The sequence below is a fragment of the Argopecten irradians genome, chromosome 2, assembly GCF_041381155.1.
Source record: "Argopecten irradians isolate NY chromosome 2, Ai_NY, whole genome shotgun sequence".
In the NCBI taxonomy this organism is placed as follows: Eukaryota; Metazoa; Mollusca; class Bivalvia; order Pectinida; family Pectinidae; genus Argopecten; species Argopecten irradians.
The window spans coordinates 54081566-54190322 of NC_091135.1; the positions used below are offsets into that span (position 1 = coordinate 54081566).

General features: G+C 35.7%; 4 protein-coding genes across 6 annotated transcripts; 2 read left to right on the forward strand and 2 right to left on the reverse strand.

Annotated features, from left to right (window-relative positions):
• Positions 1–1491: 1491 nt before the first annotated feature.
• On the reverse strand, positions 1492–15548 carry LOC138315960 (uncharacterized). The gene is made up of 9 exons (XM_069257384.1): positions 15419–15548; positions 10948–11155; positions 9860–9909; positions 8748–8824; positions 8310–8537; positions 8011–8175; positions 7575–7664; positions 5989–6124; positions 1492–5598 (listed from the first exon to the last, which is right to left on the reverse strand). The coding sequence occupies exons 2-9, from the start codon at positions 11118–11120 to the stop codon at positions 5051–5053; spliced, it is 1467 nt and encodes a 488-aa protein (XP_069113485.1). The 5' UTR covers positions 11121–11155; positions 15419–15548; the 3' UTR covers positions 1492–5050.
• A 45-nt stretch (positions 15549–15593) lies between these two features.
• LOC138315961 (programmed cell death protein 6-like) lies at positions 15594–29519 on the forward strand. 2 transcript variants are annotated; one of them, XM_069257385.1, is made up of 6 exons: positions 15594–15752; positions 18266–18327; positions 22820–22864; positions 26020–26178; positions 27148–27257; positions 27684–29519. In XM_069257385.1, exons 1-6 carry the CDS (start codon positions 15676–15678, stop codon positions 27783–27785), a joined length of 555 nt encoding a protein of 184 aa, XP_069113486.1. In that variant the 5' UTR covers positions 15594–15675; the 3' UTR covers positions 27786–29519. The 2 variants fall into 2 exon arrangements, with proteins under 2 accessions (XP_069113486.1, XP_069113487.1); XM_069257386.1 differs by lacking the exon at positions 18266–18327 and adding an exon at positions 20982–21043 and having other exon boundaries at positions 15595–15752.
• An 11525-nt stretch (positions 29520–41044) lies between these two features.
• Positions 41045–84999, reverse strand: LOC138316724 (uncharacterized). The gene is made up of 24 exons (XM_069258382.1): positions 84748–84999; positions 82885–83125; positions 82344–82496; positions 81845–82050; positions 81026–81119; positions 76238–76445; positions 73565–73581; positions 69091–69163; positions 66430–66886; positions 65788–65842; positions 53888–55420; positions 52872–53330; positions 52331–52600; positions 51663–51941; positions 50742–50960; positions 50254–50427; positions 47835–47933; positions 47625–47717; positions 44487–44601; positions 44066–44184; positions 43208–43321; positions 42604–42755; positions 41858–42026; positions 41045–41591 (listed from the first exon to the last, which is right to left on the reverse strand). The coding sequence occupies exons 2-24, from the start codon at positions 83086–83088 to the stop codon at positions 41553–41555; spliced, it is 5301 nt and encodes a 1766-aa protein (XP_069114483.1). The 5' UTR covers positions 83089–83125; positions 84748–84999; the 3' UTR covers positions 41045–41552.
• Positions 85000–87066: 2067 nt separating this feature from the next.
• LOC138315962 (aurora kinase C-like) lies at positions 87067–107630 on the forward strand. Of its 2 annotated transcripts, none has more exons than XM_069257387.1 (9): positions 87067–87188; positions 87461–87495; positions 89141–89459; positions 90966–91077; positions 91627–91706; positions 92423–92561; positions 93557–93705; positions 96916–97147; positions 105914–107630. In XM_069257387.1, the coding sequence occupies exons 3-9, from the start codon at positions 89209–89211 to the stop codon at positions 106004–106006; spliced, it is 1056 nt and encodes a 351-aa protein (XP_069113488.1). In that variant the 5' UTR covers positions 87067–87188; positions 87461–87495; positions 89141–89208; the 3' UTR covers positions 106007–107630. The 2 variants fall into 2 exon arrangements, with proteins under 2 accessions (XP_069113488.1, XP_069113489.1); XM_069257388.1 differs by having other exon boundaries at positions 87104–87200.
• The last annotated feature ends 1127 nt before the right edge of the window (positions 107631–108757 follow it).

Genomic DNA, 108757 nt, shown 5'->3' on the forward strand with positions numbered 1-108757 from the left:
GAAACAGCTGTTTGGTGTCCTAACATCACTGCCGAATCCTAGATCGATGAAACACATGTTTGGTGTCCTAACATCACTGACGAATCCTAGATCGATGAAACACATGTTTGGTGCCCTAACATCACTGACGAATCCTAGATTGGTGAAACACATGTTTGGTGTCCTAACATCAATGACGAATCCTAGATAGGTGAAACAGCTGTTTGGTGTCCTAACATCACTGACGAATCCTAGATCGATGAAACACATGTTTGGTGTCCTAACATAACTGACGAATTTTATATTGGTGAAACAGATATTTGGTGTCCTAACATCACTGCCGAATCCTAGATTGGTGAAACAGCTGTTTGGTGCCCTAACATCACTGACGAATCCTAGATTGGTGAAACAGCTGTTTGGTGCCCTAACATCACTGACGAATCCTAGATTGGTGAAACAGTTGTTTGGTGTCCTAACATCACTGACGAATCCTAGATCGATGAAACACATGTTTGGTGCCCTAACATCACTGACGAATTCTATATTGGTGAAACAGATATTTGGTGTCCTAACATCACTGACGAATTCTATATTGGTGAAACACATGTTTGGTGTCCTAACATCACTGAAGAATCCTAGATTGGTGAAACACATGTTTGGTGTCCTAACATCACTGACGAATTCTATATTGGTGAAACAGATATTTGGTGTCCTAACATCACTGCCGAATCCTAGATTGGTGAAACAGCTGTTTGGTGCCCTAACATCACTGACGAATCCTAGATTGGTGAAACAGCTGTTTGGTGCCCTAACATCACTGACGAATCCTAGATTGGTGAAACAGTTGTTTGGTGTCCTAACATCACTGACGAATCCTAGATCGATGAAACACATGTTTGGTGCCCTAACATCACTGACGAATCCTAGATCATTGAAACACATGTTTGGTGCCCTAACATCCTAGATCAGTGAAACACATGTTTGGTGCCCTAACATCTTAGAACGGTGAAACACATGTTTGGTGCCCTAACATCCTAGATCGGTGAAACACATGTTTGGTGCCCTAACATCCTAGATCAGTGAAACACATGTTTGGTGCCCTAACATCTTAGAACGGTGAAACACATGTTTGGTGCCCTAACATCCTAGATCGGTGAAACACATGTTTGGTGCCCTAACATCCTAGATCGATGAAACACATGTTTGGTGCCCTAACATCCTAGATCGTTGAAACACATGTTTGGTGCCCTAACATCCTAGAACGGTGAAACACATGTTTGGTACCCTAACATCCTAGAACGGTGAAACACATGTTTGGTGCCCTACCATTATTGACCTTACTGGTGATAACTACACAGTAAAATCTTAAACACCTTTATGGTATTATTTCACACCACTAATGTGTTCTGCAGTAGCTACGAGACATAGTTATACACAATAAACTCCGCCAGATCTGGTCAATAAACAAATATACAAATAGCTACATGTATAAAGAAAATGCACAAAAGGGAGTCATAATTATTAAACTTCAGTTTATTATATGCCTTCAATGCATTTTTACAAGCAGTAGTACAATATAAAATGTCCTTTTTAAAACTGTAATCTTCCACAAAAGTTTTTGACAATAAATTCCTACCCACATATCTTTACACGTATTATGTTCCAGTTAATAATCACATTATAATATCAGAGTTAAAACGTTTTATACGTAGATGTACAATTATTTTGGCCGAGATCTAAGCACTTTGATTACACCAATACCAAGGAATAGCCACAGATAAAATGGTAATAAGTTAATTGGCAACGAAGAACCTCAAACGAATAAATGATTTAAAAAAAATAAAATCTTGAATAAATATTTTATATGAACACAAGTTGCTTTTTACACTCAATCGAACCCATCCTTCATAAAACACATTGACTATCTAAGTTATCTAAACAATATGGACATCAAGGTTAATTGTTGTCACTCATATAACAACTAACTTCTTGAAAATATTCTGTCTATATGCACATATCATACATTTATTAAACTATGCTGATTTCGAATTTTGTTAAAATATTCAATCACTTTATTGACATAAACCTTCCTCCTAACGATTGTATACAAGAGTTGCTAGACAGTTAGACTGGTGTTGAGCTAGGGGGTTACCTGTCTAACCAGTACCCAGGTATGCTGATTTCCTCCTTTATTAAGTCCCAGGTTTATGCTAGGATCAATAAGATCACTACTCTTCAATAATATATAAAGTTAAACGTGAATCCCTAGTTCATTGAATAATGAAACCAGAAACACAAAATATTATTACCATTTCTTCACATTTTTTTTACATGTATAGATGTAGTTGTGAAGGACTTAGCATTATGGAACAGTCTCCATCTTCTATGACCCAATGTCTAGTTTGTCGTGTACAAGTCTTAGATCCATTTTTATTTACTGATCGATAGACAAAGGAGGCTATGTATTAGTACAGCCATGAGATGGCACAACAGGCTACACCAACAAAAATTATCCTTAATAGTTATTAGTTTTCTTAATCTCACCTTTTGCTCGAATAGGCTGCCATCTTGTTTACCGCTGTGCCCGTCTTTCCAAACTGGCGGGAATTTATGCCGTTTTGCATGTGCCGGAATTGCGCACGCATATTCGGCACATAATCAAGAGACTTTGCCGGTTTGCTGATCGGCAACAGGCTAACTGGCAAGCCAGAATCAAGTTCATCCATATTATTGTAGATACAATATTGGAAAAGTAAGGAAATTTATTTTGATGACAGAACGTTTTGGCAAATAATATCACTTTTACTTTTAGGAAAGTCCCAAAAATATGATGAAATTTTAACAGTGTGTTTTGCAAATATAACAAGTGATAGTTTAAAATCTACAAAACATTGATATAAAGAAAACCTTCACCACTATATTAAATAAAAATAAAGTTAGTCCACATACATAAAATGCTTAAAAGGTAAGAAGCTTCATAATTAAAAACTTATTATAAAAAATGCTTAATGCTGGGTATCTAGATATCAGTTCACTCATGTTTATAGTAACATATGATCAACCAATTTTGTTGCTTCTGAAAACAGTTTCAGTTTGATTTCACTTCTGTGTGGAGATATTTCATTAGCTGATGTACTATTACAAACATCACTTACAATGTGATCAATTACAGGATATTATGTATGGGGTTAACATCAGAGTTAGTTCCTTTCTTACTTCCACTTTTACATGTTCATTGTCTATGGTTTCTGAAGTCACAAGACAACACTTGTAAGAGGCAACACTTATAACATATAGGGCATATAAATCATGGGGTATGTACAGGTACTTATTACATGTTTTTGGATCTATTTACTATAAATCTACCAAGTTTCATGAACATTACTGAACTTAAAAGAGCTAACAATTCTTATTAGAAAGGCATTACAGAAAAGGGGGAAATCTTAATTAAGGGAACTTTCTTCAACTTCTATAATAATATCCTTTGGGTAATTTTAAGGAATTTCCTGAGTTAAAATGTTCTTGAAACTGGGCTCTGATATATATATAAAACATAGGCAGTATCTGCACTAAATTAGCATTATGTACTGTACCCAATTCTAAGCAGTACGTTGTTACTCAAAATACTTTACCCACCCTTAGTGTAACAATCTGTATATGTACCACAACAGTCAATAAAACCATCACATGACAAAATGATATAACATAGTTTATACCCTGTAAAGTTTAACCCCATAGACATTCCATTACATGAGGATGATGGCCAGTGTATTGGATGTCAACTTATAACTGATCAAAGCAAAACAATCAACAATGAAATGAAATATCTGAATTCAGCTACCATTAGCTAAATGCTTGAGAGATAAAACCTAATCATGAAATACCTATATACTAATACAACAGAATTACAATAACAGAAAATGAGGATCTAAATAACACACTTAGAGGCTAGTGATAAAAAATTGCACTATTCCTACGTATCACATAAAAAATAATCAAATTGTGTTATAAATCTGTGCACAATTATTGAAGTTTTAATGGTCTTTCTGTTTATTGAGAAGTTTTAATGGTCCTTCTGTTCATTGAAAAGTTTTAATGGTCCTTCTGTTTATTGAGAAGTTTTAATGGTCCTTCTGTTCATTGAGAAGTTTTAATGGTCCTTCTGTTTATTGAGAAGTTTTAATGGTCCTTCTGTTTATTGAGAAGTTTTAAGGGTCATCCTGTTTATTGAGAAGTTTTAATGGTCCTTCTGTTCATTAAGAAGTTTTAATGGTCCTTCTGTTTATTGAGAAGTTTTAAGGGTCATCCTGTTTATTAAGAAGTTTTAATGGTCCTTCTGTTTATTGAGAAGTTTTAAGGGTCATCCTGTTTATTAAGAAGTTTTAATGGTCCTTCTGTTTATTGAGAAGTTTTAATGGTCCTCTAGTTATTTAAAAAGTTTTAATGGTCCTTCTGTTCATTGAGAAGTTTTAATGGTCCTCCTGTTTTTTGAAAAGTTTTAATGGTTCTTTTGTTTATTGAGAAGTTTTAATGGTCCTCTAGTTTTTACATAAGAAAAATACTGAATTAATGATGATTTGGTTGGGAAATATTTCTGTGTCATTGTGTTAATTGCAGTTACTATATGGCACCATGTATCACATACCACCACATTCCCACCTGTGTCATTGTCCAAAGCAAATTATTTCTACCGATAATTACAGGTTATCATTCTGTAGTTTGAAAATTAACTCCTAAATAGTATGCTGATAACCTATTCGCCTTTTATGAAGCCTTATAGAATATCAATATTAGCATAAAAGGTGGTACAATGTATTAACAAAACAAAAACAAAAAGACACTCACAAAACATGAGAAATGAAGTTCTAATTTGGACATCTGAAAAAAAGTAAAATATTAGGCTATAATTTAAGGAAAATTTTTCCTCTGAGATTGTATCTAGGCCAGCATCATCAAGTTAATGGAAAGAGTAGCTTTGAGTTAATAACAGAGAGAAAAGTAGCTCTTTCCTGAACTATAAAAGCCATGGTAGTTTTATGACCTGACATGGTCTCATAAACATACCACTATTCTATTTTATCATGCCCATATCGGCAATCCCAAGTCGTTTTTGCAACTGTGTCGCTGTTTTCTTAAAGTCTTTTTCCATATCTGCCATTATTTTCATGTCTGTGACAAACTTGGCGACACTTTTTGGTTTGTTGGTTGCTGAGTTGACGCGTACGCGGAGATTTTGTCCTATGTGATCCTCTGGCGGTTCCTCGTCTGATGAACTGTAATATTCCTCGCGACCAGCTACCTCGTCCTCAGCGCAAACCTCATCTTCACCTTGATTAAAGTCTGATTCTGAATTTATATCCAAAGTGGGAATATCTGGAGCAGGTGATGCTGCTGGAGCACTCGGTGGTGATTCCTGTCCGTAGTTGGATTGTAATTCTGTTTCCTTTTCCTGAGAAGGAGGTTCCTCCCCCTGGTGCTCCTGGATGCTATTCATCGAAGGAACACTAGCTGACTTTAGTCGTGGCTTTTGAGCTGGTTTCTTTTTGGCATTTGGTTTATTGCTAACAGGATGAGTGACTTCGTACTTGAGTGGTCTATCATGTAACTGGGTGACGAACACTATCAATGAAAAAGACGTTCTAATAAATTTATTTATTCTTTTAAGTGGTCAAATATTCAAACCATTGTAAAAGAAGAGATATTGAATTTAGACTTGCAAAATGATATAACTTTTCATTTCATAACTTTGCTATTTATATATTATCTCATATGTTTTAGTCTTTCAATATCTTTATCCTTTTCCTTTTTCATACCTTCTGAAATTATTGATATCATGTCTTAAACAATGATTGAAACGAGCAAAATATAGAACTATTTGAATAAAAATTCTCAGTGATAATTTAAAGGGTGTCATCATCTGTTATATATACGACCCTAAGATACAATGAAGTGTAGCTCAACTGTCTAGGCAGTCAGATTGTAATCCAAATCTCCGAGACAACAACATACCACTGGCACTCTTTGGTCTTGGTTTCTGATTGGCTTTATCCTTGTTTGTAGTTGTAGCTGTGAATGCACTAGTTGGGCGAGGCTTTTTAACCCCATTATCTGGACCAAACACAGCATCCAGGTCAAACAGATTCGTCTGTATGGGATATACAAAAACATTTATTAAATTGTAGAGTTGGAAACAATAACGTTAAAAAAACAAGAGGCCCAGAGGGCCTGTATCGCTCACCTGGTTTGTAATGCCAAGTAATGTTCTGAATACAGGTTCATTGTTTCTTTTCTTAAGGAATTTTAATATTAACCTCTAAATCCCCTATTGGGCCCCACCCCTCCTGCGCCCAGGGGGTCAGAGCCAAAATTTATACAAGTTCTGTTCCCCTTCTCCCAAGGGTGTTTATGGCCAAATTTGGTCACAATCCCAGCAAAACTCCAGGACAAGTAGCGATTTATAGGATTTACCTCTATTTCCCCTATTGGGCCCCACCCGTCCTGCCCCCGGGGGGCCAGAGCCAAAATTTATACAAGATCTGTTCCCCTTCCAAAAAGGATGTTTGTGGCCAAATTTGGTTACATTCCATAAAGAACTCTATGACTAGTAGCGATTTAAAGGATTTACCTCAATTTCACCTATTGGGCCCCGCCCCCTCCTGCCCCCGGGGGATCAGAGCCAAAATTTATACAAGTTCTGTTCCCCTTCCCCTACGGATGTTTGTGGCCAAATTTGGTTACATTCCATTCAGAACTCTATGACTAGTAGCGATTTAATGGATTTACCTCTATTTCCCCTATTGGGCCCCGCCCCTCCTGCCCCCAGGGGATCAGAGCCAAAATTTATACAAGTTCTGTTCCCCTTCCCCCAAGGATGTTTGTGGCCAAATTTGGTTACATACCATTCAGAACTCTATGACTAGTAGCGATTTAATGGATTTACCTCTATTTCCCCTATTGGGCCCCGCCCCTCCTGCCCCCAGGGGATCAGAGCCAAAATTTATACAAGTTCTGTTCCCCTTCCCCCAAGGATGTTTGTGGCCAAATTTGGTTACATACCATTCAGAACTCTATGACTAGTAGCGATTTAAAGGATTTACCTCTATTTCCCCTATTGGGCCCCACCCCTCCTGCCCCCGGGGGGTCAGAGTCAAAATTTATACAAGTTCTGTTCCCCCTCCCCCAAGGATGTTTGTGGCCAAATTTGGTTACAATCCATGCAGAACTCTATGACTAGTAGCGATTTAAAGGAAATGTTGACGGACAGACGGACGCCGACGGACGCCGACGGACGACGGACGACGGACGCCGCGCCATGACATAAGCTTACCGGCCCTGCGGGCCAGGTGAGCTAAAAACACAGAAAAGCCCACAAATGAACAAATTCTCCCTCCACTATTTCATGCCATAATTTATGCTAGAATTATCTGTGCATGTACTTGAACTTCCTACAATAACGGCAAATATGGTTTAAATTGATGACCATCAGCTTCCATTTTTAAGCCTCTCTACGCCAATTAACACCACATTATTCGCGACTGATTCTATTATACTTATAATAGATATACACTTTTAACAACTATTGACCGACAGGTTACCTGTTTATATCTCTGTGGATCATCGTATGTTGTTCTGTACTTCTGTCTGTTGTCACGGCCATTTTCTAAATGGTACAATCCCGTAAATGCCTGTAAAATGTAATAAAATGATTGTTTAGTTACCATCTTCTGACATACCTTTGATGTATGAAGAGGTATTTAAAGTGAAACTAATAAGACATTATTTGATTTTACCTAATAATTATCAAAACTTTGTGGATAAAGCTAAATAAAACTGTCTCAACCCCCTATCTACCCATGTATAATTATAAGCAATTTAAAAGAAATTTATTACAGCTAAAAATCTGCATGCACCAAGAATGTATCATGTATTACATTCCAATTCCTTTTATTTCATATGCATAAATTAATTTGTATGTTATGCGCTTTGCTTTTTTTTCTCTCCGATTTTTTGTAATTCAAACAAATAACCTACAGAATTGGTTTTGTTTCCACTCGCTGTTGGTTGTACAAATAGGTCATTAAAGGTCACGTCAGGATTATTTTCTTTCATGTTTGTCCTGTGTTGTTTTTGGGCAGATCGTATTCGTCCTCTTGTACTACTACTACCACTTGAAGGCCGCGTTTGAACACTATTTGTCTGAAACAAGAAATTTGTGACTACAAAATGTATATATAATGCATGGTCTTTGTAATTTTTTCCCTGACCTTGATTTATATTTTTACAATCTTACACAAAAAAAGGTTCCATTTACCCCAAAAACATTCATTTACCCCTACACTCCTAAGGAACTGCTTGTCAACTTCCTCATAAGTTTTCTGTTTGTTTCGAAGTGGTGTTTTGGCCATATCTTGTTGATGGTTTTGTAGGACCTCTTCCATATAAAGTTGTCGGTTTCTCATGTGGATCTGCTGCCGCGCATGGATTTCCTCCTGAATCTGGGCGTATTCTCTGTCTAGGAGTTTAATAGCAAGTCTCTCCCATGTCCTCACTACCCTCTCCTAGCAATGGAATAGAAACACTTTACACAAACTAATCTCAAAAACACTTAGCTGTACATTCAATCCAATAAAAAAACAGGTCGCTATTTAGCCATATTTTAGTCAAAACTTAAAAATCTAACTTTTCAGTAGTTATATTGTGGCTATAATAGTGAAACACTATCCTGAAAACATAATCAAGTCTCTGTATCAAAAGTGTTTGCATCATACCTTAATTTCTGGGATAGGCGTGTTGGTTGTACGCTTCCCATCCTGATATGGCTGCATGAACTCTGGTGGCTGGAGACCTGCAAATCATTTCAATTACAATACTGTGAAATTAATGTACATTTGTAATTATCATAGACATTGTATGGGGGTGTAAAATATGAACATGGCTGCTTAAAAAAGATGTTACTATGCTACCAGTGTGGCATTTGAACATCAAAACATGGCATAAGGGTCAAAGAAGTGATATCAACAGGATTTTCCAGATGACACAGTATCCCATCAAACCTAAGTCTGTAGGATACGAATTACTTCAAATGGTAAATATGTGACAAAGAAGTAATTCCAACCGTGTGGACAAAAAAAATTGTCAAATTTTTTAGGCAATCTGCCTCTTTATCAAGACACACAAAACGAACACTGTACATGATTACATAATATGATGCAAACAGTAATACGGGACAATGACATTTGGATACCCATTCCAACTTTAGTGTACTTAAGATTTAAAGTGTAAATCCAAATTTAAAGAGATACCAGTTAAGAGATACATTGTGCAAGCACAATTCTGTCTTTGCACATTACAAAGTTACCTCCCTTCCAAGTAGGTATCAACTGTTAATGTCATTATTTTGTGAGTGATATTCACATTGTTTGCTCACAAATACATGATTTCACAATCAATACCTACCTGTAGGTCAGATAACTCTGTAATATGCAACTACAGAATACCCAATACTGCCATAAACTGTAGGATAAGCACTAGCATTTGCTATTATAAGAAAATATGAAAAGGTCAATGTGAACTTAAGTAATATGTATGGAAAATATGTATTATATGAATGGCTAAGAAAATTTGTGTAAATTTTATTTCATAAAAAAATATGAAAAGGGATCAAACAACAGGCTTAAGCCCATACAAGTTCTCTTCCAGAAATTCATCACTCTAGATATTATATCAGGGACCAAATACCACACATCCACCTATTTTGTCACAATAGAAAAAGATATCAATACAGAGAATTCTATGGTATTAATATTTATTTAGTAATTAAGCAGTTTCATCAAAGCAGCAAAATCACCTTAAAACAAAAGAGAATCATATAGGTACATACCAATTATATTTCCCAGGTGTAAAGAAGCATTAAAATCACCACTCCATGATCTAAAATAAAAAACATTGTTTTAAGTTAAAATACTGTCATAGAAATATTGGTTTTGAAAGTACTGTACTGCACAGCTGATTGTTTACACGGTCAAAATTTTCATGATTTTAATTAAAAAATAATAATATTAAATAATAATATTTTGTGTTGCAATTTTTCAATATTTTTGTGATCTGGTATGATTAAAACATTTCTCAATAATTCACAATTCAAATGTACGTGATCAAAGCCATGTCTTGCGAAATCGCAAAATGTCATCCCCACAAAAACACCTGGCTATTTTGTTTATTTCAGTAATTGGACAGAATGGGTTTTTTTTACATCTATATTTGCAGTCTAAAGTTAATGAACCAACAGGAATGTAGTTTCATATTAATCAGTACTATTCACTATACAGTTCATAACCAAATGATCACCATATCTGACATACTACCAGGGAATAGATTTCAAGTAAACAAAAATACAATTGTATATAACTAATAAGTAAAAAGTCACACATGTATACATGTAACTTTGACCTATACTCAAAATTGCTTTAATTAGAGCAAAATATAAAACAAAGTATACTCCGAGGTGTATGAAGAACAAGCGACCATGGGAGTTAATGGTTATCTGACTATTGGCACAATATAACACCTGAAAGAATATAGTAGTGGCAAACTAAGATGATGTTCAAAGATTTTAGCCTATTTGATCCCTTTGACCTTAAATGAAGGTCAAGGTCATTCATTTCAACAAACTTGGTAGTCATTCATCCCAACATGTCACAGGCACAATATCATGTCTCTAGGCCTCTTATTTATTCACAAGAAGTTGTTTAAAGATTTTAGCCTATTTGACCCTGGTGACCTTAAATGAATGTCAAAGTCATGTATTTGAACGAAGTTGGTAGCCCTTCTCCCCAGCATGTCACAGGCCAAATATCAGGTCTCTCCGCCTCTTAGTTATTCACAAGAAGTGTCAGATGACCTAAAAATAAAACAAGAACCAAGTGAGTATAAGCATTCTCTGTTTCAGCACCAGAAAATTTGTATTACCTCTTAATAAGAGTGATAAGGACATTCATCTGTTCAGCTAAATTCTGTTTCTCTATGTGGCTTTGGGCTATGTCTTGCTTCAATTTTGTGATGGTGTCGAGAAGTGCTGTCATATTCTGAGGATGGCCTACATGGCCATAAAGAGCCCGGTCTCCTTGTCCCCCTACAGGCATTCTGATGATTCTCAAATGTCAAGGCATTAAATGACCTGAAGATAAAAGAAGGAGAGACAATTAACAGTTATAATGCTATCAAAAAGTCGAGATATCAAGCTACATGCAGTTACATAGAGATGTCAAATCAATTGAATACCATTATTGATTAACAGAAATCTATTGTTCCAATTAATGCTGAACCAATGAATCAATTGTGAAATTTTGTACCTAATTATCTAAAATCAAAAAGGTTCAATCAATCATCATAACATATCACTATTTATAGTTATTTAAACTTCAACTGATTGATGATACCTCTCAAATGTTTTTGTCAGATTCCATGCATTTTGCTACTATTTTTATAGTGGAATATTATTACAACTGTACAGTGGAATCAAATTGAATTAATCAAACAAACAAAGGGAAGTAAAGCTAATTGATTTAAATGGCCATTAGCATTTTTCGGCCGCTGGTCAAAATAGGAATATAATGGTGTGTAAAACTGGTTGAAGTGGCCCTGACTTAACTGGCACAGGAGAACAAGTTATTGTGACCTTCAGATGAAACAGATAAATAAGCAAATGAAGACAGGATCAATTTCAATTTCCTGTCAGGAAAACAAAAGTTTTTTATAGATGCCCCATCGCTTACAAATGGTATGTTATCTCTTTCAAAAACAGGAGTATACAGATTAGTATTTTTCTTCAGTTACTTACTTTACATAATTACCACCATTGAAGAAGTTTGAATTTCTAATTTTATTTCAAAATAAAGATATTAAAATAATTAATTGCTTCCCGAAAAAATTCTGTGGCACTATGCCCTTTGTGGAATGAAGTACTGATTGTGCATGCATCAAAAGCAAAACAAATGGTTTAATATTATTTTTTGTGTTAATTACACATATAAATACACAATTAAATACCAATCATTGTTCAAATGATAATTATCATTCATGCTCTGTCGGCAGTGGAGCATCTTTAATATTTACATGTACATCATCATTGTGGCAATAAAGGACAAGGATCCTGTACATTGTATCTCATATATATATATATATAAATATTGAATAACATTAAATTCTCAGTGTCATCTGAAGAACATGATGAAAGCGATAATGCTAAACTAACAACGTGTTTCTGCTTTTTTATTTCTATATATAAATATATATACTTTTTGTAACGTTAAAGATGCTCCACCGCTGACAAATAGTATTTTTTCATTATAAAAAATAGCAGCAAACGATTTAGTTGTTTTTTTCCGTTACAAAAGTTACTTACTTTACATCATTACCACCATTGAAAAGAAAAATTTCATGGCATTATATCCTATATGGAATGAAGTACTGATTGAGCATGCACCAAAGGCGAAATAAATTATTTTATATTATTTTTGTGTTAATTAGGCATATATATACACAATTAAACACCAATTATTGTTCAAATGATGAATATCATTTATGCTCTGTCGGTGGTGGAGCATCTTTAACCTCTTCTGATGGAATTTATGTGATCTGAACAGACATTGGGTAAACATCAACATAAAGTTCAGCCCAAACTGCTATGCCACCAATTCAACGGGATAAACAATCAAACAATCATCAATTTCCATGCCCTATCTGCATTAATAAGTATATATATATATAAGGCACTATGGGTGCAATGTCTTCATATAAGTAGAATTAATTTTCCAAAACTATATACCAACGTAAGATAAAAAAAATCCATGAATATGAATAAACTTTAAGGATGCCAAAAAGCGAAAGCTTATGTAAGACAGATACTGATCTAACTGTAGTGGAATTAGACTGGGTCGGTCATTGGTGACTGACCAGGTACATGTAGCTCAGTTGGTAGTGCGATTGGCTAGTGTTTGAAGTCTCAGATTTGAATACAGTCTGGCTGCTGCATGAACGTAATCTTTATCCGGCAGAAGTTCAATAATATCACTCTAATTTGCAAATGTTCAGGTGATTTTGAAGAGACACAGTAATTTTGAGTTAACTCTTACTTGACTTGCATATTTATCTTGCTGAACCCTTTAGGCCTTGCCTTCAGTCATATTACAATATACACTCTTGATTTCCGATGATGCTTGTTACCATATATTCACTAAACGTTTTTGTATCATGCGTCTTTAATGACAAAGTTGCCAGCAGAACCCTTCAACCATGTACCTTGTATAAAGGGGCTTGACATTCTGTCAATAATAAATATATAAAAATACCCCTATCTGTATCTGTATGTGTTTCGTCGTAGATCCCGTTGACCGTTTTTTTCACGACGGTGAGAGAGTGCCTGGATGTTATTAGCCTTGTTCTCTTAGTGCGGTCTTGAAGGCACTAAGGGACTCTGCGCATGCCACTTTCTCTGGGAGGTGGTTCCACTGTATAATCGTCTTCACAAAGAAGGAGTGTCTGTATTGATTTGTTGTGCTGACTGGTATTTGGAGGCCTCTGCTGTTGTTACACACTTGGTTCTCGATGATGTTGCTTGTGACACAGTCGCTGAATGTTTTTGTTTTTATTTGTTGTTTTGGTCTTCTTTTTGTTACAAAGTCTTGTGGCGGTAGTGCTGGCACCAACCCCTCAACTACTTTAAAGTATTTGACGGAGGCTGTCTTGACGTTCTTCTAAAGACTCCATCTGAAGTTCTTCTCTCATTTTTGTGATGGTACCTGGCTCTCTGTTCTTGTAATTTTTCTTTATGAATCGTATACCTCTGTTTTGTATATGTTCCAGTCTGTCTATGTCACCTTGTTGATATGGATGCCAGATTGTTGCTCCATATTCTAGGATGGATCTAACCAAGGTGATATAGGCTGTTTTTCTGCAAAGTTCTGGAACATTTCTTAGATTTCTTCTCAGAAAGCCGAGTGTTGTGTTGGCTTTCCTGCAGACTCCTTTGATGTGTAGGCTCCATTTCATGTCGTTAGATATCTGGAGTCCTAAGTATGGATTATCCTTTACCTCCTGTAGTATGTGGTTGTTTAGCTCATAAAATCTTTGGGAGCGCTTGTTTATGCTCAGGATGTAACATTTTTTGGCGTTGAATCTCATGCCCCAGTTATTTGCCTATTTTTCGAGGTTGTTGAGGTCTGCTTGAAGTTTTAGGTGGTCGCTCTCCGTTTTGATGGTTCTATATAGTAGGCAGTCATCGGCAAATAAACGTACAGATGATTTTACGCTGTCTGGCAGATCGTTAATATGGCATAAGAACATAATCGGGCCTAGAACAGTACCTTGAGGAACTCCTGAGTCAACTGGTGTTTCCTCTGAGCATACTCCTTCTACGATGGTTTTTCTGGTGGTTAGGAAGTTTTTTAGCCATAGATGGATGTTACCCTGGATGCCATACTGGTGTAGTTTGTATAATAGTTTGTCGTGGGGCACAGTGTTGAATGCTTTCGAGAAGTCTAGTATTGCCACATCTACTTGATTTCCTTTGTCGAAGTCTTTCAGAAAGTCATTTAGTGTGGTAATTAGTTGGGTCTCACAAGAATATCCTGTTCTGAAGCCATGGTTTAAGTTTGTTAAAATTTTGTTGTGTTCCAGATGGTTTAATATATGTCTGCAGATGATATGTTCAAGGATTTTGCATGTAACTGATGTAAGTGACACTGGTCTATAGTTTTCCGGCAGGTGTTTGTCTCCTTTTTTGAAGATGCTAGAGATGTTGGCGTTTCTCCAGTCTTCGGGTAGTTCTCCTGTGTCTAATGATGTCTGCAGTATAATTTTCAGTATGGGTGCTAATTTTCCCGCACATTCCTTTAGCATTCGGTTTGGTATATCATCTGGACCAGAGGCTTTAGATGGATTCACTATATTACTATATTAAAATACTGTTTTTATATACTATATAAAGGTATTTTTTATGTATATATGCTATGTATTATTAGCAGAACGCTCCTGTGCTTATACTCAGGAGACTGTTAACTCAGAAGACTTTTTGTCCAAATAAATTCATATTACAGTAATTCAAAACTACCAAATGTACACATTATGAACCAGGTCGAACAAATTAATAAGATAGTCAATTGGTGCATATTGATCATGACTAGCTGGTACAGCAGTCTTATAGATCTACATTACATGTAACCCTGTACTGTAGTGTTAACGTTAGGTATTCGCTTAACGTTACTGTACTTAACGTTACGGCTAAAGTTTCTGCTTGAAAGGTACGTACGCGTGATCTCCATTAAACTAAAGTAATTCAAGTATCTAACGTAGAAGTTTGTGTTGCTTTATGTCCTTTTACAGACATAAGAAAATAAACTATGTTAAATTAGCAAAATAATAGATCGTATTGTAATTTTACCTCGAAAGCTGAATGGAATTTTATCTGAACGCCATGTTGTTTACACAAATAACCATGCATTCGGATTTCTCTAGGTTTATCTTCAGAGTTAATCAACATTTCAGAGAATAACCGAACGTAACTAATCTCATCTGCGTCATCTGATTGCTTTGGAATAAGCATTCCTAACACAGGTAATAAAAGCTTTGTAAGGAGCTGATCCAGGAAGAACAAGACAAAATCGTTCCGGCATAACGAGAAAACCCGATTGAGAAATAATGGCGTACTATCAGGGACAGCCACAAGGGCCTCCTCCCGGAGGTGATCAACAATTCCTTTGGAACGTATTTCAAAGGTAAATACAATGCGACAGCTTGTTTGATATTCCAGTCGTTTAATGTAACCGCAGTACATTTGACACAGTAACAGAACGTCATGTGCTTGTTGTTACAAGCAAACAAATTTTAAAATAAGTTAAACATTTTAAAATAAGTCATAATAATAAGAAAATAAAAAGTGTTTTCCATTTACTTCTTGGCCTACATAGTTCATGTTTGACACAAGCCTTCATATATGTAACAGTTCTAGTCCTGTATTAGCTACTGTTGTACAGGTTGGCACAACACTTTTGGTAACAGTTACCCATTTGATTAGCCTAACAGTTACCTGTTTGTAGTAACCAATAAGTTACCAAATAAGGAATTCTGTAAAAGACAAATGCATGAAGTTGTTTTAAACTTTTTTATCAAAAAGGGCGTAATACTTTTTACAAGGCACCATTTACCGTGGGCAGAGATTTAAATATAATTAGTAATCTTTTACTATTTAAATCTCTGCCATGGGGATATGATTGAAATGTACAAAATACTTTCTGAAAAATACGACAAGGAATACACAGATTTGTTTCCAATCAACCAATGATCAAGTACCCGTGGACATGATTTGAAAGTGTACAAAGAACATTCAAGGCTGTGCGTGAGAAAACACTCGTTCACCCAGAGATTAGTGAATACTTGGAACAGTCTTCCATCAAATTTTGTTCAGAGGACAATTAAACAATTTGAATATGAACTCGATTCACATTGGAAAAATTAGCCACAAAAGTATTTATACACTGAAAAAATAAATCCGTAAATTTCTAAGAGCTGACTATATAAATCTATGTATTTACTAACATAACTTAGTACAGCATTAATCAAAATTTTGGTAAAAGTCCCAAACTAAATCAGAATCTATTTATGATCCGTTGTAGACCCCGTTTCCGGTTTCACCTCCATTGCTTATATATATGTATTTAATAACTGTGGTGCTAAGATAGAAGACATGTAAAACTCATTCAACCAAGACATTTGCACTGAATTTCCCTGATGACTAGTCAATAGAAAACACCTACATTGTCATCTTAAATAACAACAAAGTGAGACAACAGAATTTGATATTTCATGCACAGAAACATAGAGTCTTAGATCAGTTGTAAGACATTCTAAAAATTATGATGCCCTTTTTTTATTATAATTTTTAAAAAGTTTTCTTTTCACATTATTTCTCATTTGTGTAACGTATTGATTACTCAAACAGGTAACTGTTACTCAAATGGGTAAAAAGATACCACCTTCTTACTGTCTGTCAGAAGGTGAAATCTTTTCTGCTACAACAGTAGCTAGTCCTGTATTGAGTAACAGTAATGAGTCATTCATAAGTTAACCAAATGCAGGATATTTGAACATGGGTTAAATGCTCTTACCATTACATTTGCACTAAAAGTACCTGATATGGCTTGTATCTACACAGGAAAGCACAGCCAATAAGCAGTCATTCTAGGTCAAAGTGTTAGCAAATCAATACTTCATGCGCAGAGATATAGTGTTATGATAGTTTTTGTCTAAAAACAATAGAGTGTAATCTTGAACAAACTTAATGTTTCTACTGAAAAGGGGCACAAATCATACTTTGGCCTTTATGTATAGAGTCAGTCATAATAATGAAAAAGCAAAGAAGAATTATATGTATTTGACTAATAAGGATCTATCAGTGGTGGACTGGACATTAATTATGTATATAAGATCCCTTGAGCACTTGGATCTCTTGCTAATTGTCTCAAACCATGTCAACTTCATCAAACTAAGGTATGATATAGTACAGAAAAATATTAGGTCTTGACTTCAGAAGACACTTGCATATAACTTTGTACATTTGCTGTTTTAATTATATGTATTTGTCTGATGTATACATAGACAACAGCTGTACATGCACAGTACTAGTTTACGTCTGAAACCCCCTGTTTAAACTTTTATTGGTTGGTCACAAGAACCATTGCATATTATCGGTATATAATTATATGGTAGTATACATTTACATGTATTTTCTTTACTGATCAAGTGTTCATTTCATATGAAACAAGTCTTAGAAGTTAACTTTTGATTTTGCAAGCCTTCGCGAGCGAGTATTAAACTTTCAAGATGAGTTTCATATGATATGAACTCAAATTTAAGATACTTTTTATCACATTACTTCAATATCCTACATTTCAAAGAACTTGAGCTCCAAAATGTGCTGCAAATATCCAGTGGAGGCAGGCATTTAGTCCTACTGTCCTCAAAATCCTAATGTTGCATCACTTTTATGAAATTAGGAATTGTTTAATTAATTTGTGCTTTGGTCTGAAATTCAAACATTTGAAGCAAGAAATGGTGATGACATAATAAAACAGAATATGAAAATAGCCGTATATACAGAGAATGAGTGGTAGGCAATGAACAATGTACAAGATATGGGAATAGTACCTATATTATGTTAATTGCTTAATGTGGTGTCTGAGCAAACAGAAAGTTGGCAGACTCAATTTTCAAAGAAATTGTACCTTTATAGAGTTGATAAAGACAGAAGTGGTCAGATTTCTACCAAAGAGCTTGGGGAAGCTTTGTCCAATGGTAAGTTGGGTCAAATACCTCCTGGCACATGACCCTATCACAAGAGTTCCCAGTCTGCTTGTAGATAGGCGTTTCCATTATATATTGCATGCTTTATTGTCATTTTAGTTTGCATTAAATAGAACTTGAAAGGAAATGTTTCTACTTTTTATTAATGTATATATCTGAACAATTTGTTTAGGTTTTTACTGAAGAATAAAAAAATGTATGTTGAGAGATTTTAAAAATCTAACCCATGCCTAGGCCACTCTAGTGCTGGTATGGTGAGATAGTTCTTGTTCCCTGGTGTCAGATCAACTAATATAATAAGTCATGGATAGGCTTGGAACACTAGAAGACCCAGAAAACCTAGTTTTGATAGTCTACAATGTGTAATTATCTAACATTATTTAAATTTTGTTTTTTAGCCCACCATCATCAGATGGTGAGCTATTCAAATCGCTTTTCATCCGTGGTCCGTCCTTCCGTCTGTTAACATTTCTTGTTACTGCTATTTCTCCGAAAGGGCTAAAGGGATCTTTCTCAATCTTGGATTTTGACAATTGAAGTTAATGTTACCGCTATTTCTCAGAAAGTAATGAAGTGATCTGTTTCAAATTTGATGTGCAGGTTCCCTTAGGTCCCTAATTATGCATATACCATTTTGGGGCTGATCGGTCAACAAGATGGCCGACAGGCCACCATCTTGGATTTTGACATTTGAGGTTTGTTACCACTATTTCTCAAAAAGTACTGAAGCGATCTGTCTCAAATTTTACATGTAGGTTCCTTTAGGACCTTAGTTGCCCATATTGCATTTTTGGACCGATTGGTCAACAAGATGGCCAACAGGTAGCCATCTTGGATTTTGATAATTGAAGTTTGTTGGTGTTATATATATCTCAGAAAGTACTGAAATGATCTTTCTCAAAGGAGTAGATCTGTATGATAGGACCAGTATTTGGCCTTAATTTTTCAGGCCGAAAAAAATTAACTCTAATCCCCATCAATTTCATATCAATAAATAACCTCATACTTGCCATTCATCAAAACATAATTTTTTATAACCATGTACATGATGTGTCCCACCTATGACGTCTTAAAATTGATGATTTTCCTCTTTTCGCCAAATTTTGCTAGAAATTCGTCATCTTTAGGTTAGAAAAGGCTTGAAATGGATTTGGCCGTCACCTTGGAGCAACTTTACATTTTGCATGGATATGCGTAAATACACGATACACAACGTGTGAAAATCTCTTTCTGCTCCACGAAGGCGGCCACATTCATTTTTAGAGAAAACCACTCAAAAAGTATGATTTTTCAAGGATTTTTGTGAAAAATGGCGGGAAACTGTATGTTGATGACGTCATAGTGAACATAATTGGCACATGCGGGATATTTTCGAGATGTAATGTGTTAGCAAATGTATTCAGCTGTTATATGGCAAAATATGTTGTTCTTTACTGGAGAATTAATTTTGAGGCCATATTCGAGTCTTGACGTACCTTCTCATTTCATATGTAGTAAAAGTTTGAAAAGCAGAGAAAAGATCCCTCTTTCCATTGTCAGATGTAGATCATTCTATGGTGGGCTCCAAGATCCTTCTATGATCTCTTGTTTATTTATTATAGGATAACACTTATTGTAACTGGCCTCAAACCAATAATGCATGTTTATACTGATGTTTTTACTGGTGGTCAGCATGAACACATTGTAACTGTGGTAATTGTAGATTGTTGGTATGAAAAAGTGAAAAATAGTATTCAAAATCAAGAGATACCTTTTTATATGCCACAGCCCTTGTCTAATTTAGAACTGTGGTTGTAATAATATTCTGGAGGAATATTAGAAAATATTTTGTTGTAAGAAGAAAGCAGCTAACTATAAGAGAGTTTTTTTTCAGTATTAAACCAGAGTAGTTCACATCTGTAAAGTCTCATTTTGATTGTCAAATTATAATAAACAGTGGAGTGCCAATACTGTAGGAAATATAAAATAATGAACCCTGATGATAAACTATCAGAATTTGGGTTTGGTACACTTTGCATTTGACTGCAGGATATAAATTGTTGATTCTTTTGCATATGACAGAGACTTTGAGGGATATATTGGTGGTTTCTTTACATTTAAGACACTTCCGATGACCAGTGACCATGTGGTGTGACCTTTAAGCCACTTCCGATGACCAATGACTGTGTGTTGTGAACTTGTGACCTTTATGCCACTTCCGATGACCAATGACCAATGACCATGTGTTGTGAACTTTCAGCCACATCCGATGACCGATGGCTGTGTGCTATGACCTTTGAGATAGTTTCTATGACCATGTGCTGTGACTCCTAAGTGACTTTTGATGACTTTTGTTGTTATCCACAAGTACAGTTTAGTACTATTGCAAACGAAACCTAAAAAACCAATTTTACATGAACAGTCACCAAAAGTAGTCTTAGTATTATAACCTTCTACATCTTATATAAATTGGATCAAAATATTATCCACTGCATTGGATGTATCATAGACATTTGATTTTAATCAACACTGATAGATTAGCTTTATTTTGAAGTGTTAACTTACAGCTGTACAAACATTATGTAAATTCTTTAACTGGGAGTTTGATATTCTGTTTCTCACGACTGTAAATTCTTTAATCGAGAGTTTAATATTCTGTTTCTCAGGATTGATACTGACAGGAGTGGTGCTATCTCCGCCAATGAGCTTGGACAAGCCCTGTCCAATGGTAAGACAGTCTGGCAGTCTAGAGTCTGTAGTCTTATGATTTATATTGCCTTTTTGTAAAGTTCCAATAAATATGAAGGAGGTGATAGCCAAAGCAAAAAAACATGTCAGGTTAATTTCAAGCACACCACCAAATTATTTTTTTTATATTATTGAGATAGAGTATATGACTTGTCAGAGGTTTCGTTGCTGTATTACTTGAAGGATTTGATGCATTAGTAGAACTAGCAAACCATTGCAGTCGTCCTACTCCATTTATGCTGGTTAAATGCTAAGCAGGAGCAGAAAGCTTAAGCACCATTTTTATAGAGCATTGTGCATTTTAGCCAGGGATATGAACCCACAGCTTTCCTCGCTGATATATAAATGCTGAATTTAAAGCCAAAAAGAAGGCAATGGGGAGGGAGATTAAGAAAGAAGAAGCTCATTTAGGGAGAAGGGAAAAAATAGATCTGTATAATTAGTCACATTTACTACAATGTGTTTTTGTGATACAATTTACTAAACAAAATAAAATAGTTTTTGAATTGTGCTGATTATTTGATATAAGAAAATACTTAAATGTAGTTAAAATTACCGGTAATTACAAAATAAGTCATTCATTGTCTCAAAAATAAAACCTTCATCATATAACCACAATGAGCTTGATGATAACCCTTTAAATAATATTCACCATACACACACAGCATATTGCCTGCATTAAAATGGTGATTCCCAAACACTCAAATCAAAACTAATCACAATATGTTTTATGATTTTTACCCCAAACTAATGCCGTAATTATTCAAACTCTTGATTTGTCAAAAGGGAACAAGAACAATTATCAAAAGTGATTAAACAAATTAACTCTTCTGTACTGAAAAAATAAAGCATTTCGAATGTGGAAACATTTGGTCACAGATTTCTGATAACATCTTTATTTATATACATGCTTGTGGTGATGGTTTTATATGTCTGTATTCTCTGCATGTTGCTTCGTCAATCTTCACTCCTTATGTATTGAATCTTTGGAGATTACTTGTGTATTTTCCCCACATATAGTATAACATCGTCAAAGAACCAGGATTGATTGCTCTAAGCTATGCTTCACTTCTCCATATGCCGATGCCACTTTTGAAAAATTGTATTGCCTTGGGAACGAAATTTAGGCCTTTCAGTGGTCGAAATTTAGATATTGTCTGATTGCAGTAGTGTAGTGCAATCAACCATGAGTCTCTGACGATGATAATGTAATGGAGACATTTTGTGTCACCGGAACAGAACCAGCTAACATTATATGTTGGGCAGGCTAACCTCTTTTGTAAGATTATTTGTAATATGATTAGTAAGTTAGTTGCATTACGAATGTTTGTAGCATAGCAATATAGCCATTTCCTATAAATGTATTTCTCTCAGAGTTTCTGATTCAATCACTGATTTTACATGTTCAAAATATATTAATTATATCAGTTATGCCATCAACTTACAGTCAGGAATGATATATTTCAACATAATTAGCCTACTCAACTTTAAGTCCAAGATATAACTGTCAAAGTCAACCAAATAAAAATCTATATAGTGATTTAATTTATTCAGATTGCTCTTTGGTCATAAGTAAAGTTGTTAAATTCAACAAAATGAAAACTTCAATATACTTTACACATATCTGAACATAAAACAGATTAGTTACACCACAAAAATATGTAAGAACAATTTATTACAATTTCAAAAATTAATTTGGTTTTATTAGAGTTTACATAGCCTACCGTCTGTGTATAAATATTTGTTGCTTTTTAAGGAACATGGACACCATTTAATCCTGAGACTGTCCGCTTGATGATTGGTAAGTTTTTATCAATAAATCAATTGATTTTGAATCAAAGTGTCATTGTTAAGTCTATTAGTGTATAACTATGTCTGTCATTTTGTCATTTAATTGTTAAATCACATATGTATACATGTACATATGTTTGTTACAAGAATAGCACTACAGTGCTAAATGTTGTATTTTGTTCTGATATGCTATGTAAAATAAAATTTCTTGAATCTTGATTTATAGCTACATGTATGTGTTTTCTATATACAATGTGTTCTGGAAGAGTTCAGTGTCAGGTTTAGACAGTCTTGACATGTTGTTGACTGAATACCTTCAAAACTTGAATGTATATATTCTAGATGTATTCTAGAAAAGTTCTGGATGTGTTTCAAAAATTCAGGAGTTCTAAAAATGTTCACATATAATTGTGTGGAACACTTCTTTAGCAGTTGAAGAATTAATCATCGGATCTATAATAAATACTTAAATATTATAATTGAATTATGAATCATAAATGAAAGAATTACAAGGGAAAAAATGTCTAAAATCACCCATAAGTCTATCTGGCCTCCATAAATGGAAGGAAATTAAAGTTTAATGAAAAAATATTCAACCCCTATTATATAAAACTATTTTGGACTTTGTTTTAGATTAGTAGAATTTGCTTTTGCAATTTAATATCACAATTGGATTTCCAAGGGATCCATAAATGATTCTTGCTTTGTTCTGGAATTATTTTGACTACATGAAGGTGGAGAGAACTTTAGTTGGTCTTTGTTAATTGCACTTTAGAGCTAGACAGTTGGTAAAAGGATTATATTATTCCTGAATTTTTTTAAAGTATACACTGTACTAATTTTTTATCCCCCGCTTTCAACGAAAGGGGGGATATTAATTTGGGTCAGTCCGCCTATCCGTCCGTCCGTCTGTCCATCTGTAACACTTGGTTTCCATGCAATACCGGTAATTGCCACAAATCTTAAGCGATTTTTTTTTTAACTTGGTCACGTGGTTAAATGTGCCAAGGGCACAGATGAGTTTGCTTGGCACTTTCATCGGGCCTTGTTTGGCTGAGTTATGACCCTTTGATTAACGAAAACTGCCATTTTCGTCCATTTCCATTTAAAAACTCTCGCAAATGTTACAGGATTTTCTCGAAATTTGGTACCATGGTTAAATGCCTCAGGGCCTTGGCCAAATTTGATTGGGCCTTTGATTGAACCCTATTTTGCTGAGTTATGGTCCTTTGATTAAAGAAAAACGCTATTGTTTTCGTTCAATAACTTTCGCAAATATTACTGGATTTTCTTCAAACTTAGGAATATGGTTAAATGTCTCTGGGTCTTGGCCAATTTTGTTTGGCACTTTCATTGGACCTTATTTGGCAGACTTAAGGGACCTTTGATTAAAGAAAACGGGTGATATTAATTCCTCAAATTTGCTTGTTTATCTACATTTTTAGCCCACCATCATCAGATGGTGGGCTATTCAAATCGCCCTGCGTCCGTGGTCCGTGGTCCGTCGTCTGCCGTCCGTCGTCCGTCGTCGATATTTTTTGAGCACTACTGAAGGGATTTTGTTAAAACTTCACATGGAGATTACCCTTGGTCCCATTGTTGTGCCATACAGATTTTGAGGCTGATCGGAAAAACAAGACATTTTGAGGCTGATCGGAAAAACAAGATGGCCGCCAGGCAGCCATCTTTGATTTTGGCAGTTGAAGTTTGTTATCGATATTTCTTTAGAACTACTGCAGGGATTTTGTTCAAACTTCACATTGAGGGTACCCTTGGTCCCTATTTGTGCCATACAGATTTTGAGGCTGATCGGAAAAACAAGATGGCCGCCAGGCAGCCATCTTTGATTTTGGCAATTGAAGTTTGTTATCGATATTTCTTGAGAACTACTAAAGGGATTTTGTTAAAACTTCACATGGAGGTTACCCTTGGTCCCTAGTTGTGCCATACAGATTTTGAGGCTGATCGGAAAAATAAGATGGCTGCCAGGCAGCCATCTTTGATTTTGGCAGTTGAAGTTTGTTATCAATATTTCTTGAGAACTACTGAAGGGATTTTGTTCAAACTTCACATGGAGGTTACCCTTGGTCCGTATTTGTGCCATATAGATTTTGAGGCTGATAGGAAAAACAAGATGGCCGCCAGGCGGCCATCTTGGATTTTGATAGTTAAGGTTTGATATCCCCATTTCTCAAAAAGTGCTGAAGGGATCTTTCTCAAATTTAATATGTAGGTTCCCCTAGGGCCCTTGTTGTGCATATTGCATTTTTGGACCAATCGGTGAACAAGATGGCCGCCAGGCCGCCATCTTGGATTTTGATAGTTAAAGTTTGTTATCGCTATTTCTCAGAAAGTACTGAAGGGATCTGTCAGAAAATTAATATGTATGTTCCCCTAGGGCCCTAGTTGTGTATATTGTGATTTGGGACCAATCGGTCAACAAAAATTTTTACCAGGCAGCCATCTTGGATTTTTATATTCAAAGTTTGTTATCGCTATTTCTCAGAAAGTATTGAATGGATCTTTCTCAAATTTCACATGTAGGTTCCCCTAGGGCCCTAGTTGTGCATATTGTGATTTGGGACTGATTGATCAACAAGATGGCCGCCAAGGAGTTATCTTGGATTTTGATAGTTGAAGTTTGTTACCGCTATTTCTCAAAAGGTACTGAAGCGATCTGTTTCAAATTTTATATGTAGTATGATTGAAAAAGTTTAAAAAGTAGAGAAAAGATCCCTCTTTCCTTTGTCAGATATAGATCATTCTTTGGTGGGCGCCAAGATCCCTCTGGGATCTCTTGTTAGCTATTTAGATATTCTTTAGGAAAAAAATACATGCATGTATTTATAATACTTGCTGCACAACATTGTAAGAAAGTGACTTTCAAGATTTATGTTTAAACTAAATTAAATTTTAGTGTTTGCCAAAGTTATGTTTATGGATATGTTTGATTAGGTGAATAAATGATCTATTTTTAGGTATGTTTGATTAGGTGAATATTAATGATCTATTTTTAGGTATGTTTGATAAGGTGAATATATGATCTATTTTTAGGTATGTTTGATTGGGTGAATATATGATCTATTTTTAGGTATGTTTGATTGGGTGAATATATGATCTATTTTTAGGTATGTTTGATTGGGTGAATATATGATCTATTTTTAGGTATGTTTGATCGGGACAATTCTGGAACAATCAACTTCCAAGAGTTTGCTCAACTGTGGAAATATGTAACAGATTGGCAGAACTGTTTTCGTTCTTTTGATCGTGATGGCTCAGGATCCATTGATAAAAATGAGCTTAAAAACGCTTTAACAACATTTGGTAAGTTATGTTATGTCCCACCAACAAAACATCCACTATCAATATGTATGTGGTTTTTGTTTTTGTTTTGTAGAATTAACAACTCTGTAGAAAATGATAAAATTTGTTTTAAAGAGAAAATGCTAGATTTCAGATATAGCTGTATTGTGTTACCTATACTATTACTTACATTTCCTTGTTAGTAGTAATACGAAATTACATATTTGTCCTATAATATACAGTTACCTTTTCAGTCAACAGTCAAAACTCTTTTCTTGAGGTGTTGGGACAATCCTGATGAAATGTTTCCCGAGGCCGGAGGCTGAGAGAAACAGTTGATAGGGTTGGTCCCAACACTGAGGGGAAAGAGTTTTGATTGTTGACTGAAAAGGCAACTGTATATTATAGGATAAATAAACCAGAATGCTGGTATTTGGGTCCGGCACGCCGGTGTTTATGAGGTCAACAATTAATTTGCATCAACCCATGCAAACGTTCCCCGCCGGTAAATGGTCAAACTATCGAACGGTTGATAGTTGAAATTACTATATTTACATTTATGTAGACAGTCAAGTAACAGCTACGCCTGTTTCACAATGGAAAAATCATCTGATAAACTCCATAGCACGTTGTTATCTTTCATGTTTACACACTTCAGCTTGTAAAAACTAAAAGCAGCTCTCATTGGTCAATATCAATCTCTCTTGACTGTGATTGGCTCTCAACTTTCGAATACTTCTTAAAGTGTGTGTTCTTTTTAAAACAGGAAGTTGCTCGATCATTTGAAGTATAAACAATGGTATTATGTTTATTTAAACTCTGGTTAGTTAATTTTCAAATTTTGAAATGACACACGATAAAGCTGGTGTGTTTTCAAAATTTGAATAGAACCTAAATGGAGTTTGATAATCATGATAAACAATAGTCACTTCTTGGGGAACCTCTATTTATGTTTCAAAATATCATGTGAAAATCCTTTGATATTTTCAGGATATCGCCTTTCTGATCGTTTTTATGAGATCTTAGTGCGGAAATTTGATAGACAAGGCAGAGGGACAGTGGCTTTCGATGACTTCATACAGTGTTGTGTCGTCATGCAGGTAAGCCAACATCGTCTGTTATTAGATTTGGTATATTACATATTTTCTGGAATATTTTTCATTGGTTGAGGAAAATTTCTAATTATGGATCATTTGTTAAATGTTGTAATTTTAACAGAAAAACTCACTTTATGAAGAAATACTCTCTTTTTGTTTTGATACAACTATATTTTTTTCTTCAGTCTTTAGAAATATGTATTTTGTTTTATTTCTCATTTGTTTACTTTTCCTTTTCTGTTTAATTTGTGACAAACTTTTAAGCCATCAATGAAATGTAGGAAAAGAAAAGATGGAGATGATTTTATTTGGGGATTCACTCAAACAGCTATGATTTATCACAGTATTTACACATTTGTTATTGTGAATTTAAAACTACTGGTAAGCTATGAACCAATCAATACATCATCTTTTTTGTTTTTCATCCAGACTTTGACATCAGCGTTCCGACAGCACGACACAGACCAGGATGGATGGATTCAAATAGGTTACGAACAATTCTTAACGCTCGTATTCAATCTCAAATCATAGTTAAATTAACATCCTTGTATTAATTCAGAGTTATTTACCTCAGAGAGTAGAGATGGTAACATGTTTTTTTTTGCAACAAGAAAGGAGAAACCAGCAAGAGGAGATAACTATGTTTGGTAAAAGACTGTAAAGAATCATGACTTTCATCATATATATAGTGCTAACTGAATGTAGTGTGTTTTTGATACATCTACATATAGATATATATTAGAGTCTGTAGCATATATTTGTTTATCTTATTGTATACACTTAATTTAGATTTCAAAAATGAAAAACACTAAAACCATGATTTGAATTTGTTATTTTCTTTGCAAAGAATTTTCAACAAATTTTGTTAAAGGTTTATGTGCCGTATTTTTCATACTCACGAATCAAGATGAGCTTTTAATATGTTATTCAGCACCAAAAATTACCAATTTTTTGAAAATTACAGTGCTTTCAATGCATAGGTTTTAATTTTACATGTACAAATAAGAACTGAAAATGATTTTTGGCAGTATTGCCAAAAATCATTTATTTACATCAATAGTGAAGTGAAATGAGTACATACGGTCAGACCATGAAGCCAAATTGTGGTCTACAATTTCATTACACATTTTTACAATGTTTTTAGTAATAATAAAGTGACTTCTGCAGGTATGTTTTCATTTAAACATATTTAAGGAATAAAACAACAATTTTTCAGTACAAAATTACTAACGTTTATAAGTCATCTGAAGCCATTTGAATGGTTTTTACAGCTTTATTCATCAAACCTTATGGTTTTTAATAAAATAATGATGAAAAAATAGCATGTCAAAATTTTCGCTCAGTTACGGCACATATAACTTTAAAAGAACTAGGAGGTGTTTGTAGAAATTTAAAAACTTCATTAATTTGTTCTTGAAAGCGCTTTTGTGTCAATTCATTTTACAATGTACTTGTGATGCTTTGTTGCTTTGTAAGGTGGTTTTTTTCAATTTGGTTATTAGATCAGTACACTGTGTATTAAGTTAGTGAATTTAGTATTCCTGTTTAACCATGATATTCAAGATACTAACAGTGTATATATTTATAATGTTTTCTTACCCTGATGTTGTTGATTAGCTGATTAGATAATAAACAATACGAGTGGCAAGAATGTGTAAACATCAAACACAGAGATGACCTATTACAGATAGTGTTACTCCACTTTCTCTGAACTTAACAGGTATTACTGGAATAATAAAAAAAAATGAAAGAAAAAAATTATATTCTCATTTTTTGTGGTTGTATATATTTTATCTGATCTGTATTAAATTCTTTTCCTTTTGTAAATTGAGTTGAAATTTGTAAAGAAGCATTTCACACAGATTAGAGATTATTAATTTGAATTTGCAAAATTTTAAAATCATAATATGCATGGGCATAGTTAGTAGAGATTTCCTACGGCCAAGTAGTCTCCAATACCATATAAATTTTGTCGTAATCTTCTAAGTATTGTTGTTTTTGTGCATCTTCATTACAACATTATAAATACCTGGTATTATATACATTAAAAATTTGAGTTTAGAAATATGATATTTTTCAACCACAAAATAAATTTTGCAATTTTAATGTTTAGTTAATCAGTTACAGTAAGTTAAGAACAAAGTAAAATGTTATCTTAATGAGCGCAGGGCCTCTTGTTGTCTCTTTGTGTAGCCATGTTATTGTGTATTACCGGTATAATGAACATGCTTAGAAAACCAAATAAAGCCTGTTGATCTGATAAAATTGTCCTATTTTCACTGGGTAGCACACTGCATATAGATTATAATAAGCTAATTTTTCAGGCATTTGTGAATGCATAATTTCATTACTGGATAACGCCTTTTCCATGTCAGGTTAGTATAATAAAAAAAAAAGGAGTTCAAACAAAATTTTCTCTCGGAAAAAGATATTACAACAAACTAAAGTTATGCATGGGACTAATACAATGTATGTCTAAGATCCAATGTAGGTCACAGTGACCTTAGAGTACAACTTCACTACACATTGTCTCAGTATGACATTTTGGTCGCATGGTTAGAGAGAGTGACAAGACAAATGATTTGAAAGGATACTAGACACAATTATATCCCCCATTCATACATTTGTTGTGTAACTAAAGAAAATCAAATTTCCATCATTCAATCTCATTGTCCTTTTTCTGTACAAGATTGTACATGTTTAGTATCTAACCTCTTTAGCCAACTGGTATATTGACATATCCTTTAAAGTTAATCATCATCTTAGGTTGATCGTAGTGATAAGAAAACACTTTGTATATTTAGCAATAGAAGTTTATTTTACTGGAGTACTGAAGAGGTCTCCATGTTAATGTCAGACAAACTGTCAATATTGAATACTGGATGTGTAGATAACATCACTGACTGAGGCCTTATCAAGCCTCATCTGATGAGGAGTAACAGATACTAATTATTTCATAAACAAACAAACACTAAACCAACTCTATTTCTCATGAAATTTACTTTTTCAAATCATTCTTTTGATCAAAGCAAATTAACAAAAGGTAATCTCTGCTAATATACAGTGTACGTCTAGCTCAGTTACATTGAAATGTGTTCTAGGAAAGACGGTTGGTATACAATACACCGGTCTAGTTAAACAAGAGATCCCAGAGGGATCTTGGCGCCCACCAAAGTATTATCTACATCTGACAATGGAAAGAACGTACAACATATATAAAATATGAGACAGATCACTTCAGTACTTTTTAAGAAATAGCAGTAACAAACTTCAACTATCAGAATCCAAGATGGCTACCTGTCGGCCATCTTGTTGACCGATCTGTCCGAAAATGCAATATGCACAACAAAGGTCTTAGGGGAACATACATATAAAATTTGAAATAGATCCCTTAAGTACTTCCTGAGAAATAGCGGCAACAAACTTTAACTATCAAGATCCAAGATGGAGGCCTAGCGGCCATTTTGTTCACCGACAGGTCCCAAAATGCAATATGCACAACTAGGGCCCTAGGGGAACCTGCTTATGAAATTTGAGAGAGACCCCTTAAGTACTTTTTATGGAGGTGTGTATACACCTTCCATTATAAAATCACTCAGGTTCTCATGAGAACAGGAACACTATACCTTGGTAATCCTATCGTCAGTCTCTGTAACTACGGGAGATAACTTTTACGTTGTGTATTGCACAGAGGTCAAGAACTGTCAGTGATTGCCGGTTCACACATGCTTCACATTTTCTACACATACATCACAGCTGTGCTACCCCAACTGAGAACGACGCATGTATATAAACCCCTTCCGCTCTACCGCTGACTTGTATCGATGTATTGAATGAGTGAAGCTAGTTATTTATAGACTGGAGTACTGTTGCCAATCCACATGTAAATCGCGGGCACTCTGGCTGTATAAGCTGTACCAAACACAATCATTATTGTTACAAATACCGTAAAAATTAACTTGTGTAACTTACACACCAATGTACTTTGCACATGTATTTTTTCTTAGGGCTGAAACATTTAAAAATTGGGGGGGGGGGGGGGGTTCCGGGGAAACACAAATTCAATGTTTAAAAGGATGGAAATTTCATTGCAAAAACATTCACAATAAATGCTTGACAACTTGCACAAAGAAGTGTTGTATTTAGAAGAAATAACATTATATAATTGCATTGTGGTTGTTTTCTTTATTGGCCACCGTAAAGTTCTGAAACAGTGAAATATCTTGCAGAACATGTCAAAAAACATTAGCAGTCCGCCGTACTCTGCGACACATGTCAATGTCTGGAGATATTACACATGAATAGTTATCAGAACTATTTGAAAATATTATAATCTAGTTACTTAAAACTGCCACAATATTAAGTTATTAGTGTGTTTGAGATCATTAACAAACTTTAAAGAGCAATCGGATAGCAGATACGTTGGCTTGCAATAATTACATTGTGAGTGAACTCACTACATTTTGTTGGTAATCAGATCCAAGCTGATGGCTAATTATAAATAACAGTACGGTTAAAAATTCCACTAACCTTGTAGCTTGTTAGTTTTGCTGTAATAATATTACAAACCACTTACTGAATATTCTAAATATAGGACATTTTAGAACCCATCTTATAAATCCCACGTGTGTTTTGACTTTTTGCACACGGCCTGCAGCCGGGACACATGGCAGTTCCCTACGTAATGAGCATTATTAGATCTATAAGGAGTTTCATATGCAATTTTACTAGAAATATGAAGATTTGTTAAAATATCTAATGTAAAGACATACTAGTCAAGTGAATGTTGATGCAATTTGAAGAATATTTGTTTTGTTTTTAAGTAGATACAGACGCATTGTTGATGATATATAGATCGGTTTAGCTAACTAGCCATTTAGTTTCATTAAGCTGGATGAGGGAGGCCGGAGCATAGCATCCAGTACCAATTTACCTGTGGATTTGGTGACAGTACTCGAGTCTATAAATAACACGGCTACAGTACACTCATTCAATACATCGATATACACGCGTCATTCTCAGTTGGGTTAGCACGGCTGTAATTGATTTGGTTAATTTAGTTTTGCGTCCTATCAACAGCAAGGGTCATCATGTTATATTATCCCCCAATGTTATATGTTATTATATTAATTATTTGACTACATTTTAGATCTAATGACTTTTAACAGTGAGCCGGCCAGTGTCTAGTACAAGCGTTATACGTAGTGCTAGATCTAGTATTGTATTTGCTTATAAACTTCGAATCCGATTGTAAATAATAAACTTGATTGTTAGCAAAGTCAATCAGATCATCTTCATCAGTACCCTAAATGTTTTTATATCGCAAGTATTCGTTCTACTTGCGCGACGGCAGTTTTTCAGTTTTACAAAAAGCTAGCGGCTATGCTAGGCCTAGTGAAAGATTAAGTTTTGCGACCATAACAGTAAATACTGCAATATTTTTCCATAATTAAGTATCTACAGTAATTTTGTAACCTTTATAGTCAATGTTTACATTACGGTAGCATACATTACGGTAGCTGTTCAATCAGATCGTTTATATTAACAGAAGCATATATACATATTTATATATGTTTCTGATATTAAATTTCTTCAGCTGAAGTACGAGATGAAGTAAACAAAGGGACAGAAAATCGAGTGCTCTGTCTCCAACGCATGCAGTATTGTAAGGGAGATACCTCTAAGTACAGATGGTCAATACAAAAAAGTTAAATACAGTATTATTAATCAATGTAAAACAGAAAAGATATATGTATTAATATTTTGGGCATTAAAAATAAAATATGGAATAAAATGAAATATAAAATACAATGTAGGCTTATATGAAATAATATTATTTTTCCATCAATTATTTTTAAAGTTAATGACATTGCTTTTATTAGATTAAAGATATCTATGATTTGTATTTTAATGAGAGTCAGTAAAAGGTAAATAATAGTTTCTTGAAATGAAATGAAACAAGTAGTTTATCTTGTTACATGTAATTTATTCTATTTACATCTTAGGAATCATGATTCAATATTAAAATTGATATTTCATGTCATTGTTTGATTAAAGTGAATAGTCGGGCAAAGAAAACCAGTCTAAATGCGTTCATTGGCCTTCCAAAAGTTCTCACATATTAATACGACGGTCAAGTTCTGCTTAGTTTCCCAGTTCTGACCATTAAAGTAAAGAAAAGTTGAAAGCATTGAAAGCGAGGCTGCGTGAAATGTAACCACGGACATAGTGAGCCGGGAGGACGTTTTAGAATTTCCATACTTTAAATTAATTTCTTCGTACGCAGACAGATTTTGACGAGAGATTTTATTTTTCCATTTCATAACAAATTATACTGGATACATTCACACCATTTTTACCCTCTTTAGCCATCCTTGCCCGACTGTTCACTTTAATATTTTTTTTCAAATATTACTTGAGAAGTGCATTTAAAAAAATAGATATTTTTCATAAGAGAAAGATACACTTTCATATGGATAACTAATACAGTGATTATTATTTTTATTATTGCAAATATATTTTTTACCAATTATATCTTTGTGTTGATTTTAATATTTAACAATTTATATTGGCCTATAATCTCCAGTTTGGAAAAAAATAAGCCAATGGTTCAATTTCTAATTTACTAGCATTCAGCCCTTGATAAGTATGGTTATACATGACTGTAAAGTATAATCAATGTACTGTATACATAACAATTAACATTATCAATAGAAACTAAAAGGTATTAAGCGAATGCAAGTAAATAATATACATGTAGTACAAATTAAATAATGAGAATACAACAAATATCTGACATAACATAGTTGCCCAGTAATTAATAGCTACAACTAAAACAATCAATTTATATCCATTCTGTTAAAAAAAATTAAGCTCTTTTGTGCAAAATGTACTTACGTGTTTGATTTTAATTAATAACAGTCAAGTAAATTAGTTTATTCTATCAATATATTGACAGCATATAAACTCGGATGCCTCTTGACGTTTCTTTTAAATTTTAGGAAGTACATTTTTGAATACATTTATTCAGGAAATACAGTATATTGTACAAACTTTAAGAAAAATGTGGACATTGATATTTTGGGTTTTTTGTGGTATGGTATGTATATTTCATAAATCAATGAAATGTTATATATATCTTCATACCTGGTACTATTTGTCTATCAATTGTCTAAATCTATCTATATATCTGTTCATCCATTAACTTTGATTATTTTGATTTCATCATTTCATAGTATAAGATTATTCTATTGCAGCTCACATGGATGTTCTCTGAACAAAATATGTACATGTATGTAAACAGATCAGATTTAGATAGTCATTTATTTCCTTTTTCTTTTTTGCACTCAAAATTGAGATGCCAGTCCTGTCAAAATCTGTGATGTAAGTGAGTTTGATTTTATGGTCAACTGTTATGGTCATTTAGTTGAAGTGTCTATATAAATTTAGAATATTTTTTAGATGAATAGCTTGTGAGGATATATTGAAGTCATAAGTCAAGGCCATTTGAATTACATTTTCCTTTAAACAAAATTTCCTCAAAACCATATAACTATGAGGTCTAAACAGATATACACATATCTCTATATGATCAATAAATAAGAGGCTTACAGCCCTGTCTGCCAGCTTATAACATGCTGGGATGAATGACTGCAAAACAGGTTCAAATGAATAAACTTTACCTTAACTAAAGGTCACATGAATTACTTTTAATTGACTTCTTGTCATTAGTTCAGATGACTTTATACATTATTAGAACTGTAGTATTAAATATAATACAAAGTATAGGGCTTCAAAGTATGTCCAAATAATTTAATCAGTTGCATTGACCTCTATTCAAAGTCATAGGGTTCAAATAAGCTATTTGTAAAAACTTCTTGTTAATATTACAGCTAAGAGTACTGGTATTTAACCAGTGTTATGCTTATATTTTAAGTGAATCCAAATTTGTCCTGGTAGCAAGTGACCAATGCATTCTGTTGGACCCTTGTTTTTTTCTTTCAATCACAATGAATCTTTGTAATGTATATATAAAAATAACAAAAGTATAAAATATCCAAGGAGTTTAACAAAGGACTTAAAAGGGCGTGGTTATGAGGTAATTTCGAGGAGTACAGATGGCAGAAAAGGTCAGTCTATATGTCTGGTGACAGTTAACTTAAGAAACCTGATGTGCTGTTTGCCATAATTAGAATGCGTTAACACTTCCTTTTGGGTAAGATCATTGGAGAATATCGGTATGTGAATGAACTTTGAGGAAGCTGTTCTATGCTTTATCTTAATTAACAAAATACCATATAGGTTTGAAATTGGGACCATTACATGTCTTTTTCATGAAATTTGAGAGAGACCCCTTAAGTACTTTTTGAGAAATAGTGGTAACAAACTTTAACTATCAAAATCCAAGATGGCGGCCATCTTGTTGACCAATCTGTCCCAAAATGCATTATGCAAAACGAGAGCCCTAGGGGAACCTAAATATGAAATTTGAAAGAGATCCCTTCAGCACTTTGAGAAATAGCAGTAACAAATTAACCATCAAAATCCAAAATGGCCATCTTGTCGACTGATCGGTCCCAAAATGCAATATGCACAACTTGGGAGCTAGGGGAACCTACATATGAAATTTGAGCGAGATCACTTCAGTACTTTCTGAGAAAAAGTGGTAACAAACTTTAACTGTCATAATCCAAGATGGCTGCCTGGCGGCCATCTTGTTGACCGATCGGTCCCAAAATGCAATATGCACAACTAAGGCCTTAGAGGAACCTACAGATAAAATTTGAATAAGATCCCTTCAACCCTTTCTGAGAAATAGCGGTAACAAGAAATGTTACGGAAGGAAGGACAGACGGACGGAAGAATGGACGACAGACCACGGACGAAAAGCGATTTGAATAGCCCACCATCTGATGATGGTTGGCTAAAAAAAACCCACTTAAATGACTCTATCAAGTAACCTAAATCTGGGGATGGTGTATAGTAATTACAATATAAGCATAGATATTTGAGAGATATAAACCAGTTAAAGTTCAGGCTGTATCTCCAACAGCTTCAACTATAACTGATCAGTTAATGGGCCACGGACGGCATGTTTGATGAAATATTTACAAGATGGCACATTGAATAAACTATCATTTTTTTCAAAGATGATACATCACAATTTATTCGTATCAGACAAAATGAGCAAAGAAATCCTTGCCAGCTCTGTGTTTAAATATTAGGCACTTTTAAAACAAAAAATGGTTGTCTACATACAGGTAAGATGACTGTTTATAACTAGTATGTTATTACCACAAATAATTTTAAAAAACCTGACATGAAATATTTACACACACAAAAAAAACCAACAACAAAAACAAAACAACAGTATATCTTTGCAACTAAATATGTATTAAGAACAGAAAATCACATGAAAGTTAATAGCCTTTGTCATAAAGTTAAAAAAGCAAAGAAAAGTACTTCTCGTTTCAGCAATTCAAGATTTTCCCATCAAATATTTTCATAAAGATGCATTTAATGTTTGAATTACCTGACATTTTACTTATAAACGGTGCATATGGTCATCAAAGTATAAAACAATTGATTTGAAAATAAATTTTTATGTCTAAAATGTTTCCAAATTTTCTGTGCGTGATTAGATATTGGTCTAACGATTATATACAATGTGAACATTACAGTTATATACAATGTAAACAAGACGATTATATACAATGTTAACTTTACAGTTATATACAATGTGAACATGACAGTTATATACAATGTAAACAAGACGATTATATACAATGTAAATTTTACAGTTATATACAATGTAAACTTTACAGTTATATACAATGTAAACAAGACAGTTATATACAATGTAAACTTTGCAGTTATACATAATGTAAACGTAACAGTTATATACAATGTGAACATGACAGTTATATACAAAGTAAACATAACAGTTACGTATATACAATGTGAACATGACAGTTTATATATATATACAATGTAAACTTTACAGTTATATACAATGTAAACTTTACAGTTCTATACAATGTAAACTTTACAGTTACCGTATACAATGTAAACTTTACAGTTATACACAATGTAAACTTTACAGTTCTATACAATGTAAACTTTACAGTTATATACAATGTAAACTTTACAGTTATACACAATGTAAACTTTACAGTTATATACCATGTAAACATTACAGTTTTATACAATGTGAACATAACAGTTATATACAATGTGAACATGACAGTTTATATACCATGTAAACATTACAGTTATATACAATGTGAACATGACAGTTTATATACCATGTAAACATAACAGTTATATACAATGTGAACATGACAGTTTATATACCATGTAAACATTACAGTTATATACAATGTGAACATGACAGTTTATATACCATGTAAACATTACAGTTATATACATGTGAACATGACAGTTTATATACCATGTAAACATACAGTTATATACAATGTGAAACATGACAGTTTATATACCATGTAAACATTAACAGTTATATACAATGTGAACATGACAGTTTATATACCATGTAAACATTACAGTTATATACAATGTGAACATGACAGTTTATATACCATGTACTACATGTGACATACAGTTTATATACAATGTGAACAGTTATATACAATGTGACATACAGTTTATATACCATGTAAACATTACAGTTATATACAATGTGAACATGACAGTTTATATACCATGTAAACATACAGTTATATACAATGTGAACATGACTCAGTTTATATACCATGTAAACATTACAGTTATATACAATGTGAACATGACAGTTTATATACCATGTAAACATTACAGTTATATACAATGTGAACATGACAGTTTATATACCATGTATACATTACAGTTATATACAATGTGAACATGACAGTTTATATACCATGTAAACATTACAGTTATTATGTAAACATGACAGTTATAATGTGAACATGACAGTTTATATACCATGTAAACATAACAGTTATATACAATGTGTGAACATGACAGTTTATATATTACCTTGTAAACATAAACAGTTATATACAATGTGAACATGACAGTTTATATACATGTAAACATACAGTTATATACATGAACATGACAGTTATATACAATGTGAACATGACAGTTTATATACCATGTAAAACATTACAGTTATATACAATGTGAACATGACAGTTTATATACCATGTAAACATTACAGTTATATACAATGTGAACATGACAGTTTATATACCATGTAAACAATTACAGTTATATACAATGTGAACATGACAGTTTATATACCATGTAAACATTACAGTTATATACAATGTGAACATGACAGTTTATATACCATGTAAACATTACAGTTATATACATGTGAACATGACAGTTTATATACCATGTAAACATTACAGTTATATACAATGTGAACATGACAGTTTATATACCATGTAAACATTACAGTTATATACAATGTGAACATGACAGTTTATATACCATGTAAAACATTACAGTTATATACAATGTGAACATGACAGTTTATATACCATGTAAACATTACAGTTATATACAATGTGAACATGACAGTTTATATACCATGTAAACATTACAGTTATATACAATGTGAACATGACAGTTTATATACCATGTAAACATTACAGTTATATACAATGTGAACATGACAGTTTATATACCATGTAAACATTACAGTTATATACAATGTGAACATGACAGTTTATATACCATGTAAACATTACAGTTATATACAATGTGAACATGACAGTTTATATACCATGTAAACATAACAGTTATATACAATGTGAACATGACAGTTTATATACCATGTAAACATTACAGTTATATACAATGTGAACATGACAGTTTATATACCATGTAAACATTACAGTTATATACAATGTGAACATGACAGTTTATATACCATGTAAACATTACAGTTATATACATGTAAACATACAGTTATATACCATGTAACATACAGTTATATACAATGTGAAATGACAGTTTATATACATGTAAACATTACAGTTATTATACAATGTGAACATGACAGTTTATATACCATGTAAACATTACAGTTATATACAATGTGAACATGACAGTTTATATACCATGTAAACATTACAGTTATATACAATGTGAACATGACAGTTTATATACCATGTAAACATTACAGTTATATACAATGTGAACATGACAGTTTATATACCATGTAAACATTACAGTTATATACAATGTGAACATGACAGTTTATATACCATGTAAACATTACAGTTATATACAATGTGAACATGACAGTTTATATACCATGTAAACATTACAGTTATATACAATGTGAACATGACAGTTTATATACCATGTAAACATTACAGTTATATACAATGTGAACATGACAGTTTATATACCATGTAAACATGTACAGTTTATATACAATGTAAAACAGTATATACATGACAGTTATATACAATGTGAACATGACATGTTACGTTATATACCATGTGAACAACAGTTTATATTACATTATACAGTTATATACAATGTGAAACATGACAGTTTATATACCATGTAAACATTACAGTTATATACAATGTGAACATGACAGTTTATATACCATGTAAACATTACAGTTATATACAATGTGAACATGACAGTTTATAGTATCCATGTAAACATTACAGTTATATACAATGTGAACATGACAGTTTTATACCATGTAAACATTACAGTTATATACAATGTGAACATGACAGTTTATATACCATGTAAACATTACAGTTATATACAATGTGAACATGACAGTTTATATACCATGTAAACATTACAGTTATATACAATGTGACATGACATATTATATACCATGTAAACATTACAGTTATATACAATGTGAACATGACAGTTTATATACCATGTAAACATTACAGTTATATACAATGTGAACATGACAGTTTATATACCATGTAAACATTACAGTTATATACAATGTGAACATGACAGTTTATATACCATGTAAACATTACAGTTATATACAATGTGAACATGACAGTTTATATACCATGTAAACATTACAGTTATATACAATGTGAACATGACAGTTTATATACCATGTAAACATTACAGTTATATACAATGTGAACATGACAGTTTATATACCATGTAAACATTACAGTTATATACAATGTGAACATGACAGTTTATATACCATGTAAACATTACAGTTATATACAATGTGAACATGACAGTTTATATACCATGTAAACATTACAGTTTTATACCATGTAAACATTACAGTTATATACAATGTGAACATGACAGTTTATATACCATGTAAACATTACAGTTATATACAATGTGAACATGACAGTTTATATACCATGTAAACATTACAGTTATATACAATGTGAACATGACAGTTTATATACCATGTTTACAGTTTATACAATGTGAACATGACAGTTTATATACCATGTAAACATTACAGTTATATACAATGTGAACATGACAGTTTATATACCATGTAAACATAACAGTTATATACAATGTGAACATGACAGTTTATATACCATGTAAACATTACAGTTATATACAATGTGAACATGACAGTTTATATACCATGTAAAACATACAGTTATATACAATGTGAACATGACAGTTTATATACCATGTAAACATTACAGTTATATACAATGTGAACATGACAGTTTATATACCATGTAAACATTACAGTTATATACAATGTGAACATGACAGTTTATTACCATGTAAACTTACAGTTATATACAATGTAAAAACCATGATTAAAATGTTTTAAATGAATGACCAGATACAAATGCTGCGTAGTAGAATGGATATGTAACATCTATAATTGTCCATCAAGTTTTATGGAATGTAAAATGTTTTTAGGCGCCCTTTGTGAATATGTTAACCACTATTTCCTATATGTAGTAATTGACTTTCCTTTGTTTAAGGGTTCCTGCCTTTAATCTCAATGAGCTTATTCAGAATTAAGGGGTGTCAAGTGTCAAAAGTACCAGTCAACTCGCGAAGGCTTCCAAAGATTTTGCTGCTCTTTATGGATCCAAAATTATTTAAATACAAAATCACATGGTTGTCTTTACAACTGTGGTTCAGATGTTGATAAGTCACCTGGAGCTTCTAGTTCACCCTCGTGTTCTGTTGCCTCAGAAATCCTGTATACTAATCAGGAAGGAGACCTGGATTATCTGTGCTTTGACAAATAGGGTTGGTTGTTGGTGAGATTCTCGACAAAGTCTACACAGCTCATCTGTTTTGTTTAATAGGTAACTTCTCTTTGATGTACTGGAAATAGATTTAAACTAATTAAATAGCTAGAAAAACACATCAAAACACTGCACATTTTGCAATAATGTGAAAGTGAATTTTTTTTAAAAATGTTTAATTTTTTGATCAGTGAAAAGAATCAGTTTGCACCAAACACTGGCTTATCTGTATTTCTACAGGTATATGATTGTTATTCTACTTTTTTATTCAATTTATTTTTCATTTCTGCCTGGCAGAGTAGACATTTTCTGTACAGACCTAGAAAAGGCATTTTCTGTACTAACCGAGGCAAGACGTTTCCTATAGTGTCCATCTCGCTCCCCTTCCTTCTGTGATGGTACATTCTTCTCCTCCCTTTCCAGGAGATTCTTCATCTCGTCCACCATCAGTATATTGATGGGATCAGCCCTGTTCTTGTTTAAGATGCCTACTAGATATTCCTTATAGTGGTTTCTGTAACATACATAATATTGTAAGTCTTAAAAATAGATCTACACTGTATGTATAACATATGTTTTACTCCATAGCAAGGAATATTGGTTAATGTATAGATATCATTTAGAGAAAGCCTGTCCAAATTGATGGTACATGTACATCGCTAAGTCATTCATTTCAACAGATTTAATTGACTGTTATGATATAGCAAATGTCAATTGGATCTCTATCTGAAATATGTGTGTATAGCAAGCCCTACCAATTCTAATTGTTTTAAGTAGCTAGTTATTTTCATTACCTACTAGTCATCATTTCAGTCATACCAACACTGACATTTTGAAATTCAATGTTTTTTTGAGATATTAAATCAAAAACATGTAATTCAAAATTCTTCAATCATAAATTAATACACAGCATCCTTTTATCTGTACTTTAGGTATTATTGCTTTCTGATATTTTGGAGGGTTTTAGCTATCTGCCATCAATAATAATTTCAGCTGGTAGTTTTGTTGATGAATACTAGGAAGACAAAACAACCTTTTGGTGCATTATATTATTTGGACAACCCTTTAGTAGGACTATCTGGTGTACTTACACACATAGCCCGGCATGCCCCTTCAGGACTTCTCGACCGCACGCCTCATCCTTCTTGCTACTGTCAATTTCCTTCTGTTCCATCACTGGACATGTAGGGGTGGCCATATCCCCAGCATCTGGAGCCTCATGGTTAAAGTGTAATTTCTTGTCCTGTGCAAGATATAAAGGTCATGCTTTCAAGGTCACAGGGCCTCAGATCACCATATTTAAGTCACAGAGCTCAATATCGGTATAAAAATAATACAAAGTTAATGCGTTGTTTGAAGCATAAATTACTATAAAAGTAAAGGACAATACCTATAAATGAAACCTGAATGGCACAGAACTCAATGATAATGGTGATGTGAAAATGCTTCTAAACAAAGAGAATTTTACCCTTTTCTTTAACTAATGGGAGAAAAATAATCATATATAAACATGGGTCTGACCAGTAGATACAGATGTATCTTGACTCAGTAAAAGATTCTGGCTGGTAAGCATTCAGGAAGCCTTATACTGATTACCCAAAATATTTAACTTTAAATTTAAGATTCTATCAATCTATATCAGTCTACTGGTGGTTAACCTGAATTTCTGTAAAATTACATGTATGTTGTTCTCACCCTGAGGATTCTCTGTAAATCTTCGACAGCGTTGTCCCGGAGATAGTAGAAACAGTCACGAGGATGATGACTATGGATTCCTTTACCCTTACATTTCTGGTATCCAATACAGGGCTACAACACACAACATCAACACATAATTCGGGCAAAATCTTAATTTAATGAAATTTGCTTTTCTGGTAGAGGTAAACAAAAATGAAATAAGAGACCCAGAGGGCCTGTATCACTCACCTGGTTCGTAATGCCAATAGTGTTCTGAATACAGAATCATTGTTTCTTTTCCGAAGGAATTTAAATATTTACCTCCAGAGGGCCAGAGCCAAAATTTATACAAAGGATGTTTCTGGCCAAATTTGGTTACAATTCATGTAGAACTCTATGACTAGTAGCAATTTAAAGGATTTATCTCTATTTCCCTTATTGGGCCCCACCCCTCCTGCCCACCGGGGGCTCAGGGCCAAAATTTCTACAAACGATGTTCCTCTTCCCCCAAGGATGTTTCTGGCCAAACTTGGTTACATTCCATGCAGAACTCTATGACTAGTAGCGATTTAAAGGAAATGTTGACGGACCGACGGCAGACACTGCGCCATGACATAAGCTCACCGCCCTTGGGGCCAGGTGAGCTAAATGTGAGCTAAAATGTAAATAAATCTTACATGAAGGGAAACTCATGACAGATCCTTTATTTCTGTGATCTTTAAGACTTTATTAAGCATATTTTGTCATGTGTTTAAGATATAAATACTGTACTAGAAATTTTCCTGGCAGAGTGTATGTAATACGTGTATCAATTCATTGTGGTTATATCAAAGGATGTGTTGTTTAGCAGAGGTATATTTATGTGGATATACGTACTCCTTGTTTGACAAATGGTTTTGAACATCCACTACAGAATTCGTGTCCACACTGAGGACACTTAAAGTGCATACAGCCCCCCTTGGCTAGGGCGTATCTCATCTTACAGCTGGGACAGTCTGTATAAAAACATATGCAGGTATCAATAACACAGGCAAATTATGGGATAGACAAAAACATTCATTAAATTGTGAGGAATATTTCATTTATAACATTGTTACAAATTTCTTGTCTGTGTATTAAAAAAATCAATGGCATTAACAAGAACTGTTGATTTAAATGGACCAAACTGTGTGTAAAGATATCATAAAAGTTTCTTCAAATTTTGATATGACTTTTTATCACATGGTTTGTATGTTCAACTGATTATCAATCAAAAACAATGTTATCTATTCTGGCTACATGAGGTTTAGACACCCACCAATTCCATTAATTTCCAAATGTCTGGCAACACCCATGGCCTGGTTTTCTGGGTCGTTGTCAATCTTCCACTGTTCAAAGTCCTCACAGGTAAGGCCTTCATGCTGGTCCTCCCACTGGAGAATACAACCCATACATAGAGAATTCAACCAATACATAGAGAATACAACCAATACATAGAGAATACAACCCATACATAGAGAATACAACCCATACATAGAGAATTCAACCCATACATAGAGAATACAACCCATACATAGAGAATACAACCCAAACATGAGAATACAACCCATACATAGAGAATACAACCCATACATACATAGAGAATACAACCCATACATAGAGAATACAACCCATACATAGAGAATACAACCCATACATAGAGAATACAACCCATACATAGAGAATACAACCCATACATAGAGAATACAACCCATACATAGAGAATTCAACCCATACATAGAGAATACAACCCATACATAGAGAATACAACCCATACATAGAGAATACAACCCATACATAGAGAATACAACCCATACATAGAGAATACAACCCATACATAGAGAATACAACCCATACATAGAGAATACAACCCATACATAGAGAATACAACCCATACATAGAGAATACAACCCAAACATAGAGAATACAACCCATACATAGAGAATACAACCCATACATAGAGAATTCAACCCATACATAGAGAATACAACCCATACATAGAGAATACAACCCAAACATGAGAATACAACCCATACATGAGAATACAACCCAAACATAGAGAATACAACCCATACAAAGAGAATACAACCCATACATAGAGAACACAACCCATACATAGAGAATTCAACCCATACAAAGAGAATACAACCCATGCATAGAGAATACAACCCATACATAGAGAATACACAACACATACATAGAGAATACAACCCATACATAGAGAATACAACCCATACATAGAGAATACAACCCAAACATGAGAATACAACCCAAACATGAGAATACAACCCAAACATGAGAATACAACCCATACATAGAGAATACAACCCAAACATGAGAATACAACCCATACATAGAGAATACAACCCAAACATGAGAATACAACCCAAACATGAGAATACAACCCATACATAGAGAATACAACCCAAACATGAGAATACAACCCAAACATGAGAATTCAACCCATACATAGAGAATACAACCCAAACATGAGAATACAACCCATACATAGAGAACACAACCCATACATAGAGAATAAAACCCATACAAAGAGAATACAACCCATACAAAGAGAACACAACCCATACATAGAGAATACAACCCATACATAGAGAATACAACCAATACATAGAGAATACAACCCATACATAGAGAATACAACCCATACATAGAGAATACAACCCATACATAGAGAATACAACCCATACATAGAGAATACAACCCATACATAGAGAATACAACCAATACATAGAGAATACAACCCATACATAGAGAATACAACCCATGCATAGAGAATACAACCCATACATAGAGAATACACAACACATACATAGAGAATACAACCCATACATAGAGAATACAACCAATACATAGAGAATACAACCCATACATAGAGAATACAACCCATACATAGAGAATACAACCCATACATAGAGAATACAACCCATACATAGAGAATACAACTCATACATAGAGAATTCAACCCATACATAGAGAATACAACCCATACATATAGAATACAACCCATACAGAATACAACCTATACATAGAGAATACAACCCATACATAGAGAATACAACCCATACATAGAGAATACAACCCATACATAGAGAATACAACCCATACATAGAGAATACAACCCATACATAGAGAATACAACCCATACATAGAGAATACAACCCATACATAGAGAATACAACCCATACATAGAGAATACAACCCATACATAGAGAATTACAACCCATACATAGAGAATACAACCCATACATAGAGAATACAACCCATACATAGAGAATACAACCCATACATAGAGAATACAACCCATACATAGAGAATACAACCCATACATAGAGAATACAACCCATACATAGAGAATACAACCCATACATAGAGAATACAACCCATACATAGAGAATACAACCCATACATAGAGAATACAACCCATACATAGAGAATACAACCACATACAGAATACAACCCATACATAGAGAATACAACCCATACATAGAGAATACAACCCATACATAGAGAATACAACCAATACATAGAGAATACAACCCATACATAGAGAATACAACCAATACAGAATACAACCCATACATAGAGAATACAACTCATACATAGAGAATACAACCCATACATAGAGAATACAACCCATACATAGAGAATACAACCCAATACATAGAGAATACAACATAAGAATACAACCATACATAGAGAATAACAACCAATACATAGAGAATACAACCCATACATAGAGAATACAACCAATACATAGAGAATACAACCCATACATAGAGAATACAACCAATACATAGAGAATACAACCCATACATAGAGAATACAACCCATACATAGAGAAAACATGGTCAGTGTCTTAAAATACAAGCTGACAAGAGAGCCTTTGTCAAGCTAATTTTTTCTATCTAACCCCGACAAAAATACAATTCTGACATAAATAATTTTTATCATGCAACATTCATCAAAAACATACATATTTGAGCTGAACAACTCCAAGAATATTACAAATATCTCCAACATTGTTTCGTCATGATCACAAGTACAATGTTATGAAATTCTCATGATCAAATAGACCTATTTTCCATCAGTACCGAATACAGCAAAAAAGACATGTGGTAGACTGTTATGATATTATGACAGCACCAATGTTAGGGGCTAAGGCTCATATTGGTCCAACTTTTGGGGTCAAGTTTTAAATCTTGGCCACGCTTTAGAACATAGTTTATACCTTGCCTTCCTTGAGGTTAAAGTGGCTGGAGTGGTAATTAAGTTTATACTAAGTTATGATTGTTCCTTCTTGGTAAAAACATCACACCATAGAACTATCTTATAAGTGTTGATAGCTCCCCTGAGTTTCCTGTTAAGTGGTAGCCTGGTTTTGTTTAGCTTTACATACCTGCTTTTTACAATTGTAGCATGTCTTCTTGTGACACTGTGGACAAACCATCCCTGGTACATCTTGTCTGTCCCATATAAACCCATTACCACACTGAAACAGAGAGTACACACTGTTCTAGAAAACTTTTAAATTTGTGAAAGTTTCTTTTTTTTAATTATTGCAGCGTGAAAACATTTTATATTTAAAATTCATGTCTAGGGAACTTACATGTGCACACCAGCGGAAGTGTGGATCTTTCTGTAGATTCCAGTCTCTAAGCTTTGAGTCGTACAGTTGTAGGTCCTCCTGGCTGATTATTGTCTGTAGCTGTTGAACAGATAATGATATCATCACCCTTGATTTCCAGGGATTACTATCACTGTTGTTATATCAACCCTGGTTTGAGACATTTTGGGAAGAAAAAAGCTTGATCTATCACAGGCCCACAGAGTTCTAGAGAAGTAACGCTCAATCTTAAATTTGGTTGGGTGCATTATTATACTGCTTTATATCCTGTTGATGCCAGATGAGTAAGGTCACATAATAAATGTGGCATTTAGTCTTTCATTTTTTTAAGAGAATGTTACATTTTAAATAAAACGTTAAGTGCTATTTAACTTTCACATTTTTTATTTCTCTCATAGTCTGCATTAAAAACTAAGTTAAATATTTACGGAAACGTTATATCAAAATCAGCATTTAGGTTTACTTAAGATTTTTGCTATAAAATAATTTCATGTTATATATTAGTCAAATCTACCTTAGCAACCACCTTTGTATATAAAGATCACCCGCTTAATATGACCATCGTTCCAAATGGTCATTTGTAACACAATTTGCTCTGGTCTTTATAGACAAGTACAATCATTGGTTGTGTTAAAAGAAACTTCAGTAATCAACCTATTATCCATACTTACCAGCATTGTGAGGAAGGTAAGATAGTTGGTGTTCGTTTCCGTACTTACCAGCATTGTGAAAAGGTAAAATAGTTGGCGGATGTGTCCGTACTTACCAGCATTGTTAGGAAGGTAAGATAGTCGGTGTTCGTGTCCGTACTTACAAGCATTGTGAGAAAGGTAAGATAGTTGGTATTTGTGTCTGTACTTACCAGCATTGTGAGAAAGGTAAGATAGTTGGTATTTGTGTCCGTACTTATCAGCATTGCGAGGAAGGTAAGATAGTTGACGTTCGTGTCCGTACTTACCAGCATTGACAGGAAGGTAAGATAGTTGACGTTTGTGTCCATACTTACCAGAATTGTTAGGAAGGTAAGATAGTTGGTGTTCGTGTCTGTACTTACCAGCATTGTGAGGAAGGTAAAATAGTTGGTGTTCGTGTCTGTACTTACCAGCATTGTGAGGAAGGTAAGATAGTCGGTGTTCGTGTCTGTACTTACCAGCATTGTGAAGAAGGTAAGATAGTTGGTGTTCGTGTCTGTACTTACCAGCATTGTGAGGAAGGTAAGATAGTTGGTGTTCGTGTCTGTACTTACCAGCATTGTGAGGAAGGTAAGATAGTTGGTGTTCGTGTCTGTACTTACCAGCATTGTGAGGAAGGTAAGATAGTCGGTGTTCGTGTCTGTACTTACCAGCATTGTGAAGAAGGTAAGATAGTTGGTATTTGTGTCTGTACTTACCAGCATTGTGAGGAAGGTAAGATAGTTGGTATTTGTGTCTGTACTTACCAGCAATGTGAGGAAGGTAAGATAGTTGGTGTTTGTGACCGTACTTACCAGCATTGTGAGGAAGGTAAGATAGTTGGTGTTTGTGATCGTACTTACCAGCATTGTGAGGAAGGTAAGATAGTTGGTGTTTGTGTCTGTACTTACCAGCAATGTGAGGAAGGTAAGATAGTTGGTGTTCGTGTCCGTACTTACCAGCATTGTGAGGAAGGTAAGATAGTTGGTGTTTGTGACCGTACTTACCAGCATTGTGAGGAAGGTAAGTAAGATAGTTGGTGTTTGTGACCGTACTTACCAGCATTGTGAGGAAGGTAAGATAGTTGGTGTTCGTGTCCGTACTTACCAGCATTGTGAGGAAGGTAAGATAGTTGGTGTTCGTGTCTGTACTTACCAGCATTGTGAGGAAGGTAAGATAGTTTTTGTTTGTGTCCGTACTTACCAGCATTGTGAGGAAGGTAAGATAGTCGGTGTTCGTGTCCGTACTTACCAGCATTGTGAAAAGGTAAGATAGTTGGCGGATGTGTCCGTACTTACCAGCATTGTAAGGAAGGTAAGATAGTTGGTGTTCGTGTTCGTACTTACCAGCATTGTGAGGAAGGTAAGATAGTTGGTGTTCGTGTCTGTACTTACCAGCATTGTGAGGAAGGTAAGATAGTTGGTGTTCGTGTCTGTACTTACCAGCATTGTGAGGAAGGTAAGATAGTTGGTGTTCGTGTCTGTACTTACCAGCATTGTGAGGAAGGTAAGATAGTTGGTGTTCGTGTCTGTACTTACCAGCATTGTGAGGAAGGTAAGATAGTTGGTGTTCGTGTCTGTACTTACCAGCATTGTGAGGAAGGTAAGATAGTTGGTGTTCGTGTCCGTACTTACCAGCATTGTGAGGAAGGTAAGATAGTTGGTGTTCATGTCTGTACTTACCAGCAATGTGAGGAAGGTAAGATAGTTGGTGTTCATGTCTGTACTTACCAGCATTGTAAGGAAGGTAAGATAGTTGGTGGCTGCGTCCACATCCTCCATATCAGGCTGACTACACAGGGGACAGTTCAGATTACGGACATGTTTCTCTCGAATACACACCTCAAAATAACCCTTCATACAATCTACACATATCTTACATTCACAGGAGCTGAGACTGCGAATCTGAAAACATATGCCCATCACAATCACAATAGAATATACATATTATTAGACACCTGGTAAAGCATCAAATGATACTACAGCAGTATTTAGAACTCAAACTTTGATATTCAACAAACATGAAGAAATCATCCACTGAATGAACACATAAAAGCAAATATTTATTTGAAACCACAAATGTTTCAAACAAGCTGATATAGCATAAGTATATTCAAAACCACAACAAAATATGAATCAATTTTTGCTATTTTTTCATGTTGACTTGTTTGTTTTCACATTTTCCTTAACATTTCCTCAGTAACTGTTAAGAAACATACCCTACTCATAGCGAATCTGCCCATACAGATCTGGCACTCCTGACTTAGGTACACCATAGAACTCTTATAGTCTTGGCAATTCTTCACCGCCTCCACAATCTCTCCAAGAGAAGCCTCTATTTGGTTGTTGGCCACATCCACATCTAGAATTTTGATAACCACCTCAGCTCGTCCCCAGCTCTGGAGTTTTCCTTCCACCAGTATCATCCTGACTCGCCGCTGTGTCACATAAACAAATAATTATTATAGGATAAAACATTAAAACAGTACAGACAAATACCTAATCTTACCTTTACTTGAAATCTGAAACTTAAATTTTCTTGAACAATTCATGCTTTTGAATCAGGGGAAAGAAAAAAAATTGTATTAGCTAAGTCATTACTTATTTTATAATTGAACTTGTGATGGGATAGTGTCCTCGCCTTCGGCTCGGGCACAATTCCATCCCTCCACAATACTATGAGGCAATAGTACCCACTCAATCAGGCCATAATATACATAATTAATCAAGGTCATTGATTTGAAAACATTGATAAGTATACACCCAAGCATGCTATAATGTCCATACTGGATTTCTAAATTTTCTTGTTATTAAAAAGTCAAAATATTTTTTTTTTTTTTTACAAACAGCCGATGGACAACACAGAAAATAGACAACTAAGGTGATTGGAATAAACCTTCATTTCAAGTGGCCTAAGTGTTCTTCACTAAAGTAGCTTTAATCACATTCAATCATCACCAAAGTCAAGCTTATTTAGCAGTGATTGAAACTACCGGTACATGATAATCTTTTACATTTCATAATCGATATATCTTTTGGTATAACATAGACAAGGTCCCACACCTCATTTAGAACAGATATTTACTATAGCCCCAGTTGTTATTTCACTGAAGGTTAGTACTAATACATAGCAGACTTACGTTCATGTCTACATTTTTATCAGTGACTGAGGCCCAGAAGTCCTGGTGACTAAGTATACTATTGGTCACACTGATTTCATCCTGCATGTCCATTGGTCTAGCCATAGCCCCAGCTGCCAATGGTACATTGTCAAATTCCGCCCACACTCGCTCGTAGAATGGCTGAATACTAGCTAAATTCAGTTCATCCAATGCTTCCTCAACATTGCCTTTATTTGTCAAAAGAGCCATCAGAATCTGCTCCCTGGCAAAATTTCCTTGGCTTGATATCTCTTTATACTGAAAAAGGAAACATCAGTATATCTGAGATAAAGAAAGTCCATTTATTTCTTAATCAAACATTTCTTCAATAGTGTAAACATACTTATTTTGGTGCAATCAAAGTGAACTGGCAAACTGATTTTGAATAAATTAACACAATGATAAATTTGTGCATTCACAATAACTGCTTTAGCACAATCATATTTTAGTGCAAAAATTTCTAGTGTTAATATATGATTATTGCTAAAATATGTACATATACAGTGTGTGACATCTTACACAGTACAGTTAAAGTACTCAAAATTCACTACAATGTGTGAATAGACATCTCACTCAGTACAGTTAGGTACTCCAAATTATCTTTATTCACATCCCAGAAATAGTAAAACTCTCATAAAAAGACATACCATATCCCGCCTGTTGGCTATACAGACAGCAGCAGCTCCATCTAGATCCCCATTGGATTCTCGCAGAGCCTTCTTTGCTTCAGGAAAAGAAAGCTCCCCAATCTCATTTTGCTCCATCCTTGTACCTTCATTGGTTACCATGGTGATGAGAGTTTCCACAGACATCTGCCAATCATTTTTCAGCCACTTCAAAGTTTTCTCTAAATCCTGGTTACATTTTTTCAAACCAAGGTTGATTTCCTCCATAGCAAAGCCTAGTTTTTCTGCTTCCTGTATACAAAAAATATTTTGTTTTGTAAATATAAAGTAATTGGTGATGCATTTGAGATTGGATATAATCAAAAGTTAAGCCAGCAGGGTTCACTTGTTCAAAATGCCTTGAAAATGATAAAAATGTCAAGCAATACGTTGTCTATGGAAAATAAAAAAAATTAAGGAAAGTCCTAAAGGTCCAACAAATGAGTTAAAATATCTCTCCATAATAAAATTCTTACCTCCATTAGTAAGCTCCAACTAACTAAGGGTGTAAGAAATCTCTTACCTTCAGTAACTTTACTAGACTACGTCCCTCCTGAATCAGTGACTCCTGTTTCTTTCTCATGTTCAACTCTTTCATTTTTTCAGTAAAGTTCATTTCCTTGTTTCCATGAAGTGCCATACTGTTGAACGATATTGGCGGTGTCACTGGTTTAACTGCTATTTTTCCCTCAGGTCGAGGCTCTGCTGCTATTCTCCCCTCAGGTCGAGGCTCTGCTGCTATTCTCCCCTCAGGTCTAGGCTCTGCTGCTTTTCTCCCCTCAGGTCGGGGCTCTGCTGCTTTTCTCTCCTCAGGTCGGGGCTCTGCTGCTATAAGCTCCTTAACTGGAGGTTTCTCCACCACCACATAGCCATACTCTTCTGCTGCTACCGCTTTCTTGTTCAGGTTTGCTCTTTTTGCTGCCTCTTCTTGTCGTAATTGTTCTTGAAATCTTTCATGTGCTTCTTTCTTTTCGATTTCCACCTGTAAATGGAGAATATTAAAATGCTTATCAAAATTTATTTCTGTTTTGCCTCTACAAGCAAAGGAGAAATTTAATTTCTCCACTAATTTGATATGTACCTTGAAACCGTGTAATTATAGCCCATGGAATGAGAAATGAAGGGGCCATAACTCTGTCTAATGATGTAGTGTTTATCTAGCTGGTCCCAGCTATTGGTCTGCGACCCTAGCTAGTCACTCCATTCACAGTATAATATTTATGTACAACATTTGAAAGGTTATTTGTATGTGAGATTGGTATTGAAACTTGGCTTTCAATCATCAGTTGCAAAATAAACTACTTAACAAATATCAATCTGTGTTATTTGCACTAGTGGGCTCCGATACAAAGAGATTCGAGATCTTTGCTGTCAGACGTCAGACGGATGGTTGTGGAAGATCACTGCAGGAGAAAAGTGGAGTACCTCAATTAATCTACAGGCCATACATGTGAGTACCAAGTCTCACTGCAGGAGGAAATCACACTATACCAAAGTAAAAGCCACTGTGTTTGGAGTGTGTATGACGGTTTATCTTACCTGTCTATATTCATTGTATGCTCGCTGTCCCTGGCGCACTGCCTGGTCCAGAACTTTGGTCTCCTCCTCATCAACAAGGCTCTGAGACGGGTTACTCGGCATGGCACTTGCTGCTTCTGTCACCTCCTGTTCGTAGATGTAAGTTGGTTTCTGACTTGTCTTACTACACATAGCACACACTTTGGTGTCAGCTTCATTGTGGAAAGTACAGTGCTCACACATCCATTTACAAGGCGTGCCTTCAGACTTACTGCGAGCCACAGCACCAGGCAGGAGTCCAGGACTACTACCAGTAGGCAGCGAATAGTTCTGACTGCTTTGATTAGGGGACTTTTTCTCACTCTGCACCTGTTTGTTTAGCAGTGTAGAGTTGAGATTGGCGGAATTAGCATCCTGTATAGTGGAGGTAGCCTGAAATTCCTGATCATTCAGCTGAAGCGCTGCACTCTGACCTGATGGTGCTGGTAAAATTGTAGCCTCTTGTGGAGGGTAGTGTACTTTTTGTAGTTTAAAAGGCATATATGGCTCTATATTTGATTCTCTATTAGCCTTTACTAGACCTTCATTGATGGAGTTTTCTGTCCGGGCTAATACTTCCATGGGATCTGTTGCCTTAGATTTTTCAAGTTTATTTGACGACGCATGCTGACTATCCGGAGGATATGCTATAGAGTATCCCAGGGGCTGACCTTTACTGTGTTGCTGAGACAACTGACTTCGACTTTGATCAAATGGCTGTACCGATGGCATTGGTGGCTGCAGTATCTTCTTGCCATACTGCATACCCATACTGGAGTATATGCCTGGCGATTGGGATACTTGTGCATTGTAAGGTAGAGTTGTAATGGGGACAGGGGTATACTGATTTGATAGGTCAGTACTTCCAGCACTTGATGCTGGCGTATACTGGTTACTTTGATTGGAGTTTGCTTCCATAGCTTTATGAGATGAAACATCCATCAACTTGTGTCCTGTAGTTGGACCTGCTGAACTATACACTGGAGCAGGGAAAGAATGGCCAGGAGGCTGATGGGAACTTTGGGGCTGAACTTCTGGACTTACAAAGCCAACCTGCTGGCTTACAGTACTCCTCAGAGTTTCCTTGGACCCAAATAGTGCAACACTTCCCATCATACTGGCATTTACCTGCGATCCCTGATATCGAGGGTCACCCCCGGAAATAGGTGGTGGACAGAAAATGTGGGGAGTGCCATTATCAACATTTTGTTTTTGTCTGTCATGAGGGAAAACATTGTATAGATACTTCTCTATCTCCCTTTTTTCCTTCTGAAGATTGTACTTTCTTCTTGTCAGACTCTTGAATTGCTCATCCTCAAAATCTACCTCTTCATCAATCAGTGCTGATGAGCGGGCCTCTACATCATTTATTTCCTGAGCAAGCATTTCCAGATCAATGTGGATCTTTGATTCCCTCCGATCAAGATCTTGTATTTCCAAGATCCGTCTCAGAAGTTTGGAGGTTGGTGGTCCACCAGGTGCTGCATGGGATGGCTGAGGAAGACTTGGTGATCTCTGTGCAATGTAAAACAAGTTAGAATTCAACAAAAAGTGACATTCACCGGCCTGACATCACTAGACTTGTAAACATCATTTTTATTCCTTTAAAATCAAGTTACCATATAGCTAGTTATTTCCACAGGGTTGATATTTTTTTAATTTCGTGGGATGTTGCTTTGGTTACAAAAATTTGATATGTGAAAAAAACCAATCATCAATTATATATCTTTTATAGATAAATCTTGAAACTTCCCAGCCAGATAGTAAAGATAATTTCCCGACGCCAAAATATCCCAATAAACAATAACTGTGACCTAAACAAAAATAAGGAAAAAGTGGTAAAAAATAATCAATAAAACTTGCGTTAGCGATCACCACTATAAAAGATAATCAGTTTAATAAGAATATTTAGTGGTCTCAAATAACCTATTTCAACATAATTCAATCTGTGTATAAAGACCATCGTGCTATATAAAACATTTTTCCTGTATCACTTGGGTGGTCCTTACAAACAGGTATGACTGTATATGGAATACAGTATGTCTATCAGTTTGACTGTATATGAAGTACAGTATGTCTATCTGTTTGACTGTATATGGAGTACAGTATGTCTATCTGTTTGACTGTATATGGAGTACAGTATGTTTATCAGTTTGACTGTATATGGAATACAGTATGTCTATCAGTTTGACTGTATATGGAGTACAGTATGTCTATCTGTTTGACTGTATATGGAGTACAGTATGTCTATCTGTTTGACTGTATATGGAGTACATTAGTATGCCTATCAGTTTGCCTGTATATGGAGTACGTACAGTTATGTCGTATATGCGATGTCTATCAGTTTGACTGTATATGGAATACAGTATGTCTATCTGTTTGACTGTATATGAAGTACAGTATGTCTATCTGTTTGACTGTATATGGAGTACAGTATGTCTATCAGTTTGACTGTATATGGAGTACAGTATGTCTATCTGTTTGACTGTATATGGAGTACAGTATGTCTATCAGTTTGACTGTATATGGAGTACAGTATGTCTATCAGTTTGACTGTATATGGAGTACAGTATGTCTATCAGTTTGACTGTATATGGAGTACAGTATGTCTATCAGTTTGACTGTATATGGAGTACAGTATGTCTATCAGTTTGACTGTATATGGAGTACAGTATGTCTATCAGTTTGACTGTATATGGAGTACAGTATGCCTATCAGTTTGACTGTATATGGAGTACAGTATGTCTATCAGTTTGACTGTATATGGAGTACAGTATGTCTATCAGTTTGACTGTATATGGAGTACAGTATGTCTATCAGTTTGACTGTATATGGAGTACAGTATGTCTATCAGTTTGACTGTATATGGAGTACAGTATGCCTATCAGTTTGACTGTATATGGAGTACAGTATGTCTATCAGTTTGACTGTATATGGAGTACAGTATGTCTATCAGTTTGACTGTATATGGAGTACAGTATGTCTATCTGTTTGACTGTATATGGAGTACAGTATGCCTATCAGTTTGACTGTATATGGAGTACAGTATGTCTATCAGTTTGACTGTATATGGAGTACAGTATGCCTATCAGTTTGACTGTATATGGAGTACAGTATGCCTATCAGTTTGACTGTATATGGAGTACAGTATGTCTATCAGTTTGACTGTATATGGAGTACAGTATGTCTATCAGTTTGACTGTATATGGAGTACAGTATGTTTATCAGTTTGACTGTATATGGAGTACAGTATGTCTATCAGTTTGACTGTATATGGAGTACAGTATGTCTATCAGTTTGACTGTATATGGAGTACAGTATGTCTATCAGTTTGACTGTATATGGAGTACAGTATGTCTATCAGTTTGACTGTATATGGAGTACAGTATGTCTATCAGTTTGACTGTATATGGAGTACAGTATGTCTATCAGTTTGACTGTATATGGAGTACAGTATGTCTATCAGTTTGACTGTATATGGAGTACAGTATGTCTATCAGTTTGACTGTATATGGAGTACAGTATGTCTATCAGTTTGACTGTATATGGAGTACAGTATGTCTATCAGTTTGACTGTATATGGAGTACAGTATGTCTATCAGGTTGACTGTATATGGAGTACAGTATGTCTATCTGTTTGACTGTATATGGAGTACAGTATGTCTATCAGTTTGACTGTATATGGAGTACAGTATGTCTATCAGTTTGACTGTATATGGAGTACAGTATGTCTATCAGTTTGACTGTATATGGAGTACAGTAGTATGCCTATCAGTTTGACTGTATATGGAGTACAGTATGTCTATCAGTTTGACTGTATATGGAGTACAGTATGTCTATCAGTTTGACTGTATATGGAGTACAGTATGTCTATCAGTTTGACTGTATATGGAGTACAGTATGCCTATCAGTTTGACTGTATATGGAGTACAGTATGTCTATCAGTTTGACTGTATATATGGAGTACCAGTATGTCTATCAGTTTGACTGTATATGGAGTACAGTATGTCTATCAGTTTGACTGTATATGGAGTACAGTATGCCTATCAGTTTGACTGTATATGGAGTACAGTATGTCTATCAGTTTGACTGTATATGGAGTACAGTATGTCTATCAGTTTGACTGTATATGGAGTACAGTATGTCTATCAGTTTGACTGTATATGGAGTACAGTATGTCTATCAGTTTGACTGTATATGGAGTACAGTATGTCTATCAGTTTGACTGTATATGGAGTACAGTATGTCTATCAGTTTGACTGTATATGGAGTCCAGTATGTCTATCAGTTTGACTGTATATGGAGTACAGTATGTCTATCAGTTTGACTGTATATGGAGTACAGTATGTCTATCAGTTTGACTGTATATGGAGTACAGTATGTCTATCAGTTTGACTGTATATGGAGTACAGTATGTCTATCAGTTTGACTGTATATGGAGTACAGTATGTCTATCAGTTTGACTGTATATGGAGTACAGTATGTCTATCAGTTTGACTGTATATGGAGTACAGTATGCCTATCAGTTTGACTGTATATGGAGTACAGTATGTCTATCAGTTTGACTGTATATGGAGTACAGTATGTCTATCAGTTTGACTGTATATGGAGTACAGTATGTCTATCAGTTTGACTGTATATGGAGTACAGTAGTATGCCTATCAGTTTGACTGTATATGGAGTACAGTATGTCTATCAGTTTGACTGTATATGGAGTACAGTATGTCTATCAGTTTGACTGTATATGGAGTACAGTATGTCTATCAGTTTGACTGTATATGGAGTACAGTATGCCTATCAGTTTGACTGTATATTGGAGTACAGTATGTCTATCAGTTTGACTGTATATGGAGTACAGTATGTCTATCAGTTTGACTGTATATGGAGTACAGTATGTCTATCAGTTTGACTGTATATGGAGTACAGTATGTCTATCAGTTTGACTGTATATGGAGTACAGTATGTCTATCAGTTTGACTGTATATGGAGTACAGTATGTCTATCAGTTTGACTGTATATGGAGTACAGTATGTCTATCAGTTTGACTGTATATGGAGTACAGTATGTCCTATCAGTTTGACTGTATATGGAGTACAGTATGTCTATCAGTTTGACTGATATGTACAGTATGCTATCAGTTTGACTGTATATGGAGTACAGTATGCCTATCAGTTTGACTGTATATGGAGTACAGTATGTCTATCAGTTTGACTGTATATGGAGTACAGTATGCCTATCAGTTTGACTGTATATGGAGTACAGTATGTCTATCAGTTTGACTGTATATGGAGTACAGTATGTCTATCAGTTTGATCTGTATATGGAGTAACAGTATGTATCTATCAGTTTGACTGTATATGGAGTACAGTATGTCTATCAGTTTGACTGTATATGGAGTACAGTATGTCTATCAGTTTGACTGTATATGGAGTACAGTATGTCTATCAGTTTGACTGTATATGGAGTACAGTATGCCTATCAGTTTGACTGTATATGGAGTACAGTAGTTATCAGTTTTGACTGTATATGGAGTACAGTATGTCTATCAGTTTGACTGTATATGGAGTACAGTATGTCTATCAGTTTGACTGTATATGGAGTACAGTATGTCTATCAGTTTGACTGTATATGGAGTACAGTATGTCTATCAGTTTGACTGTATATGGAGTACAGTATGTCTATCAGTTTGACTGTATATGGAGTACAGTATGTCTATCAGTTTGACTGTATATGGAGTACAGTATGCCTATCAGTTTGACTGTATATGGAGTACAGTAGTATGCCTATCAGTTTGACTGTATATGGAGTACAGTATGTCTATCAGTTTGACTGTATATGGAGTACATGTATGTATGCCTATCAGTTTGACTGTATATGGAGTACAGTATGTCTATCAGTTTGACTGTATATGGAGTACAGTATGTCTATCAGTTTGACTGTATATGGAGTACAGTATGTTCTATCAGTTTGACTGTATATGGAGTACAGTATATGTCTATCAGTTTGACTGTATATGGAGTACAGTATGTCTATCTGTTTGACTGTATATGGAGTACAGTATGTCTATCAGTTTGACTGTATATGGAGTACAGTATGTCTATCAGTTTGACTGTATATGGAGTACAGTATGCCTATCAGTTTGACTGTATATGGAGTACAGTAGTATGTCTATCAGTTTGACTGTATATGGAGTACAGTATGCCAATCAGTTTGACTGTATATGGAGTACAGTATGTCTATCAGTTTGACTGTATATGGAGTACAGTATGTCTATCAGTTTGACTGTATATGGAGTACAGTATGTCTATCTGTTTGACTGTATATGGAGTACAGTATGCCTATCAGTTTGACTGTATATGGAGTACAGTATGCCTATCAGTTTGACTGTATATGGAGTACAGTATGTCTATCAGTTTGACTGTATATGAAGTACAGTATGTCTATCAGTTTGACTGTATATGGAGTACAGTATGTCTATCAGTTTGACTGTATATGGAGTACAGTATGTCTATCAGTTTGACTGTATATGGAGTACAGTATGCCTATCAGTTTGACTGTATATGGAGTACAGTATGTCTATCAGTTTGACTGTATATGGAGTACAGTATGTCTATCAGTTTGACTGTATATGGAGTACAGTATGTCTATCAGTTTGACTGTATATGGAGTACAGTAGTATGCCTATCAGTTTGACTGTATATGGAGTACAGTATGTCTATCAGTTTGACTGTATATGGAGTACAGTATGTCCTATCAGTTTGACTGTATATGGAGTACAGTATGTCTATCAGTTTGACTGTATATGGAGTACAGTATGCCTATCAGTTTGACTGTATATGGAGTACAGTAGTATGCCTATCAGTTTGACTGTATATGGAGTACAGTATGTCTATCAGTTTGACTGTATATGGAGTACAGTAGTATGTCTATCAGTTTGACTGTATATGGAGTACAGTATGCCTATCAGTTTGACTGTATATGGAGTACAGTATGTCTATCAGTTTGACTGTATATGGAGTACAGTATGTCTATCAGTTTGACTGTATATGGAGTACAGTATGTCTATCAGTTTGACTGTATATGGAGTACAGTATGTCTATCAGTTTGACTGTATATGGAGTACAGTATGTCTATCATGACTGTGACGTATATGGAGTACAGTATGTCTATCAGTTTGACTGTATATGTACAGTAGTACAGTTTGAGTATATGTACAGTATGTATCAGTTTGACTGTATATGGAGTACAGTATGTCTATCAGTTTGACTGTATATGGAGTACAGTATGTCTATCAGTTTGACTGTATATGGAGTACAGTATGCCTATCAGTTTGACTGTATATGGAGTACAGTATGTCTATCAGTTTGACTGTATATGGAGTACAGTATGTCTATCAGTTTGACTGTATATGGAGTACAGTATGTCTATCAGTTTGACTGTATATGGAGTACAGTATGTATGCCTATCAGTTTGACTGTATATGGAGTACAGTATGTCTATCAGTTTGACTGTATATGGAGTACAGTATGTCTATCAGTTTGACTGTATATGGAGTACAGTATGTCTATCAGTTTGACTGTATATGGAGTACAGTATGTCTATGCTATTTGACTGTATATGGAGTACAGTATGTCTATCAGTTTGACTGTATATGGAGTACAGTATGTCTATCAGTTTGACTGTATATGGAGTACAGTATGTCTATCAGTTTGACTGTATATGGAGTACAGTATGTCTATCAGTTTGACTGTATATGGAGTACAGTATGTCTATCAGTTTGACTGTATATGGAGTACAGTATGTCTATCAGTTTGACTGTATATGGAGTACAGTATGTATCAGTTTGATGTACAGTATCTATCAGTTTGACTGTATATGGAGTACAGTATGTCTATCAGTTTGACTGTATATGGAGTACAGTAGTATGCCTATCAGTTTGACTGTATATGGAGTACAGTATGTTTATCAGTTTGACTGTATATGGAGTACAGTATGTTTATCAGTTTGACTGTATATGGAGTACAGTATGTCTATCAGTTTGACTGTATATGGAGTACAGTATGTCTATCAGTTTGACTGTGTATATGGAGTACAGTATGCCTATCAGTTTGACTGTATATGGAGTACAGTATGTCTATCAGTTTGACTGTATATGGAGTACAGTATGTCTATCAGTTTGACTGTATATGGAGTACAGTATGTCTATCAGTTTGACTGTATATGGAGTACAGTATGTCTATCAGTTTGACTGTATATGGAGTACAGTATGTCTATCAGTTTGACTGTATATGGAGTACAGTATGTCTATCAGTTTGACTGTATATGGAGTACAGTATGTCTATCAGTTTGACTGTATATGGAGTACAGTATGTCTATCTGTTTGACTGTATATGGAGTACAGTATGTCTATCAGTTTGACTGTATATGGAGTACAGTATGTTTATCAGTTTGACTGTATATGGAGTACAGTATGTCTATCAGTTTGACTGTATATGGAGTACAGTATGTCTATCAGTTTGACTGTATATGGAGTACAGTATGTCTATCAGTTTGACTGTATATGGAGTACAGTATGTCTATCAGTTTGACTGTATATGGAGTACAGTATGTCTATCAGTTTGACTGTATATGGAGTACAGTATGTCTATCACTTTGACTGTATATGGAGTACAGTATGTCTATCAGTTTGACTGTATATGGAGTACAGTATGTGCCTATCAGTTTGACTGTATATGGAGTACAGTATGTCTATCAGTTTGACTGTATATGGAGTACAGTATGTCTATCCAGTTTGACTGTATATGGAGTACAGTATGTCTATCAGTTTGACTGTATATGGAGTACAGTATGTCTATCAGTTTGACTGTATATGGAGTACAGTATGTCTATCAGTTTGGCTGTATATGGAGTACAGTATGTCTATCAGTTTGACTGTATATGGAGTACAGTATGTCTATCAGTTTGACTGTATATGGAGTACAGTATGTCTATCAGTTTGACTGTATATGGAGTACAGTATGTCTATCAGTTTGACTGTATATGGAGTACAGTATGTCTATCAGTTTGACTGTATATGGAGTACAGTATGTCTATCAGTTTGACTGTATATGGAGTACAGTATGTCTATCAGTTTGACTGTATATGGAGTACAGTATGTTTATCAGTTTGACTGTATATGGAGTACAGTATGTCTATCAGTTTGACTGTATATGGAGTACAGTATGTCTATCAGTTTGACTGTATATGGAGTACAGTATGTCTATCAGTTTGACTGTATATGGAGTACAGTATGTCTATCAGTTTGACTGTATATGGAGTACAGTATGTCTATCTGTTTGACTGTATATGGAGTACAGTATGTCTATCAGTTGACTGTATATGGAGTACAGTATGTCTATCTGTTTGACTGTATATGGAGTACAGTATGTCTATCAGTTTGACTGTATATGGAGTACAGTATGTCTATCAGTTTGCTGTATATGGAGTACAGTATGTCTATCAGTTTGACTGTATATGGAGTACAGTATGTCTATCAGTTTGACTGTATATGGAGTACAGTATGTCTATCAGTTTGACTGTATATGGAGTACAGTATGTCTATCAGTTTGACTGTATATGGAGTACAGTATGTCTATCAGTTTGACTGTATATGGAGTACAGTATGTCTATCAGTTTGACTGTATATGGAGTACAGTATGTCTATCAGTTTGACTGTATATGGAGTACAGTATGTCTATCAGTTTGACTGTATATGGAGTACAGTATGTCTATCAGTTTGACTGTATATGGAGTACAGTATGTCTATCAGTTTGACTGTATATGGAGTACAGTATGTCTATCAGTTTGACTGTATATGGAGTACAGTATGTCTATCAGTTTGACTGTATATGGAGTACAGTATGTCTATCAGTTTGACTGTATATGGAGTACAGTATGTCTATCAGTTTGACTGTATATGGAGTACAGTATGTCTATCAGTTTGACTGTATATGGAGTACAGTATGTCTATCAGTTTGACTGTATATGGAGTACAGTATGTCTATCAGTTTGACTGTATATGGAGTACAGTATGTCTATCAGTTTGACTGTATATGGAGTACAGTATGTTTATCAGTTTGACTGTATATGGAGTACAGTATGTCTATCAGTTTGACTGTATATGGAGTACAGTATGTCTATCAGTTTGACTGTATATGGAGTACAGTATGTCTATCAGTTTGACTGTATATGGAGTACAGTATGTCTATCAGTTTGACTGTATATGGAGTACAGTATGTCTATCAGTTTGACTGTATATGGAGTACAGTATGTCTATCAGTTTGACTGTATATGGAGTACAGTAGTATGTCTATCAGTTTGACTGTATATGGAGTACAGTATGTCTATCAGTTTGACTGTATATGGAGTACAGTAGTATGCCTATCAGTTTGGCTGTATATGGAGTACAGTATGCCTATCAGTTTGACTGTATATGGAGTACAGTAGTATGCCTATCAGTTTGACTGTATATGGAGTACAGTATGTCTATCAGTTTGACTGTATATGGAGTACAGTATGCCTATGCCTATCAGTTACAGTTTGACTGTATATGGAGTACAGTATGTCTATCAGTTTGACTGTATATGGAGTACAGTATGCCTATCAGTTTGACTGTATATGGAGTACAGTAGTATGCCTATCAGTTTGACTGTATATGGAGTACAGTATGTTTATCAGTTTGACTGTATATGGAGTACAGTACTGCTTATCAGTTTGACTGTATATGGAGTACAGTATGTCTATCAGTTTGACTGTATATGGAGTACAGTATGTCTATCAGTTTGACTGTATATGGAGTACAGTATGTCTATCAGTTTGACTGTATATGGAGTACAGTATGCCTATCAGTTTGACTGTATATGGAGTACAGTATGTCTATCAGTTTGACTGTATATGGAGTACAGTATGTCTATCAGTTTGACTGTATATGGAGTACAGTTTGTCTATCAGTTTGACTGTATATGGAGTACAGTATGTTTATCAGTTTGACTGTATATGGAGTACAGTATGTTTATCAGTTTGACTGTATATGGAGTACAGTATGTCTATCAGTTTGACTGTATATGGAGTACAGTATGCCAATCACTTTGGCTGTATATGGAGTACAGTATGTCTATCAGTTTGACTGTATATGGAGTCCAGTATGCCTATCAGTTTGACTGTATATGGAGTACAGTTTGTCTATCAGTTTGACTGTATATGGAGTACAGTATGTTTATCAGTTTGACTGTATATGGAGTACAGTATGTCTATCAGTTTGACTATATATGGAGTACATTATGCCTATCAGTTTGACTGTAGTACAGTAGTATGTCTATCAGTTTGACTGTATATGGAGTACAGTATGTCTATCAGTTTGACTGTATATGGAGTACAGTATGTCTATCAGTTTGACTGTATATGGAGTACAGTATGTCTATCAGTTTGACTGTATATGGAGTACAGTATGTCTATCTGTTTGACTGTATATGGAGTACAGTATGTTTATCAGTTTGACTGTATACGGAGTACAGTATGCCTATCAGTTTGACTGTATACGGAGTACAGTATGTTTATCAGTTTGACTGTACTGTATATGGAGTACAATATGCCTATCAGTTTGACTGTATATGGAGTTCAGTATGCCTATCAGTTTGACTGTATATGGAGTACAGTATGTCTATCAGTTTGACTGTATATGGAGTCCAGTATGTCTATCAGTTTGACTGTATATGAAGTACAGTATGCCTATCATTTTGATTGTATATGGAGTACAGTATGGCTATTAGATTTGGAAAGTAAATATCATGAACAGAATATTCAAAGCAAATGTATAACAGAGATATAAGGTAACAGTTCAGTACCATTTTTGATGTAGACGTGGGGATCTGCCTGGTAACCATTGACTGGCTCTCTTGTCTGAAACATTATATTGAAGTTCATGTCAAAGGGTTTTTTCCACATTCACTCTCTCACTAGCTTCAAGATAGAGATAATTTCACACTGACAGAATAAGTAACTTGAATCAGGATAAGAGAAAACAAAGATTTTAACATGACAACTAGATACAGTTATTTCACAGATGATGATAAATTATTCAGGTAGTAATTACTCTTTATTCTTTATTCTCATGTTCAATCACATGTGTTTACTTACCTCTTAAAATAAAATACACTATTTGTACTTAATTCAGCTGTATAATATAAGTGCCATTTACATTCAAGTTATTGTGCTTAAAGTTGCAAATTTATACCTGTTACCGTAAAGTTTGGAAAGACAGGACTAGTCAAATGGTGTTTTTTGGAATAAATGTCAATTAGCTTTCGTTTTTTATTAAAAGTGGTACCCACTTAAACTTTTTTCAATTTATGATTTACCACAGGATTTTTTTTTCATTTTTCAAAATTCTTCTAAATCATAAAAATATGTATCATTGGACTTTGAATTAAGCCTTAAATTTTAAAATTGATGTAACAGTGCCAAGGAGTAAATAACTCGAGATTTACCTCCCCTGCATGACCTCTCCATTCCTCATGCTACCAGAGCTGAGATCATTGGACACTCCCAGAGGATCTGCCGCCGTCCAGGCAGGGATGGATGGGCGACCTTCACCTACAGGAGGTGAGGTGTTGTACGTTACAGGTACACCAGCTTGTGACAGGTGTGGTGTCCCGGGTGTGACGTGTGTCTCCGGACCACCAGACGGACTAGGATCAACAGAACTACCGAGCTGTGATGTCACTGACGTCTGATGTGGAACCGTCTCTGGTATACCACGTTCTTCACTACACGGTATTCCATTCATGCTTGACACCTTTCCATCGACAGACTGGATAATTTGACGCTGGTGGTTTTTACGTTTAGGATGTGTATGCCATCTTTGGTCACAATTAATACACAATTGTTTGTTGTCACATTGTGAACAGATCAACTCTGGTGCCTGCTTACCGCAAATGTCGCACACTAAAGGGAGAGATATAACATATGTGAAATATCCTTAATATTTATCACTAGAGACAAAAATGTCCCCACACAAACATGAAATAGTGATGGGACAAACAGGCAGACATAGGCGGACAGTTTATCATTGTGGGTGCATGATAATGTCTTATCTTGTCTTTTATGTTACTCTTTTCCTGCTTCCTACAAATAAAATCCTTTAAAGTTTTGATATATATAGATACAATTAATTCAGATCATAAATAAAACCCATCATATTACACTTGTGATACGTTAAGTTTAGGTAACCATTGTAACATCAATAAAGCTTAGGTAACCATGGAAACATAAGTTTAGGTAACCATGGAAACATCAATAAAGCTTAGGTAACCATGGAAACATCAATAAAGCTTAGGTAACCATGGAAACATCAATAAAGCTTAGGTAACCATGGAAACATCAACAAGAGGCTCATGGGCCTTAACGGTTACCTGAGTTCAGATACAGAATGAAACAAAGACATGCATATAAACACTATATATTTGCCCATCAGGCCCTTGAAGTCAGTCAGTGATTTTATGAATTTGACTTTTTAATCTATGAAGATTATTTGGTTCCATGAAATCTGTGAATTCAAATAGAAGATTTTTTTTAAATTTCCGCCCCTCTGGCCCCTGGGGGTCGGCCATGACCAATATGGATATGATGTTAAAATGCTATTTCAGACTAATAATTCTAACCCAGATTGACTAATTTCCTATGAAAACTAAGCAAATAATGTTCCTAAATGTGTTTTTCCTATATAAACTATAGTAAATTTGACCCCCTCCCAAGGGGAAAATCTGAGATCCCAGGGCCATGAAATTCACAAATTTTTGTAAAGGACTTTATGACCTTTCCATCTATGCAGAGTATTTGATTCTACCAGTTCCAGAATTTCAGAAGAAGATTTTTGAAGTTTTAGCCTATTGACCCGTTTTGGCCCCGCTCCTAAGGCCCCTGTGGATCAGTCATGGAAAATTTGGTAATAAGATTCAATGGCCATCACATAGGGGTAATTCTGACTACAATTGACTAATTTCCTATTATATTGACTAAATAATACTCAAAAATGTGTTTTTTCTATATAAACTACAGTAAACTTAAACCCCTCCCCAGGGAGAAACCTGAGACCCAAGGGTCATATAATTCACAATTTTCATAAAATATCTTAAGACCTGTCCATCTATGACAAGTATTTGATTCTACCATTTCCAGTATTTAAGAAGAAGATTTTTAAAGTTGTAGCCTATTTGCCCCTTTTGGCCCTGCCCCTTTGCCCCGAGGGGGTTGACCAGGACCAATATAGATATGATATTAAAATGTTATCTCAGGCTAATAATTCTAAACAAGTTTGACTCATTTCCTACGAAAATTGAGCAAAAATGCTCATAAATATGTTTTCCCTATATAAACTATAGTAAACTTGACCCCCTCCCCAGGGGGAAACGTGAGACCCAAGGGTCATATAATTCACAATTTTTGTAAAGGACCTCAAGACCTTTTCATCTATGAAGAGTATGTGATTCTACCATTTCCAGAATTTCAGAAGAAGATTTTTGAAGTTATAGCCTATTTGACCCCGTTTGACCCCGCCCCTAAGGCCCCTGGGGGTCAGTCATGGAAAATTGGTTAATAGGATTCAATGGCCATCTCATACTGATAATTCTGACAATATTTGACACATTTCCTATTACAAATGATCAAATAATACTCAAAAATGTGTTTTTCCTATATAAACTATTGTAAACTTTACCCAGGGGAAAACCTGAGACCCCAGGGTCATATAATTCACAATTTTTGTAAAGGACCTTAGGACCTTTCTATCTATGAAGAGTATCTAATTCCATCATATCTGTGAGTGGAGAAGATTTTTTAAATTTTAATCAATTTTACCCCTTTTGGCCCCTCCCATAGCTCCCTGGGGGGTGGGGACCATATAATTCACAATTTTGATTGGCCTTATGCCTTAGAAGGTTTGTGCAATTTTTTTGAAATTGCTTCAGCAGTTTTGGAGAAGAAGTCGAAAATGTAAATTGTTTACGGACATACGATGGACGACGCACGATGACGGACAAAAGGCGATTAGAATGGGTCAGTTGAGACTTCGTCTCAGGTGACCTAATAAAGTTTAGGTAACCATGGAAAAATCAATGAGTTTAGGTAACCATGGAAACATCAATACTCACCCACACTGTTACTCGTCTGGTCGTTGTCATTCACTGTAGGCTCAGCTTCAGTGGTAGAACTGGACGCTTGCTGCTGAAGTTATAAACGTACAAACATTCTGATACCATGTCAACAACTACAAGTCAACGAGACTCCCTATATTCCAGAATGTCATACCCATCAATGTTTAAACACATCTTGCACATTCATACTCCTTTTGAAGTTAAATGTGAATCATAATATATCAAAATTAATTTTAAAACCTTAAAGCTAATTTGGGTATATGTATTTGTTTTGTTTAAATGTATTTTTCAGTGATCTAAGTTGATTCAAAACTGACGAAAAGAGTTATGCTCAACTGGGCAACATGGACAATGTGGACAACTAGCCAAACATTTGATGATCTGGATTGTTGTAAATTTGGAAAACTGTTGATACAGTTACCAGCATGTGGTAACCATGTTTACCAGTATGTGGTAACCATGTTTACCAGTATGTGGTTACAATGTTTAACAGTATGTGGTTACCATGTTTACCAGTATGTGGTTACAATGTTTAACAGTATGTGGTTACCATGTTTACCAGTATGTGGTTACCATGTTTACCAGTATGTGGTTACCATGTTTACCAGTATGTGGTTACCATGTTTACCCGTATGTGGTTACCAAGTTTACTAGTATGTGGTTACCATGTTTACAAGTATGTGGTTACCATGTTTACCAGTATGTGGTTACAATGTTTACCAGTATGTGATTACCATGTTTACCAGTATGTGGTGACCATGTTTACCAGTATGTGGTTACCATGTTTACCAGTATGTGGTTTCCATGTTTACCAGTATGTGGTTTCCATGTTTACCAGTATGTGGTTACAATGTTTACAAGTATGTGGTTACCATGTTTACCAGTATGTGGTTACAACGTTTACCAGTATGTGGTTACCAAGTTTACCAGTATGTGGTTACCATGTTTACCAGTATGCGGTTACCATGTTTACCAGTATGTGGTTACAATATTTACCAATGTGTGGTTACCATGTTAACCAGTATGTGGTTACAATGTTTACAAGTATATGGTTTTCAAGTTTACCAGTATGTGGTTACCATGTTTACCAGTATGTGGTTACCATGTTTACCAGTATGTGGTTACCATGATTACCAGTATGTGGTTACAATGTTTACCAATATGTGGTTACCAAGTTCACCAGTATGTGGTAACTATGTTTACCAGCATGTGATTACTAAGTTTACCACTATGCGATTACCATGTTTACCAGTATGTGGTTACAATGTTTACCAGTATGTGGTTACCAAGTTTACCAGTATGTGGTTACTATGTTTACCAGTATGCGGTTACCATGTTTACCAGTATGTGGTTACAATATTTACCAATATGTGGTTACCATGTTAACCAGTATGTGGTTACAATGTTTACAAGTATATGGTTACAATGTTTACCAGTATGTGGTTACCATGTTTACCCGTATGTGGTTTCCATGTTTATGTTTACCAGTATATGGTTACCATGTTTACCAGTATTTGGTTACCATGTTTACCAGTATGTGGTTACCATGTTTACCAGTATGTGGTTACCATGTTTACCAGTATGTGGTTACCATGATTACCAGTATGTGGTTACAATGTTTACCAATATGTGGTTACCAAGTTCACCAGTATGTGGTAACTATGTTTACCAGCATGTGATTACTAAGTTTACCACTATGTGATTACCATGTTTACCAGTATGTGGTTACAATGTTTACCAGTATGTGGTTACCAAGTTAACCAGTATGTGGTTACTATGTTTACCAGTATGCAGTTACCATGTTTACCAGTATGTGGTTACAATATTTACCAATATGTGGTTACCATGTTAACCAGTATGTGGTTACAATGTTTACAAGTATATGGTTACAATGTTTACCAGTATGTGGTTACAATGTTTACCAGTATGTGGTTACCAAGTTTACCAGTATACGGTTACCAAGTTTACCAGTATGTGGTTACTATGTTTACCAGTATGCAGTTACCATGTTTACCAGTATGTGGTTACAATATTTACCAATATGTGGATACCATGTTAACCAATATGTTGTTACCATGTTAACCAGTATGTGGTTACAATGTTTACAAGTATATCGTTACAATGTTTACCAATATGTGGTTACCATGTTAACCAATATGTTGTTACCATGTTAACCAGTATGTGGTTACCATGTTAACCAATATGTTGTTACCATGTTAACCAGTATGTGGTTACCATGTTTACCCATATTTGGTTACCAAGTTTACTAGTATGTGGTTACAATGTTTACAAGTATGTGGTTACCATGTTTACCAGTATGTGGTTACAATGTTTACCAGTATGTGATTACCATGTTTACCAGTATGTGGTGACCATGTTTACCAGTATGTGGTTACCATGTTTACCAGTATGTGGTTTCCATGTTTACCAGTATGTGGTTTCCATGTTTACCAGTATGTGGTTACAATGTTTTAAAGTATGTGGTTACCATGTTTACCACTATGTGGTTACCATGTTTACCAGTATGTGGTTTCAATGTTTATGTTTACCAGTATATGGGTACCATGTTTACCAGTATTTGGTTACCATGTTTACCAGTATATGGTTACCATGTTTACCAGTATGTGTTTACCATGTTTACCAGTATGTGGTTTCCATGTTTACCAGTATGTGGTTTCCATGTTTACCAGTATGTGGTTACCATGTTTACCAGTATGTGGTTACCATGTTTACCAGTATGGGGTTACAATGTTTACCAGTATGTGTTTACCATGTTTACCAGTATGTGGTTTCCATTGTTACCAGTATGTGGTTACCATGTTTACCAGTATGTGGTTGCCATGTTTACCAGTATGTGGTTACCATGTTTACCAGTATGTGGTTACCATGTTTACCAGTATGTGGTTACCATGTTTACCAGTATGTGGTTACCATGTTTACCAGTATGTGGTTACCATGTTTACCAGTATGTGGTTACCATGTTTACCAGTATGTGGTTACCATGTTTACCAGTATGTGTGGTTTCCATGTTTACCAGTATGTGGTTACCATGTTTACAAGTATGTGGTGACCATGTTTACCAGTATGTGGTTACCATGTTTACCAGTATGTGGTTACCATGTTTACCAGTATGTGGTTACCATGTTTACCAGTATGTGGTTTACCATGTTACCAGTATTGGTTTTGTTTACCAGTATGTGGTTACCATGTTTACCAGTATGTGGTTACCATGTTTACCAGTATGTGGTTACCATGTTTACCAGTATGTGGTTTCCATGTTTACCAGTATGTGGTTACCATGTTTACCAGTATGTGGTTACCATGTTTACCAGTATGTGGTTACCATGTTTACCAGTATGTGGTTACCATGTTTACCAGTATGTGGTTACCATGTTTACCAGTATGTGGTTTCCATGTTTACCAGTATGTGGTTACCATGTTTACCAGTATGTGGTTACCATGTTTACCAGTATGTGGTTACCATGTTTACCAGTATGTGGTTACCATGTTTACCAGTATGTGGTTACCATGTTTACCAGTATGTGGTTACCATGTTTACCAGTATGTGGTTACAATGTTTAACAGTATGTGGTTACCATGTTTACCAGTATGTGGTTACCATGTTTACCAGTATGTGGTTACCATGTTTACCAGTATGTGGTTACAATGTTTACCAGTATGTGGTTACCAATGTTTACAGTATGTGGTTACCAGTATGTGGTTTACCATGTTATGTTTACAGTATGTGTTTACATGTTTACCAGTATGTGGTTACCATGTTTACCAGTATGTGGTTACCAATGTTTACAGTATGTGGTTACCATGTTTACCAGTATGTGGTTACCAATGTTTACCAGTATGTGGTTACAATGTTTAACAGTATGTGGTTACCATGTTTACCAGTATGTGGTTACCATGTTTACCAGTATGTGGTTACCATGTTTACCAGTATGTGGTTACAATGTTTTACAGTATGTGGTTACCATGTTACCAGTATGTGGTTACACTGTTTAACATGTGTATGTGGTTACTCATGTTTTACTATGTACCAGTATGTGCCATGTTTACCAGTATGTGGTTAACATGTTTACCAGTATGTGGTTACCATGTTTACCAGCATGTGGTTTCCATGTTTACCAGTTTAGTGGTTACAATGTTTTACAAGTAAGTGGTGACCCATGTTTACCAGTAATGTGTTACCAGATTAGACCAGTAATGTGGTATTTCATGTTTAAGTTTACCAGTATTTGGTTTACCCATGTTACCAGTATATGGTTACCATGTATGTGTTTACCATGTTTACCAGTATGTGGTTTCCACGTTTAACCAGTATGTGGTTTACCATGTGGTTACCATGTTTACCAGTATGTGTGGTTACCATGTATGTTGGTTGCCATGTTACCAGTATGTGGTTACCATGTTTACCAGTATGGGGTTACAATGGTTTACCATATAGTGGTTACCATGTTACCATGGTTCCATTGTTACCTAGTAATGTGGGTTACTAAGTTTACCAGGTATGTGGTTGCCAATTTACCATATGTGGTTAATGTTTGTGCGTTATACCATGTTTTACCACATGTGGGTTACCATGTTTACCAGTATGGTTACAATGGTTTACCAGTATGTTTACCATTTAGTACCAGTAATGTGTTTGCCCATTGTTTACCAGTATGTGGTTACCATGTTTACCAGTATGTGGCCCCCCCCATGTTTACCATAATGTCGTTACCATGTTACCAGTAATGTGGTTACCAATGTTTAACCAGATACTGTGGTTTCCGGTTTACCATGTGTTTACCAGTATGTGGTTACAATGTTTTACAGAGTATGTGGTTACCATGTTTACCAGTATGTGGTTACCATGTTTTACCAGTATGTGGTTACCAAGTTTACCAGTATGTGTTACAATGTTTACCGTATGTTACTACCAGTACTATGCGGTTACACATGTTACCATATAGTGGTTTACAATGTTACAGTATGTGGTTACCATATGTTTACCAGTATGCATTGTTAACCATGTTTACCAGTATATGGATCTACCTGTTTATCAGTATGTGGTTACCATTTTACCAAGTATGCGCGTGGTTACCATGTTTACCAGTATGTGGTTACCATGTTTACCAGTATGTGGTTACCATGTTTACCAGTATGTGGTTACCATGTTTACCAGTATGTGGATTACCATGTTTACCACAGTATGGTGGTTACCCAGGTATGTTTTTTATGTTAACCAGTATGTGGTTACCATGTTTACCAGTATGTGGTTACCATGTTTACCAGTATGTGTTTACCGTCTGTGGTTACCATGTTTACCAGTATGTGGTTACCATGTTTACCAGTATGTGGTTACCATGTTTACCAGTATGTGGTTACAATGTTTACCAGTATGTGTTACCATGTTTACCAGTATGTGGTTGACCATGTTTACCAGTATGTGGTTACCATGTTTACCAGTATGTGGTTTTCCATGTTTACCAGTATGTGGTTACCATGTTTACCAGTATGTGGTTACAATGTTTAACAGTATGGTTACCATGTTTACCAGTATGTGAATGTTTACCATGTGTTTACCAGATAGTTGTGGTGACCATGTTTACCAGTATGTGGTTACCATGTTTATGTGGTTACCATGTTTACCAGTATGTGGTTACCATGTTTACCAGTATGTGGTTACCATGTTTACCAGTATGTGGTTACCATGTTTACCAGTATGTGGTTACCATGTTTACCAGTATGTGGTTTCACATGTTTACCAGTATGTGGTTACCATGTTTACCAGTATGTGGTTACCATGTTTTACCAGTATATGGTTACCATGTTTAACCAGTATTGGTTTACCAATGTTTACCAGTATGTGGTAGTTACCATGTTTACCAGTATGTGGTTGCCATGTTACCAGTATGTGTTTACCATGTTTACCAGTATGTGGTTTTCCATGTTTACCAGTATGTGTTTACCATGTGTTTACCAGTATGTGGTTTACCATGTTTACCAGTATGTGGTTACCATGTTTAACCAGTATGTGGTTACCATGTTTACCAGTATGTGGTTACATGTTTACCAGTATGTGGTTACCATGTTTTACCAGTATGTGGTTACCATGGTTTACCAGTATGTGGTTACCATGTTTACCAGCATGTATGTCCATTTTACCAGTATGGTTTACATGTTTACAGTATGTGTTACCATGTTTACCATATGTGGTTACATGTTTACCAGTATGTGTTACCATGTTTACCAGTATGTGGTTACCATGTTTACCAGTATGTGGTTACCATGTTTACCAGTATGTGGTTACCATGTTTATACCAGTATGTGGTTACCATGTTTACCAGTATGTGGTTACCATGTTTACCAGTATGTGGTTACCATGTTTACCAGTATGTGGTTACCATGTTACCAGTATGTGGTTACCATGTAGTATGTGTTACCATGTTTACCAGTATGTGGTTACCATGTTTACCAGTATGTGGTTACCAGTTTACCAGTATGTGGTTATGTTTACAGTATGTGGTTACCATGTTTACCAGTATGTGGTTACCATGTTTACCAGTATGTGTTACCATGTTTACCATATGTGGTTACAATGTTTTAACAGTAATGTGGTTTACCATGTTTACCAGTATGTGGTTACCATGTTTACCAGTATGTGTACCATGTTACCAGTATGTTTACCAGTATGTGGTTACAATGTTTAACAGTATGTGGTTACCATGTTTACCAGTATGTGGTTACAATGTTTAACAGTATGTGGTTACCATGTTTACCAGTATGTGGTTACCATGTTTACCAGTATGTGGTTTACCATGTTTACCAGTATGTGGTTACAATGTTTAACAGTATGTGGTTACCATATTTACCAGTATGTGGTTACAATGTTTAACAGTATGTGGTTACCATGTTTACCAGTATGTGGTTACCATGTTTACCAGTATGTGGTTACCATGTGTTACCATGTTTACCAGTATGTGGTTACAATGTTTAACAGTATGTAGTTACCATGTGTACCAGTATGTGGTTACAATGTTTAAACAGTATGTAATTATAAAAAGGTAATTTCTACATAATGCTGTCACTTGAGACTTTTATATGCAGTACATCATATCCTCTCATTTTCACTTAGGTTCATATATCTTACCTGTCCTGAGTTCTCTGACGAGGTGTTCACAGAGTCCATGGCTTGCTGGACAATAGATGGTATGTGGGGGTGCCCCAGGAGGCCTGTTGCCAGAGGCAAATTCCTTTCCTTCCCTCGGTAATCCTAAATTGTCCTGACCAGAATCCTGTACATACCCCTCCATAGCAGGAAATGTTGGCATTACTCTATCGGGGTTAATTAATGGAATCTAAAAAAATATACAAAAAAAACATACAGGGTAAAGTTATAAAATATGCTTTAAAAGTACAAATGAGAAAAAGGAATTTTAACATACTAACTAGAAATCCCAGTCTCTGAGGCTGGAAGGGATGGGACCTAACTGGGAAGGGTAAGACATAAAGGAAGGGATGGGACATGGTAGCAAGGGATGGGACTTTCGCAGGTTGGACTTGACTGCAGGGATTGGCACAGCAAGGGATGGGACATTAAGGGATGGACTTGACAGCAAGGGATGGGATTGACAGCAAGGGATGGACTTCCACAGCAAGGGATGGGACAGCAAGGGAGGGACTTGACAGCAAGGGATGGGACTTGACAGCAAGGGATGGGACATCACAGCAATGGGACTTCAGCAGGGATGGGACTCACAGCAAAAAATGACAGCAAGGGGACATCACAGCAAGGGATGGGACATCACAGCAAGGAATTTGGGACATCACAGCAAGGGATGGGACATGACAGCAAGGGAATGGGACATCGCAGCAAGGAATGAGGCATCACAGCAAGGAATGGGACATCACAGCAAAAAATGGACATCACAGCAAGGGATGGGACATCACAGCAAGGATGGGACATCACAAGGACATGACAGAAAGCAAGGATGGGACACAGCAATGGATGGGACATCACAGCAAGGGAATGGGCATCACAGCAAGGAATGGGACATCACAGCAAATGGGACATCACAGAAGGGAATGGGACATGAAGCAAGGAATGGGACATCACAGCAAGGATGGGACATGACTGATATTATTCTAAACATTGAAAGCATTTATAATCATGTAATAATAAAAGTAAAAGTAAAAAGGAGTATTATGCCCAACTATTTTTTATGTCAGTGCAAGTGTTAATAACTATGTTTATCTCATCAGGGGCAGGTTTCATACGGAGGCTGGGGCATTTTTGGTTTGGATTTTTTATGGATTTCAGCCAGTTAGTTTTCTGTAGCCAGTAAGTGTTCTGTAGCAAATTGATCGGTAAGTAGTATATTTTATATTTACTACAGATATGTTAAAGGGACTAAATCCTTAAAATATCATGTAATAAAAGAATTATAGAAATAATTGTAAAAGTTGTGTACTTTGTGTTAATAACAAAATTTAAAAGTTTGTATAACCATTTTGTTCAAAATGGAGAAAAACTGAAAATAAAGAGAAACGACCTAGTCACTATTTTATATTATTATCTTTCAGCGAGCATAAACAATCCATATGTGCATGCCCGATGCGGGAACATTCCAAACATCCGACCGAAGGAAATCTCATCTATCTAATTGACATATCTGCTATCGAATCAAAACACAAATTTATCGACTACAAGTTCCTGATTACTGTGTTAAATCAAATAAACGTTCAAACAGTTGCAGAAGTTTTGTGGAGAGTTTCTAAGTGTAAATATTCATATATTGTACAGGTTTTTGCATCTATAAAAAAAAGAGTTTTCATTATATTATATGGTTTTATACTTGCTTCTACCATTATTTTATTTTCATTTGTCATGATATAGGTACTAGTCCGCTAAATTAAACCTGCCAATATTATTAGGCTTTTTTTTTTTAATTGGCCTAATATATAGACTTTTTTTAATAAGGACAAAAATGGAAACAAAAACTAATAGTATAGGCATGCTTGGCGGACTGATTAGGTACATGCATTTCTTTTATCATTATATCAATATTTGACATTCACTATATATCCCTAGTTATAAGGTCTATCCGTATAATGGGCATTCCCTTATATATCTCTAGTTATAGTCTCTATCCGTCTGATGAAAATTCCCTATTATACAAAAATTTCATAGGTTACTGTGCTCTAGTTCATAATATTTAACCCAATGTGGCAGTAATCAACAAATGTTTCGCCCGAGTGCAATATAATATTTGTTGATTACCACCACTGAGGGGTAAATATTATGAACTAGAGCACAGTAACCTATGAAATATTTGTTTTATTACATAATCACAAGTTTTTCAGTTGAATATTTTATAAAACGAATACGACAATCACTTAACAAAATCATCAGAACCATACGGAGAAGTCCTAATGAAGATTAATGTATTACCCACGTACGTCACGTTGTTACTCCGGTTTGAATGTCTTATTGTCTTCTTTAACATTATTAGACCTGCATGCAGCCTTTTTATCTAATACATTCACCGTGTTCGTCCTCTACTCGATAAACGTCTACATGACATGTCTGATTTGAGATTTATAAAGCTAGCGCGAAATTGAGCCTTAACCCTTGTGACATCATAATAACGTAACTCACTGTTACGCGCGATTCCTCGGAAGTTTTCTACAAAACTAGGCAACAACAGCAAGTTCTTCCTAAAGATGTGCAATATAACATCTTGAACTGTACAATATCACGTTTCCATAGAACAGTCGGGATAATAGCATACAAATATCGACCTGTTTTCAAGTGGATACGGTGAATTATTAACTCGAGGAAGCGATATTACCCGAGGCCGAAGGCCGTTGGGTATATCATTTTCGAGAGTTGATAAATCACTGTATCCACCTGAAAACAGGTCGACATCTGTTTTATTATATGGCATTTACATAATGTAAACCATTTGACTACATGTATATGTACATGTATTTCCTCTTCATGATATTGAGCAACCCCTCTCCCCGATACTCAATAGTCCTGTTGAATAATTTCGAAGAGAAAAATGAAGGCTGATAATATCAATAAAATAGAGAAAACACCACGTAATACAATTTTACTTATTATTTGAAAAATCTGACAGAAACGTACACACAAATATTGGCAGGGTCACATTGATTCCAGTAAATCTGCTGCTCCCCGAAACATTTCACTGAATGATGATGTCACATTAGATATTTGAAGTCACGGAAATTCCCTTTATGCTATATTTGGGTACGGCCTGGACCCATTAGAATCTTATATCAACCTGTGAAGTGATTGTGACATCATTTTACATAACGTCACAATGCAAAAATTTCTATATTTCGGTACGACCTGGGGGTTTTGGAATCTTATATCAACCTGGGATGACATCACAATGCATAGTACAATGCATAGTTTGGAATTTTCTGGTGGATATCGTGTTGTATCGTGGCGGGAAAGTGTAGTTTCAGCCAATCAGGAGCGAGCAAAACACTCAGCCATATAATAATTGAAAAAATTATATTTTCTCATATATAAATTGGTGTAAACAAATTATGTAATAAATATACCTAGTTATAATGTCTATCCGTCTTATGGACATTCCCTATATATATCCCTAGTTAAATATATCCACCTACATGTCACTAGTTGTCGCAGATGTTTCACTAACATTATGTATGCCTTTGCGCGCCATAGTACATTGTGACGTCATAGCTTTGTGATGTCACGTTTGTAACGTTATTACTTGTAAAACGAATAAACCACGAACTAACACGGCTTTGTCAAGTCTCTCACTATGCACAACACTAGTTATATAACCTTTTTCCATCTGATTTACTTAAAGATGCTCAAACGCCGACAGAACATAAATGATATTCATCATTTGAACAATAATTAGTGTTTAATTGTGTATATATATGTCTAATTAACACAAAAATAGTATAAAGTAATTTCTTTTGCCTTTGGTGCATGCGCAATCAATACTTAATTCCATATAGGATATAGTGCCACGGATTTTTTTCGGGATGCAATTAATTTTTTTCATATTTTTTAATGAAGTAAAATATAATAGAAGCTAAAACTTTTCAATGGTGGTAATAGTGTAAAGTAAGTAACTTTTGTAACTGAATAAAAACACTAAATCGTCTGCTCCTGTTTTTGATAGTGAAAATATACCATTTGTCAGCGGTGGAGTATCTTTAAAAAAAATCAACCTACCTATATAACTAAATTGTATGTGTATTTTTATGTATTCAAAGCAAAAATATACCTTACATATACATTGTAGACCTATGTAAAATGTATATGTTTGCTTAATAAGGTACAAGTACTCCTGTATACATGTATAATATATACATAATTAACGAGTAAAAATACCTCTCACTTCTTGTCACAGGGACCTGACATTAAAAAAAAATTGTGCCAGGTCCCTGTGCTTCTTGTCATATTTCTATCACATACTCTAAAGCTTCATAGAACGTATGCTGTTTTGAATCAAGCCAATATAACCGATAAAAAATAAGTTGCCTTTTATAGTGATGTTATTACATCTATATCCATTAGCCGGGTGAGATTTTCAGCGATCCCGATTTTGAACTCAACGATGCACTCGGTTCTTTCCGTTATAAACAGTCAATGCCGACAGATACAGTTTCTTGTTGTGTTTGGCGATATTTTAACATTGATAAACATTGCATAAATTTCAAATAAAAAGTTGTAATTTTGATTACTATCTAATTTCATGTATAAGAACGTTTGTAGGAAGTCAAAAACCATAAGAAATCTTTGTAAATCTAATGATTTAGTAACTTTAACATCAACCAAAACAACTGTTTACAATATATAAATGAATATGCTGAATATTACTGGTATATAATAGTTTCATTTCAGATTTTTTTGAATTTCTGATCTTACCACAAAGTTCTGGCCAGAGTCTCCTTTCTGTTCTGGTGCTTCTCTGTTATTTTTCTGGAAGTCTAACACAGACTGTAATACTTGAAGTTGACTTCTGCAAAACCAATTGTAGTAAGTTAATGAGACTACTACTACAACTACAGTGCACTCTAAAATAAGTGTGAAATATGTAAGTTATACCAGTTTGTTTGTAACCATGCATCCTTACCCTAGTTAGGGTTCTCGCATCCATGTAAATGTACATAACTAAAAGTAATACAACTATGAATTGGTGATCTCATTAGCTGGCTGTACAGATTCAATAGATATGTCAAAGGAAATCTCAACCCATGCTGAATGATAGAACATAACATCTGGCTATAAGTGAGCCTTAAGACAATACATAACCGTGTGACCTCATGGTACAGTAAAACTAAGGTTTTTAATGGGAATAGAACACATGGTGCACAGAATAACCATCCCTGGACTCGCAAGATATTTAATATTTACTCAGCAATATCATTCATAAACTAACCAAGCCAAAGTGCAGTCTACCACACAATACATGACTATAGAACCTATAACAGATTGTTTATAATTGTTAAACAAAATTCCTTCCAATAAATGCAGATATTAACAGTAACTGTACCTTTATAATGATTCTGGATTATGGTAGAGTTGAAATTGGAGCAAAAAGCTCTTCCAACTATACCCACATTGACTGTATGCCAGGTAGATACAACTGTGTATCTCTGTAACTCACAATCACAGCTCTAATCACAATTATTTGTGTAGAGGAATTTGGTTTCCATAAATAACTTCCATTATGCATTCACTTACTTTGCAGCTGGTTTGATGAGATCGACAAGTATTTCTGGGGCTGGGTGTTCCCCATTGAGCAGGTTAGTGATTTCATACTTCATCATCAAGATATCACAAATAAGTTCAGCAATTACATTAGGGTCACTGTCTGCACCCTCGGGAAATGCCATTCCTCCGTCGATATCTTCTGTGTATCCCATCTTGCGCATGATTTCTCGACCTCCCTGTACAAGTGACAACAGTAATGCATGATTGAGATGTTTTAACCATGAACTTTTCTGTAATCATCTTTTCTCCGCATCAAACTGGATCAAAACAATACATGCCAATGTGTGTATAATAGTTAAAGATATTGATTTAAATTAAGCAAGAAATCATTACTGGTATGTCATTACTGGTATATCACATATCTATACCCTTGTATTATTATTTGCCAATTGTTATTTTATGTAAGTAAAATAAAATAAATGCACTTTTGAGCTGTGATTAAAAAGTCACTTATCAGTATAGTTGATACCTTAATAACATCCACACGCTCTTTGAAGAAAGAGTTGCTAAACTTCACATATCTCCACATTTCTGCTCTGTTTTTAAGTGGCTTCAGCAAATGGCGTGCATATTTCTCTAGTATATTGAAGGCAAACCCAATTCTCTTCACTTGTTCAAGTTCCTGTAACAGAAAAAAAAACTTATTAAATAATAGTTAGGTATTGTATACTGTTAAGAAACAAAAACATTTCTTTTTAATTTGCTTTGCCCATAAGTATTGTTACCCAATGCCAATCATAATTTAAAGAAATAATCTACGACTAAAACTCTTTCTCTTCATAACCCTGAAAAAGTTTGTTGGTGTGTTTCTATAAATTAATCTACCATAATCACGTATGTACAACATATCAGACCTACTAAATAACATCCTTCTGTCCCTCATCCCTATCGCATCCTACATTATATAATATTGATGTCCCTTGTGAATTTGAACCAATGCAGCACAATTATAGATGATTTGATGTCATACTATATCGACTAATTGATGTGATTATATGCAAAGACATTACCTCACAGTTCTCCCGAATCAATTTCTCCATATCAATCACTCGATACTTCATGTTTACGTCACAGATGACACGAGACAAAGCATGCATCTCTTTAGTACAATTATGAGGCTCGTTCGCTAACACATAAGGTATCATGGCTGCTCGAATCCTTGCTATGCCCTGAACCAGGGACTCCTTGTTCACTGTTATATATTGCCTCTCCATTGTGACAGGGAATGGTAGTATCAATCTACATCAGGACCTGAATAACAGTAAAACAGTCATAGCTGATATATAACAGTACAACTTAAATAGCAGGTATTACTATTTAAGGGATATTTACATAATCTTTTTTAATATCTGGATTAAAGAATATCTATAGGCCAGATATAATTGTTTGAAAAGTTTGAGCTTCTAATTTTATTTAAAGATAAAAGTACTAAAAATAATTAATTGTACCCCGAAAAAATTCTGTGGCACTATGTCCTATATGGAAAGAACTACTGATTGCGCATGCACCAAAAGCAAAATGAATGATTTTATGTTACTTTTTTGCTAAGTAGACATATATATACATGATTAAACACAAATTATTGTTCAAATGATGAACATTGTTTTTGCTAAGTTGGCGGAGGAGCATCTTTAAAGATTTTGCTGTGCATGAACATTCCACGCAAAGACCAATTACAATTGTAATATCACAACTTTCAAGGTACCAGCTGTGTATAGGTACTTAATCACAAGTGTAACAGATGTGTAGTGGGTCAATTGTCGATGAATAGATAGTTTGATTGCTAGCTAGAGCATCCTGCTAGTGATCGCATCCACCGGGTCCTTGGTTCCAACCTAGATCAGGCTGTGCATTTTTCCACTCCTACTACACAAGTACACTAAGGGTAGCTAAATATATACTGTGTTATTAACTGGACTCAGAGACTATTTATTTCACTTACCTTAATCATTTCCAATTTTAGACATATGATTTGCCAAAGATATGTATACATGCATGGATTTTTTTTATACTTGTTCCATTATGTTTCACTTCCTCCTCTCAAGCCCAATATCAAGTATGTTATATGCTTACGGAAATTCCACTTGTAAGTTGTATACAAATGATGCAGTTGAAATTTTATTACTTCCTGTTTCTAATAACATTGTAATTTCCAAATGCAAAGTGAAAATAGAAAATATTTATAGGTTATCCAAGGCTAATCTGAGTGTGAAATCAAACAAAGTTTGAATATGATAATTTATCTGTCTTTTTAAGTCATGATTCAACATTGTCTAATTATTTGAGATGAATTGCTTAGAAAGTAGAAACCAAAACTGACAAAGGTCACTTAGAACAAGTTCTTGTCAATAATTGCCATTATCGATAAGCATACAATAGTATGTACAGGTATAATGTAAAGACTTTTAATTAGTTTTATTTTAACCTCATGCCATATACTCACTTTATATGATCAGCACTATAAATAGATAAACCTGACATATGCACTACTGTTCCATATTTCTATTAGCTAATCTGACCTTAGTATTTTATCATTTATCAATTTTGATTATGCCTGAATAAAACAATTAAACAATTTATATATTTTCATAATGATGTTATAAATATTTAAATAATGCTTAGGCATTAAATATCAAGCATTTTCCACTGCACTCAACCCTCGATCCAAAACCATACATTCAGACCTACACACACCCTTGAACACAAGGCCAATGTGTAAAGGTATGAGTCATCCATATTGATGACACAATTAATGTCATTTGCAGTTACGAACATGCAACCATAACAACTTAATATTTAGAAATACATATTGTCATTTTTTCATCAAAAAGGACAAACTATCATTATCAACAAACAGAAATGATCATGGTTACCATGCATAGTAGATCTCTCCATTTTTTTTAAAAATCTTTTTCTGGTGGTCAGATAGGTCTAACTTCACCTTTCACCATAATTTCACAGGTACAACTGTTCTTGGTTGTCATGGCCGTACTATTAGTATCATGTAGTCCATAAAATCGTACCTAATCAAGTACTGAAACTATTTCCCAACTGCTTCAAATAGTGGGTACAGGTACTGTACGTAAAATGTTGGAATATGTTCAAAACGACCTCGTCACGTGATCGTGAATCTATTTTAAGACAGTGAAAACATTCCGGGAAGTTCCTGATACTATTTTTAACACAACTCCTTTCGATTCAAACATTTAGATGACGTTATATGAAATAGCAAAGTCTTAAACCAATATTCGGTATATTATAATCCGGAAGGACGTTAGTTCTCTAAACCTGCTTACAAGCAGGCTTTTTTTTTTTTTTTGCCTAATATATACAGTATTAGACAAGAAAACGTAGGCAGGTTTAGCGGACCAATAGACAGTATATATAATATCTAAATCTCTCTGGTGATGTAGACTTTGCATATTTATCTAGAGTTCCACAATTAATATAAAAATAATTTGAATATTATACAGAAAATGTAACGAGTTTTTCCTCTTAATCTCAATCTCAATTTAAACCGTGTTTTATTTCAATTCACATCCATAAGATTATAGAACATTGAAAACTAACCCCCCCCCCCCTGCCTCCCTCATGAAGATTGTGACTAATTGGGGCGGGCGGGGGGGGGGGGGGGGGGGGGGCAGTTATCAATTTTCAAATAATCTTATGGCTATGAATTGAAATAAAACACGAGACGTAGGTTTGGTAAATTAATAACACCCGCAAAGAAGTATTAAAAAAAGCTAAAACATAAAATTTTGGCCTTTTACAGTTTTTTTTTTCCTAAAAAGATATATATTGTTGTTAGCATATATTGTGTATTTCCATAAGAGGTAGAAAAGACATGTACACAGAGATTTGTTGTAGTACGTGTAATGCATTTTGGGATTTTTTTTTTTTTTTTTAAATAATTTATCACTGGTTTCCCTCACCAGTGCGGGAAAGATTTTTAAAGGACTTTTGGCATTGATATAACCTCGTTTTAATTTTAACAAATGCATAAAAATGAAAGAAAAAAGAAAAAGAAAAAAGGATAAAATTGCAACTCGTATTTTCCGCGTAAAATTGAAGGTAAGGGCAAGGAAGGGTAGTAACAAAGGTACTATCAAATCTCTGGTGGTGATCGATTATGTGATTTTTTTTTTTTTTTTTTTTTTCATGGTTATTAAAGATGCTCCACCGCTGACAAATGGTATTTTTTCACTATCAAAAACAGAAAGAGACGATTTAGTATTTTCCTCAGTTACAAAAGTTACTTACTTTACACCTTTACCACCGTTAAAAAGTTTGAGCTTCTAATTTTAATTAAAGTTAAAAATATGAAAAATAATTAATTGCATCCCGAAAAAATTCCGTGGCACAATATCCTATATGGAATGAAGTACTGATTGCGCATGCACCAAAGGCGAAATAAATTATTTTATGTTATGTTTTGTTTTAATTAGGCATATATATACACGATTAAACACCAATTATTGTCCAAATGAAGAATATCTTTTATGCTCTCTCGGCGGTGGAGCATCTCATTTCGTACTACATCATAGCGTGTTATTTGTTAAGTAAACAATTCATACTTATATAAAGATAAAAAAAAATAGATGTATTACAGGGATTTTCTATGGCCACTGAAAACGACGGGTTTTTCCCCTGTCATTAGAAATACATTCTCTTCCAAAATATAGTCGGTTTAAATTTATTGACTCGTACTCTATCATCCGGGCCTCGAAATCATGATCTACGGCACCCAATCGCCTAGCCAAACATAGCTGCGCCTTCTACCACTGCGCCACATCGATCCACGTCTCCAATATTTTACAAATAAATTTGTCAAAAGTCAACCTTTATTTTGCAAAAAGATAATAAATTCAGAGATAAATAAACCATCAAATTCTTTATCTAAATCTCTGATAAAGTTAAAAAGTATTTCAAAATGGTAACGTCAAGTGAATTTTATTAGATCATATACAAATAACCAATCTCTCTTTGACTGTTCGGGATGGTTATCCGCATATTGTGAACGGGCACCTGTACCGTATATTAGATGGAAGTAATTTCCGGTTATTTTGATTATTTTGAAAATTCACATCGTTTAATTATTGTTTTCATATAGCTACCACTTGCAATAAAATTATAAATTACGTTAAATAATACAGAATATATCATTGAAATATTGGAAATAAATGAAACGAAAGTAGAGTCTAGTTCTGCAGAATACGGAAATCGGAGGGCCCAGCCAATCAGATTGTTAGACACGAACTTCAAACACAACACTCTCTCAGTTTTTCATCGAGGCGCATTTTGTGTGGATCTAAAGGTACGGTTAATGGTATGATATCAAAGAAAGTTAATGCATTGTTAAAGTTTATTTGTTTTTATTGGTAAATTAGCTAACACAGCGTCGAATTAGCCGCGCTTTTCGTTCAAGATTACAGAGAAATTTGAGATCGACCTCGGCCATGTTGCCGACCCTTTCCTATTAGGTTCGTTGGCCCGATTAATATTTTAGATGGTATCATAGCCAACATGTTTTAATCGGTGTTTCTCTAATAACACACAACGCTTATCTTCTCCATTATATATTTTCAGGGTTGATTGAAACTCGGTATCATACTGTGAACAGGGTGAGTATTCATCTGAATCACCATGCTGTTCAGTGATATGGTATTCTTTGGATATCACATTCACGACTTTCACACATTTTATAGACCTATTATCTTTATATCTGTATAGATACTGGAAACAGCTCACTACTGAACAAAACTTATTCCGTGGTACGATAGTCCACAGTGCAAAAGTTACTCAGTTTTCAGTACTTCTTCCTTAAGGCCCACTAGATCTACCTTTCCAAAACGACTTTTAATTTCCAAAATGGGAATGTAAAACAAGATCGACGATCTTGTAGAGTTGCAAAAGTTATCATCTTACCGTTAATACTACACTCATCATCATCTTCTGAAAAAAATAGGTAGAATAAATGAAATGTTAATTTTCATTAATGTGGGTCGTCTTATGTTTCCCACCCTAAATACCAAACATATTCGATTATCATTGCTCCAGACGGCAAAACAGAGAAATGAATCTCCAGGGTTATCATATATAATGCGCATGAAATTTTGCATATGTTCGGTGTTGTTACCTCATCTTAGGCCATCGATATGTATGTTCCTATATGTTATTAATGTTTTTAAGAAACCTTTATATTTTGCTCCTGAAATGAACGGTAATGGCCTTATGGGCCTTTAATCCTACTGCAGTAGACTACATACTAACAGAGTCAGATTCAAAGGATTGAATGCAGTCGCCCTAAGAAAATTGTTCTAGTAATTGTAAGTGTCAAAAAGGACTTGTTCCTCGAAAAAATATACAAAAGTGAATATAAATATATTCGAAGACAAACTCACTTAAATGTGTACATGTTAACATTAGGAACTTCGCTAATATTTATAAAGGCCCACTACCTTTTTTGAAATGACTTTTAATTTTTAAAAGGGAATGTAAAACAAAATTGACAATTTTTGTAGAGTTGCAAAATGTATTAGCTTACTGTTGATACTACAGATATCATCACCTTCTGAACAACTTAATAATAATAAATCAAATGTTAAATTAATTTTCATAACACTTATTGTCGTCATATATCTTTCACACCTTTCCCGTGTTATAACGCCGGCCCTGACACCAGACTGGGACATTATGACAGATAGATGTCTGATGTAGTTTGAAAGTTTTAATTTCTGTTTTGGAAAGGTAAAATAAAACTACAGATATTATTTACTGGCTTCCAAAGATCAGTTTGACTAAAACTTTGACTATAATATTTATAAGGCAAAATTTTAATTGAAACACAAATTAGCATAAATTTAATGAAATGTATGCCCATTTACCTAGCTAGCGTAAAGTTGCCAGGTAACTTTTTTTCAATGGGGTCCAGAAACAAATTCTGGGTGATCGGATGGTGTAGTGGTTAAGCCACTCACCTTTCACCTAGCCAGCCGGGGTTCGATCCCCGACACGGAAGTGAAAAGGTCAGGGGTCACCTGCCCGATCACGTGGGTTTTCTCCGGGCACTCCGGTTTCCTCCCACACTAAGACCCCTCGCGCGCTTACATCCGGGCCATCGAGAGTGATTTACATAAGTTGTATAACTTGTTTCTCAATTGATGTAAGATAAATAAAGTTCATTATATCAAGTTCTTTGAGAATCAGACTAAGAAGAACAGATCTATACAGAAGATTCATGATATTGGTTTTTAACATTTTTTTAAGGTTCAATAAAACAGAAGTATATTGGTAAAGGCTTCTGAAAGAAGTATATTGGTAAAGGCTTCTGAAAGATGTCTTCAGCTGAGCCTCAGCGAGTGCTAAAACCTGCCAACGGTACCGGTGACCATCATCATACTACTGCAGTAAAACCCAGGACAACAGCAGCACCAGCCAAGCCCTCCGCCCGAACACAACCTGGTCGTGTCTTAAAGACTTCAAATTCTACTGCCACTAGTGGGCCTGGTGTCATTCCCGCAGCTAAACCTAGCACAGAAAAAGATGTGAAAGAGCAAGCTGAAACTAAGGAGCCAACAATTGCAAGGTTTATAAAAATCATATACCCAGTTTTATGATGCTACTAGAACTACTTTGTAGCTATATATATAGGCTTATCTTATTTTAAACATTCTTTATAAAATTTGTCCAAAGTACCAGATGACTTATTTCCACATTGTCTGGCAGCCTTAAAAAAACTTTATATGAAAAGGATGAAAAACCTGAGCTTGTGTGATGTCTTAATAACTCTAATGCCATGTGCCCCTTTGGCATCAGTTATTTATCCACAGGTTTAATTCAAATACATTAAATTTTAAGATTTAAGACACCTTGAATTTGGAACCATATGCAATTTTAGTTGTTTATACCCAGTATATATATGACAACATGTGGATACATGTGGATTCAAACTCATCAGATCTGACATTAATAGAAACAAATTTGGCCTTGCCTTTCATGAAATTATTTTACGAATTAAGCCATAAATTAGTTTTAAAAAGAAATAGGGTAGAAAACCAACAAAGCTTCCATATTTTCAGTCTGCATTTAATTCAAAGTAAGTGAAATTGAAGCCTAAAAAAGGGAGAGGGCGCTTATTGAGATGTGGGCAATTAATGGGTTAAATATGGTATTACTGTCCTTGACCTTCATTTAAGTCATAGGGATCAAAAATAAAAATTAAAAAAAATCATGAAAATACAAATATCTGATATTGAATCTTGTGGCATTCTGTGAAGGTCTATTAGCTACCTGATCTTTCTTAATGAATGACCAGTGACCTTTATTTAAGGCCATCTAGTGTCAAATATGATAGAGTCTTCAAGTAACTTATTACCGTAGACAGTTACATAAAATCCAGAGATCAGCATGCTAAATCATAAAGTCCTGTGTAACATATACTGGACAAAGGTGGGAGCTATCACAGTTGTAAAGATGAAAAATGTTGACCTTTACCTTGACCTTTACCTTGGGTAAATAATTAATAGACCAGACTAACTTCTAAATAACCAAGAGACCTGGCCCCGATTTCTCGAAACAAACTTAAGTAAAAATCTGACTTAAGTCAAAAATATTCATATAAGTTATATAAGGTGAAAAACTTAAGTTTTGACTTAAGTCTGAACTTTTGTTTCGAGAAATTGGAGCCTGATATTGGATCTGTAGCATGCTTGTATGAAGGGCTGCCAAGTTTGTTTTGAATGAAAGACTATGACTTTTAATCGAGAAAACAGCGGCAAAAGATGAAATTTTTCTTTTTAAAATATTTTGATCTTTTCTGTAAAAATCTATATGAAAATAAGTTATATACTGAAAAGGCATTGGACTTACCGAAGTACGACAAACAAATATTTGTTGTCTCAAAATTTAAAAACAAAAATGCCATACATAGAGAGTTTGGAAATGTACACATTGCCAGATCTAGAGAAAAGTTCACTATAAAGACAAACTAAAAAGTAAAAACATAATTTTGAATTGTTTTGAATACATATTCAATAATTGTATATATATATATATATCGATATACTGTACTTGTATTGTGTTTTCTTTACAGGCAAAAATGGTCATTGGAAGATTTTGATATAGGAAGGCCTTTAGGTAAAGGGAAGTTTGGAAATGTGTACCTGGCCAGAGAAAAGTCCACTAAATATGTTGTAGCTCTTAAGGTAATTATGTTTACTGATGGTGAGGCTGAGTGGAAGAATGTCCGAGATCAGTCCACTGAAATATTGTTGTTGTATAAAGGAACAATGAGATATTATTTATTATATCCCCTGCAACAAAGTTAAAGGTTGAGGGTATACTGGAATCGGGTTGTCCATCTGTCTGTCTGTAGACACAACTTTGACCGATGAACTTACTCCACCAAAACTACTTGACAGATTTTTATAAAATTTGGTAAACAGTACAGTGATATAAAGGGCCAGGGAGTTTAGTAAACTATATAGGGTTCTGCAATGTCCCATATTAATGGAGTTATTACTAGATTTGTGCAACAGGGGGATATTAGTCGTCAACTCTGGCGACAATTCTAGTTGATAATATTTTTCAGGTGTGAAGAAGGAACATATACAGGTAGTCCTTACAAAATAAGAATTAGAAAATTACTAAAGTCTGAACATATATATGAATGTAAAATGATTCAGATGACAAATCATATTATAGAAATGATAGTTACTAGGAGTATACTGTATTAATGTTTTATATCTTGTCAGGTGCTGTTTAAGTCACAACTACAAAAAGCAGGTGTAGAACACCAACTCAGACGTGAGGTAGAAATACAGTCACATCTCAGGTACGCCAAACTCATAACAGGAAATATTTAAATTGTAAAAAGACATAAATATATAAAGTGTAAAAGTATATAAAGTTACCTGGTATGTTAAAAGCTTTAGCATGAAGTTTGAATTTGGTCACTGAACAATGGTCATGGTGACCTATTGCGATAGTCTTTTTTTCCATCGTCATCCAACATCCATCGTGCAACCTCTGTTTACATTTCCTTATTTCCTTTCCGCAAATATAAACCAAGCTTAATGAAGCTTTGTATGTAGACTAACATTGGAAAGATCTCAGACGAGTTCTAAAATCAGCTGGATTCGACAGTAATTTACGAAGTTATTGTCCGTTTGCACTAATAGTTATTATTGGACCTTGTGAACACGATAACGAGTAAATATGAACTGAGCTTAATGAAATTTTGTATGTAAATTAACATGGGAAAGATCTCTGACAAGTTTGAAAATCAGCTTGAGTCGTCTGTAATTTACGGAGTTATTGCCCTTTGCACTAATAATTATTTTTGGACCATGTGAATACGATAAGTGGAGTAAATATGCACTCATCATCATGAAACTTTGTATTTAGACTAAAATTACATAGATGTCAGACCAGTTAAAGAATCGGCCTGATTAGATTGTATATTACAGAGTTATTGCCCTTTGCAATTATAAAAAGTATTGGCTAGTAAATAACATAACTAATTTGTATCATATATTTATGTTGTTGTAGACATCCCAATATTCTTCGAATGTTCGGATATTTCCACGACAAAACAAGAGTCTACCTCATTCTAGAGTATGCCCCTAAGGGAGAACTTTACAAGGAACTGACCAAAAACTCGAGATTCGATGAACAGCGAGCAGTTGTAGTAAGTTTGAGTATCACTGATATTGATGTCAGTGACCTAAATGTCAGCATTAGAAATTTATCCAGAGACATTTAAGGACAGCCTTTCTTGTATACAGTGTGTTGCATATGTGAATGTCAATGTTTAATTGGGAGACTGCAGTATACTAATGCTGTGTCACTTTCAAAATAGAGTTCTTAAGCATTGTATGGTGTTATCTCACTGAAGCATATGCATACTGTCAGAGACAACAGACAGCACACCCCACATATTCACATAACACTGTCGACAGGCAAACAAGTCTTCCTACTCCCTTTATGCTGAACATTAAGCAGAAGCAGAAACTATCACTTTTATCGACTATGGTGTGTTTCGGTCAGGGGACAGTACCCAGAGCCTTTTTCACAGGGGTGAGCCCTCAACTGAAGCAGTGAAGGCCAAAAGTGAGGCGATGACAGGTTAGGAGGAAGAAACTCAGTTTGGAAAACTAAAGAGAAAAGATGATATCCAAAATTTGGTTGTCTTTTACAATCACGCAATGGGGGCAGCAGGTACAATTCTAATGCCCTGCCTACAGTTACAAGCATAAACAATAAAGATAATACATAAGATCATTACAACAGTTTTCAAAATTAATTTTTATTGATATTATAGATTGATTTTAAAAATTGTCACTTGGGTGTGTAGAAAAGTAATTGATTAAAACTCAGCCATGTAAGAAATGATGCTTAAAGTCTCATATCATTACGTCTTTATTATATGGAGGAGATGTTACAGTTTCTATTATTCTCAGGTTACCAATCTGTCTGTTTGGTTTCTCCAAATTACCAGATCTCTATTTATTTTTGAATATATTATTTTTTTTTATCTAAACATTTCATGTGTATTGTGTACTGAGTTCACTAAGTCCAGAACCTTATGGTTCATTCACATAGTGACACCCTTTATGACTAGCCAGCATTCTAATTGCTGTGTAATTTGATAAAGAATAACATATGAGCTTGCCTACCCTACAGTACATCCACCAGTTGACGAGTGCCCTGTTGTACTGCCACAGTAAGAAGGTCATCCACAGAGATATCAAACCAGAGAATCTCCTCCTCGGAAACAATGGAGAACTCAAAATCGCTGACTTTGGTTGGTCAGTCCATGCACCTTCGTCCAAGTAAGAACATTTCTATTTTAAGTCCGTAGAAGCTTCTTCAAGATAGCATTAATGGTCAACCAAAATATCCTTCAATAGCCAGTCATGATGCATATAATTTTAATAAATTGTAAATTTGTGATAGTCATGTAAATGTATACATGTAGTTGAACTGTTATTGGCTCACACTGAAGGAGTGATGCATGGCTTGCAAAACAAATACTTCTTATACATGTTTCATAAATCCTTAAATGAGACTTATAGATAGCAGTCATTATTATACATAGAGGTTACACAACGAGTGGTTGTTGGATATGGAATTGATTCCACACAAATGAGTTATTTTCTAAAAGTTACAAAGGACACAAGCTTAAGCGAGTGTCTTTTGTAACTTTAAAAAAATAATTCACTCGTGTGGTATAAATTCCATTTCCAGCAATCAAGAGTCATGTTACCTGTTTCTACCACAATTATATCCGCTTTTAGTCGATAGAAGTGTGATATTTTCATCAGCAAAAAGGCACTAATTAATATTCAAAAGTCATATTTTTGATCAAGAATCCATTCATATAAAATTCATCTAATTGGGAACAACTCTAGGATGAAATGCTCTTCATTTGACATATTATCGAATTCAATTTTTCAAATTTACTATACAATATAATACTCATTGTCAGACTATATAAAAGTATGCAAACGGCAGAACTGTGCTGTTTACTTCCTGCCAAAAAATCATTAAGTTCAAGTTTGTTTCAGAATCGTTCAATTTACCAAAATCACCAGTAAGATCCTTTTCTGCCAAAACGAGTTACAGATTTTTATACCACCCATAAACACATAATGTTTTTTACACAACAACCACGTCACATACTGTATGCTTTCCTACCTACAACAGTCTTGACATCAATGCAAGTCGCGGTCACAACATACCATGACGTCACTCAATTATTGATATCTTTGACAAATGATGACATGACACTGAGAAATAAGTAGTTCGGAAAAAGTTCACCGTGTCAGCCAATTAGAATGCGTACAGAGTTTATACAATGTGTGGTATAAACAAATTGTTAAAGGGACAATTCAGTCTAAGAGATTATTAAAATTTGTACATATATCGGAAAAACACCAGTTCTAATGGAAATTAGATCAGTCGATTTTACTGTGATCTGTCAGAAAAGCCCATGGTGGTGAAATGCGTGTGAAATATTCAAACTTTCTCGCTGTCTGCCATTACACATTGTGGTCGAATATCTTGTATGCCGAACCCTTTCCCTTCCTCGTAGAGTAATGCTACTTTTGTCTAGAACTGTTCAAATCGCTCTGACAGTAGTGTGTTTACCTTATTATGTGAATTGTCTTGCCTAAAAAATCATTTTATCACCTCCTCAGTGGTTATGTAGTTCATTTGTTTAACGTGCGTGACTTTGGCTCGGGTATGGGTACAGCGTACATTTTGTACCTGCTTAATCGTATTGATCAACAATTTGTAATTACAACGGTATCAATTAAAATACTAAACAATGACGTAGAATTTGTCAATATTTCATCTTATATGTTTCATAAGAAATGTAGAACAATACATTTATGCCATATTTTGCTTCTTGGTTATGTAAAAGAATTAGCCTGAGTGCATCGTTTATTTGATATCCTAAGAGTTGAATAACACTGCCTATTGTGGTAGAAAGACTATTATTAGCTCACCTGGCCCGAAGGGCCGGTGAGCTTATGTCATGGCGCGGCGTCCTCCGTCCGTCCGTCGTCCGTCCGTCGTCCGTCCGTCCGTCTGTCCGTCAACATTTCCTTTAAATCGCTACTAGTCATAGAGTTCTGCATGGATTGTAACCAAATTTGGCCACAAGCATCCTTGGGGGAGGGGGAACAGAACTTGTATAAATTTTGGCTCTGACCCCCCGGGGGCAGGAGGGGCGGGGCCCAATAGGGGAAATAGATGTAAATCCTTTAAAACACTACTTGTCCTAGAGTTCTGCATGAATTGTAACCAAAATTAGCCACAAACATCCTTGGGGGAGGGGGAACAGAACTTGTATAAATTTTGGCTCTGGTTCCCCGGGGGCAGGAGGGGCGGGGCCCAATAGGGGAAATAGAGGTAAATCCTTTAAATCGCTACTAGTCATAGAGTTGTACATGAATTGTAACCAAATTTGGCCACAAACATCCTTGGGGGAAGGGGAACAGAACTTGTATAAATTTTGGCTCTTGTCCCCCGGGGGCAGGAGGGGCGGGGCCCAATAGGGGAAAATAGAGGTAAATCCTTTAAATCGCTACTAGTCATAGAGTTCTGAATGGAATGTAACCAAATTTGGCCACAAACATCCTTGGGGGAAGGGGAACAGAACTTGTATAAATTTTGGCTCTGACCCCCGGGGGCAGGAGGGGTGGGCCCCTATAGGGGAAATAGAGGTAAATCCTATAAATCGCTACTAGTCATAGAGTTCTACATGAATTGTAACCAAATTTGGCCACAAACATCCTTGGGTGAAGGGGAACAGAACTTGTATAAATTTTGGCTCTGGTCCCCCAGGGGCAGGAGGGGCGGGGCCCAATAGGGGAAATAGAGGTAAATCCTTTAAATCGCTACTAGTCATAGAGTTCTGCATGGAATGTAACCAAATTTGGCCACAAAAATCCTTTTTGGAAGGGGAACAGAACTTGTATAAATTTTGGCTCTTGCCCCCGGGGGCAGGACGGGTGGGGCCCAATAGGGGAAATAGAGGTAAATCCTATAAATCGCTACTTGTCCTAGAGTTTTGCTTGGATTGTGACCAAATTTGGCCATAAACATCCTTGGGGGAAGGGGAACAGAACTTGTATAAATTTTGGCTCTGACCCCCTGGGGGCAGGAGGGGTGGGGCCCAATAGGGGATTTAGAGGTTAATATTAAAATTCCTTCAGAAAAGAAACAATGAACCTGTATTCAGAACATTACTTGGCATTACAAACCAGGTGAGCGATACAGGCCCTCTGGGCCTCTTGTATTATCGTAGTATTATAACAGTCAATATTGGTGTACAACCAACTACTATATGATATATACAGTCTGTTATATTATTGTTAAATTATGTCGGTCATTGTCCTATTATACCAACTATTATATTATTGTCCTATTATATTGACTATTATATTTATTGTGTTATTATAACAGTCAATATTGTTCTGTTATATCAACTTTTATTGTCCTATTATACCAACTATTATATTGTCGTTCTACAGGAGAACCACATTGTGTGGTACTTTAGACTACCTTCCCCCAGAAATGATTGCAGGGAGTCTACATGATGAGAAAGTAGACCTATGGAGTTTAGGCGTGCTCTGTTACGAGTTTCTCGTAGGAAAGCCACCATTTGAAGCAGCTAGTCATGAAGAGACATACAGACGGATCACTAAAGTGGATCTTCATTTTCCATCCTATGTATCAGAGTCTGCAAGAAGCCTTATCAGCATGGTAAGGTCAAGGATATCTAGCCATGTTTTATTATCCCCCGCCAAACGAAGTTGGCGGGGGATATACAAATGGGTTCCGTCCTTCCGTCCGTACTATTTTTCAGTTTTTCATTTTTTCTGCATTTATTTCGTTAATCTATTTCGTGGGAATATGTGGTTGTACCATTATCAAATTATTTGTTACCGTTTCCAGAGAATAACTCTTAAACCAGAAGAGAGTTTAACAAAACCTTCAATAGAACATTGTTTTTTGGTTCTAGTAGAGTATTTATATGGTTTTTCATATTTTTTTTTTTGCTAATTTTTTACGCCAACCTGGCCCGAAGGGCCGGTGAGATTATGTCATTGCACGGCCCGTCCGTCGTCCCGTCGTCCGTCGTCCGTCGTCCCGAGCAAACATTTCTATAAATCGCTATTGTCCTAGAGTTCTGCATGGATTGGTAACAAATTTTGGACACAAAATACTGGGGGGGAGGCGGTGAACAGAACTTGTACTAAATTTTGGCTCTGATCCACCCCAGGGGCCTGGTGGCAGGGGAGACAGGATGTAGACAGCGCAGGGAGGGTCGGGGACCCAACCCCCTTTATTGGGGTAATAAAGGTGTCCTTTTAATAGTACTTGTCCTAGAGTGTGGCATGGATTTTTGCTATTTTGGGGAAGGTTTTCATTTTTGATCCCCAGGGGCGGAGGGGAGGGGCACCTTTAAATCGATTTTTCTGAATGGGATTGAACCATATTTGGCCAACAAACATCCTTTGGGGAGGGGGACAGAATCTTGTATAAATTTGGCTCTGACCCCCAGGGGCGAGGAGGGGCGGGGTAGGGAACGAAAATTGAGGTTAATAATCCTTTTATACTATTAATTCGATAATTCGGTCATTAGAGATTTGGACAATGCGTTTCTGTTATACCAAAATCTGCCAAGACAATACATCATTGGGAGGAAGGGGAACAGAACGGGTATTATAAAAAGGTCGAGCAGGTGGAGAGGCGGGCCAATAGGGGAAATTGTAAATAATATTATAATCCCTTATTTTTTTTATTTTCATTTTTAACTCCCGCTACTTAAAGTCATAAGAGTTCCTGAAATGGATTATTGAGAAAACCAAATTTGGCCCCACCCACACACTAACAAACATCCTCGGGCGACAGGCGGGACGGGTACGGGAGGGGAAGGGAACAGCGGAACAACACCCGATACTTGGGGTAAAGAACTTGTAAATAAATATTTTTGGCCAACCTCCTCTGCTCTCATGGCCCCCCAGCGGGGGGCAGGGCCATGGGAAGAGGGGATCCCCAGCGAGGTAGGGCAGGGAAGAGGGACATAACGGGGCGGGAGCCCCATTAGGCAGGAAGAATTAGTGGCTTTATAATCTTTTTAAAACTCCAATCCCACCCAAGGGTCAAAATCCTCACACCCCCCTATCCCCCACAACAACCCCCCCCACCCCCAAGGGCCCACCAACACCACCACAGGGACACCCAACCCCCCCCCCCACACCCCAACCACCCACCAACCCCCCTCAACCCCCCCCAGAAGGGGACACAAAACCCATATAGGGAGGGAAGGACAATAGACGGAGGGATAAAAGGTCAAGAGTATTTCTCGAATAGAAAAACTCACACCTTCTTAATATATTGAGAAATTAAAAGATGAGGGAGTCAATAAAATCTTTCGTTCTTTTTTTTACAATAGATACTTGATCATATAGTAGAGTTTCTGAATGAAAATGTACCAAATTCTTGGGCCGACAAAACATCGGGGGAAGAAGCGGGAAAAAAGGGGAAAACGAAAGGGGCCGAAGGGGAAAAGAGCAAGGGGACCGGGAACAGAACTTGTATATAAATTCGTAAATGGCTCTGTCCCCCCTAGGGGCATAGGAGCCAGGGGCGCGGGGGCACATGGGGGGCCCAATCCCAAATCCACCCAATAGCCCCCCCACCCACCCAACCGGGGGGGACCCCATGGGCGGTGGCCCCAGCCAAACCCCCCAACCCAGAGGCCCAACCCCCAAACAATCCCAAACCCAACCCTCCCACCCCACCCTGGCGGGGGGGCGCGGCCGGGGCCCACCATAATAGGGGGGGAGCGGGGGATTCCACCCCTCCCACCCCCACCAGGGCCGACGCCACCCCCTCGGGGGGGGGCGGGACCCCCCCCCCCCCCCCACCCCCCACCCAATCACCGGCGGGGGACCACCTAACCCAGAGGGGCCCCTCCACACCCCCAACCCCAACAGGGCAAGGATAAGGCGAGACTACCAGCGGGCGGGGGGGAACCCGGGTTCAATCCCCGCACCCCCCCCCCCGACCCCCACCACCCAATCCCCCCCCCCCCCACCTCACCCCCCACACCCACCAAAATACCCACCCCCCACCAAGGGGCGGGGCCCCCCCCCCACTCTAAGGGGGTGGGCCCAATCCCAATTGGGCCTTCCCACCCCTCCCTCACCCCCCCAACACCCCAATATACCCCACCCCCCCCAATAGGGGAAAGCTAGACGTGAATGTACAGCTAATACTCAATGGGCGCAGGGAGGGGCCCACACACCCCCCCCCCCTACCCAAACATAGGGGCACCCCCCCTACCCCCCCCAACCCATCCCCACGGCACCCACCCACCCAAGGGTGGGGCCAATCCAAATAGGGCGGAAAGTAGGCTGGTTCTATAATAAAATCCTTTTTATTTTAATCGCTAACTAGTCATTAGACGTTAGAGTTTCCTGCGAATGGATTCAATTAGAACCACATTTGTCTTGGGGAAGGGGAGGTGAACAGAGAACTTGTATTAATAATTTTGGCCCTTTGCAGTACAGCGGGAGGGGTAGAACACGTGGAGCCACATCAGGGAAGCGGGGCAGGGTGCAGGGCCTCCAGGGGTAGGCCACATGGAGGGAAGCACAGTTTGGGCCCAATCCCCCACCCCCCCCACCACCCACCCCCCCACCCAGGGCCCAACCCCTACAACCCCCACCCCCCAAGGCCCACCCCAATACCCTCCTACTCACACCCACCCAATGGGGGGGCAGCGCGGGGGCGGGCGGGGTATGGCCCACGGGCACCAACTCCCACCCAATCCATATCACAATCCAAATTAGAAAAAAAAGGGAATAGAAAATTAAAGAGCTTATCCTTGTCCTCATTAGATAGTTCCTGAATGTAATGTAACCAAATTTGAGCCCAACAACATCCTTGGAATGGGAACTCTGGGGCAACAGGAGAAATTTGTATAAAATTGTTGGCTCTGTTCCCCCGGGTCCGGGGGGTGGGAAGGGAAGCCCAAAAGGAGGGATATGTGGCCAGTGGGAGGGGAGTGAAGGAGGTGAAAAGGAGATGGGGCGGAGGGGCCACAACCCCTGGGGCCCCCCAACCCCGCCCAATAGGGGAAATCGGGCGAAATAGAGGTAATTCTTTTTTCTTTTTTCCGTAACCAAAAATCAGACAACACACACCTTTGGGGGATGGGGTACTAAGTACTTGTATAAATTTTGCTTCTGAACAGGCGGTCTGGAGACAGGAGCCAGGGGGCTGGGGGCCCAATAGGGGGAAATATATGAGGTAAACTCCTTTTAAATCGCTACTTGTCTCAGAGTTTGGCATGGTATTGTAACCTAAAAATCAGCCACAAACAATCCTTCGGGGGAAAGGAAGGGGATCAGAACTTGTTTAAATTTTGGCTCTGATCCCCCAGGGGCAGGGATGGGGCGGGGGACCAACCCACCGGGGCCCCCAATAGGGGAAATAGAGGTAAATCCTTTAAAATCGCTACAAGTCATAGAGTTCTGCATGGATTGGAACCAAAAATTTGGCTTGTAATTTAAATTTCTGCATCTGCCCCACCCATCCCCACATTAAGGGGTTAACAACTAGAATAAGACAAGTAATAGAAAGTGGTTTTATAAAGGGAGAAAAAAAAAAAAGAAAATATTTTTCTCTTTTCCATCTACCAATAAGAGTACCTACAAATCGGACATCATAAAATTATTCGTCTCCCCCATATAACTACCCCAAACCCACCAAACCCCCCCTCACACCCATTCACTATCTATTGACAACCACCACATCCCCCGGCATGGCGCATCGGTGAGGGGCAGGTTTGTTTAAGGCCGGGCAGGGCAAGGATGGGGCGGGGCCCCAACCAATAGGGTGAAAATAGACAGGTAAATCCTTTACTAATTGTCATAGAGTTTGAATGAAAGAACCAAATTTGGCCACATACATCCTTGGGAGGCAAGGGGAACAGAACTTGTATAAATTTTGCCTCTGATCCCCACAAAGGGGGCAGGAGGGGCGGGGGGCCCAATAGGGGAAAAAAGTAGAGGTAAATCTCTTTTCTTCTAAATCGCTACTGAGGTTCCTTGGATGGATATTTGAACAATTTTTGGCAACAAAAACATCCTTGGGGGGAAGGGGATCAGAACTTGTTATTATAATTTCTTGCTACTTCTATGAAATGTAAACCAAATTTGGGCACAAAACATCCTTGGGGGAAGGGGAACAGAACTTGTATAAATTTGGCTCTGATCCCCAGGGGGCAGGAGGGGCGGGGCCCACGCGCCAAGGGCCAAATAGGGGAAATGAGGTAAATCTTTAAAATCGATACTTTCCTAGGTGTTTGGCATGGAATGTAAACCAAAATCAGACACAAACACCTTTGGGGAAGGGGAAAAACAGTACTTGTTTTTAAATTTGGTCTGATTCACCCAGCGGGAAGGAGGGCGGGGCCCAATTTAGAGGTAATCCTTTAAATGATACTAGTCATAGAGTGTGAATATGACCAAAATTTGGCCACAAAACTCCTTGGGGGAAGGGAACAGAACTTGTATATATTTGGATTGGCCCCCAGGGGCTGGAGGGGCGGAGGCTAATAGGGGAAATAGAGCGTAAATCATTTAATCGCTTACTAGTCACAGAGATTTCCGCATGGAATGTACCCATTTTGGGGCACAGCCTGAAATATCCTTGGGAGAATAGAAACTGAGTTTGGATATAAAATTTTGGCTCTAGGTCCCGGGGGGCAGAGGAGGGGCGGGGCCCCCCCCAACCAATAGTCGGGAATATAGAGGTAAATTCTTTTTTATATCGCTACTTGTAAGAGTACTGTATGGATTGTAACCAATTTGGCCCAACAAAACCTCCTTGGAGGATGGGGGAACAGAACTTGTTATAAGTTTGGCTCTGACCCCCTGGAGGCAGGAGGGGTGGGGGCCTAATAGGGGATTTGAGGTTAATATTAAAATTCCTTCAGAAAAGACACAATGAACCTGTATCAGAATTTACCTTGGCATTACAAACAGATTTCGTGAGCGATAAGGCCCTCTCATGGGCCCTATTGTTCTCATTAGTACATGGTTTAAACATGTCCTTGTAGTTGCATGTCCATTGTATGCATGAACATTCTCACAGGGAATCCAGTTGACCCTTGACTTTAAGCAGATTCAGGAGTCAAATCACAAACCTGAAGAGATCAAAACCTAACACATATAGACATGTGCTTCAAATTCAAGAGTCAAATCTGTTTTTGGGATTCAAAAAAGATACTCTCGGGGGTCTAGATCTACTTGATGTCATGCCCGATGTCTTATTTCATCTTTTTTTTTTTAGCTCACCTGGCCACGAAGGGCCGGGTGAGCCTTATGTCATCTTTGGCAGAAATTGTATATTTTGGCGTCCGTCGTCCGACCCAATCAGGGGAAATAGAGGTTTAAATCCTTTAAATCACCTACTTGTCCTAGAGTTCTCATGGAATTAACCAAATTTGGCCCCACGCAAACACTCCTTGGGGAAGGGGAACAGAACTTGTATAAATTTTCGGCTCTGACCCCCAGGGGCAGAGAAGGCGGGGCCCAATAGGGGAAATAGAGGTAAATCCTATAAATCGCTATTAGTCATAGAGTTACTGCAATGGATTGTAACCAAATTTTGGCCACAAACATCCTTGGGCGGAAGAGGGGAACAGAACTTAGTATAAATTTTGGCTCTGATCCCCCCAAGGACGGCAATAGGGGTGGGGCCCAATAGGGAAATAGAGGTAAATCCCTTTAAATCACTACTTGTCCTAGAGTTCTTGATCAGTGGAATGTAAATGTAACCAAATTTGGCCACAAACATCCTTGGGGGAAGGGGAACTACCAGGTTCGTTTCCGGAGCATAACTCTAAAACCAGTAGAGATATTTCAGCGAAACTTCATACACACATTGGTCTTATGGTCTAGTAGTGCCTTTTGCTATTTTAAGATTTTCACTTTTTGTACTTTTTTTCTGTTACCATGGAAACATTGCTGAAAATGGCAGATTGTTGTGTAAGAATCGTTTCCGGAGCACAACTCTAAAACCGGCAGAGATATTTCCACTTCATATAGACACATTCATTTTATGGTCTATTAGTACCTTTTGCTATTTTTAGGTTTTCATTTTTTGCACTTTTTCCTGGTTTTTTTTCATACACATAAGTCTCCACAATCAAACTTACTTCAGCTTTGATATCTCCATTGGCGGGGGATCTGAATGACTATGTCCTTGTTTTTATTATCCATTCTACTGAAGCCACAAGAAGATATTCCAGAGGTCAGTTAATATCTAACAAATTAACTCAGAACAACAGAGTCTTGGTTAATAAGAGTTTTGCTGCAAGTTTTCAAGATATCCAATGGCAATGTGATGCTATACTGTATTTGTATATTACAGAGTTATCTGCCCTTGCAGATAAGTATTGATTGTGAGGTCATGTGTTTGCAAGTGTAACATCATACTTTTTGGAGAGAGAAAAATGTGAATTGCGCTCACAAAATAATGACGTAACAATTGATACCTACCTGAAATGGAGCGAACTCTGTAATACTGAATATTATACAGTAAAACACATTTATAACAAACATGCTACGAAAAAAATGCTTATGACACCATAATTTCTATTTCTGTCAAGGTTCCTATAGTATATTAGTCATATGCATATGCATAACAAACTATGCTTATAAAAGTTATAGGGTTTGTGGAATGTTCAGGTTTAAGTTTTTAGGGTTTGTAGAAAGTACAGGTTTAATTTTAGGGTTTGTGGAATGTTCATGTGTGCATTTAAGGATTTATTGAATGTTCAGGTTTAAGTTTTAGGGTTTGTGGAATGTTCAGGTTTAATTTTAGGGTTTATGGATTGATCAGGTTTAAGTTTTAGGGTTTGTGGAATGTTCAGGTTTAAGTTTTAAGGGTTTGTGGAATGTTCAGGTTTAATTTTAGGGTTTATGGATTGATCAGGTTTAAGTTTTAGGGTTTGAGGAATATTCAGATTGAGGTTTTAGGGTTTAAAGAATGTTTAGGTGTAAGCTTAGGGTTTGTGGAATGCTCAGTTTTAAATTTTAGGGTTTGTGGAATGTTCAGGTTTGATTTTACGGTTTGTGGAATGTTCATGTTTAAAGTTTTATTGTTTTGTAGATTGTTCAGGTTTAATGTTAGGGTTTGCAGAGTGTTCAGATATAAGTTTTAGGGTTTGTGGAATGTACAGGTGTAAGTTACGGGTTTGTGGAATGTTCAGGTGTAAGTTTAGGGTTTGTTGAATGTTCAGGTTTAATTTAAGGGTTTGTGGAATGTTCCGGTGTACTTTTAGGGTTTGTGTAATGTTTTGGTGTACTTTTAGGGTTTGTGTAATGTTTTGGTGTAAGTTTAGGTTTAATTTTAGGGTTTGTGGAATCCTCAGTTTTAAATTTTAGGATTTCTGGAATGTTTAGGTGTAAGTTTATGGTTTGTGGAATATTTAGGTGTAAGTTTAGGGTTTCTGGAATGTTTGGGTGTAAGTTTAGGGTTTCTGGAATGTTTAGGTGTAAGTTTATGGTTTGTGGAATATTTAGGTGTAAGTTTAGGGTTTCTGGAATGTTTAGGTGTAAGTTTATGGTTTGTGGAATATTTAGGTGTAAGTTTAGGGTTTCTGGAATGTTTGGGTGTAAGTTTAGGATTTCTGGAATGTTTAGGTGTAAGTTTATGGTTTGTGGAATATTTAGGTGTAAGTTTAGGGTTTGTGGAATGTTCCGGTGTAATTTTATGGTTCGTGGAATATTTAGGTGTAATTTTATGGTTTGTGGAATGTTTAGGTGTAATTTTATGGTTTGTGGAATATTTAGGTGTAAGTTTAGGGTTTCTGGAATGTTTGGGTGTAAGTTTAGGATTTCTGGAATGTTTAGGTGTAAGTTTATGGTTTGTGGAATATTTAGGTGTAAGTTTAGGGTTTCTGGAATGTTTGGGTGTAAGTTTAGGGTTTCTGGAATGTTTGGGTGTAAGTTTAGGGTTTCTTGAATGTTAAGGTGTAAGTTTAGGGTTTCTTGAATGTTTGGGTGTAAGATTAGGGTTTCTGGAATGTTTGGGTGTAAGTTCAGGGTTTCTTGAATGTTTAGGTGTAATTTTATTATTAGGGTTGTGGAAAGTTCATGTTTTAAGTTTAGGATTTGGGGAATGTGTAAGTTAAAGTTTTAGGTTTTATGGAATGTTAATTTTCAATTCTGGGGCTTGTGGATTACACACTTGATAAAGTTTAAGGATTTGTTTGGTATAAGATATATCATTAAATTTAAAGTATCTTTTGTTCCGATTCCTCCAAAAATGAAAATAGCATGTCGGTAGAGGTATCTTTCCTAATGGTTTTTCAAAACAAACACAAAACACAAAAAAAACTTAAGTGATTTCTTGGGAGACCCTATTGATTGTATCGCTAAAAACAAAATGCAATTTGTTCTTGTTAATGAGTACCTGCATTAAAGTTTTACATTCTTTTAATTTCAGCTACTAAAACGTGACCCAAAAATGAGGATATCGCTAGATAAAGTGCTGGAACATCCATGGATTAAAGACAATTTGAATTCTGGTACATCATAGAACACATTTTTCTGTGTAAAGCACATATGTGATCATGTGGACCCTTCATCAGTTGTATTCGAGGACGGAAATTGTAACAAGGGTCCATTTAAAACAAACAAATACCATATTAATGTCATTATATGGAACAAGATACTCTTTGCTTGGAAAATCTCCCCTTTCACCAGTTGAACTAGTGCTGAAGAGACTGTGCTGTGTTAGGAGTTGTATGAGAAGTGATTATTTATTGACTCCCAGATGACTTGCATTTCACATATTCAGCTCGATAACTTAAAATAACTTATAATCAGCCTAAGTTTGTTTTACCATCTCACAGTGGATATGATGTATACATGTACAGTGGACCCACAATAAATCCAGATGCCGACCGTCCAGAAAACTCACAATCCAGACAAAAATATCAGGGAAAATTATTGGATTATTGACTTAGGTTGATGGAAACCGGCAGTTCAAAAATTTGCAAACTGGACAATTGGGCTTAGGACGGAAATGTAAGGATTACTGGGGGTTCACTAAATATGTTTTCTTTGAAAGTGTATAATAAACTCAATGTCTAAATTATATGTGTGACTTTATGACAGAGATATTTGAGATCTTTTTCTATCTTTTGCTCTCATTGTACGTATGTGATACTTAAATAAATTATGATTGCCCAGTACATTTTAATATTGGGAGCTTAAAGCTAAAGTATTTCAATCAAATGTTTGATGTTTTGACTTGTCTATATTGTTATCCCTGATGTAGAATCAAAAGTCATTCAAGGCCTGCAAATCATTTTATTTACATGCATGCAAACTTGAAAATCATATTTTGGATAACTTGAAATATTGAGGCAGACATAAATGTTTATTAACTCTGTTATTTAATGAACTTGTTCTGAACTTGTTCGTGTGACTGAAAATTTCATTTCTTAGCTACTAGAAGTCTTGACAATATCATCCTTAAAGAATCAGGAAGAAATTGAATGGAGCAAGAAAGATTGTTGTATTAATATGTATACAGAGATAAAAGAAAAATATGAGTTACTAGATTTCCTATCATTTTTATAGTGAGCTTCAAAACAATTTTTTAAACGAGAAATATTCAGAGAAATATGAAAATTGACAAACACAATTGTTTAACTGTTGTGTTTTACCTGTGTAAATATTTCACCAATACAACAGTGTTATAGAAGTATGAAATACTCTATTGTTGATGTGTTTGACACACAATTTTTAAGTCACCAGAGTCAAAGTTTCCGTTGTTCAACCATCAAACTGTTTCCTTGGTTTACATATAAAGTGGGCGTTATACTCCCACAGTTGGAGAAGGTTCACATCATATTTACCGACTTACGTCATCTGGCATTCCTATGGCAGGTTATGATTTGTTCCCGACTGCCAGAGACCTGCTTTGTGAAATATGTTATGATTATACTAACTTTGTACAATAGATTTCGTAGCAAGTTTCCTGGCCCTTTGATGTGGGGTTATGACATGCACTCTTGACTGTGTATGCCTACATGACAATATCTCACTGACATACCTTGTATTTGTACCTCTGGTAACCAGTACATTGTGTAGCATTTCTATTAAATATTATTTTTATCACACAATAAAGTTGTTACTATTGTGATAATTATAAATTGTTCTCGTATTTGTTTTGTCTTCACTACTGCAAGTTTCTAAAACCAGGAATTACACATAATTGTAGCGCGGTTTAACTATTGATCATAAGTATCCAGCTAGTAGGTTCTTGGTGACATAGTCTGACCACATTTCTCCTCCTAATATGTATCATCAGGCTTTGTCAATGAATTTGGTATTAAGAACCCAACATCTGAAAATATTTTCATATTTTTATTTTTTAAAAATGAATAATAAACATGATAAAGAAAGTGAAGATGAAGATGAACATATGGAAAGCTGATATCTGATTGCCTGCCCATCATGATTGATGGTTACAAATCCTATTCTTTTTTAATGAAGAGTTCAGTAAGTTATTGTACAAGATCAATGATATAAAAACACTTATGTTTCCAGACAAAACAGGAATGTTAGTTTGACATTTAATATGAAAAAACATTTGACATGAACTGTAATTTGGAAACCTGTCTCGCAGTATAACAATTTTAATATGAAAGTTGAAAGAAAGGATAGACATTGTAAAAAAAAATTATGGAGATGTTATCACTTATGTAAGACATTTTCTTTTAAATTCAGTAGACTTATGGAACAACTGGACATCATGGGCAGGCGACCAGGTTATAAGGTGAATATTTGCTGAACAGCAATAGCAAAAATAGCCATGAAAAATCATTTATTTGTTGATATGCTTGTATGCGTGCAATAAATTTGCCAATCAAACACTTAAACATTAGGATTGACAAGAAGTACACACATGCACTAATGTTGTACAAAGTTCTTTCAAACTCATGAATATGCAGATAACTCTAATCCACATGCAAATCAAGCCCATGCATATGCCAATGCACCTATTTAATCAAACACATTTACATAGAAATCTACCTCGGTCAGAAAACCTGCAAATCTGACAATTCAATTGTCATGTACAATATTAGTTTTTCTAACAAGCTGTTACAAAGTTCAGAATTCATGTAAAATTCAAATTAATAAAGTCATAACTTTGTTAATACCCGGTACTGTGGAATCTCCTTTATATGATATTGGGAAGATTTTCAAATTGGTGAAAGTGACAGCCACATAGGAGCTCAAGATGCTAATACAATGTATGTTACTTTTCATTATATGA

Bases quoted from the DNA above. Each gene is read 5' to 3' on its own strand.
- LOC138315962 (XM_069257387.1), top strand. From the start codon at position 89,209: ATGTCTTCAGCTGAGCCTCAGCGAGTGCTAAAACCTGCCAACGGTACC. The intron at 93,706-96,915 runs GTAAGAACATTT...GTCGTTCTACAG, and splicing joins GTCCATGCACCTTCGTCCAA to GAGAACCACATTGTGTGGTA. The intron at 97,148-105,913 runs GTAAGGTCAAGG...TTTTAATTTCAG, and splicing joins CAAGAAGCCTTATCAGCATG to CTACTAAAACGTGACCCAAA.
- LOC138315961 (XM_069257385.1), top strand. From the start codon at position 15,676: ATGGCGTACTATCAGGGACAGCCACAAGGGCCTCCTCCCGGAGGTGAT. The intron at 22,865-26,019 runs GTAAGTTTTTAT...ATCTATTTTTAG, and splicing joins GACTGTCCGCTTGATGATTG to GTATGTTTGATCGGGACAAT. The intron at 26,179-27,147 runs GTAAGTTATGTT...TGATATTTTCAG, and splicing joins AAACGCTTTAACAACATTTG to GATATCGCCTTTCTGATCGT.
- LOC138315960 (XM_069257384.1), bottom strand. From the start codon at position 11,120: ATGCCTGTAGGGGGACAAGGAGACCGGGCTCTTTATGGCCATGTAGGC. The intron at 9,910-10,947 runs GTAATACAAATT...TTTTTATTTTAG, and splicing joins CTTATCACTCTTATTAAGAG to ATCATGGAGTGGTGATTTTA. The intron at 5,599-5,988 runs GTATGTTGTTGT...TTTCATTGATAG, and splicing joins AAGACCAAAGAGTGCCAGTG to TGTTCGTCACCCAGTTACAT.
- LOC138316724 (XM_069258382.1), bottom strand. From the start codon at position 83,088: ATGGAGAGGCAATATATAACAGTGAACAAGGAGTCCCTGGTTCAGGGC. The intron at 66,887-69,090 runs GTGAGTATTGAT...CTCTCCCTTTAG, and splicing joins CCAGACGAGTAACAGTGTGG to TGTGCGACATTTGCGGTAAG. The intron at 42,756-43,207 runs GTGAGAACAACA...TATCTTGCACAG, and splicing joins ATTTACAGAGAATCCTCAGG to GACAAGAAATTACACTTTAA.